This window comes from Boleophthalmus pectinirostris, unplaced genomic scaffold, assembly GCF_026225935.1.
Source record: "Boleophthalmus pectinirostris isolate CB_2022bp ecotype Guang Dong unplaced genomic scaffold, ASM2622593v1 HiC_scaffold_14, whole genome shotgun sequence".
Taxonomy (NCBI): domain Eukaryota; kingdom Metazoa; phylum Chordata; class Actinopteri; order Gobiiformes; family Gobiidae; genus Boleophthalmus; species Boleophthalmus pectinirostris.
This window is the reverse complement of record NW_026571047.1, coordinates 20,276,763-20,420,941: the sequence shown is the minus strand read 5'-3', so window position 1 is coordinate 20,420,941 and position 144,179 is coordinate 20,276,763. Positions and strand designations below refer to the sequence as shown.

General features: G+C 37.1%; 4 protein-coding genes across 5 annotated transcripts in view; 1 reads left to right on the top strand and 3 right to left on the bottom strand.

The window, feature by feature from the left end:
• tanc2b (tetratricopeptide repeat, ankyrin repeat and coiled-coil containing 2b) overlaps positions 1–43,477 on the bottom strand; it is a 271,242-nt gene extending 227,765 nt beyond the window's left edge. The window contains exons 1-2 of the mRNA XM_055150162.1: positions 43,438–43,477; positions 24,227–24,341 (exon numbers count right to left, since the gene is read on the bottom strand). The gene's annotated coding sequence lies outside the window, so the exon portion shown is untranslated. The remainder of the gene's footprint in view (positions 1–24,226; positions 24,342–43,437) is intronic.
• A 10,256-nt stretch (positions 43,478–53,733) lies between these two features.
• Positions 53,734–56,255, bottom strand: cntd1 (cyclin N-terminal domain containing 1). The gene is given in 8 exon segments (XM_055150164.1): positions 53,734–53,901; positions 53,983–54,079; positions 54,538–54,682; positions 55,031–55,193; positions 55,274–55,351; positions 55,353–55,446; positions 55,527–55,602; positions 55,982–56,255. Coding segments are annotated over 8 exon segments (936 nt in total). The 5' UTR covers positions 56,160–56,255; the 3' UTR covers positions 53,734–53,796.
• A 69-nt stretch (positions 56,256–56,324) lies between these two features.
• LOC110154197 (cytochrome c oxidase assembly factor 3 homolog, mitochondrial) lies at positions 56,325–57,876 on the top strand. Its single transcript, XM_020918156.2, has 2 exons — positions 56,325–56,699; positions 57,431–57,876. Exons 1-2 carry the CDS (start codon positions 56,504–56,506, stop codon positions 57,532–57,534), a joined length of 300 nt encoding a protein of 99 aa, XP_020773815.1. The 5' UTR covers positions 56,325–56,503; the 3' UTR covers positions 57,535–57,876.
• Positions 57,877–57,943: 67 nt separating this feature from the next.
• wnk4a (WNK lysine deficient protein kinase 4a) lies at positions 57,944–143,965 on the bottom strand. Of its 2 annotated transcripts, XM_020918155.2 has the most exons (21): positions 143,853–143,965; positions 143,024–143,674; positions 104,974–105,146; positions 104,225–104,445; positions 103,602–103,759; positions 98,623–98,711; positions 97,696–97,915; positions 91,624–91,993; positions 88,472–88,608; positions 87,667–87,740; positions 81,783–81,918; positions 79,356–79,472; positions 75,998–76,174; positions 71,920–71,974; positions 70,995–71,126; positions 66,293–67,086; positions 65,388–65,475; positions 61,899–62,487; positions 60,666–60,871; positions 59,561–59,655; positions 57,944–59,250 (listed from the first exon to the last, which is right to left on the bottom strand). In XM_020918155.2, exons 2-21 carry the CDS (start codon positions 143,639–143,641, stop codon positions 59,248–59,250), a joined length of 4,452 nt encoding a protein of 1,483 aa, XP_020773814.2. In that variant the 5' UTR covers positions 143,642–143,674; positions 143,853–143,965; the 3' UTR covers positions 57,944–59,247. The 2 variants fall into 2 exon arrangements, with proteins under 2 accessions (XP_020773814.2, XP_055006138.1); XM_055150163.1 differs by lacking the exon at positions 70,995–71,126.
• Between the last annotated feature and the right edge of the window lie 214 nt (positions 143,966–144,179).

The following is a 144,179-nucleotide window of genomic DNA, read 5'->3' as shown; positions in this document are numbered from 1 at the left end:
AAAAGTGTGGAAACATGTTCCAGCAAAAGTCAGGAGAGATACAAATAGAGACAAATAGAGAGCGTGCTGAAATAGAAGCCCTCCACACACTTCAGTGTTATTAGTCCTGAACCCAAAAGTTAAAATATAAATAACTCAGAACCAAAACAGAATCTAATTGATGTGTAAAGGCCATACCACTCAAAGCTAAAACAGTAAATTTACATAAAAAAGAAATTCATATTATGGTAACAGGAAAATGGCAACAAAAATATATTATGGTAATTAGTTCATTGTTGGTGATGTGAATAAACTGCGATGAAGCTGTAGATTTGCCATGACCATTTACGGTTAATGGAAAAAAAATTAAGAGGAAGAATTCTTTTTTTGTCAGTAAAAAAAGTTGGTCATCTTCATTTGGTCGTCTGAGTCATTGTTTGACGACAGCTTCATTGTCTGATGTCGTATTCACTGCTGATTTCAAACTGGCGTTGTTGTTGTGAAGCATTGTGAGGTGACTGCGATGATTTTGAGCTACACAAAAATAAACTGGATTGAAATGACTAAGACTTGACCCCACAATAAGAAGAGTTAGAAGCCAGGAGTCAAAACCACTTCCTGTACATCATACCTGTTCAAAAGTATAGACTTTTAACACAAGCGCTCAAAGCCTGTGTTCCTGTAGCCCACATACATAGAGTGATTTAGCTGTATCATCTCCCATTGGGAAAACAGAAGTCCGCCCACACAGGAAACTGGCCTGAAGTTTCATTACCAAATCAGAACGCAGTTTAACTACCTGAGAGCACTCTGACGCTAGCTCTATTCGAAGAGATGACGAGAAAGTCTGTCACCTTTGTTTTAGTCAAATAAATGTAATAACGCGTGATTCAGTACATTTTATTTCTTTATTTGTTTTAAAGGACGCTGAAGACCAAAATAATAGAATGAAATACAGAGAGCCCTGGAGGGGAGGTAGATGTAACTTGATTTGAGAAGAACATACAAAAAATGTTTGTGTGGGAATTGTGTTACGTTCAAGGCTTATCTTTCCAAAGGGACTTATGAGAAAGAATGGAAGGCAAAAAGGCCAATTTACTCAGATAATAAATGAGTTGGTACATTTTAACAACCTTGGAATATGAGAAGAAATCAAAATAGAGATGTTTTGGGATTTATTATTATTACTACATTTGTTACTACTTTGCTTAGAAATGTTCCACAGTATGGCATTAAAAGTATCTATCTTTCACGAGCCAAATTACAGGAGCTGACATTACTGCAACAAAATGATCAGAAGTTGTAATTTTAGCATATACTGTATATCTTGTTACTTAAAGGTGCACTATGTAACTTCAAAGGTGGAGTGTCTGCTACTTGCTTGTCTCCATGGAGATGTTATTTCTTTGCTTGGAATGTTCCACAGTAGAGCAACATACATATTACATTGCATTTGTTCAATTACAGGTGTTTTATAGCTGTAAAATACCTTAAAAACATGAATTCTTACCAATTCTTACCATACTTGCTTCTCCATAGATCTGACCATTAACCTGTGTCCGTTGTGTTTCCATTGGCCATACTGGTTTGTCAAAGCCTGATCCCGTCAGATTTCAGAAGCTCAGCAGGACCGGGCCTGTTAAGTATTTGGATGGGAGACCACTGGGAAAATCAGGTGTCACAGTGGGGCAGCAGTGGCAAAAACTGTTGTTGTGTCCTTAGGCAAGACACTTCACCCACATTGCCTAGTATGAAAGTGGAGTGCATGAGTGTTGGTGGTACCAGTGGGCGGATGGCACCGATTGGCAGCTTCGCTTCAGTCTGTCCGAGGGTAGCTGTGACTACAGTAGTAGTACCACCACTGAGTGTTGAGTGAATGAACAATGAAGTGTAAAGCACTTTGGGTATCTTGAAAGGCGCTATATAAATGCAATGATTAATTAAAAAATATATATATACTGTGAAATAATCAATGCAAAACAGTAATATGGAGACAAGCAGGTGGCGGACCCTCCACCAGAAAAGTGCACCTCTAATTAATAGGAACCAATAAATAGGTACAATCTTTGTGTAGCCTGTATCAAAATTGAGACAAAAACATCTTTTCTAATGTTGAAAGACTAAAAATGCCCGAATATTATTCAGATAAAGTATATTTTAAAGAGCACTTTAAAAGCAATAAACAGCTACAATGTTATGGCTGGTTTTAGTCGATACAAAACCAGGAACAACAGAAGTCTAGACACAGGAGTTGACATTGAACTAAAACAGAGCTAGCAGAATCCACTGACTGTACACATGCACACATCATCCCCTCCTCTTCTTAGATCCTGTTCATAAGAGACCTCACTGCTACCCCTGCTGGCCGCACGCACAACTACACCCTCCCTCCTTGCATTCACAATCAGCCAATATGCCACAATAAAACTAGAAATTTGGCCACTAATCCAAATAACTGCTTCTCATCTGTAAACCGACAAACAGCATTGAAACGTCCATCATCTTTTCGCTGCACTGCACACAAAACCGAGTCTGGATTAATGACTGGGACTGGCCTATTTGGTATGCTGCTCTATTCGTACAAACAGATGAGAAGGAGAGAGAGTGTGGTGTATGACAGGCGGCTTAAAGAGGCGAATACAGTCGTGACATGAAGACTGGAAGGTCATTGCGAGGAAGGCAGGTAATGAACATTGGCAGAGCATTGCATTAGCATGGAGAAAGAGGTGTTATGAAAGCAGGATGTGAGGCTCCATCAGGGCACGAGCTGAAATTAAAATCTCCCTTTGGCTCATTTAATTCATATGACTACCTGGACCTTTGGATGTTTGATAAACGTGGATGTGGGTGTTAATAATTGCTTCAGTACATTATTTGAATGTTTAATAATGTCCGTATATGTCAGTCATATTGGCTCTAAACTGTCCGTAATGGGAGACATCAATCACGTCATAATTACTCACTTTTTACCTTCAGGGGTTTCTATAGGGCAAATTATTCAACTAATAAAATCCAATAATAGGCAAAATAATTAACTATAACAATTAAGCTCTAAACCAGATGACCTACCACCTCATTTATCAAAGCTTGGGAGAGGCACAAATTGGTATATTAGCTGGTGGACCTTGTACTAATAGGCACTTTCAGACAGTTTTCACATGCTATTTGTGAGCTCATTTAAAGGGAATAAGTATGTGTGTTTTAAGTGGCTATTGGAAGACAGGATTAGGAGAAACAAAATTTAATTTTAAGTCTTCTTCCTCATGGTGATTTGCTATAATAGAATGAATTTAATTCATTTATGTGTCTAGTGATTTCTTAGCCAGGCTGGTGCCACCTAGTGCCTCCACTCAATTTCATTTCTCTACAGTGACTAGGTCAGGAATCGGAATAGACGGTTTGCAAGAACACCGGAAGTGCGAGTTCGGGCACCAGCCAATCAGCGAAGAGCCATAGATTCTGTGTTGGTAACGATTCTGTGTTGGTAATGATTCTCAAGATCGAGGACTTAAAGCCGGAACAAAGAGAATGTTTGGCGAATTTTATAAATGGGAAAGACGTTATTGTCCTTCTTCTTACAGGATTTGGTAAAAGCTTAATATACAAGTTAGCCCTGTTAGTGGCGCATTACCTACGTCATGACCAAATAGCAGCGATTGGTTAAATTTTAAAAAGTACCAGCCAACAGTCGAGCAAACGAATTCTAATGCTGCAATGAATCAGGCTAGTGATTTCTACCAGTCTGCCACATACTGTAGCTGGTTTTATGCCAGGTGTCTCAAACAGCACAGACCTCTTAAGGGTAGATGAAAATAGGGCTGGGAAATTGATAAAAGATTAAAATTCTGCCAAGATTCTGTCATTTCTAATATAATAATTGGCTTGAATCTTTTTAATGTCGAGGTCTACGTTTTTGTATTAAAAATTATTATAAATCTGTATTATTCTATTCAATTCTTAATTCTTAATCTGTATTATTTTTTGTCAGACTAATTGAATTAAAGCTCATGATCAACCCATATGAGGATACATTTTTGTCATATCACCCAGCTCTACATGTAATAAATAAAAATAAAAATGTGCCTTAAATTAAATGAACACAATTGTCAGACACGTACAAGTCCAAGTTTTGACTCTATATCACAAAAGAATAAAAGCACATTACAATTCATGATACTTTTTTGCGAGTAAAACTAAACCAGTGCCTAAAGGAGGCTTAATAGAAATCTATGTGCTTCACTGTGAGCTCTGTCCATCTCACATAAGCAGCCCCTCAGACACTGGACAAATGGGCTGATTTAGCCACTTAAGGGATGCACTGAAGGACCACTGACTGAAGCCCCCAGCCCCCTGTGTGTGAGTGCATGTGGGTTTAAGGGATGTATTCAAATGCTGGACCAGACCGTGTATCTGGAGGAAGAGGAGACAGATAGAACAGCAGACTTCTTTGCCTCAGGCCACTCTGCAGACAGCCTGAAATGTTTCCAAGTAAAAGAGGAGGAAAGACCAAGGACAGAACATGCATGCTTTCTGTTAGGAGCAGTTATGACAGTCCTTTGGTCAGTTTTTTAAATTGATTTTAATATTTACTGCAACAAAAAAGTAAGTAGTAAGTAAGTAAGATAAAAAAAAATAATAATAAAATCCTCCCAGTAATTGCATCCCTCTCTGCACACGCTCTAACACAAAATTTTAACAGTCACTTGCATCCAGTGTAGCCAAAATGTCTAAAAAAGATCTAGCATTATTACCATTTTAATTGGTTTATAAAATATTATCAAAGTAGTAATTGTAATCCGCCAAATGAATTGATGATTTTAAAAAAAATTCACAGAGGCCGACTTTCTATGTCGAGAAAATTCATTTAGTCTTCTTTTTGTAATGAACACGCAGCTTTTTACATTATTTTTCTCATTAGAAGAAAACAGAAAATTGGTGAGAGATTGACCTTTAATTAATCATGAATTCCTATTTGGAGTATTCAGTCCAATTGTGAGGTACAGACATGTTTTTGTTGGCAACTCAAAGTAACATCTGATTTATGAAAGACCATCTTGACCATCAGTATACAGTGTGTATGCTTATGCGTTACAATTATATTACCCACAGTGTATGTTTCACAGTTGTGTCATAAATTCAATTCCGGAAAAGTTCAAACAAAAGTGACTAATCTATTGTCCATATGCTGCTTACATGGATTGTCTTTATTTGTGATGATTACTCAATACTCACCCATACATGCTTAATGGTGGCATTTCTAATAATTACAGCTAAAAATAGCAACAGAGGCACATAAATCCCAGCAGAAGTCCCCCGTGGACAGTACTGGTCTGGAGGAGTCATCAGACATTCAGGGGCTGGCTACAGTTTCAAAACCACAGGGGCTGAACGGATCAATGAACGTATGTGCGGACCACCAGAGACCAGGAGGAACACGACAAAGTAGCTGTAGGTGCGTTAAAGGGATATTCATAATTACTTTTACATAATAAAATGGAAAATGTAATGTCCAATGTCCAATAGTAATAAAAGGATAGTGGATCCCAGGAGTGCGCATAAACAAATCATTCACAAATTGTTAGTTATTGCAGATGTACACTGGATTTTTGTACTGTGCAAAAAATGTGCTTTTAGTAGAAATAGACTGATAAATAGGGGTGATATTTGGACTTTTATCAGCCTTAAATCCGCAGCACAGGCAGATTTTGTTGGACCCAACTGCCAAAATATGCACAAATAATACACGCATAAAGCTTTATTGAACACTTAAGTGCAAAGAGTGCACTGCAGAAAAGTCAATACCCTGCTGGCTGAGTTTACACAACATTTGGGTAAAATTATCAAAGAAGGCCCTACACATTAAATATCTAACTTATCGGCCATTGGTTTCTCTGGAGTCTATCAATCGCTATCGCTACACATTGGTTGATCTCAAGCTTTTAGGTACTCAGGTTGCTTTTTGGATGTACTTGTTAAGTCTTTCACTTCATTGGGGTTTGATTTTCAGACAGCCTTTCCACATGGAGTGCATGTTGGGCAGGGTTCCTGGGTGGGCTACCCTCAGGCTCTCCAGTTTCCCCCAGCTCAAGCACACAAAACAGAAATAATCCTCCAGCTCAGGAAGTCCTGCCTGAGCTGCACTGTTCCTGACAGGTGACAGTGACGATGTGTCAAATGCAAATGACTCATTTCTCAACAGAACGTACCTTAACCTTATAATATGGTGCATTCTTCATTTACTCCTGTGCACGGATACTTTGCTTCTTATTTACAGCAGCCCTGGGACAGACTGACTGGGAAGTGGCGGCCAATCGCACATTACCAGTCTCAATGACACATTTACACACAACATATATTTAACACTGCAACCCTATTTGCATTCAGTGTAAAATATTTGTATGTTTAGTTTTGGTGCGTGCTCTTTAGTAACTCACCTGTGTCTGTCTATATCCTATACAATTTTTTAACTGTTCACTGCAACAATTACACACAAGTTTCATTGAAGTGACGAAGACAAATGTAAATACTGCATATTTTAATCCTGCTACACTCCAGTGATGGAAAAGCTTTGTCCACAGTGAATTAACTACGTCTCGCTAATCTTTCATCTTCCTCACTGTGTAGACACCACTGGAAGCTTGCCCGCCTTTAGCATGCAAATGACTTACTACAACGCTATTAAAATACATGTTTTGTTCAGTCTTGGTGTTTTAAAAACTCATATTTAACCATTACAGGAAGACAATATTCCTTTTAATCTTTATTTAGCATCGCTCAGTGTCTTCTACTATCTTTAACAATGAAAAGACCACATTAGAGGAGGTTCAAAGGAACAATGATACCTCCAGGCTTGCTATTTACAGCTATACCCATCGGATTGAAGGAAGAAAAACCAAAGCTTGCATGTGACGTGGGTGGAAAAAGAGACTGAAAAAGGATCTTAAATTACTAGCCTTTTTCTGATCCAGACCACCACCAGATTGCTGTCAACATAGAAGCATTGTTTGATTGAAAGAGGAGACAAGAAGACCCCAGGAAGCACAGAGCCAATTATCGTACTCGCCGCGAATTGGTAATGTTAGTTCAGTCGGTGACCGCAAATCCAGCTACTACCACATCAGAAAACGCCAATTTACGCTTGAAACTTTCAAATTGGAAAGCGAAAAATCCAACACAATCAATTATCAACAAAAACAAATTTTCGTTCCAGCTGAAATTGATTTTCTGTGGTTTAAAACGTGATTTATTTTAATGAGTTTGATTTTTTATGTCATTACAATTGAAATAATCTGTCTTGTGTTGCTGGGACTATAGCAGAAGTCTAATCGTAGCTTCTGTTGAGAAAATTAACGAGGATTACTCTGCATGCGCCTATTTATTCAGTCTGTGTTTACGTCTCTCCAACAAAAACAATGCATTTTTAATAGGATTGCTGCAGATAGCTGTGTGCCAAACCCAACACTATGCTCAACACATAAATACATTAATGTATTGTAGTTTAAAAAGTACTTTAACATTTAAGGGCCATCAGAGTTTCAAAATTAACAATGTTTTTACCACTCCACTTTTATCAGTCCATATGAAATGATGCAGAAACAGTATATTTGCACATAGCTATACTTACCAATCAAATATAATGAAGTAGTAAAAGTGCACAGAAAAAGGTATGAGACACAACAAACAGATACACATGAATAATAACTAGATTTAAAAGTGAGTGTTATGCAAAAAATGATTTAGTTTGAGATATATCTAAACTAGAATAACAAAATGATAAGACAGTGCAACCAGTATACTGCACTACTGTTTACAATTGTGAAAGTCAACTACGCTCTCCAAGTGTTTTCAAATCTACTACCAGTAAATACTAGTACTAGTATTAGCTAGGGTAAGACTACACACTTTGGGAAAAAAAATGGAAATGGAAACAACTCCAGAAGAGCTGTAGTCGACTAACAAAATTCACATGTCCTGCCCACAAATTAATCTACTAAAAGTGGGCACAACAATATACTCTAAACACTGTTACGTATCTCTATGTGTCTGATGAACGATATCCAAATCTCTCGGAACAATATTATCATGATATACATCTCACGGTACGATATTTATTGCAATATTTTGGAGAGGCGGATATAATTGTAGATAGGACACTTTTTTTTGCTTTTAAAATACCTTGACAAGATTTTGGTGTGAAATATTTTTGTCATAATCGCAAAAATTAAAGTAAAAAACATATTTCTTCTTGTCGTTTGTGCTGAAATGAATCATGGGATATGTAGTTCCTGATGTTTATAAGCTGATTCGATATATTGTGACAGCCCACGATATTATTGTGAGACTTTTGATGATACAATATCACGATATTTCAGTTAGTGTTGCATCCCCACTACTCACAAGACTACATCTGCACCTATTTATGCAAAAAATGTACTAAGAAACAATGTTTTTATATTAAATTTTTTACATATAAATACAAAAAAAAAAATTCAGTTCACTGTTGTCTCATATAAATCCCTATAATATACAGAAAATAATACAAGATTTGGTCAACTAAGACACCATCGACTGATTAATCAACTAAAAGACTAAGGGACTACAGCTCTAAATTCCTGGAGCATTAACACGAGAAAAATACGAACTACTACAAACTAATCCAAGAATACTATGAATCTCATAACATGTTTGAAGAGGCAGAGCAAGATTTTTCAATTAATAAATAGGTATTTTGTTCTTTTGACTGTATATATAAATGGACATAGCTAGCCGCTTCCCAATAGGAAGTGTCCGAGCTCCATCGACTGTTTTCAACTGACTCTACATTTAGAAACAGTCACCCCTCACACTCACTTTGTGCACTTTTTTATACAGTCTAGGTTTGAAAAAGACATTCTCTATGTAATGTAACCTTTCAAATTTGATAAATGCAATAACTGAATTTGTGATTTCTATTCAACTGCAGTATCTTGTGCTGCCATAACCCAAACCCTAACTCCAAAAACATTTTACCATTTAACAAAAGGCACTAGCATGAGGCTCAATTCAACTGTCCAAGTGATTTCAAATCTACTAACCACTTACTAAACCCAGAGTCTGGCTTCATGCAACCATTGACCCCTGTGCCCCTTCCCCACGTAGTCCCCTCACATATTTACAGTGATAAATACAGTCCATTTGGCTGTGTCACTGAGCACTGCAGGAGCCAGGGCCAGGTGAGTTCAGGTGGAGGTTTTTCTCCATTTGAAGGTCACGAGGCGATAGATGAGCGCACAGTCCGTCAGGCGGCATTAACAGCCTCCACCACGCCACGCCCGCATCAGCAAAACACAAAGGTGAGACTCTATTGCCCCCTGGAGATGGAATATATCAGCTTAACACACACTGGCTACTGTGAATGTAAACTATGCATAAAAGGAGAGAGGGGCAAGGGGACTAGGCTAGAACACAAGGTGAAAAGAAACATACCCAAAACAACATCATTTATTTCTATTTCTAACATCTGAAAGGACTGAATAAAATTAATTAAAATATATGATTGTACATCTTGGGATCCAAATCCACTTTATTTATATAGCACATTTTATTAACAAAATAGTTTTCAACGTGCTGCACATATAAAGATAACATTAAAAACAACTAAAGGTATACAACAGAGGGTATAAATACTTAATTTAACCACGATGGATAGACTCCCAATGACTGACTAGGGCTGGGTATCATTAAGAATTTGCCGATACGATACATACCTCGATACAAAGGTCACGATACGATACATACCTCGATACATAGGCCACGATATGATAAATATCTCGATACATAGGCCACAATACGATATATACCTCGATACATAGGCCACGATATGATACATACCTCAATACATAGGCCACGATACGATACATACCTCGATACAAAGGCCACGATACAATAAATATCTCAATACATAGGCCATGATACGATACATACCTCGATACATAGGCCACAATACAATACATATCTCGATACATAGGCCACGATATGATAAATATCTTGATACATAGGCCACGATACGATACATACCTCGATACATAGGTCACGATATGATACATATCTCGATACATAGGCCACGATACGATACATACCTCAATACATAGGCCACGATACGATACATACCTCGATACAAAGGCCACAATACTATACATACCTCGATACATAGGCCATGATACGATACATACCTCGATACATAGGCCACAATACAATACATATCTCGATACATAGGCCATGATACCATACATTCCTTGATACAAAGGCCACGATATGATACATACCTCAATACATAGGCCACGATACGATACATACCTCGATACAAAGGCCACGATACAATAAATATCTCGATACAATGCACTTTTCAACTTGATACAATATATATTTCAAATCGATTCGATACAGTTCAATAAAAAATAAAGGCTAAATCATGGCTGTGATACGAAGTCTTTGTTAAATTTCTTCTTGTGTAAAATTTAAGATGAAACACAAACATTTTAATTATCAAAACAGTGAATATGTCAAATGTGTCGCATAAACAAGTTTCCTTCCTCTGAACAAGCAACATAACTGTAGCTCTGTAACAAAATATTTTAGTAAAATATACCAAAAATACTGTGGACATATCGATACAGCAACCCACAATACTGATACTGTATCATCACATTAAAAGATACGATACATCAATATTTAGATATTTTTGCGCACCCATATCACTGACTATATAATAAAAACAGCTGTATGTGGAGTAGGGTTGTCAAAAATATAAAAAATCTGATATGAATCAATACTAAAACTAGAATATCGAAAATAAATACTACCTTTCCCGAATAGCTTTAGAATGAGCCTGAGCTGGGGATTGTACAGATATATAGCCAAATGGTAATATAAAAGATAAGTACTAGGATTTAATGTTAAAAATCACATTATCATTGTAGTATTGTAATTGGATTTCAGTATCATGTCTATTGGTTAGTATTGAAATCATCATAGTACATCAATACACTAGTATGTACTGGTCATGGAATTGAACCACAAACCTTCTAGTTCATGGCAATAACTCTAACCAAACCAAGCCACTGGTACCTGTTATACTTTGGTATACAGTCAGAGCTGAATTAATAGTAGGTGCAGAGCTGGCTCCATCACCATACATCAATGCCATTTACTTTGAAGCTCTGTTGGAGCATAAATTGATTTAAGGTTATGGCCGGACAATTATACACTAAAGGAAGAATGCCTGTTAACAGTATTGCAATACAAGTGCTTACATTGCTATTGATGAAGGAAACAGCCATTACAAAGCACTGGGGAAACAAAAGAAACATTTATCTTATTACTAAGTTTAAAGATGCTTTTATAGTTTTGGCTGCACTATTCCAATGTCTTCAATCAAATCAAATGCAATAAAAGTCACATAAATTATTTGTACATTGACTTTGTATAGGTTTGCACTTTCTAATGCAATGCTGATTTATAGATGAAGGGCCACATTTACTTAAGAATTATAATTATCAAGTCACCCCACATTTGAGACTAAAAGTGCAGATCTCCTACAGCCAATCCAACTCCAACTGCAAATCACACACAGAAAACTGATTCTTACTGATTCTTTTTTCAGTTGAGTTAGTTGGTTTAGTATTTTAATTTTAGGATATAACAATGTTCTACTCATTGCTATCCAATATGAAATATGAGGTCAAACTAACATTGATTTGAAACTATTTTAAAGTCAGATGCCCATCCTCATTCAGTCTTTTTCTTGAATCCAGGCTTAGGGCTGGAACAAAAAGTACACTGGTTTGTGAACCTTTGAACTGGGCCATCATCAAACTATAAACCTTGTTAATGATTCATGGAAGCATGCATGTTAGTAATTTTCAGTTTTGATACCAATTTCAATACTATAGCTTATAAGTATCAACTCCCAATATCAACAGATATCAGGGCAGAGACTGAAAACAGCATTTATTTCCTTTAAACTGAAATAAAATAAGACAAAAGTGATCTGTTTGTGTCATGTATTTGTTATTTATCTCTGAAGTAAGTACAGGACTACAGTGTATAAATATAAATTCAAACCTTATGAGCCTTTCTGGGCCAACTACTAGCAGTAAAAAGTCATATTACATCAGTTTATATGTTCAAGCAGAATATTGGATTAATCGATATTTGGAAGCCAATACCAGATCCCGCAATTCACATTAAAAAGGCAAAATATGTAGCACCACAGAAAGACTTAGCAGCATACTAGCAGGCTTTCTCCCAGGTTATTTTCATTTTAAACGCAGTGACTGGGGGAGGGCCCTGCAGCTGTTCTGGGCCCAGCTGTCGATGGTGGAGAGAAGTGGGGAGGAGCTCCGTTTGAACAAACCTGTGCATACACCATCCCAATGGAAAACACTTGAATGAATCCACTTAAAAAGCCTGGATGAGAACTGGACCACTTTGCAAACACAGCATATGATGTTAGAAATCAGGTTATGGGAGTGTTCATAAAATGTTGTATATTCATTTAGTCATTGGCAGAGATATATCAAGATTGACACAAAGGATACACACTATTACAATCGCTTTTACAACTTTTTTGAATGCTCTTTCTGCAACTACAGCAGGGTCCCTAAATTTAGGTAAAGGTGATTGAACATTATATATTTTTTTATTAGTCATCATCAGAGGTAGAGGCGTGCAGGTCGTGACTTTGACCCGAGTCAGATTTGAGTCACTATTTCTAGGACTTGACTTGATAAAATAGACTAAGACTTGGAACTCGACTTGGATTTGAAGCTGAGTGACTTGGGACTTGACTCGGACTTGAGGCCTTGTGACTTGAGAAGACTTGATGCTTCTCGTAAAAATATATGTGTTTTAAGAAAATACTTTTCTCTTTACAGTTGATAAATGCGGTGCTGAATTTTACAGGAACAAACTGGAACATGTTCCTCCCATCCTCAAATGTACTAATAATATATAGTACAGTACAGTAAAAAAGAGGGAACTACACAGAACATGATCTTTCCATTTCAGTGCAGATTACATGACAAAATAATTGCATTTTTAAATCTATATTCTTGTTAAAAGTTGCTAAGACCAAAGCTATATTTGGTATTTTGGTTTAAAGAATTGAAATGACCTGAAGCTCAAAGCAGACGACTTGGACTTGATTTGGACTTATGGGCCAGTGACTCGAAACTTGACCTGGACTTGCTTGTATTTGACTTGGGACTTGACTCAGACTTGAGGTCAAAGACTTGAGACTTATTTGAGACTCGCAAAACAACGACTTGGTCCCACCGCTGTTCATCATCTAGAAAATCTACAGTGCTTTTGCAGGACTAGCCACACATTAAGCTTCTTATTGGTGCTGTTTATTATATTATTATTATTAATTTTGTGTTTATTTTTTTGTATTACTACTTTTCAGCACCACAATGTAGCTCAGTTTGCTCAGTATTAGAACCCAACCTTATCCAGTGACCCATATCTACAATATAACATCTATTGACGAGAAAAAAACATTTCCTAAAATTACACCAATACTAAATTAAAGCAAATCACTTAACTTAATCCATTTATTATCACACTACACCATTTGTTAAGAAAGTCACAGTTACTTGAAAGCCACAAGAAGATCATATCCAGCCCTGATGATTCACGTGTTTCTAAAATAACAGTTCTAGCACTGATTCCAGGTTAGTGTTCACGCTGTACTCTGCCCATAATACATACACAGCCACTATAAGAAAAACTGCATATCTGCATGAAGAGATCTTATATAACCAAATCACAGCTCTTTATGTCGCGTCCCTGACAAGTGTTTTCATCAGATCCTCGTCAGCTTCTGTACTCCGTGTTTTTCTGTGTTGCTTTCGACACACACACACTTACACACAGATACACGAACGCACTCACACATATTCTTCATGTTGGGTTTCCATGATCCTTGGGGACTTCACATTGACTTGCATTCATTTCTTAGAGACTGATCCTAACATTAGCCTAATCCATAACCTTAAATCTATTTTAACCTATACCTGAAATTTAATGTGGACCAGATTTTGGTCATCATAAGGGAAGCAAGTACCTAAGCCTGTAACGATAATTACAATATTGACTTATTTTTCGATACAATGAACAATATTTTTGGGGAGTCAATAGTTACCATTTCTAAATTGTCTTTGCACAACTGCGATTTTTTTGTTGATGATGAAATTTGAGCAATAGAAATTTGAATTAATTACTTTTATGACTCATTACAGATGCAAACTAAGTACTAAACTGTTTCTTTCTGCTATTCATCTATTGCAGCTAATGTGTTTTAACAACATTATATATTTAGAATAGTTTTTGTGATATAAATCTGCTCTGCTCTTGGCTCATTGCGTCATAAATTTCTTGTTTATTAATTATCGTTTATAGTCTATATTTACTTCAGCAGCATATATAGAACTTCAAAATGTGTTACCATGTCAAGCCCACCCATATCCATGACAGTGTGTGTGTGTACAGATTTTAGTCCGCAGAATGTGATAAATACCCACCCCCACACGCACACACACACATATATGTTCCACTGGGGAGAACCGTCTCCTTCAGATCCTCTCCAGCAGCTTGACAAGCCTGATCACCGCCATCATCACCACTTCTAACATGTGATGGGTCAAAGCTGGAAAATCTCCAGGGGGAAGAAAAGAGAGAGACTATAGAAATACAGTGGATGTGTGAAGTAAGGCTGAAGTGAGATGTGGAGCGATAGGCTGAGGTTTATGTCATATTATGAATGATTAAGAAACAAGATGATGTCAGTTCAAATAGTGCAAGACACAAGTAAGATTTGTAATTGTATTGCTAACTGGCTAATAAAACATTTGACTGAACTACACCTGCATCCCAAATTTTGGATTTCCGGTCATCGCGCAATGTATACTGGGAAGAATCTTCCAAAAAAGTGAGCATCAAACCGCCATGTTTGATTTCCCAGAGGGATGTATCTATTGTCTTTATATTGATCTTTTCAAGTCTTTTGAACCATATCACTTTTGTTTCTAGTTCTGATATTGTCATATTTTAGTTATGGGATTCAGACATCATAATTGTGTGGTTGTTGGATATCCTAACAGCAGAAAACGATACGTTATGGAGTTCGCAAACTTCCAAAGCCCGTCTCTTAAGCCGTTTTCTGCTGAAAGATCGACTTTGACAGTGGATGCATCCCACTGGGAAACCAAACATGGCGGTTTGATGCTCACTTTTTCGGACGATTCTTCCCAGTATGCACTGCGCGATGACCGAAAGTCCAAAATTTGGGATGCATGTATAGTAAATTGTATGTTGTTTTTCAGTGGTAGAAAGTTACTAATAACAAATAGCTTGGTAGTGAGTATGCGGATGCAAATCAGCTTTATAAATAAATAAATAAAGATTGATAAGATTTTGTAACTAGTACTTTGAGGAGCTTTTTTCATGTGTACTCATTAGGGGTGGCATGGTTCACAAAATTCACGGTTCGGTTCGTATTGCGGTTTAAGGTCGTGGTTTTCGGTTCTGTACAGTTCTTGTTGTCATTTTTTTCTTTTTAATCTTTAATCTCCAGAAATATACTCCATCACATGCTATACTATCTTAATTAACCCCCCCCCCCCCTTTTTTTTTTTTTTTTTTCACAATATGTCAATATTGTAGCTGGGTAGTCACATTTTGCTCTTCCTGCTTTTCACTCACACTGTATTTGACTACTTCATACTTTTCATCTAGCTAGCTTTTCATCTAGCTAACTATAACTCTTCAGTTAGTCTGGCCCAGGGCAACTGTGGCTACAGACGCCTTCCGCCACCTAAGTGTTTGCCTGTCATAAGATTAATTTGGAATGAACACTGTGTAATAACATGGAAGCTCTAAGCAATTTAACATGTGCATTTATTCAATTATCATATGAATGTTTTGCAGTTTAAAATCTAGTAATTGTTTCATTGTCTTGTGAATGTGGATTTGATGAAACACTTGGGGTCAGATCTGATCCATTCTAAAGCCTGTGAAAGCTTCTGCCAACAGTGAGCTAACTCCAAACACTTCCAACTTGCCTTCCAACTGTGTTTTCAGGAATTCACTGGAAACAAGTGAATATGTCATAAAAACAGACACGACAGAGTAGAACAGAGCAGCACCAAACTTTAACTTTACAACTTTGAATTTGTTTTTTTAGTTCATGCCTGACATGATCAATATTCCCTGGGGGTGAGATGCAGACTGTAAACTCTGCTCTTTCTGAAGCTCTGTTCCTCAAGTTGCACTTTCATACATGGTTTTCAATTGCAAATTAAATTAGAGATTAAATACATTGACATTACTGTTAAAAATTACAGTTCTTATCTCTGTTTGTATGTCTCTATGTACCCATACCAACTGTAAATTTATTCTGTATGATTATAAACAATCAATATTTATGCCTTCTTCATTACTATTATTAGTTCGTATGGATATAAACAAAAACAAAAAATCCTTCAATTTTTCATTCTCATTACTGTTTATTTTGTAAGATCATAAACGATAAACTTTGTGCCTATGTTGACATTATTATTAGTTAGTACGACCATAAACAAAAATATGTTTCTGCATGTGTGTATATGTGTGTTATGCATATGTGTATAAATATTTATATTGAATACATGTACTGGATATCTATGATGCGTATATGTATGTATGTACGTATTAGTGGTGGCACGGGTCACACAATTCATGGTTCTGTTCGTATTGCTGTTTAAGGTCATGGTTTTCAGTTCTGTATGGTTCTTGTTGTCTTTTTTTTTTTTTTAATCTTTAATCAGAAATATACTTCATCATATGTTATACTAGCTTCATTATCCATAATTTAGGATACAGCATTAAAAAATTTATAAAATTATAGTTAGTAATGTAATCATACACAAACTGAATTTGACTTGACTTTAAGCACATTATTATTGGACATAGGCAGCTGTTGTGCTTCGGTGAAAAAAATTTACCACCTTCCTAACCCTCCTCAGGAGTCGGGATACTTGGTTTAGTGAGATTGTGCTCTTGGTTGCAAGGTTAAGGCCTGGCTCCACTGCATGCGTATTTTGGCCTACGTGAGCGTAAAAACTGCAACTTTTGGACGCGTAACTTATAGAATGCATGGAAAGTGACTGAGGGAGGCTCCACTGCACGTGCTAGACGCGCATACAGTATAGAGCAGAGAATCCTGCGCACATAGATTTCAGACACTCTACGCGAGCATAGGCGCGTATCCCCATCAAAATACACAGAGAGCATCAATCTTTGGTTGTATTTGTGCGTTTACTCCAGGGGCTGTTCTGTGTTGTGTGAAAGAGCTCAGGTCCAGAAATACTGTTAATAAGTGCTTTAAAATTTACTTTTGAAATCCTCACGTTTGCTGTGGTCAGCCTGTACAGAGGGTAAATAGAAGTTTGTTCAGCTGTTAGTTTCACTGTGGACCTGATACAAGCAGCTAAACGCGCCCAGTTAAGTTTGATCGTCTTTCGAATTGACAACCCCAGAGCCACAGCTGCGCGTGCATGTTCTGCTGCAGCTGCAGGTGGAGCCACAAAGCGGCTGTGGTTTCGCGAGGTAATGACACGGGCACATCCTCCATCTCCGGGCGGCCCTCTTCTCTCCTATTTGCCATTTTTACACGTGATGTGCAGCACCCACCCTCCACACCTCTTCTTTTGCGCCAAAGCGAAACAGGTCACATATGGGCACGAGGCAACAATGCGCAAGCCGGGAACTGTGGAGACGGTACACACACATCAAGAACAGTGACAAGCAAACCGAACAGTTCATTGTTTTTTTTGTTTTTTTTCATGAACTGTGCCATCCCTAATACTCAGAGTCAAAATAGGAAGTGAGCACGGGGGTGCTTCCAGCTCCATCATCCCTGACTCCGATTGACTTTCCATTGAAAAATTGTCACCCCTCTCTCTGTAACTGCTGCAATGAACCTCATAATTTTGTAAAAGTTCGTATTAACCAATTCTACATGATGTTTTTATTTAACTTTTTTGTCAAATAATTTTGTTAATAAATTCCCATTCCTAATATGGAACTCGGCTCCAAATATGCTCCTACAACTGCCAGCCTCGGTGAGCTTCAGTTGACTGGGGCAGGCTGGGTACACTCCCTAAGTCCACACTTTTATAGTCTATGTGTGTATTCCATACTTTCTGGTCTTTTTGACAACTGAAATTCAAGTTAGTTTTAATGATGCCCCTGTCTGTCAACTGTAGAGAATTCGTTTTGAAAAGATACACAAAAAAGCTATATTTCTTTCTTGGTCAGTAGCAGACACTTTAAATTGGACTATTTCTTTTGGGTTTCTTGATAAATGACAAATGGGAACAATCGGTATCAATTATATAGTAGCAAAAATAATAATTATATTGAATGGAAAGCTGAAAATATTTTGAAGCCAATCCCCATGTACCATAACCTTTCCAGCCCAAGTCTTGGCCATCTCCAAGTGTATTTACACATGAATGGTGTCTATAAAAACACAAAAGCATCCCAGTGGAAACCATTTTCAAAAGTTAGCCATGCAGTTTCTCACTTCGCTGCTTTTTACAGCCAATGGCACTGAACCAAGAAATAGACAAAATGTAAACTATATTGTACCAGCCAAGAATGTCTATAGTAAACTGAAAACCACTATTTCCAGAGGTTAGCTGCACATCACATTTAATAACATGCACAATGGAGGAGTTTTCTGTGCCTAGAGAAATGTCATGTTTCTACATCTTTGCGCTAGTGGCTAACACACAAGCCACAGTGTGTCAATCACGAGCTGACAGATCCACACCGCAGGGCAAAAAGAGCTGAAACTAGTCTGTAGTTTGGGACACTTCTGCATGAGAGAGTAACCCTGCACACAATAAAAACACAACTGCCTAATCCTCCAGCTAGATAAACCCGACTAAAGATAGTTCAAGATCTGGAGATGGGTCCAAAGGCACTGCATTACGGGTGTGCAAAAATATCAGAATATCAATATATCATGATACTAATTTGGTGATACTGTATCGATATCATGGGCTGCTGTATCGAGTATTTTTTGGTACTTTTTAGCAGTTTTTGGGACAGTATGACAATTTTGTGTCTTATTTAGTGGAAGGAAACTAATTTATCCAATACGCTTGACATATTCACTGATGATTAAAATACATGTATTTCATATTAACTTTCATATAAAGTACTGCAGTCCAGCAGCTGGTAGTACTTACATTTACTCAGTTACTCATTCATTTCAGTAACTTTTAAACAAAATTATACTTTTAATATTTGTATTGATGTAACAGTAATCTTATTTGAGTTAAGGTTTTGGTTTTCTTCTCACTGTGAGTTAAGTCTACAAGTGACAAAAGCTTTATACTGACAATATAAAATATGTGAACATTTGTTTTTCTTGCACCACTCAGTCAGATAAGATTTTATTTTTCTAATATTTGTATCTATGATTTGAAGGACAACACATTAAATAATGCTGCTATCTTCTATTTACAAATTAATTAATTAACTCCAAATAATAAGTCAGATCCAGACAGTTACTCTTACTTGAGTAGTCCCAAATACTTTTTCAGTCCTACTTAAGTAATTTCTTGGACCACATTACTCTTACTTTATTAAAGTTTTTGGCTACTCTACCCATCTCTGCGTTTCACCCATTGTCTAAATTCCAATACAATTACACAATTAACATTTAAAACGCCCTCCCTCCAGACATGTGCCTCAGTTTTACACCACTATTATAATTCCTTTCACCTCCCAGCAGCCAGAAGAGAGTGTGTCTTTTGTGCAGTTGGAGCTTTACGGCCGGTGAATCTCAGAGGAAGAAAAGCCCTGGTGTCTGGCGGTCAGGAGTCATTTGAGTGGGACAAAAATTTGTGTCAGCAGTTTGTTGGCAGCAGAGCAGGGCCACAGCGTACACAGCTCTTAGCCTCTTTTCTCACAGGGTTTAATGGGAGCGCTCTTTCACTCCATTTACCAAACTGAAGCTAACAGACCACAGCTGCAGCCAGGCACTGTCACTGTCCTCCCTACACCAGTTCAAAATTAGTTAATCTCTATGTATTCTTTGCAGTAGTAATACACAATGTCATATCTACAGTAACAGAAATGCCTGACATGATTTAGAGTTTTCCATTAATAGAAAAGACAACAGTGACCCACCATAGGCCCCAAAGTCTGAAACAAGCTGAGTAAGCAGATTGATTAGTAGATGCAGTAGTGTCCAAAAATTATATTCAATAAAATTAGTCAAAAAGGGATAGCCAGAGCCACTGTCTCATAATAAGCTTGTGGAAAACATTGCTGCATGCAAGATCAGGCCATTTTTGAAGAAAGGAAATTTTCGTAAAATATACTAAAAAGGGAAATTAATGTAAAGTGATACAAGCCAGGCCAAAAAGTTCTCAGGCACATTATTTAGAGCCCTCAATGCCAAGAACATGGTGCCCTGATGTTGGCACAAACGCAACAGCTTTTAGTACTGAGGTAAATCCTATTTCTAAATGCCAAAGATCTTGTAATCATAAATAATGCATAATTTATTCTGATTGATTTCTGGTGATTCATGGGTTAAATATGACAAACTATTTAAATCAGCCTGCTACCCTGTTGTGTGGGTGCTACAAATTTAGTAAACTTCTGTACTAGTTCTTTCATAGTCCAATTAGGTTCATTAAGTCTAGAAAATAACCAAAGCATGCACCCAAGCCACTAAGCAACAAGTCCACCATTAACAGCTTAAATCCGCAATTCTGAGAGCACTGCAAGAGGGAAAACCATATCATGGATAGGGACAAAGCTAACGTTATAGTCGCAGAGAGCAACAAGTACCATCATTGGATCAGGGAGGCCATCGAGATCCAGAAACGCACCCACCAGTCTGTAAATCAGGATGAGTGGGCATACCAACTTTCTCACACTTGACAGGAAGTCAGCTGCAGGTGGCACTGTTGTCGTACTGCTCCAAGTACAAATATAGTGCCAAAATCTGTTTAAAACAACTGACTAGACATACTTCTGAGGAAAGCACCAGAGTAAAACTGTCAAAGTATGAATTAAGCAGAGTTCTGTAAGAATCATTCTAAGAACTTATTAAAGGTCCTCTATTACACAAAATTTACTCTTGTACGCTTTAAGTTATGTTATAATGTTACGTGGTCAAAAACGTTACCTGGAGTGGTGTTTTGTTTCATTCACACATGTTTGAGTAACTCTTTATTATCAGTCTGTCTGTATCTCCAAAGCTCAAAACGCTCTGCTCCAATTTGTGATGTCATGTGGTGGTAGTTTTCAAGGTAATAGCTACGTTTTACCTTGAGTTGAGCAATTCCAGGTCTGAAATTATCCAACTGATTCTAATGAAGATGTATGGAGTTTAAGAACATGGAGCACTTCCTGTTTTACCACATCACAAGGTGGAACAAAGTGTTTTTTGTTTGAGAGAAGAACTCAGCCTAAATATACAGGGTTTGTGTGTAAATAAAAGAAAACACAAGTATGTTTTTGATGCGGAAACATTATAACAGAGATCAGAAAATAGTGTAATACAGGCTTTGACACATGCTTGTTGATTGGTTCAGCTGCAAAAATCTTCTTTTGCTAATTCCCCCTCTTCCATCCATAGCAAAAGTATTATGGCCTGTTTCTCCTTTCTCAACACGATAAGGCTCTATATTGTGCTGCTAAAAACATCACTTCTCGATAGCACAGTAATAGAGAATCCGTGGAGTGTTTTATTGGCCTATTTTCTTCTACCGCTCATATTCATTGTGATTATGGCAGCACCAAGAAGGCTTCGCTGTGAAAGAAAGATCTCTCAAAATGGTATTGGATCTATTTCGGAGCCAAACAACAATTTCATGGCTGACCAGTCGCAAAGTAATTACATATGGCCCCAAGACGACACATTGATCAAGACAGAGTTCACTTCTGAAATAAGACTTTTTACGACACAAGACGGCATGAAACTCAGAAATCTTGAAGAAAAAATGCAAGGACTGAGGAGAGACTGGTCTAAATGTAATAATAAAAAGTGCAGCATGTGAGAACAGGTTTTGTGAGAACATTTGTCCGTTACAAGTAGGTTATAATTAAACTAAATCACCTTTTCATCATTATCTGGGAGCTGTTATCTTTTTTTATTTGCATATTTTTAACAATGGCAAATTCAACTTTTCCAGTTCTTATGAAAGGTTATAATTATAGTTTCCACACTGACAGCTTCTACTAATTGGACATCAAACATATCTTGAGAAACAGTCAATTATTATTATTTTGTATTATTATTATTATTAAATACTTAAAGGTGCATTGTGTAACTTTTCTGGTGGAGGGTCCGTCACCTGTTTGTTTCTATGGATATGTCGTTACTCTGCCTGGTTAATATTAAACAGCTTTACCTTACATTTATTCAATTACAGATGGTTTTATAGCTCAGAAATACCCAGAAAAACAGGCATTCTGACTGTTGAGTGGGGTTGAAACTCCACAGATCTGACCTGTAACTTGGTCTGGTTTGGTCTCCATGAAGATAGCAAGGTTTAATACCATACTGTGAAACATTCCAGATGGAGGAGAAAAGCATTTGATGGACTCTCCACCAGAAAAAGTTCCGCAATGCACCTTTAATATACAACAAAATATACAACATAAAATAGCAGCTGTAGATATCAACTCCATCAGAAACATATTAATATTGTTGTATGTTCTTATCTTAAATCTGTTTATTATTAAATCCAGGAAAAACAGGCTATAAAATGCCACAAAATGTAGAAATAATCCATATAGCATCTTGTTATAACTGGCGTGTCTCTCTGGCCTTTTTTTGGTTAACTTCAACACCAGTAATATAAAAAGCAGCCGTGTGGGAGCTGAATGATGTAATTGTTTACATAAGTGATTCGCTCCTTATGTGTGCACCATAATAACAACACAGGGGTCGCTACCAAACACGTAACAAACTATATATACAAAAAAACTGACACCAACAATAAAGAGTAGTCCAGTTAACAGTTTCATTGCCTCTACTTGTGTGATATTAGTAATAGAGTTACTGTATACTGAAAAATACCATCACAGACACAATGACACTGAGAGAGATTATTACAGAAACTAATATCGTTATTGTTACTAGGAATGGGCATGATTAGTCAATTAATCTACAATTGATCATTAAGAATTTCATCGATTACGTTAATTTTAATCGACAAACCGAATGTAGGTTGCTGTGCGTAGTGTAGGATGACCAAACGGGGGTCCGTACATGTAGCTCTCTGCACTCAGAAGGAGCGAGACACAAACAGCTGGTCAGTCTGCAACATGCTGAAGCGCAAATGCATATTTAACGATGACTTGTACATGAAATTCCACGCTTTCCGTCCCGGTCGAGACAAGTGCGAAGCCATGTGCACAGTGTACAAAGCAGCACATACGTTTTGGTGTTCAGTGGGAAAAAGTTCACCAGGACACCGAAAACATGAAAAAACTTTGCCAGGTGAGAGTAGCGCAATGTCGATGACGAGTCCCCACCTCCCACCCCCCATACGGTGTCCTGGTTTTGACAAGCGCAAATATGGTCACACTAACCTGTATTCCACTGAGTCGTGTCGCATCAGCGCACAAGAGCTGTTTTTTTTTCTTCGCTTAGATTATGCAAATTAGCCATGCGGTTTTAAGTTTAGTTTCTGTGAGACTTGTGCAAAGCTGCATTAAACACATTATAATGTCAAACGGGCTGATGCGGCTCTAGAGTGGTTACGGTTTATATGTCGTAAAATTGAATTTATTTGTGCAGATTAGTAGTGCAGATAGTAATAATAATGATGATAATTTTAATATAAAAACGTTAATGATTAATCGATAATCGATCGTTAATTCTCTCGACGATCGATAAAGAAAATGTATTCGAATGCCCATCCCTAATTGTTACATTTGCAAATTACTTCCTATCAAATGTGTAAAATATAGAAAATTTATTTAGGGTTAGGGTTTCTGGTATTAAATCAGCCAACAGAAATCAGGTTTTATTATTGTCGAGGCTGTGGCAACGGTAAATTAGTAGTCAACCAATTACCAAACATGAAAATAATGTATAATGTATAAGTTAGATAAGTTATGACATAAGGACTGCAAAATCAAACTCTATGTCAAAGTAGTTAAAAAATGATTAAACTAAAAAGATAAATCTTACCATGAGTAGAAAGCAGAAAGTCTCCAAATCTGGTTTTGAGGGCAGAGGAGGGGCTACATGTTGTTGTATTGATCCAAAGTCCTTACCAAGTCCAATAGCAGCTCACAGCGGAAATCTACAACCACAAAAAAATACTATTTTAGGACAAGCATTTGGCTAGAAAACCATGCACAATATTATAAAGTCAAATACTATGTTGTAAATAAACAACGATCCAAAACACACTTGATAATGCACACAATCTAGAGAGAAAGAGTGCATTTAACTGGACAGTGGAACATTTGTTTCATTTAAAAAGAGCGAGACTTCACACAGAGCTCTGCATTCATTGTAGGTTATGACACAAGACCATTTACTCCCACTTAAAAATGCAATTGTGAATTTAATTAGCAAGAGCACATTCCAGGGCTTTGTTAGTGCCACATGAAAATATGCTTTTGAAATGTGGTGGTTGGGCCATAAATTCAAGAGATACTTTTCAATTTTAGAATTTATTTTAAGAAAATAACGCTGACCAAACACTTTAAAGGGCCCATGATTACATTATTTTTGGATCTGTAATAATGTTTCCTCGTCAAAAACAGGCCTGGAGTTGTGTTTTGTTTCATTCACACATGTTTAACACACAAATCCTGCACATTTAGGCTGAATTTTTCTCTTTCAAACACAAAACGCGCTATTCCACCTTGTGATGTCATGTGGTAATACAGAAAATGCTCCATTGTTTTTTTTTTTCCTCAATACGCCTTCATTAGAATAATCTGGATAAATTTATATCTACTTAACAAAAGGTAAAAGGAAGCTGATAACTTTAAAACTACCACTTCATGACATCACAAGGTGGAACAGAGATGTAGACAGACTAATAATAAAGGATTACTCAAACGTTTGAATGAAATAAAACACAACTCCATGTTTTTGAGGAGATAACAGCATTATAACACAGCTTAAAGCTCACAAGAATCCATTTTGTGTAATGAAGGACCTTTAAAAATATCTTTGTTGTACGTTTTTCTTACTTGAAATGATAGAAACTCAAAGCAAGTCACCAAACCGTTGATTTAGTTTTATGCCCTGAATCAACCAGTTGCTTGTATTTTCATGCAATAAACACACCTGTAATTGAATAAATGCAAGATAAATACGTTAATGCCCGCGGAACAATCCAGGCAAAGCTATAACATCCACAGAAAGGTTACAGAGTGCACCTTTAATGTGTAATCAAGCTTTTAAGTTAATTCTGCCAAGTTCTGTACATTATAATATATTGCATCAATTTGCACAGGTCACTTCTGGGCACCTTTTTTTTTTTTATGGATCTGACCACCGCACCATCTGAGACACACGCTAATGGATTGGGGTTAAGTAAAAATGGCAGAGGGCACAAAGACATTTAAGAAGGGCCAGTCCAGATGTCTGCTGAAGTTACGGGGGTCACCATGACACGCCATATGTTCCCCACAGCTTATGACTATTACAGAAGACAACAGAAGAAGTCAACCTCTGCTGCTAGACCATTAATTTCAGTGTGTTTTAGCATATTTCGGATGCACTGTTAAAATATGTCTGAATATTGTCACTGAGATAAAAAAGAATATACTATACATATAAAAGAGAATTGCGAGAAACTTGTGAGACTATGACAAACAAATATAAAGGTGCATTGTGTAACTTTTCTGGTGGAGGGTCCATCAAATGCTTTTCTACATGGAGATGTTATTGCTTTGTCTGGAATATTATTTCGCTATAAATCTTTTTATCTTCATGAAACCCAAACCAGATCAAGTTACAGGTCAGATCTGTGGAGAGGCGACCCTGCTCAAAGTCAGAATGCCTGTTTTTCCACGTATTTTTGAGCGATAAAATCACATGTGATTTAATAAATGTAAGTGGGGTGTGCAAAACTAAAATCTAAATATCGAGATATCGTGTTGTTTAATGTGGTGATACAATACAGCAGTCCCTGATATCGATATATTGCCAAGAGTATTTTTTGGTATATTTTACTAAATTATTCTGTTACAGCTCCAGTTTTGTTTGTTTGGTGAATGGAAACCCGTTTATGCAACAAATTTGACATTTTCACAGTTTTGAAGAGTAAAATGTTTGTGTTTCATATTTATTTTGCACAAGAAGTGGTTTAACAAAGACTTTAAGTATCACATCCACCATTTAGTTCTTATTATTTATTGAACGGTATCAAATCGATTTGAAATAAATCGTATCGTATCGAATCGAAAGTGCACTGTATCGAGGTATGTATCGTATTAGCGACTTCTTCATGATACCCAGCCTTAAATGTAAGGTAGAGCTGATTAATGTCATACCATGGAACATTCCAGGCAGAGCAATGTCATATCTGTAGAAACAAGCAGGTGACGAACCCACCATCAGAAATGTTACATAATGAACCTTTAAGATTAGAAAAGTATGGTGATGAGGGATGCAATATATAAAAGAACACTGTATTTCTTTATTTTTTTCTTTGTGTTTTTTCAGTCCATCTATCCATGTAGGCCTGCACCTCTTTCAAAGTCATACAAACATCTTCCACTGTACTGAGCCAAAAATAATCAAACATTTCATCTTTAAACAAGGCCAAAAATAACATCAAAGCTAATAATTATGTGACCAGCAACTGTAACAACTGTAAGCTCTTTGCACTGATAACGTTGGTATTTCAGATTCCACTTCTACTCAGAGGACATAAGGGGGATAAGCTTTAAAGTAACACAAAAAAGTCTCTGTTCACTTCAGCACCTGGAAATTAGGAATGGTATATTAAAAATTTGGGTCACGATTATCATGGTTAACATAATTGCAATTAAGAATTATATCATGATAATTATAGTTACTGACAGTTTACAAATGTTATGCATGTCATTAATGATACTTTTAATATTATGAGTAAGTTCCATATTTTAACAACTTTTATAGAATTGTATGAGTGAAAACTACAATGATCTAGAAGAAAACATCAAGAATAAGTCACTTTTTTCAGCATATTCTGGTAATAAAATTCCAATTATCTTTATTGACGATTATCAAAATTATATAAAATGTCTCATGCATGATTATTGCCAAACTTTTTTTTTATCTCATTAAAGATATAATTGTTATTATTGTCCTTACTGGAAATAAAAGAAAGTCATAAATCAAAAGAACACAAGTGCTCCTGCCACCAATAACCAATAATCCATATCATTAAAGGGAGAGTCCGGAATTTTTCACATATGACCTCATTTTCTAGTGAGCCAGAGTGTTGGAGACATGTGGAGACACTTTTTAAAATATTCCATCCAGTCCTTGTATTTGCAGAGGTCACTGGTGCTAGGCTAGAGCATGTCAATGGCCATAGTTATCCTGCCACTAAAAACAGTCTTACCCACTCCACAAAACACGCGAAACAAATCAATTATTACACCAGACTGTCGATGTGAATGTCTGTGTTGATAGAATAATGTTTGAAATAAAACTAACCCTGCATTGTATGAATCATCACATGTTGAGGGACTATTTTCTCATATATCAGTCCGCCACTGCCAAACTTTCTATCAGGAAGTACAACTCACTGTTGCTGCTCAGACATAAATCCTTCAAATGCAAGGTTGGTTTTACTTCTAAAATTATTCTATTGACACAGACATTTACATTGAGAGAGTGGCATTATAGGTAATAGTTTTACCTCGGGTGCTTTGTGGCATGAGTAAGATTATTTTTAGTGGCAGGATAACTATGGCCATTGACATGCACTAGCCTTGCACCAACGACCTCTGCAAATACAAGGACTGGAACATTAAAAAAGTGTCTCCACACGTCTTCAACACTCTGGCTCACTAGGAAATGAGACCCTATGTACAAAATTCTGAGTCCCTGTAACATGTTTCTATTCATAACCTTATAATGTTGTTGTGCGTATGCGTATGTCACGATAACACATTTTGAAGTATGATATATTGCTGAAGAAAATATAGATGATAAAAGATAATATTCAAACTAATTTACGCCACTGACACCATAAAGCTAAAGCAGGATTATCTCAAAAAACATTCTAAATGCATACTATAGCTAAAAAAAAAAAGAGCTGCAATAAAGAAGAATGAAACGCTAATTAGTTTGTATTCACAATCAGTGGCAGAAATAACGTGTATGGTAATTGTATGTATGATATTACACTAAAAAATCCCCACTAGCACAAAGAAAATGTACCCATTGTTCCAGCTTTCATATACTGAAGGATCTATACAGTAATTATCGTGACATTTAGTTGTGCCATTTTAGTTCAGTGAAGTAAAAGAATGTCACGTTTTATTTGTTTAGTAGTACAGTTTGTGTAGACGTTGTTTCTGCTGTGTATAGACTGTGTGTCTATTTTAGGTATATGCAGTATGTAATAAGCAGAAATTAACCAGAAGGAATGACCCAAGGCAATAAAAATGTGCGCGAAAGATCTCTTAAATTTCTGTACTGACAGCTTATCACTAAAATGTCTTTTTCAAATTTGATTTATTTGATTTGCTTATTTGACAAATGAATTCCCGTTTGCCTATTCACGTCTTGTCTTGAACATTTCAAGCAAATAACAAGATATCAAGTTATCATGGCTACAAACTATTCATGGCATTAACAAACCAGGCCCATAGAAAAAAAAATCATGTTGCACTTTTTTCCCATAAAAGGACTGTATCTTCTCGGAAAATCAGAAACTATTATTACAACATGGAAATTACACAGCAATTAGGACAAACTCGGACAGACTGTGCTTGTTTCTTTTTAATATGTGACCAATCTGTGCCCTAAAAACACAAATAACAACACAGTAAACCAAGATTAAAGTTCCTATTTTACACCAAACTGATTCTTGAGAGCTTTAAGTCGTGTTATATCGTTACCTCCTTAAAAACATATCCAGAGTTGTGTTTTGTTTCATCCATGCATGTTTGTAACAGTTTATTATTAGTCTGTCTACACCTCCAAAGCTCAAAATGCTCTCTTCCACCTTGTGATGTCATGATGAAGTGGTAGTTTTCAAGTGAACAGTGTATTCTGTGAGAGAAGAGAAGAACTTAGGTTAAGTGTGCAGGGTTTGAGCGTTAAATGTGTGAATGAAACAAAACTCCAGGTGTGTTTTTTGATGAGGAAACAATATTATAACATAGATCAGAAAATAGTCTAATGCAGGCCCTTTAACAAGACGAAAACATCAAAATACCAGTGTTGTATCCTAGCAGTACCCTCCCTCCACCTTTTAAGTTACTAGCTTATAAAGCCAGCGTTAGCCTATTTGTCTATGTCAGGGGAAAGTGGATTAATAAAGATCGACTTTAAACAATGCTTCCTCCAGGATCACTCACCATCTGCCAGTCTACACTGCACAGCGTGACTAAAAAGGACCCAAATCCCTTTTACGGCTATGCTATTTCTGGAGCAAGCTTGATGTTATTCACTGTTGATCAAGTTGAATGAAATACAGACAGGCATGGAGCAGAGCTGGAAGGGGCACGGACTTAACAAACACTGAAAAGAAGCCTGAAGAATATAGAAAGAGGTACAAAGCTTTGCCTCGGATTACCCCATATCCCAAATTCTTCCTCATTATAACAGTTACATCATATGGAAGAGTGGGAACTGATAAAAAGCATTACAGGGGTCTTATTAAACAGAGCTTCAGGCAAAATACAAAGGATAAATCAGCTGGGGTTTGAGTTGCAAGGAGAACACCAAGGCCAAATTTTATTATAGAAACAAACCAGAGCATTAAAGGCAATTTAGCAATGCAGTGTAGTGAATGGTGTCAAGAAGCTGTTAAGGCTTTTCAAGTTTCTAGATCAGGGGTCTCCAACATGTAGCTTGAGAGTTAGCAGTAGTTCTCCATCCCCTTCGAAGCAGTAGTATTCAGGGATTTCATAATTACACGTATTGCGCTGAATAAGTAATATTTGATTAATTACCATTGTAAATCTATCACTTTAATGCCTAATTCGGTGCATTAATAAATGAATAATGGTTTATGTTTTATAGGCAATTAACTGTATCCATTTAAGGCTTACTGTGGCTCTTGTATATATAATCAATTTCTTGCGGACGCTAAAACTTACAGCTTTGAGGCATTTTTGTTTTGTGAATTCAGGAAAAAGGTTGGAAACCCCTGTTTTAGAGCAGTGGTCCCCAACCTTTTTTGTGCTATGGATTGGTTTTATATCTGACAATATTGCGCGGACCAGAGGGGGTTGGGGCACGGCCTTTTTTTAGACCCGTTTTAGTGCTGTTTTAGACTGTGTTTTAGTGCTGTTTTAGACCATGTATTAGACCTAGTTTAGACCTGGTTTAGACCTAGTTTAGACCTGGTTTAGACCTAGTTTAGACCTAGTTTAGACCTAGTTTAGACCTGGTTTAGACCTGGTTTAGACCTGGTTTAGACCCTGTTTTAGACCCTGTTTTAGACCCTGTTTTAGTCCTGTTTTAGACCGTGTTTTAGTCCTGGTTTAGACCGTGTATAAGTTCTGGTTAAGACCTGGTTTAGTCCTGGTTTAGTCCTGGTTTAGTCCTGGTTTAGTCCTGGTTTAGTCCTGATTTAGTCCTGATTTAGACCTGGTTTAGACCTGGTTTAGACCTGGTTTAGACCTGGTTTAGACCTGGTTTAGACCTGGTTTAGTTGGGGGACCCCTGTTCTAGAGTATGCTTTCTTTCATAATTTGAGTATTTGTATATTTTGGTTGCGCCAGAGTATGTAAATGAACGTAATGATTATGAGTTGATTTCCACATTTTAAAACAAACACTAGTGTACAGAGATGGAGGAAAGCCAGGGAATGTGTCTTGCCCAGCGTCACAATAATCAAACCGCCAACTTTTGAATTGGTGGCGAACGATGTGCCATTTGAGCCAATGGATACCCAAGCTGCAAAACAGATCTGCAAAAAGAACATTGAATCATTTGGGATGGCAATTTAACGGTAATATCCGCAGACGAAATACAACTTATGAATACCAAAACTTTAGATGAGTTCAAAATCTGCTTTACTGCACATATAGGAGAGAAGATTTAACGATAACTGAATTTAAACTGTGAAGCATAAATAGAAACGTACTATCATTATTATTTTCAGCAAAGACAAGATTCTGCTAAATTGACCTGCTAACAGTGAAAGTCTAGTCCACCTGTCTAACTGTCTGTACACCTCAGCCAGCACATCTCATTTAAGTGCTTACACAAGACGAGCAGTGTCATACCAATTAGCTCACTGTATGTCATTAGCTCCGTAGTTAAAAATGTATGCCCGGGGCCCTCCTGTGTACTGCTGACTGCATCAAGTGCAGATAGGGTAGCTTCCATACACTTGCATTGGCCCTTTCTGCTGGATGTCAATTAGAGACTCATTACGCTTTAGGTGGTCAGAGTCCCACCAGCTTCCTGTCTCCCACTGTGAGCTCGGTTGACCCTAGACTTAAGGAAATGCTAGCCACTGTTTTATTGGTGTTACAGTGACTATCATGAAACTATCAATGTGCACTGTGTAACTCCATGGCAATGTTGCTGGGAATATTCCACAGTGGCATTACGCTCATTTATCTCTACAGAATCAGAAGGTGATGCCATAGGGCCAAGTTACATGCCAGATCTGTGGAGAGGCGAGCCTACTCACAGTAACAGGGTTCTTTGAAAATATTTGAAAATGTCAGTTTCCAGGCCTGAAAAGGTCATGGAATTTTGTAAATACAATGAAAGTTTTGGAAAAGTCATGGAATTTTAGTATCTCTTTCACACAGCTACAGCGTTCTGTTACGTTATCATTAGACTATTATGATTATTTGCACCTTTTGTTTAACAGACACGACAATAAACGCACTGACAGGATTTTGAAAAAACTATAACACCAAACCATAATGTGAGTGGAAAGGGTTAACATTTCATATTTAGCCCTAAAAGTCATGTAGGTGCCATAAAATCATGGAAAATTTATTTTAGGTCATGAAAAAGTCATTGAAAAGTTTAGAAATTTTGTCAGTGAAAAAGAGTGGGAACCCTGCAGTTAAGAATGCAAGGTTTTAAGTCAATACAAATCCATGTTATTGAGAAAATGCAAGATGGATTTACGTTTAATGCCATCCCAGGACATTCCAGACAAAGCAACAACATCTCCATGGAGGCAAGCAGATGGCTGACACTCCACCAGAAAAGTTACACAGTGCGCCATTGAAGAAGAAGTCGATTTTATATCTTTGTATATTATGTTTGTTGGAGGATAATGGTTGGTATTAGGGATTGAAGATTAACCGCAACTGAATCAACAATATAGTCTTTTTCTGCATAAAAAAACTGATGACCCTGTAGTTCAGATCTGCGTTAACATGTTCTGAAATGTGATTCTTGTATTAGTTTGTCAGGTCATATTTCAGTCTTTTTGTTGATTCGTCTGGACGTGTTTAAAATATGAACTTGAACTGAATCTAACTTAAATCGCAAATCTAAACACATATTTCTCTCCTTAGCTGGTATCTTAAAGAGTAGAAGTGGACTTTTATCAAAACTCTAAATAGTAAAAAGAGAGGAGCAAGTCTACTACAACCACTCACTAAAACTACTACACTATTTCAACAAAACTACATACTGCTACTCAATAGATAGTGGAAGTACTGCTATCAATATTAGGCCTATTTTTATTACTTGTTTACATCTGCACTTGTGTAATAGTTTTCAAAATAAAATGCAGAAACATTTGGTCAAATAAAACTTTACATTTAATGGTGTACTATAAAATTGGGTGGGTTTCATCTTCATGGAGATCACAGTAAATCATTAGCACCATCCAACACCACTGAGACAAAGAGATGACACCACCGGCCCAAGTTGCATGTCAGATCTGTGGGGAGGCGATCCCACTCATAGTATGAATATATATTTTTAGCACTAAACAACCAGTAATTGAATAAATGCAAGATACGTTTAAGACCACACAGAGCAACAACATTTTCAAGGGGAATACCAGATCCCCCACCAGAAAAGCAACACTATTCAACTGAAAAAAATGTGTTTATGTGATTAAAGATATCATTCCTAAGCTAATCTAAAATACCTGATTAATTAGCTTTTCGTGTTCAGGCAGCCATATTGACTTACTGACGCACAGTGTGGTCTTGTAGCATGTTTACATATCTTTCCTTTTTATCCCTGCTCCTTGGTGTGTACTTTAGGGCAGAGGTGAGTATTTTTAGACATCCTCCCTGAAAGACGTTCTGTGTGCAGACTGCTAACACAATGGACCCTCATGTCTGAACAAGGACGGGCTTTGGAGAGTGAAGGCTGTGCAGTTTACTTCTCTGAGTTCAATACAAGTCACTGTTTAAGAAAACCTCAAAGAAAGCAACAAGCAATTTTGTAGGTTACAATCTTACTTGGACACTTTAAACTGCCAACTAAAATGGTAACAAATGACAGGAGTAAGTGCAGTCCTGGAAAATTATAAGTCGCAGAAGGGAGGGCATCTGATGTAAATGATGTGTTATTGTGTGAGAATTATACCATTGCAGTATTATTATATGTGTCTAAGTCTTCATAAACTGGAAGGGTTGGGAGTTGAGGCAATATGAGATCTAGCTGTTGGGTATTTAAAAATATTATTTACTAATGAACTTTTTGGCAGAATCATTTCAGTTATATTAAAACTAAAGTATGCATGTCTTTATTAACAATATTAAATCCATAGACTGTATAAAGAAGTGGACTATGGGAGTGTGACGTCACCTATATAATCTGGGATAGGAATTTATTTACAGACACAATAGTCAAATAAAAACACCAGGATCATGTAGAGCAGGTTAATACAAACATTTTAAGAGACACACTGCAAGGCGAATACATAACTTAATAAGGAAGAAAAATCTGCCTTTCATCATAAAAATATTTAGTTTGTTGGAGTATCCATTATTGCGATTCTTATTACGATATGTGTGCAGCCCTACTGAGAGGTCATCTAAACATTAAAACAGTGCTGTGCTGACACCAGAAAGAAATCACAGTTTATAATTTACAAACTTGCAGACAAAGGCTTGGCTTCATTTATGGTATGCAATAGTAACAGTTTTGCCTGGTCCAAGGTTACATGTAAATATGTGAGTGGCCGCATGTCTGTCTACAGTAAGTCTTAAAATAGCATATACCATATGTAACTGAGTTCCAATGTGACAGGCAGCAGAGCAGAGAGCATTTCAATTCAATTTTCTTCATTAAATTTGTACTGTATCTTGAGAGATAGAATATAACAGACGTATGCAGTATTCATTTAGTTTTGGTTTGTATGACAAGTTGAATACTAGAATTACTATGTTGGAGTGACACATATACCATAATAAACGGCTGTGAGTTGTAGTTTTATTGCACAAAGAACGTCATTGATAAGAGTTCAGCTCAGATTAAACAGAATTACTTCTCTTTTCTCCACACTCCTACTCTCTTAGTCACACCCTACTATCGCACAAAGCCTCTGTAGGCTTCACAACATGTCCACTGTGTCCGCTGTGTCCACTGTGTCCACTATTCAGAATGTCCCACAAAGATAATGACGTTAGGCCATTACAGCTCATACACGACGGCCCATCTCCCACTGCTGTCTGAACGCTGCTCATTCGGACACTGGATCTTTTCAGATATGACAGAGCCCCTGTGTTTCTCCATGTTCACGCCTGCACTCAGATCACATTACAAAGCCTGCAGCAGTGTCACTGTGGAAGCATTAGGCCTGACACTGTGCTAACCCTATTTGTCTGGAGCTGAATCTATTACAGCACAGTTAAAATGCACTGCTCATGATTGATGGCAAAGTCTTTGCTAATCTGCTAATAGTGACAACAGATGCTGCGGCAGCAGAGAAGGCTCCACACATCTGAGTGCTCGGTTACAGCGCCACTGATGTACTGTATCACTGCAGAGGCACAAGTCAGTCTGAAGTTTGTTGTTGTGACCAATTTATCTAAAGTCAGGAGCTTCAAGGCTGACTCCACCATTCATCTGCAGCAGCAGCTGCCTAATGGGCTCACGGAGATCTGCAGTTTCCCAGGACGACACTTTACCTCTGAGTGAAGGAAACACAAGCACAGCCAATGTGTGTCACAGCCTGAGAGCAGCCTACAGGTGAAGTCCTGTAACACAAGACCTGAGCCACAGAAAAGAAACTAAACCCTGTTTGCAGTGTACTCTTTGTAATGTGCAAAAATCAGGTGAGTCTCAAGTGCTCAAATGTGGCCCTGAAAGATGGTTTTCTGTTGCTTACATGTTGCAGCCTCCTCAGACAGCCTTATAATGAGAAAACACTCTCTTCGGCTGCAGGCTCTGCTCCATTTCCACCAAGAGCTTTCTCTACGTTTTAAAGCTTTCAGACTAAGCACCGTGAACAGACTGCCAGTAAATCAATCACAATTAGATTAATGATAATCATTAGGGTGCCACAGCCAATACAGGATCAATGTTGTATTCTTGTGTTATCTTCTGTGAGTGGCAGACATTGTGTCGACATAATGCTCTTGTGTATTGATGTAGTGCCTATATTTAGTTAAAGTACAAAGCGGGCACAGCCTACAACTAATAACACCCCCCTGTCTACAGTCCAAACAGAGCTTTGATCCATCTCTGTGTTTCTATGTGATTTGTATCCTACTGTTAAATTCAGACAGGCAACAACATGTACAATTACAAACCCACTGCAGTGGCATCTTTTGTCTGTTTTGATTAGGTTTCCAAAATATCATAGATTTTCTCTGCAAACAGCAAATGTCTAAAAAGAGTGTTATTGTTATTGTTGAAGGCTGTGACAAAGAGGCAGATGGTAACACGCTGAGCCTTCACTAAACCCAGAAACACTCCACACAAAGTCGATCCGAACCAACAGACGGAGGTACCATGTCGTATACAGTCAAAATAATCCTGATTTAGAGAAAGTCCCCACTCCTGGAGCAGCCTGACAAGACAAAAGCCTAACCACAGCTCAACACTATTCCTCCTGACAGCAGCACAGAAAGGCCCACATGAAACGCCTGGCTTACCTCAGAGTCGCTTCACTAACAAGGAAGAATGGACCGCTAAAAAGCTGCCTATTCGCCATCATTATTACATAATCAAAGGGTCACACAAGATTCAGGGACATGCCTTGGGAGAGCTCATTATAGAGTTCTGGGTTGACTTCCTTTTCTTCTAAATCTGCTAAAGTTAATATAAGCCACTGCACTGAACACCCATAACATTATGACCAGTAGAGGCACATAACACAGGCTCTTTGAAAGATAACTAGGTAGATGATATAAGGTAGTAACTCGTTCTAAAATAGGGAAGTGAGAAGATTTTAGTTTAGTTGTTACGTTACAGATTCTACTATCTAGACAACAAGAGGAAGAAGAATAAGAATTTGGGTTTTCAAGACACTCAAAACGTTTTACATATAACGCTGCATTATTCATTCACTCCATACTTGATTATGGTTAACTACTACTGTAGCCACAGCTGCCCTGAGGTAGACTTATGGAAACTAGACTGCCAATCTGAGCAATCGGCCATTCCGACCACCACCAATCACTCACTCTCACCAGGTCCATCCAATGCGGGTGAAGTGCCATCTGTATGGACACAACTGCCACCCACTCTGGGTATTCCCAAACGGTATTCCCAGCAGTCTCCCATCCAAGTACTAACCAGGCCCAAACCTTCCGAGCTTCAGAGATCTGACGAAATCAGGAATTGGCGAAGTGAACAAGAAAGTGTTTCTAGTTTGAAAACTGTATGGGAGACTGTAGGGGTGTGCAAAAATATCAGAATATTGATATATCATATCGTTTAATGTGATGATTCAGTATCGATATTGTGGGCTGCTGTATCGATATACAGTCCCTGACAAAAGTCTTGTCGCTTATCCATTTTGTAGAAACAAAAGCTTATAACCTGACTTTAAATTAATCGATTGGTTTTAGAAATGTCTCATATGAAAGCTAAAACCCTCCCAAATTATGCTCAATATACTAAAATAAATTTGCTTCACTGAAGAAAGATTGATCATTTAATGAACACAGAAAGGTCAGATTTTGGCAAGTCTTGTCGCCTTGTCATATGATGCACCCAATCCTAGATTACAGCCTCTGTGGTCAGTTACTGATCAATCAAGTGGGTGTGTATAAAAAGAACCCCAGCACACCAGACCTTCACATCAACTGCAACTTGACCTCTGACAACATGCCTAAGATCCACCCTGAGACCAAAGCGTTAATTATCAAGAGGCTGAAGACCAGATACACTGCTGAGGTGGCTGACACCTTCAATGTGTCTCAGCGTCAAGTACAAAGAATAAGAAAAAGATATGAAATGACTGGAGATGTTTTTGACAAGCCCAGGTCCGGCAGACCCTGCAAGACAACTGCTCAGGAGGACCGTTTGTTGATTCGAAAATCCAAGGCCCCTTTTCCACTGCAGCAGAGCTCCACCAGGCCTGGTCACCTCAAGTCCCTGTGTCAACCACAGCAGTTTGTAGAATTCTGTCTCGAAATGGCCTCCATGGTCGAATCAGTGCACAGAAACCAGCACTAAACAAAAGGCAATTAAAAAAAACCGTGTGGCATTTGCCAAGGCCCACAGCCTGCTAAAAGGATGGACACTGGAAAAGTGGCAGAAGGTGGATTTCTCAGATGAATCCTCGGTTGAATTACATCACAGCCACCGCAAATATTGCAGGAGACCTACTGGAGCCCGCATGGATCCAAGATTCACCCAGAAAACAGTTAAGTTTGGTGGCGGAAAAATCATGGTCTGGGGTTCCATCCAGTATGGGGATGTGCGAGACATTTGCAGGGTGGAAGGCAATATCAATAGCCTAAAATATCAAGAAGTATGAGCTACCTCTTACATTCCCAGTCATAAAAGGGGTCAAATTTTGCAGCAGGATGGTGCTCCATCGCATACTTCTATCTCTACATCAAAGTTTCTCAAGGCGAAGAAGATCAAGGTGCTCCAGGACTGGCCAGCCCAGTCACCAGACATGAACATCATTGAGCATGTCTGGGGTAGAATGAAAGAGGAAGCATGGAAGGCAAAACCAAAGAATCTTGATGAACTCTGGGAGGCATGTAAGACGCTTTCTTTGCTATTCCTGATGACTTCATCAACAAATTGTATGAATCATTGTTGAACCACATGGATGCGTCCTTCAAGCTCATGGAAGTCATACAAGATATTAAATATGGATCTCACAGCACCACTACTTAATTCACTGACGTTATGCAACATATTTTTCTATTTGAAGTAAATTATTTGTTACATTTTCTGTAGGCGACAAAACTTTTGTCTTGCCAAAATCTGACCTTTCTTTGTTCATTAAATGATCAATCTTTCTTCAGTGAAGCAAATTAATTTTAGTATATTGAGCATAATTTGGGAGGGTTTTAGCTTTCATATGAGACATTTCTAAAACCAATCGATTAATTTAAAGTCAGGTTATAAGCTTTTGTTTCTACAAAATGGATAAGCGACAAGACTTTTGTCAGGGACTGTATCACCAAGAGTATTTTTAGGTGTGTTTTACTAAATTATTTTGTTACAGTGCTACAGTTTTGTTGCTTGGAGAGTGAAAGGAAACTCATTTATGCGACACATTTGACATTTTTACTGTTTTGATGATTAAAATGTTTGTGTTTCATATGAACTTTGGACAAGAAGTGGTTTAACAAAGACTTTTAGTATCACAGCCACGATTTAGCCTTTATTTTTTATTGAATCGTATTGAATCGATTTGAAATATCGAATCGAAAATGTACTGTATCGAGGCATGTATCGTATCATGGCCTGTGTATCGAGATATGTATCGTATCAGCAACTTCTAAATGATACCCAGCCCTAATAATCTGTATCTTTGAATAGCAGTGAACAAGGTAGATCCAGTACCACTAAATGCTTGCTATATGTTTCTCTCAAACCTGGACAATAAACTAATCCTCCAGATCGGTGCTCCTGACCAAAGCCAGCTCAACATCTGGAGATCTCCAAGCGAAACATTGCAGTCACACTCTGCTTCTGACAGGCTCTGCAGCAGCAATGAACCATATTTCTTACATGAGCAAAAAATATACACATTTTCTACAATCAATTAGTTCCAGAAAGGTTCAAGAGATTCCAAACATGAGTATGCAGTCGGTCATGAGATGGTTCCTAATATGTTTATTCGCTAACGTACAGAAAATCCCTGGCTTGCAATATGTGCCGAAGCTGCAGTTATTCCTCTAAAGTGGATTAATTTCTATTGACATTAAACACACTAATAATGCCCGGATTCTACATACGTTGCATTTCTCACATTGCAGACTTTCTACTGGCCAACACTGAACATAAAAGTAGATAGAATATCAAATGTAATTCCTTTAAGGCAAGATTTTTATTAAACTAATGATCAGGGATTTCAAACTGCAGTATATAAACATTACTGCATGAGACCAGTCAAATGGGCTTTCTGTGGTTCCCCTGTGTGCCCGATTTAAATTAAACTGTATTGAGTGCCCTTACTTCACTGTGCGAAAGAATAATTTACGGCTTCCCCAAGGATGACACCTTTATTTTACCTACTAGAAACAATCACACATTTCAGGAGCTGTGAGGATACAGACAGTGTTGGAGCTGTTTAGTTTGAAAGTGTATATAAATAGCATGGAAGTATAATGCACCTTTTGTTAGCTCCGCCAAGAACGTGTTCAAAGCATAGGTTTGTTAGTAATATTTTTTAGCATGCTAGAGCTGTAGTTGGATTTTGATGAAATATTAATGAAAGGTCAGACAAGGGGCAAAACTGAAAAAAACTGTGTATTTGCTGTGGAATCAACAAAGACTTCATTGTGCGACCATACCACCATAGGGAATGCCCGATCTCGTCACATCTCTGAATCTAAACAGGGTTAGGACTGGTTTGGGAGACCACTGGGGATGCCACACCACAGGCTAATGCGTTCTGCTGTTGTGCCCTTAAGCAAGACACTTCACCTAGCTTGCATAATATGAATGTGGTGTGTGTTTCAGTTACTGGTGGTGGTTGGAGGGGCTGGTGGCAAAGTTTTGCTTCTGTCAGTCTGCTCCCAGGCAGCTGTGGTGACAAGAGTTTTTCACCACCGAGTGTGGAGTGAATGAATAATGCACAAACCTGTACCTTTGACAATCAGGAAGCCATAAAGAAGTCTAATGCATTAATATCAGTATTTCATTTAGAACTACTTTATCATTACTGTGTTACAGTGATTATTTGATCCATTTAGCAGTTTTCTGATGGTCTATTCTGTTAATTTACTTCAACCTGGATTACAAAATGTTACAATAAATACAATACTAAGCAAATGATGACTTATGCTGTATTCATCAGGCTGTTTCACTTTGTGGAAAACGTCTGACCTCGCATTATTAGGATTTGTTCGCTCGACAGTAGGCGGGTATTTTTTTAATTTAACCAATCGCTGCTATTTGGTCATGACGTATGTAATGCACCACTAACAGGACTAACTGGTATATTAAGTTTTTCCCAAATCACGTAGGAAGAAGGGCAATAACGTCTTTGCCCTTGATAAAATTCACCAAAGATTCTCTTTATTCCGGCTTTAAATCCTCGATCTCGGGAATCGTTGCCAACACAGAATGTCTGGCTCTTCACTGATTGGCTTGTGCCCGAACTCGCACTTCCAGGGTTTTTGCGAACTGTCTAGTGTATTCTGATTCCTGACCTAGTCGCTGGAGAGAAATGAAATTGAGCGGAGGCACTAGGTGCACTATAATATTAAAATACTTTTTTACTAAAAATACAGTGAGTTTCTTTAAACAAAAATTTAGAGCAGTACTTCATTCTAAGCACCTGCTTTATGAAACCAGGACATGTATTAGCCACAGAATATATCTTGTGCTTAAAATGTCTTAGTCTGAATATCTTAAGCACATTTCAGCTGAATTTCATTTACCCTTTGACCCTCTGTGAGTGGGACAGGAGGGACTGCGCTGGCTCAGGCTGTGGAAAACCTTGTCACTACTTCCAGATAACAGTGCATGACCAAATGTACAGAGATGGCCACAGGAAAATATAGGTCGTAATGGAAAAAGTAGGACAGTCATATGTCTCAAATAAGGAAGGAGCTAAACCACATGTGTCAATGATATGAATAGAAAGGCTTTGAGGAAGACTTGGCTTTTATCTGTATCGAGTTTAGCTGACAACCAAGAACTTAAATTTGAAAGACAGGAGTCATCTGGATTCAAAAAACAAAAAGTTCTAAATCTAAAACATCTACAGGGTGAATCGTGAAATGCTGTCAGGAAACTTGACTGCAATTTCAAAACATCAAGTATGTTTCATATCTAATACAAGTAATGATCATTTATGAAGAATCTTAATATAAATTTGCACTGACATTTGCAGTGTAAAACAGCAACATGACAGTCAAATAGATTCAAAGTTGTAAAATATGATTAATAGCAGCCATAGGTAAAAAAAAAAAAATCTCCCAAAATCAAGGAAAGGGACCATTATCCTAGTTACAGCATAGTATAGTACAAACAAGTGTCAATTATCTCTATCTCTGAATGCAGTTACATGCATTTTTATTGCTCAAATAAACATGTCTCATGGCATCTCTGTGCATATATGTTTAATGTTATACTGTGGAACATGCAAGGCAAAAAATAAATACAAGCAGGAGACAGGAGAAAAGTAGCAAGCACGATTAAACCAATGGTGCAGTAATTTTCAGTGTATGTTTCTGGCTGTCCTCATTTAAAGTTGCACAATGTAACTTTTTAGTTGGGGTCACGTGCTTGTTTCAGTGGATATGTCATTGCTCTGCCTGAAAAGTTCCACAATACATCACTAAACAGCTCTACCTTCTCAAAAATACCTAGAAAAACAGGCAATGTGACTGTGAGCAGGGTTGCCTCTTCACAGATCTGACCTGTAATTTACTGGTTAGGTCTTCATGAATATAGAAAAGTTTAGGAAAAGCATTTGACGGAGCCTCCACTAGAAAAGTTACACTGTGCACCTTTAAGACCAGAAAATCTATTTGTTTCTGTCTAAACCTTGAAAGACAATTTTAACATTTTCTTGAAGTCATTTCTAACTTCTTTCAGTTTAATGTGTTGAAGTGTGATCATAGGGAAATAAGTGTTTTCTCCTTCCCAACAGCAGCCATTACTCAGATTAACAGCCCTTGTTGAAACATACTATTAGCAGAGAAGTCACTGTAGAAAAAGACCAGATGTCAGATAATAGCTGTGCACAGTGAGGTAGGTACTGGCCCCGAGCCATTAAACAAGTGTGAACAGATACTTTGAATAAACCTTTTCACTTTATGGACATGACGTTGGCTAAGGGCTGCCAGCTCCTGTGCGATGAATGTAGACAAAGTGGCTTATAATTAAAAGATGACTTGGCAAAATATTTATAAGAAGACAGTTGATATTGGGTCATTTATCACTACAGTGCAACGGTAAAGACTTGCAGTAAAACACGCAATTACTAGCTGATATTTTGATATTTGATTCTTTTGATGAATTCACTGTATTTATCGCTTTTTCTGCCAATAATCCCACTGTTTTTTTAGTGAACAGTTTAAAAGCCTTTTTAGGAACTGGTGTGAATTAGCCTTGGCTATAAACACCGTGATACCTGCATTAGATTACTGAATTGTTCATCTTTGTCTGTTATATCTGTCCCTATTCAAAGAAGCAATACATAAATACATAAATAGTCTACTATGTGAAATATTGTGATAAGAATAAGCCCTTCCTTGTAGCACTAAGTCAGTTGGACAGAACAATAGCGCATGAAAACATTAAATTATTACAAAATACAATGCATGGGTATCTTGAAGTGAAAATTAATTTGCTATAATACTACTTTCTGCTTATTATAGTCTATATACACAGCTACTGCAACACACATTTAGACACAATTTTAATTATTTTGTCAGGTACAAAAGCCTTATTCATTGGTAAATCTCAAGTATCTAATATAACAGTGCTGGAGGGTTTTAGTGGCTTGGCTCCTTCCTTCCCATTGCTTATATTACATAGCTACTGGCTACTGGCACTAGAATGTGACTGCGGGGTATGACAACTTTACGCACGTTTTGGTACGGTAATAACCTGACAAACTTTGATCTGCATAATCAGCCCCGTAAAAGCAGAAGAAGAAAAGCGTTGTGCATAAATATTACCTTCTACACTTGAACCTTGGCTTGTCGGATGAGCTCGTGCATCACACCCGCGTCTCTCTCTTCTGCTGCTGCTGCTGCTGCTGCTGTTGCTTTCGCTCCTCTCTGCGGCAGCGCTCGTGCGACAACTCCAAACCCGAAGCAACTGGACAGCACGTTTCCAAAAGGTTCCCAAATGCCTTTACTGAAAATAACTGCAGCGATCACAGCCGCACGGGTCCCTGGAGGCGGAACACACAAGCGGCAGTGAGACAGCCGCGGTGGGGTTTACGAGGTTTAAGATATTGGCGCCGTGTTGACCGCGTCTTCTCGCCCGGTCCGGTGTGCTCAAACTACAATGTGCTGCTCAGAAAGTCATGTGCGTGGATCAGGCTCGTGCCCACCACTGCCACGCAGCGCTGCAACATGGGGCAAATCTGCGACGTGAAGACAGCGAAAAAATACAAGATCGCGTTTCCGGTAGATTTCAAAATAAAAGCGTGCGTTTGAGTGACAACCGGTGGCGACAGATTAAATTTTACTAAAAATTTCTGACTACACGACGTGATGCTAAATTTATGTGTTTGACAGTTTTCGTGTTGTGTATGTGATTTATGGCAGTGTGGGACAGGAATTTACAGTTGAAAGTTTTTAAAATCGCAAATCAATAAAACAAACAGATTTAGGCCAGTGTTTCCTTATTTATTTATTTATTTTAATAAAAAAATAGGCAACTAGGATATTTTAAAGGGCCTATATGACGCTATTCTCTGATCTATATTATAATGTTGCTTCCTTTCACAAATATACCTGGAGTTTTGCTTTGTTTCATACACACATGTTTAACACGCAAACCCTGCATATTTAGTTCTTCTCTCAAATGGAAAACATATCATTTCACCTTGTGATATCATGCTGCAATACAGGAAGTGCTCTACTATGTTTTTAAGTGCCACACACCTTCACTGGAATAATTTTAATGATTTCAAAACTGGAATTGCCAATCTCTACTGAACAAAAGGTAAAAGGCAGCTGTTAACTTGAAAAACTACAAAGATGGAACAGAGTATTTTGAGTTTTGGAGATGTAGACTGACCAGTACTAAAGGATTAATCAAAAATATGTGAATAAAACACAACTTCATGTATGGTTTTGAGGACAACAATATTATAACATGATATAAAGCTCACAAGAATCAATTTTGTGTAATATAGGACCTTTAAGCAAAAGTAAAACTGGCTTACAACTTGAGTAAGCTGAAAAATATATTAAGTAGGCTACAATTATTACTACTATTATCAATGCTAGCACAGTCCTCGCTTAGTTGTAGGTCTGCTAATATTTTTGCAATTCAAAACCAATAAAGCTCTATAATGTAAACATTTGTTTTTTAGGTAAACAACTGATTCTTCCTCTTACAGTCGGTGGTGATACAATTAATAATGTAAGCTCGAAGGAGGCACTAATAGGCCACCTAAATAATTCAAACTTATTCAAAGGAAACAAGGTTGATGTCAATCAAACTCCATCTCTATGGTCCTCGACACAGAAGGGTAGACGCGTCCCAAACATTATCCTGACCCCGGACAGCAATAATTCAATAAAGTCAGAAGCCCCAGACAGAAATACGATCAGGCATCGCATGGGAGCGCCTCACCGGCCCCGAAAATTAAACTGCCTTTTAAAATGTGCATTAATTACACTACATAATTGATTCCGATGCTGTGTCAAGACTGTAATTGTTGCTGCATGTTACAATAAGCAGCCATAATATTGCAAATTACAAACTATAGGCATGCATTGTGTTTCACAGCTTAAAATCTTTACCTAAACATCCTGTGTTATCTGTGTGTTCTAGATTTAAAGGGCCTATAATGTTGTTTCCTCATCAAAAACATACCCGGAGTTGTGTTTTGTTTCATTCACTCATGTTTAACACACACACCCTCCATATTTCGGCTGAGTTCTTCTCTCAAAATGTGTCCTGTGGCAATACAGGGAGTGCTCTACTATGTTTTTAAATTCACTGGAATAATTTGAATGATTTTAGTACTGGAATTGTCAGTTTCTACTGAACAAAATGTAAAATGTAGCTGTTAAGTTGAAAACTACCTTTATATGACATCACAAGATCATTCTGAGCTTTGGAGGTGTAGACAGACTAATAATAAAAGATTACTCAAATGTGTGAATGAAACAAAATGCAACTCCAGTAACACATTATAACATGGCTAAAAGCTCACAAGAATAAATTTTTCTTTATTCTTTGGGAAACATGTGTTAGTCATAAGAGCACTACTTTCACATTTCTACTTCTTTTTTCAAAGGTTATCTATAGTAATGACAAATACTTTTGGTAGTCCTTGGAGACAGGCTGCTGGCTGCTTTGTCTCGGAGTCAACATGGTCACTAGTGCCCTCCCTCTTAAAGGTCAAACCAACATATTTTGTCCCTTCAGGATTGTACTTACTTCAGTGCAGTTACAAACGAGATTTTAAACACATTAGCCATGCAGTGAATCATTTGTGACAATCCCAGGCCTGGATAAATATAAAGGACTTGCATTAGAAAAAGACCAACTACTAAAGTTAAGTAAAATTGACATCACAAAACTTTTGCTATTATCAAATACACAAAACAACTGGTACATTTCATTTTGGGCACGGTTAAGGTTTAACATTGTAATGCTGTCTGCTGCATGTCAATTTGAAGATAAAAAGTTAACATATAGTTCCATGAGGTGATTGCAATTTTGCCACAACCAAGTACAAGAACAGCAGGAGTGTAGAATAATAAAAAGTATAAAAAATCTATCAATACAAGATAAATAAGGACTCAAACTATATAATCAAGATTTGCTCCTAAAGACTAAGAAGTATGTAGTAGTATGACACAAAATAATTAAAATGTAATATGTTAAAAATTTTATATCCTGGGGAATAGTGCAGATGTGGGGAGGGATTTTATTTGAGTTTCTGTATTTTTACATTTAAATAGTTGCTTTTCCCTTTTTATTTGTACTTTATACATGCATGTACACATTCATACTGCTTCTCAATAAATATATTTGAAACTAAATATAATGAATAACTCATGCAGATCATTTTGGCCAAGTCTGTTAAAGGTGCACTATGTAACTTTTTGGTTGGGGGTCCGTCACCTGCCTGTTTCTATGGCTATGTCACTGTTCGGTCTGGAATGTTCCACAGTATAACATTAACAGCCTTACATTTATTCAGGTACAGGTGGTTTTATAGCTCAAAAATACCTACAAAATCCAACGTTTTGACTGTGAGCACGGCTGCCTCTCCTTTCTATCTCCCTCCACCCGAAAAGTTACACAATGCGCCTTTAATGTAAGTTTCAAAAAGTTAAGATCAACTCAACTTTCTGTGTCTCTTTAATGGCGTGTTTGTGTTGACAGGTGAGCCACTTCTCTGCATGTGTAAGGTGATGACGGGAGATTAAACAGGGACAGGAGGCTAACACCAGATTGTGAGCAGCTCTGTAGAAAGCTGTTTGGGTGGAACTCAGTGAAGCCTGCCGTCTTCAGAATATCAACTTGGGTTTGGAGTTTGTTTGTGCCATATCTTAAAACTTTGAGATGCAAATATGAGATAAAGAGGCTGATCAATTATGCATGCAGCCGTATAGAATTGTTTATTTTTTAAATCGAGGGTTAGAGTCCAATAACTATTTTAATGAGAAAAGTTTGGTGGATATTTTTAGTATATTTACGATACTAACAAGACTGCACCCTAAGGCTAATGAGACCAAAGAATTGCATTGCCAAACGTATCATTTTTCACAAAAACAAATATGAGCATGTAGTATTTTTAATTCTCTTGTAGTTTACTTTAGTTTTTTTTTTTTTTTTTTTTTTTTAGATATATCTACATTAAGACAGTATAAAAATAGTAAATTCAGATAACCAATACCCAATGATTTACAGGCCTGTGCAAAAATATCTAAATATCAATATCGGATCGTTTAATGTGATCATACAGTGTTGATATCGTGGCCTATAGTATCAACATATCGCCAAGAGTATTTTTTGGTATATTTGACTAAATTATTTTGTTACAGTGCTACAGTTTTGTTGTTTGTTTAGAGGAAAGAAACTTGTTTATGCGACACATTTGACATTTTCACTGTTTTGATGATTAAAATGTTTGTGTTTCATATTCACTTTGCACAAGAAGTGGTTTAACAAAAACTTTTAGGTTATGTTTAGACTGCAGGGCTTACTGTCCAGTTCTTCGTAAAATGGACAGGTTACACGTCCATGGCTCTTCGTTTGTTTGAGTCTTTAGCCTCCTTGTGTTTGGCTCTTTATTTTTTTGTTGATATTGGAGCCAGGACTGTCTGCAGCCGCACTCAGACATTTCTTTGGCAATCCAAGTGGCAGGCCTGAAACTGAAAAAAAAAACTGATTTTTTGGCCCCTATGTGACCTGTATCTGATCTTTTAATGACAGTCTGAACTACACAGATCTGATTTTTTCAAATGTGACCCAGGCCACTTGGATATGTGCTCCTAAAACTGATACATCCAATCTTTTGACATGTGACTTCAGTCTGAACAGCCAGGTCACATTCATCCCACCTACATGTCAGGCTCAGAGTCTAGTCAATGGAGGGAAAGTGAGGTTAGCGAGTTAATTAATATTTGGGGGGATCACTGTATTCAGGCCAAATTGGAGGGGTCTTAATAGAACCAGGCAATTTTTGAAATGACTGCCAAAGAAATGTCTGAGAGCGGCTACAGACGGTACTGGCTCCAATGTCAAAAAATAGAGAGCCTGCAACCCAAGTACAAGGAGGACAAAGACTCCAACAAACGAAGCAGCCGTTGGACGTGTAACTTGTCCATTTTACAAAGAACTGGACAGTATTTTGGGGAGACAAGCCCAGTGTTTATGAGACTTTGGTACACACTGAGCACGCTCGCTGCATGTGACGTCGTTGTGTCCTCCAGTGCACCTGCGGGACACTTTTGGGGCATTTCCAGTTCACACTGGAGATCACATACAAATCACATTTAATTGGAAATGTGAACAACCTTGCAAAAAAATCAGATTTCACAAAAAAATCTGAAGTGAGCATTAAGCCCTACAGTCTGAACGTAGCCTAAGACACTGCATACTGTTTACAAACACTAAGTTTTAAGAATACCACTCCAACCAGAACTATGTGAAAAATAACAATAGTTTTATCCCCACCACAGAAAAATGTAGCAACTGAGCATAGCAACAGTGAGTAGGATGAGAGGCACATCCCTACAGAGTAGATTTGGAGCCTAACCTGTCAACCACATAAAAGACAATCCCCCGAGGACTTCATTTCCCAGAATATCAATAAGCTGAGAGAAAAATACAAAGATCATATCAGCAGGCAAATCTCATATTCATGACTACAGTGCGCCAATGTTGAGGCAATATGTAAATGTGTTCAATTGTTACTTGTGGTTTAAGCTCATCTCCATAGAAACATGTTGTGGTTAATAATCCATTGGCAGATTTTTGTTTGGTTTACAAGCAACATATAATTTATTTACATCCTGTGGTGAGTCCCCATGCAGCTGTAATGTAAGATAATATAGGGCAAAAACTGTGAACCAGATAAATCAAAAGGGGGTTTGGTAACAAGCACAATATGGTAACTACAGGATTTATTCAATTGTTATTCTACATGCAGTGAAGGAAAGGAATGTATTTAGAATGTATTTAGTCACAGAATACTGAATACCCGCATTAAAATGAATTCACATTGCATATTTTTCAAGTTAGCAGCTACCGTTTATCTTTAATTCAGCATAGTTTGGCAATTTCAGGGCTGATATTATCCAAATGATTCTAGTGAAAATGAATGAAGATTAAAAACACACTGGAGCACTTCCTGTATTAACACATGACATCACAAGGTGGAACATAGTGTTTTTGGTGTGAGAGAAGAGCATAGTTTAAATATGCAGATGTGATTGAAGCAAAACGCATCTTCACATATGTTTTTTGACAAAGAAACATTATAACAGATGTTGTTGTTATAGCCCTTTAAGATGATCACTTACTGAAATGACTGAATTAAAATGAGATGCATTGCACAGCCTTGCGATATGGTATGGATAACTTTATGGATTGATGGCAGCACAGAGATATAAATCTTTCAGAGTTCCTTTGAAGACAAAAATCCATAGTTTCAAAAGAGTATCTGGACACCCTGCTGCGTAAGCTATTCTGGAAAAGACTGCCAGGCATCAATGTAAAAAGCACTTAAACTGAAACTAAATTACAAGTGCAGTGAGCCTCAAAAACTCTTACTTACTCAAAATATTTACCCTGTTTCATTGCACTTCACTATTCATAACATAAACAGTTTAATTTCCGCACCACTTATCCAATATCCATCCTAAACTCAGCATCTCTCTCCGAGTGTTTAAAGCTTCAAGGATGCCACCTGCAGTACAGCCCCTGCCATTTTGAGAAAGCTTTTTTATCTGAACCACACTGCTACAAAGACCCCAGTGCTGTGCCTCTCGGTAATATCTCTAAAGGATCCCAAGGCAGTGCTGGAGAACTGGCACCAACTTCAAAGATACCACACTGTGAACACTCCCGCTGCCCCCAACTGGTATCCTTGTGCAACTTTTAACTAAATAAATGTTGGGGAAATTGTAGACAGCTTTTCAGACTGGTATTTCAAGTATCCCTAGCCTGCTCTTTGCACAGAAAATGGAGTTATTTGATATCTCTTTATGTTATTAGTGGAATTGGATCTGTTTGACTGGGTTCATGTCTTAAGGCTAAAAGTATAGGACTACACCCCAGAGTTGTATCCCAACAACCGCACACTGAAGGGAGGTTATTAGATGTAACTGGAGCCGGAAAAAGCAGAAATCGCCAAGAGATCCTTAATGAAATTACTGCAGTAACATTAGGGGAAATGCAAAGAAATAGACAAAAGAAAATGCTGTTTCGAGCCTTTTTACAATATGTACCACTTTATAATAACTACTCCTTAATTAGCCTTAATAAAGCATGAACAAAGACTTAATTTAAGGCTTAAAAATTATTCCAGCTTAATAAATCTGACTTAATTCCCTAACTCCTATCCCTATCCCCTTATGTTTTCTGACGAGCTTGCCATCTGCTTATCTTCATCTTGATGTCCCACAGTATGGCATTAAACTCACCTATCTCTATAAAAATAAATATGTGAAACACCAGGCCAATTTACAGATCAGATCTGTGGAGAAGCGAGTCCTCTCACTGTACAAACGTATGATTTTCAAAGGCATTTCTGCGCACTAAAAACACTTGTAATTGAGATATGTTAATACTATACTGTGGAACATTCTGGGCAAAGCTATAACATCTCCATGAGACAAATAAGTGGCAAGCCCTCCACCAGAAAAGCTGCACATTGCATTTTTAATAATAATATTATTAATAATAATAATAATAATGCATCAATTTTATAACACGCTTTTTTGGACACTCAAAGACCCTTTACAGAGCATTATACATTCATTCCATACTCGATGCTGGTAAGCTGTTGTTGTAGCCACAGCTGCCCTGGGACAGACTGATGGAAGCAAGGCTGCCAATCAGCACCATCGGCCCCTCCAACCACCTTCAACACTCAAGCACACACAACTTTCATGCTAAGTTGCTACAAAGCCTGAATCATTCTTAAAAAACTACTCTTTCACTATGAATTAAGTGGCTTTGTTCATGTTTTACAAAGGCTACTAAAATTGTGGTTATTATAAAGTGATACCCTACAAATCAGTCACATACTACAGCCATACGCAAGGTGAGTGAAGAGGCTTTGCTTAAGGGCACAACAATTGTATGCATTGGTCATAACTGGAATCAAACACTCAACCTTTAGGAGGGTGATCCAGTGCTCTAACCACGAGCCACTGTCCCTAATTTCAACTTTTTTTTTTTTTTAATAAAATGATGGCTGAAAAAATAAAATTACTTGATAGGGAGGTGTAATGATATTTTTTTACTCAAATATGAAACGATGTGTTAATTAGTGATAACCCTACTACAGCACAGCCTATCATTTTAATAATATTGTTTATAAAATATATATTATTATGTTTTAAATATGCACTTTGTAAATTTTGTGCTGGAGAAAAGTAACTTGGCATGTTGGCGTCTCCATGGAGGAAGACCAGCTTAATGCCATACTCCAGAAAAACAGATAATTATTTCCATGGTGCAGACTCTACTCCAAAAAAGTTACATAGTGGACCTCTAACTTTAGGATTTGACAGTAGCAATACTTCTACTTGTACTTCTAATCATCAATATAGTGGAAGAATACGCCTTGATACTGCACTGCTCTAGAAACAGCAGCCAACCAGACAGTTTATTAGGCATTTCTGTATTGTATAGAATAGATTTTGAATGCACATAGTAACACAAATCTCTGGCGGCTTCATACCTGTGCTGTTTGACTTATTCTGTGCAGTCAGACTATTCCCACAGGCATTAAATGAATTTCAATAGACAATCCTGGAAGAAGCAGTCGGTTCTTTGTGGCAGGGAGGAAAAGGCAGTCAATCAGAAAAATACATCAATACCAGAGTCTCCAGCAGCGGTCTCCTATATAATGATGCATCAGGTGTCTCTACGGGCGACGGCTAAAGCTAATCAAAGGCTTCTGTGCGCCCTAATCACACTGAGAGGAGACAAGAGTGATTTGAGAGCTCCGCACAGCCTGCAGGAGTCTATGCCGGCTGGTGGAGAGGTGGTTTAAGGTAAGGATCATATAAAGAGGACGGGCCAAGACTAAGTGAGTGTCTTTGCAATCTTTTCAATTACATGTATTAGCAAAGCATAGTTTTTAAGTTAACAGCTGCCTTTTATCTTTAGTTCAGTAGAGATTGGCAATTCCAGGGCTGAAATTATCCAGATGATTCTAGTGAAGATGAATGGAGATTAAAAACACACTGGAGCACTTCCTGTATTACCACATGACATCACAAAGTGGAACATAGTGTTTTCTGTGTGAGAGAAGAGCACAGCTTAAATATGCAGGAGTGAATTAAGCAAAACACATCTTCAGGTGTGTTTTTTGATGAGGAAACAACATTATAACAGATCTGAAAACAGTGTAATATGGGCCCTTTAAGATGATCACTGACTGAAAAGACTGAATTAATATTAGATGTATTTTACAGCCTTACTATATGGTATGGATAACTTTATGGATTGATGACAGTACAGAGAAATAAATCTTTCAGAGTTCCTTGGAAGACAAAAATCTATAGTTTCAATTACAGGTTTTATTGCAAAAAAATCATTTGAAAAAGTGTTGATTTGACCTCTAACTTGCTGTCTTCATGGAGTTTAAGTTTATTGTTACACTGTGGGACATTCCAGGCAAAGCAATAACATCTCCATGAAGACAAACTTTTATTTAATACTAATATGTGAAATGATTAAATGTGACTTTTAGCGAATTCCAATACTGATACTTGGGAATATATTGGTAGTACTGAAAACCACTTACAACACTAAAGCTAGAAATGGCACAATAAAAAAATGGACTTAAAAAAAAAATAAAAAAATGATGTGTTGTAGACTGCACATGGACGTAGCTAAATGGCTTGCTGCCGTGTTCCGAATAGGAAATGAGCACGGGCATGCTTCTGCTTCTTTTGACTCCAGTTCCAACTCCGTTTGTATTGAAAAATCTCTCCTTAACTGCTGCTGTCAGGCTCCTCATTTTGGTCTTAAAATGTTTGTATTAACTTGCTCTATGTGATCCTAGTTTTTCACTATTTTGTCAAAACAATTCCTATTCCTAATAACTGTCAGCTTCTGTGAGCTTCATTTGACTGGGGAACGCTCCATGGAGATGTTATGGCTTTGCTTGAAATGTTCCACAGTATGGCTTTAAACGTATATATCTGCATGAAAAGATGAAGGTGGTGGATCAACAGAAAAATAAACATAGTGCACTTTTATATATTTGAACCTCTTTAGCTCACGTGTTAATGCGCAACCAAAAAAAACACAAAAAGGTTCTCCACAGATGCAAACAGGTACAGATGAAAATTATTATTCATGTATTTGTTTAGATATTTATTGAGTGATAGTGAGTATAGAAATTAGTGACAGGCTTAGAGACTAAAGTAAAATGAACTAGACGTAGTATCTCACAGACAAAACACTCTAAAAAAAAAAAATTTTAAAACCTGTGTATTTGTATAACTACAGTATGCTTAATTGAAGTATTACATTGGTGAACTTTGCAAAATCAGTTCTCCTAAACTATGCCATTTTCTAAGGACTGTCCAGTATTGAATTTGATCAGCTATGCATTTCTGTCAGTGGACCAAAAACAATAAAATTAAATGTAGTAGTTATGACAGACCAGAGGAGTCCGTAAGGTGTAACACAATAACAGCAGCAAAATCCCTGACGCTCCTCCTGGAAATCCCTGTGATGTTGCTAAGCTCTCCTACCACCTGAAATACAAATATATAACTTCACTTAATGAACAAAAAATGTGAAATATCTGTTTTAATTTTAATTTAAATAGTTCACACCTCCTCCCATTGGCCGATACGAAATATGTACAAAGCGGCAGCAATGACAGCAGCACCGAGTAGCATGAAGTCCTCAGTCACAGACACAAACTTCTCTCTATTTAAAAGGAGTTTGGTTACATTGGCGAACAATTCTAGTTTGTACAATTACTACAACATAATATTTGCTATCTTGGATTGGGCTTTTGTATCTAATGCTTATAGACTTGCTTTAATAATCAGGGGTTGTTGTATGTCATTTAAACTTGCATATATATTGATATAAGATACGAGAGAGATACTTTATTGACAGACCATGCTGCTCTTGTATTAATACCTACTAAAAAATACAAAAAAAGAAAATTGCAAAGTGATGCCACAGTCAAATGAGAATATAATGTGACCAAATGTTCATCTACTAAAGCTGTGAAAAGAATACAAGTGCATATTAGCTACTTCGCCCTAGGGATATTGATTTAACGACATGACTTTGACAAAGGCTTATTGCAAATATTCTAGTTTTGTTTCTGATCATCAATAACATGGGGGAAGACGTATTGATTACATATTGATTACCTCTGCTCTGCTGTGGGCTGTTGGCTTCTGGTGGTCGCTGTTAACAGAGATTCATAGATGGTCACTCTCTCCAAGACGACAAACTGGAGCACCTGCTTGCACAGATCATACACGAGCTCTATGGGGACGGACGGCTCATTGTGACCTGAAAATAATAAAAAGAATAAATAAAAAATACTATAATAATAACTCGAATCACGGTTATAATATTTCAAATTGTTAATCAGCGAGGAGCTTTGAGATGTGACTTCAGACTTCAGAGAAAATCATTTATTAAAGATGAACTATAGTATGTGTGGTGGGGGGTCTACTACCTCCTTGTGTCCCTCCATATGTTGTTGCTTTGCTGAGAATCTTCCACAGTATGGCATTAACTTACCTGACCTGTAACTTTGCCTATTGACGTCTGATGCTATACTGTGGAACATTACATAGTGCAGTTTAAGCTGATACGTTTTACCATTCCTACTGCTTATGCTTATAGAATTTGTACCAAGGACTTCCAGAAGTATTTCAACATAGATCAGAGGGTTAGCAACATCCAGTTTAAAGTCGAGTCCCTTTAGCACCATCAGCTCTGAGTCCAGGAGTGATTTCTTTGTAACTGTGAGGCCCACTGACCGGAGGAAGCGCTCAGCAGTGTTGTTGTCAATAATCTAAAAACAACACATCAAGAAATTATTGAAATAAAACTGACAAATGTAAAGTGATAAAACCACAAACAAGCCTGATTTACATTCACGTGCAAAGACATTTTGCTTGCAATTTGTACACAGGAGAAAATAATGAGAGGGAACTTGTCTTTGACCATGTCCAAAAACAGCGTCTTCATAACTTATGGGCTGAACGGCAGAAGCTCCTTGAGGTGAGGGCGTGGTGAGCAGATGGGTGATGTGTTTGGTCATGAAACTGGAGAACATAAACAGAGTTAAACTAATTCTAAGTTTTAAATAAAGTTGAGTTACTGGTTTTAATTGCACATACTGTACCTTTGAAGTAATTCATTGGCATGGTATCCAACTTTTGGGTCAAGACTCAGTGCATTGGTCATAAGTAAAATGTTTTCTGGAGTAGAAAGTAAAAAACTATAATAAAAAAAAAAAAATATATATATATATATATATATATATATATATATATATATATATATATATATATATATATATATATAAAAGGTGACCCGCTCACTGGTATTTTTGAGTCATAAAAACATATATAACGTTGATTAAATAAATGCTAGATACTGTGGAATATTTTCAAGTTAAAGCAATAACAGCTCCATCAGAAACGTTACATGATGCAGCTTTAATTACAACACTGTAGTTAGCTTACAGTTTATGGAAGTTAGCTAGCAAACACGTTTTATTTATATGTAAATAACTAACAAATAACATTACTCTTGACCTATGTTTGGCAATTAAAACTATAAAATAGAGAGACTTACCCAAGACATTCTTATCCCTGAAGTTCCCGCAGCATTTTGATAAACTGCTGAGTTTATCTTTATTTTCCTTGTTGAGGTTCACAAGGAAATCTGTCAGGAGATCAAACGAGGCTTGTCGAAACTTACAAACATTGAGATTGTTGGACTGTTGAAAATTGTAGCGGATTCTTTTTGCCATTTATAAACGATCTAAAGTGTTAAAATGTTGTTCAATTAGCTACTTAAATGAAAATGTAATAAAATAAACTGTTTATGCCAAAAGATGTCGCTGTTCTCTCGTTGTTGGTCCACCGTGTCAGGCGGAACCAAAGACACAACTACATGTACCCGCGGGGACGTTTTTGACGTTGCACCAACGTGGAGCTGCGCTCATCTGAAGGTGGTGGATGTTTGAGTATAAAGAATATTTTAACTGAATCGGTTCACTATTAGTGACCTGCAGTGAGTTTAACAGGTCGTTTGTAAAATATACTTTTGGAAGTACCAGAAATACAACAACATTCCGTGTTTGAGAGCGCGGACATGGCTGAGAAGAAGCCGAGTTCATCTGAGGCTCCGTTCGCCAAGAGGATAGACCCCGCTAAAGAGGGCATCTCTAAAGAACAATTACACTTTATCAGACAGGTGGAGCTGGAGCAGTGGAAGAAGAAAACTCAGAAACTGAGGACACGAAATGTTGTAACGGGACTCGCCATTGGAGCTGTGGTTGTGGGCATTTGTATCCTTATCCAAACATGTCAGTGACGCCAAGGTTATGTATGTAACACCAGCATGGCCGGGTACACAACATCATATCTAGATCAAGCGCCGTGCTGTAAATGCTCTTCTCTTCGTTTAGGGAGTAAATTCTCGAGCAGATATGATTAGCTCTTTGAGTTACTACGTTTAATATATTATTTTAATTGTGTTTGGTGAGTTTGGGGATGCATATGAATACATTACAATATGACAGACTCAAATCTATTTTCATTTTCAGTTCAGCAAATAATATAGATTAAACAAATACATTTAGGTCCTTTCTTTATTTGAGGAATCCACATGCTAACGCCAAGTTGTCAGTCCTGTTGTGGGAGTCGACGCCCCGGTTGAATAGCCTGAAATGACCCCTCACCCTCCCACGTCTTAACTTCCTTACAATAAGATGCAAGTAATACCAGCAAGATGTGTATTTATTTAATAATTTAGTTAGCATTTATTCAAGTTTGTCATACTTTTACATGTCTGAGCAATCTGATTATTTATTAAATTCAGACTGATTTGCTGGCTATTTGTCAAATATTAGTTAAATAATAAATAATTGTAGTGATCAGGTTAGGGAATTTATCGTTTCAAATTCTGTATTTCTGTAATTCTTACATTACACCTTGTTATTACTGCTGGTATTACTATTTCATTCTTGTGTGTTTTCATTCCTCCCATTGAATTGACCTTAACCAGATCACCCTGTAGATGGATACACATTTTGGTCAGTCTCTCAGGAGAGGATCATGGACGAAATCGATGAGGAGGCGAAAAGAGCGAGGTCCCAGATGCCAAAGACTGGTGCCAACTGAAACACACCTGTGGCCTGCTGTTGGACTGTGGATGGCCCTAAAATGTTACAGCACTTAAAGGACTTATGTGCTGCTCTGTGTATAAGCACTGGACTTGAGTCTTTTGATTCTAATGCTGACTTAAAATCTAATTTAATTATGGTTGCTTTGGCAAATTTCAGTTTGACAAATAACTTAACAATGCTTCTACAATAATCTAATATGAATCAAGGATATAATACATGCATCAGTCAGCTAAAGTTGTTTATGTGTGAGGCCTTTTAACACCAGTGGATGCCGGTGACACTTTTGTAACAGCATTGAAGTGCTTATTTATTTTCATACCATTGGGTTTGTTAAGTACTTATAAATGATGTGCAGAAAACCTATCTTGTACAGGAGGACAGTAAAAGTAAACCACTGCAAATGCATGTATTTACAGATTCATTTATTTTGCATTTTAAAATTTGACAATATTCTGATCTGAAATCAATCTAGAGTAAAAATATAAAATAAGACATTATGAGGGAAAGGCACAAATTCAGCATGGCAGGACAGCAGCTTCAGAAAGCAGGACATTCATATATTTACATTCATTTAACAGTTGTACAGTAATCACTTTCATTGAATATATTATAGTCTTTGGATATTTTGCAGACCCTCCACTGAAACATTCAGTGTTTTTGTTTTTATAAGGCAATGACAGTTAAACATTCACAAGTGGAACTGTCATTTTGATCCAGCAGAGAATATTATAATAAAATATATTGGGGAGTGTCAGTTGTATCTTTGCGGTAAAAGAATCATATGTCCTCATAAAGGAAAATCCTTTGAACTTTTAATGACGTACAATCCACTAAAGTGCACTATGTGCTTTATCTATTAAAAAGGTTCTGCAAAAATAAGTTTTTGAAAAATCGGGTTTACTCTTACACTGTAAACATGAATGCACTCATTTATATACAACTATACAAGTAACAGGAACCCAGTAGTCTAAAATCTAAGCAGAATATTTACAAAAAGTCCTGGTTCAAACAGCCATATTTCTCAAACATTGCGTAACATTCACTAAAGCGGCTCACTTTCTGCTTATAGGACCTAACCGCCAACAACAAGGCCTGAAAATAAATGTTTAGTTCCATGCACAAAAAAATACCACATTTTACTGTAACCGATCAAAATCTGTCTCCACAGATGCAGAGAGCTCAGTGTGTCAATATGAGAGTTCACATAAAATTGTTCAGATATATTACACTTATATACATCATACAGCACAACTTCATCCCACACGTGAAGATCTCCATATGTTCAGTATAGTTGCTTTGAAAGTCATCAGTTATCCTATGATATTTGTCATAGATTCTAATAGCAGTGTTGCGGCTGAGGGTGCACAATCTATCTAATCTGTGTAAAATTCAGTACCAGTGTATTGAGAAAAACAGCAAGTAGCACTTTGTACCTGAACTTCACTGCGTTTGGGTAAATCTATTAGTATACAGCAATTTGTGCAACCGTATGAAGTTGATTCGAACCATAAAACCTGTTGTAGCTAGTTTACAGTTTAACCATGACACAAAATTATTATTAATTTTGAGCGCTGGTTTTCCGCTGGTTTGAGCTTGAAGTAATTGATGATTGGTGATGACTGGAAACACTGGCTGAAGAAAGAAGGGAACGCTGCAGTGACAGTTCATTTGAGGTAGCTAAAACAACCAGCTTGTGTGGTTGGATTTCTTACTGTAAAACAAAAAAGAAAACAAATCTTACTATTTGGATCATATAAACATAAAACATTGTCTTATGTCAAAAATCTGCATTCTAATACAGTACTCTTTAGTCAAAACATTGAAAGTATTTTTGGTAAGGTAGTAGTTGTTTAAAAGTGGTTGCAGCTGTAAGTAGTAACCTTGATACTTTTACCTTTACTTGAGCATAAATATAACAAAATACTAAATGAAATTAAATGAATATTAATTGCCTATCTTCAAAAACAGTATCTTAACTTGTCCTCTAGGTGTCTCCCAGCCTATGTTATTTTTGTACTCACCATTCTGTTGATCTCTGCGGCGAAAGTGACCCCTTTGCTGGGTTTATCCTGTGAACCACTGCTGCTGCCGCCCAAAGAGTTCCTCCTTATGATACCTGAGCAACAAATCAGAGCACTTGTTATGAAACTAAGACAAATTCAACTGTCATAAAAATTTGGGCTGCATGATTATTCACAATCAAATAGAAACTAGCAAATTGCAAAGAAAGCAATTTTTGAAGTACAATAATTTCCTCTACAAACAACAAAATATCCAGTTTTATTCTGCATAAAAACTGCTAACCCTGTATGTGTGTGAAACGCCTCAGTCGTCCAGGTAGAATCCACGGCAAAGGAGAAATTCAATTTGTCGACTGGTCAAAAGTTTATTTTGAAAATGTCTTGCAGCTCATCCAAGCTGCTTCTTCAGTTCAGGTCAGACGCTGGTGGACACATCGTTATATCTGCCTGCAGGGAGGAGCTAATTACCTCAAGCTACTCTGAAACTAACACACCTACTTGTTTACAGTTTCTGTTTGTTAGTTAGACCTATTGAACTGCACTGAGTGTGAACCCCACAGTCCACTCTCAGTGCAGTTAGCCCCTCCCTCCAGGCAGATATAAGGCAGTGTCAACCAGCGTCTGACCAGAACTGAAGAAGCAACTTCGATGAGCTGCGAAAGTTAAACGTCCCTTTGTCATGCTAACCCTGTAGTTTACATTTGTACAAACATGTTCTGAAATGTGATTCTTGTATAAGTTTGTCAGTTTATATTCCAGTCTTTTCATCTAAATTCATCTAAATGCATTAAAAAGGAAACTTTAAACAGAAACTTATTACTAAAACCAGGCCTGTCGACAGATATTTGGGGGCCCAGGGCAAGAAGACTCACATGCTCCCCCCAATACTAATTAATAGGCAGAGGTTCCAATTCTGGGCCCCTAAAACCCTGCTGCCCAGGACAACAGACCCCCTTGTCCCCCTCATCAACTTCCCTGATTAAAACATAGGCTGCAAATCTAATCACCATGGAAATGCTTGTCAGATAAATTGCAATTCAATTCGTTCCCCAAATCATTCAGCCCTAATAAAAAAAAAAAAAAAGTTGTATTTCCCCTTACTTACCTTGAAGGGGCAGCACCTCCAGTCTCTGCAGGCTGTTTCTTCTGGAGGAGGGGTAACCGTTGCCTTTGGACAGTCTGCGCTGACGGTTGGAGAACATGGCCGCTGGGGACACGATGCCCGGAGGAGGGACTTTACCCATTTTCTCATACAACTCCTCGATCTCTCTCTTCTGAGCGGCTTGGAGGGCCTGCACCTCAATTAGATGCCTGGTTGATAACAATGCAGAAAAATATAAAAGTTATATTGCAAAATAATTCATGAAACACCAGGTGAGTTAAGAGGTACACAAGCAATAAAAATACTATGTAGTGGTACTATGATGACATCATTTAAGATGAAATGAATGAAAATAGTTTTAAAAAGTCTAATATTGTTACTACACAAACACATTCAGTGTTCAAATCTCTTTTCAACTGAACTGAAAGTCTATAAAAGTTCCTATAACTAGCTGTATAAAAAATAATAATAACAACGTGGGTACTGGGTGTAGTTGGAGTATTTTGTGGTAATCATATTAGAAATACTGGAAGTACCAGCATGTATATTAACACAATTAAAGAGACAGTCCAGAATTTTGGACATAGGATGTCATTTCCTCGTGAGCCAGAGTGTTGGAGACGTGTGGAGACACTTTTTAAATGTTCCATCCAGTCCTTGTATTTGCAGAGGTCGCTGGTGCTAGGCTAGTGCATGTCAATGGCCATAGTTATCCTGACACTAAAAACAGTCTTACCCACTCCACAAAACACCCGAAACAAATCTATTATTACACCAGACTGTCCATGTAAATGTCTGTGTTGATAGAATAATGTCTGAAATAAAACTAACCTTGCATTTGAAGGATTTATGTCTGAGCAGCAGCAGTGAGTTGTACTTCCTGACAGAAAGCTTGGCAGCGACTGATATATGAGAAAATACTCCTTCAACATTTGACGATTCATGTGATATTTTAAAAAAGTGTCTCCACACGTCTCCAACACTCTGGGTCACTAGGAAATGAGGTTCAATGTCCAAAATTCCAGACTGTCCCTTTAATATGAATACCTTTACTTTATCTACAATCTCTGCTTTTTTATACTGAAAGAAAATGTTTGTGAACCTATAAAGATAAAGCTGATTTTATTTTTTGCAATAACATTTCCATGAGCAGGTGGTGAATTTTCCACTAGAACTATTACGCAGTCCATCTTTAAAAATCCTCAAAATGGCCTCCAACATTACATTTACACTCACTTCTCTCTGAGCTCCTGCAGCTCCTCCAGCATCTCCTCGTCTTCACTGTCTGAATCGTCACTGCTCATGTAGGCTGTGTTGCGATTATACGTCATCATCCACAAATGGTGCAGAGCGTTACTGTACTGAGGGCTCCCCGACGCCCCATCCCACATCCGCCCCTCCATTTCAGCCACAGTCACCGAGAGCCCGCTGTCCGCCGACGTCCCCATGAGACTCAAACTATTCGCTCTCCTCCTGTTTCGTTTCCTAACCCTTTGCCTATCCTCTACTTCACACTCTTCATCTTCTTCCTCATCCTCTGCTTGTTGGTCCTGGCTTATGGACCACGCATTCTGGACTTCTTGCGTCGTCCCAGATCTTTGTTGTAGGGTTTGAGGGGGGGACAGTGTAAGGGACGTGGCAAGACTTGTCTCGGATTCGGCCTGGTCCGTGCTGGTCTCTGATGTGGTGTTATGGGCGCCCTCTGGAGGTGGGGTAGCAGTAGAAGCGGCAGGACTGTTGGGGAGGATGGGGGGTGACTGGGGTTCAGGGAGGTCGATGCTGGGGCTCACTTGGAAGCGGCCGATGGTCTGGGGAGAGTTTGGGACTAGAAGAGAAAATGCAAAAAAATTGTTGGTTTTAGGTCAAAAACATCTAGAAAAACAGATATTCTGACTGTGACCGGGGTTGCCTCTCCACAGATCTGACCTGTAACTTGATCTGTAACTCTAGTTTGGTCTCCATGAAGGTAGAAAGGTTTAATATCATATAGTGAAGTATTCCAGACAAAGCAATAACAATGCCATGGAGGAAAGCATTTTGTAACTTTTCTCCACCAGTGCACTGTTAATAACATTTTCAAACGCAATGTATGCATAGGGTGAACGTGGTGGGTAAAAGGAGGATGAGTTGAACAGTTTTATTACGTAAGGCCCAAAAACAGAACCACCTGGTACAACAGATCTTTCCTTTTTGGTCCATGTTTATTGTACACTGTCCCTGTATAACCTGACCTTGTGCCTTGTCTTACTTATGTCCCAGATATTCAATAATGCCACATGAACATTATACATTTTCATTTTCATTCATATTAGAAAGTGAGATTTACATTTAAAAAAACATGATCACTTTTGTGCATTGCAATTGATAAAACAAAAAATGATATGGTGTTATATGTTATTATCTGTTAGCCTAATTTTCCAAAGTCCATCCCTCCAAGTCCAAGCACATTCAACAACATTTTCTAAATTTTGAGGTGGTCTGCTTATGATTGGATTTATGCACTTGCAACCAAATAAACTACAATGTTTCAGTAGTTATTTTATAAACATCCCGCATCTGGGCATTTGTGTTTATTTGGAAATATCTGTAGTTATGAAACAGCTACAGTTATGAATTTAAGTCATTTGAGGTGGGCAGAGTAACATTGCACATTGCACAGTAGTAGCTTTTTTATTTTTTATTTCACTTACTTTTTAATGCACAATTTAAAGTATTAAACACTATTAAAAGTTCTCTCAATGGCCTAACAAAAAGAGAAGAGCCAAAGTACTGAAATTATGAACACATTTACACTCGTCTGTGTGCGCCTGAAGCTCTTAACTAAATTGAAAATGCAGTTGCCTGTGTGTCCACTAGGTGTCCCTCACTCCTCTCCCTGTATCATAAATGTTGGAGTCTGCTGCTTTGGCCCCTGGAACAGAAGGCCTCTGTCTAATGCAGTTTTTAAAAGGGGAGAAATAAATACTGTCAGGTGTGGGTCCAGGAGGAGAGGCTGGTAATTAGCCTGGCTGCGCTCGGATTGGCCGGATCGGGTGGGAAGTGCCTCAATCACACCTTCATTTGTTTTCATTTTGAATGGAACATTACATTTGTGAAGTCACAGTTACGCAATGCCACACAAAGGTTTCATCAAACACGGCTGCAAATGTCCTCAAACTAAATCGACTGCAACAAAGATGGTCTGTTTTGACCTAATACATAAAGCATGGCAATAACAAACATACAAGCCAAATAAATACTGGAGGGTTCGGGATACTAATGTATTCAGATTCAATCACGAAACAGATAAACTTATGTTAATGTCCAGTGTCCAGGGAAGCATACTTTGCAAATATATTTATTTATAGAATACTGAATACCTGCAATAAAATGTATTTTCTAACATTTTCCAAAACATGGTCCAATCAGAGTACTGTATTCTAAATATTTTTTCATCAAGCTGCACTTCAATTTTAGAGTAAAAACGCAACATAGGATCAAAAACAGCTTTGACCTTGTTTCACAGTTTTTTCTGCATTTGCTAAAACTAATTAGTAGGGATGTAACGATATCCAAATCTCTCGGTACAATATTATCACAACATGCATCTCGCGGTGCGATATTTACTGCAATATTTTGAAGAGGCTGATATAATTGTAGACAGGACACGTTTCTGTTTTTAAAATACACTGACAAGATTTTGGTATGAATTATTTCCATCATAATCACAAGAATTCAAGTAAAAAACATATTTCTTCATGTTGTTTGCACTGAAATGAATCATGGGATATGTAGTTCCTGATGTTTATAAGCTGTTACTACTATAAAACCATGCATTTAAGCAAAGGAACTTGTAATTCGATATATTGTGGCAGTCCACGATATTATTGCGAGACTTTTGATGATACGATATCACAGTATTTCAGTTATTGTTACATCTCTACTAATTAGAGAAGGAAAAATCATACATGCACATGCTATAAGAGGTAGGTTTTATATTTTTGTCACAATGGGCCTGCTCACAGTAATAATGCATGTTTTTGTGGTAGTTTTGAGGAATAAATAAAAGATATACGTTTCAATACCATGCTGTGGAAAACTTGAGCTAAAGCAATAACATCACCATGGAGACAAGCAAATGGCGGACCCTCCACACATTACGTTAATCAAAGGCACCATTATCAGAAAGAAATCACATCACGTAATTAGATTTTGGTGTGTATATGTTGTATTTAAACTAAGAATCTGTTCATAATCAGATTGAGAGTGCATATGTAACTGCAGCCATGGTGACAAAGTAATTTCCCTTGGGATCAATAAAGTTTCTCTCACTTAAGTCAGTTTAATTTATGCTTTTCCTCCATAATCTTGACTTTTTCCCATAATGTAAGTCCCATTTCCTTTACATTTAACACTGTCTAGACACATATTTTCTTACATAACTTTACAGCTTTAAGTCTGAAGTGTATATTTTATTACAATTTATACAGCAAAACATTACTGCTGTCGTAACGTACCTTATTAAATCCCTTAATCATATAAACCAAGGTGAGACGATGTTGTAATATTTACTATTGGCAGCAGTTGCATATACACAGACAGGTATGCGAGGGCTGTTTGATGCATAACAGAAGCACTTTTTTCTAGCACCTCGAGCTCGGAGCCAGCTACATATATGGGAGAAAGTGTTCATGATGTAAAGATGGAGGAGAACCAGAGCTATAAATGAACTATAGAAAGACTTACCCGAGCTGGACGGAGAGGGAGTTGGTTTTGGACTACTGCAGACCATTTCACTCACAGTGGGGGTTATTGGAGAGCTCAGGGATGATAACTAGAAAGCAAAAAGAAAATATTTAAAGGGTTACAAAGTTATAAGGAAATGCTCTGGGTAAAAGTAGTAGGAGTAGTAGTAGAGTCACCATTTTCTCAGTAAATGTATTTGTAAATTTGCTATAGATAAGAGATTTTCACTAGTTTTTGTTGTAATAAACTAATGCAAAGAAGTCAGTTTAAATTTTTTGTAATAAATTTTTTTGTATTTGTGTAATAATGTAATAATAATCTAATGGCGGTTATTCTAAATAAAGTTCTACTCTATTGTATATGAAAAAATCACATATCTTGTCATTTTTTGTTTTGTGTTTGTGTGTTTGGAGTGTACAGAGAGGGGTGGAGTGTGGAGAGGCGGGGTTTGTTTTTTGTCTTTTTTTTGTTTGTTTCTTTTGATCTGTAAAAAACAAAATAGAAAAAAATAAAATAAAAGAATGCAGTCTTTTAGTTCAGGTCTCTTATTTGGAATTTTGTAAAAACAGTACATTCCGTCATAAAAAATAAAGCAGTTTTCACACCACGTTAAACATTTACTCAGTGGTGTATTTTAATTTGTGTTATGAGTAACAACCTAAAATAGATTTCTGTGAATGAATCGCACTTGCTTACATATTTAAACATCATTACGGTGTCAATTTAAAAGTCCATCAGTCCAAACAGCAATCAGTGACTGTGTTTGCAATGAGGATAAAAATAAAATAACTTGACTAATTAGTACTGATTATTGTTGATTCAAATATGTTCCTACCAGATTCACTAATGACTTTTCGTGCTAATGAGCCTGGCAAACATATTTGTACTGAGAGAAAATGACTTACGGTGTTTTGGGGGCTTTCGCTTGGTGAAGAGGAAAGATCGGATGAAGAGGTTGAACTCATGATATCAGTTTTAGCAGCAGTGAAATTGTGATTATTGTCAACTTGGGTGCCATTTGAAGAAACTTGTACGTCAGTTTGTTGTGGTTGCTCGTGTCTGGGCATTGGGGGCGTAGAAGGGAAGGACGGAGGCGAGAAAGGCTGTTGCCATGGTATTTGTTGGGTGTTCTCTGTGTTATGGTAGGTTGGTGGGATGTTTGCGTTAGTATAGGGTACTTCCATCCCGCTGGGGGGGTACTGGGGTTGGTACTGGGGCGGGTATCCGGTTTGGGGTTGCATATGAGGGGGAAGGTGCGGATGGTAACCTGGATACGAATGCAAGCCTTGCGCAGTTATGCTCGCAGGCGGTATAAAAGACTGCGCCATGCTCATCGCCATCGAAATCACATTAGCCAGAGAAAATAACGGCTGAGTATGCGGGGGCCATATTGTTTGTGGACTTGGGTGGTTCAAGTTGAGATTCTCGGCGCTACCAGAGGTCGGACTGGTCTCCATTTGCATGATGGGAGATCCCGGAGAAGGTGAAGGGACTGATGGGAAGTTGGGGTTGCTGGCGACGCGTGTGAGGGGGGCGTGGGGGGGTCCCGCAGAGGGTTTGGGGGAGGAGGAGCCGGGGGAGCCGGGGTAAGGGAAGGGGAAGTGAGTGTGGCCCATGTAGGGGAGGTGGTAGTGCTGTTGGTGATGGGGGTATAAAGACGAGGGGTGATGAGGGTGGGCGTAATGGTGCAGAGGAGATCCTGGAAGACAGAAAACAAAATGTATAATGTAAATTGATTCTAAGGAAAAGGCCACATTTTCAACACAGCATAACAGTAGATTCTTTTTTTTTAAAATATTAACATGTGTTTTTATCATATCGCTTTCAGATAAACTAGTTTAGTTTAGAAAATTACCTACATAACTGGCAAAAGCAGCGCTATTGAAACCCATAAAAATAAGTAGTTGTACCAGTTATGTTTGTAGTAGTAGTACTTTATTTTAAATTGTTAACCAATACAGCAATGGTCCTACTTTCTCATCATTTTGAATCCAATCAATACTACTGCAGATATTGGTCCGGAACATTCTAAAACTATTCATGACAGGTCAAAATTTTACCTATTTCTATCGTTTATTTCAGTATTGTTCGGTATATTATGTTAAATGTTCAGATTTGAGTATGAATTAGTATTTGGGTATACATTTTTGACAACTGCCAGTGAAACTCATTCCACAGTTTGAAAAGAAAATGTGTACAATGGAGTTTACTAGAGGCCTATATATCATATTTATATACTGCATAATAAGTCAAACAACATTAGTGATCTTTAAAATCAATATAAAATCAATGGTATCTATGTCCTCACATCCAAATCTAACCCAAATCAAAATTCAAATTCAGAGTGGCAGGTTGTAGATTTTTTATGCTAAACACAATAGCACAGATTTTATTATTTATTACGCAATCATATAAAGGACGTCATAATCACAATTGTGGGTAAGTCTAATGTAAAGTTAATTCCATCCAAAGTGGAATACTGGACGGATCTGACCCAAAAAGACTGTTTTATTTGTTCATTCAGTTCAGTGGGTTTAGTGACTCCAGTCCTTCCTGTACCCCCTGCCAAGACTCCTGTTTCATCAAGCAAATAAGTCTTTCCTCTCCCTCTTCCCGGAGTAAATAATGGTTTCCATGGTGAACAAAGACATTCTGTTTGAGGCAGTTTCCAGCGTTAATCAACTTCATAAGCCAAAGTGGTCCATCCTGGGGCTCCAGTGGCTCCGAGGGAATCAGTGTGAATAGGGAGAGTGTGGCTTTTGCATATTGAAGGGGTTTTAATGGGACACATGTGCACATCTCCCTGTAAGTAATGTTTCCAGACGTAGACAGACAGTGGAAATGCATCGGGAACCACTAACCACTAAGGGGGCTCCTCAAATTGGAAAGGGTGAAACACACAATAAATGATCGTATTGAAACTAAAGGTGTTTTAAAGGTACACCAAGTAACTTTCCTGATGGAGGTTGCATCACCAGCTTGTATCCATGGAGATGTTATGGGTTTGTTTGAAATATTCCAAAAAGCAGGTTATATTACCATGCCAAGTTAGTGTTGTATGACCTAATTCAACCAAATTCGACTGTTTAAAATATTGTTTAATATTTATTCTTGAAATCATCTCACAACCCCCAAGTCACTGCCTCCAGCCCCAGCTTTGAGAACCACTGATCTAAAGGATACCGATTTTCTTTACTGATAAACAAGGCTCCCCCACAGCACTAGACACATCTCCCACTGTTTAAGATTCTAGATTAAAGTAATTAGATTAATTAAAGTGGTTAGGAAATAGGCATTACTCCTCTGGGATTAAATGTAGACGTCCTAGCAACTAATCTGACATTAACTTCAACAATGACGGCACAGTTTAAAACCACACCCCCTCCTGTTCCTGATGATGCAGATGTGCCCATGCTGTTTCCACTATGAGGGGAGAGTCATTTGAACCAGACTCGGTACAGAGGCAGGTGGCCAGGATGTATTACGAAAACCACAGGCGCGAGCCATGCATGAGTCAGGATCTGAAGTAGCATTAAAGTGGATATAATCACTTTTATGAGCAATATTAAAGAGCTCATATTATGAAATTTTTTGATTTATGTTACACGTTGTTTCCTTGTCAAAAACAGGTTAGAGTTGTGTTTTGTTTCATTCACACATGTTCAACACACAAACCCATATTTAGGCTGAGTTCTTCTCTCAAACTGAAAACACTCTGTTCCACATTGTGATGTCGTGTGGTAATACAGAAAGTGCTCCACTGTGTTTTTAAGCTCAATACACCTTCACTAGAATCATTTGGATAATTTCAGTCCTGGAATTTGCCCATCTCTACTGAACAAAAAGTAAAAAATATCCATTAACTTGAAAACTACTGCTTCACATGATAAGGTGGAACAGAGCATTTTGAGCTTTGGAGATGTAGACACACTAATAATGCAGCTTTACTCAAACATGTGTGAATGAAACAAAACATAACTCCAGGCATATTTTTGAGGAGGAAACATTACAACATGGCTTAAAGCTCACCAGAGTCGATTTTGTGTAATACAGGACCTTTAATTTATTCAGTATAATTCTTGGATTAGGGACTGTCATAGATGTCCAATGGAATACACTTTTCTTAATTAATACATATTTTTTTTACAATATTAATTTAGTTGGGTATATGCATTTGGTTCAAAATGCTGTAAAAACTAAACTATTCAAATCATTCATGTTGCGTTTCCATTCCTTGCCTTACTTGATTAGCACACCCTGTTAATGTTTAGAAATAAGAATTAGCACAGTACAGTACAATATATCATTTTGTCCACCTGCTTACGTCAAAAACATCTGTCAAACACTGTCTATTTTTCTTATTTCTTTTGCAACTCTCTATTGTAAATATTCCAACAAGAATGAGCAGAGAAGACAAAAATGTATCTATATTACGGTCACTTGTGTACAGTTTGGCCTGCTCTATCCATCTCGGGTTATGTGGTCTGTAATCGGTGTCAGATGCCTCCCCTGCAGTGAGAGAGATTTCTTGGAAACTCTACAGAAGTTTGTCCTGGCGCACAGATGTTGTGAAGGCGAGTTTTGAGTTTTACAGCGACAGCATTCACGGGAGCTCCTCTAAAACTAGAAAGCAGCGTTCAGGTGAGGTAATTACCCAGGAGGCCCGGCTCTGAGACTGCACAGATGAAGGCATTGATGAGAGGAGATGTCAAATGGCGCCGTATAAACTGAACAATACGCAGAGAGGAGAGGAGGGGGTGTGTGAGGGAGCCAAGGGGGTCTTACTGTGCCAAATATATGAAACAGTAAACAATGGCAGTATTTTGTTGTGGTTTTTGCCAGAGCATTGTGAAAACTGAATAGACATAAGTTAAAATCACTTAAATCTTAAAAGTACACTGTGTAACTTTTTGGTGGGGGTGAGTCACCTGTTTGTTTCTATGGATATGATGCTGCTTTGCCTGGAATGTTCCACAGTATGACATTAAACTGTGATTTTATAGCTCAAAATACCTAGAAAAACTGGCATTCTGATTGTGAGCCAGGTTGCCTCTCCACAGATCTGACTTGTAATTCGGTCTGGTTTGGTTTCTATGAAGATAGAAAAGTTTAATGCCATACTGTGAAACATTACAGACAAAATAATTCACAATTAACCAGAAAAGTTACACAATGCGTCTTTAACGTTAATTAGTTTTGATTAGTTCACATTTACTTGCTTACTTATTTGTCTTGATTTTTTTTTATAAGTTTCAAGTTATTTCTGACTGTTTCAAGATGTTTTTCTTCTTTTAATTTTTCATGGATGCGAGCAATTATTTTTGTAATTTCCGATTTTTTTTTTACTCTGTTGACACATACTTTTAACAAAATTACAGAGGCGAGACACAATGAAAGTTAAAAAAAAAGTAGAGCAACAAAATAAACACATCCAAACTAGCAAACATTAGTATTTTAGGGATTCAAATCAAACATTAGTATTCTAGGGATTCAAACCAAACATTAGTATTTAAAGTATTCACACATTAGTATTCGTAATTCAAGCCATTTAAAGTCATATATATATTGTTTTGTTTTGTTTGCTTGTTTTTTCCCATGGCATGTTACCTGGAGTGTAGTGGAAAGACTGGGAGCGCATGAGAGGCCGTGCAGGTAAAACATTTCCTTTAGTTGAAGCGTCTCCTTTGGGGCACAGGCTCGGGCTGTGTGCCCCTGTACCTGAGTTAGCCACACTAAAATCTAAGACAAGACACATGCATGAGAGGCTACATTCAACTAAACTACAAAACATGCATTCACAAAAACTAAACACGTGTTAGTCAAGCTGTTGATTGGTATGGGGAAAGATTTCAAAAAGTACATGCTGTGTACAAAAAATATTTCCTGTAAATAAAATAATATAATAATCCTCAAACTATTTTTCTCAGTTGCTCGTATAGGAATTCTTTAAAGGTATGTAACTTTTATACTGTTCTGTTGGTCCACCTCCTGCTTGCCTCAATGTAGATGTTATTACTTTACGTTAAAAGTTTCTGAGTATAGCATTAAGCTTTCTCCATGGATGCCAAGTTAAATGCCAGTGGAGAGGTGAACCCATCCCGTTTTTTCAAGGTTTTTTAACTATAAAACAACTGAAATTTTATCAAATCAAAATAGGTATGTTTTAATGGCAAACTTCGGAACACTGAAGGCGAAGCAAGAGTACAGAGGCAAACAAGTGGTGGACCCTCCCCAGAAGAAAAGTTACACAATGCACCTTTAATTTATTGACTGTCAAACAGACTTGGGTAAATGAGTAACTGATTTGTTGCCTTTTTGAGCAAGATTGTACAAGAAGACTAATAAATACTTTTGACAGATACTGACCTGTGATTCTGATATTTTCTTTTAAAAGTGACTTAGTTTAGACTTTAGAGTTTTACAATTTCACATGACAAACCTTGGAGATACAGGTATTAAAAACTACACTACATTGGAGTCTAAATGAGAAAGATGTCTACTGCCTTTCTGATCATGCAGAACTCACACTTACCAGGCAGCGAGGAGGAGGAATGGGTTCGAGATATGCCGTGACTGTGGAGATTTGGCTGTAAGAAAAAAAACACACGCAAAAATCTTAATTGCCATGTGCTTTTCAAGAACTGTTTGTACACTACCAGTATTTACTAAGAAATTCCTGGCACGTTTATCGTTATTTAACTACATTTAAAAAGCTGATTCACTTTATGTTTACTGCCTTTGTGCCCTCAAGCAACAGCACAAACATTTTCAGAAGCCACGCCATGGAGAAACATTTATTTAATTTCATGGGAAAGTATTTAAAGTATTATTGATCTAATAAATTTAACAAATTTCAAAGAAAGAAATGACACATAATCACAAGTCAGCACCAGTTTTTGTTCTAGTAATCCTGGAGCTATTTGGAAAGACGGAATGGGAGGTCATCTGAATTAAAATCTAATCAAAATCAATATGAGTTTACTCATTACAGGAGAAGGAAAGAAGATTCAGTGTATTTTTAAAACATGAATGTCTAGGAATCTTAAATTATTCTTAGCAAACTAAACTAAAAACTAATTTTGTTTCCTATTTAAACGCAGTATATTTACCAACCCATGTGCCACAGTCTGGAGTCCTTAACTAAACAACCTGCTTTATGGTCTGGACAGTGCAAACAGCAAACAGCCTGGGAGAGGAGCCAGAGAGGATCTTGGGAAATGCGGTCCGTGACTTGTTTTAATCATGAGCTGTGCTTAGGAGTAATTCTGTAGAGCCTAGGGGGTCGGAAATATCTTTTTGTACTGATAACGGTGGCCCATATGGGAAAAGGCATTTTACATCAGCAGCTTCTGAATCTTGTTCTTACTAAAACTACAAATTATTCTGACATTTATAATCTCCCCCTCTCCTTCATAAGTCTTGTAAGACAGAAGTCCAGCTCTTTTTGGTCTTTTAAAGTGGAACAAGATAGACAAAACCTCAGGGATTAGCTCAAATTGATGCCAACAAGAATGAATAAACATATCAATCATTGTACTGCTAATACTATCTAAAACACATATTATGATTTCTTTATGGTATTTAGTGGTAATTACAAGTAGATATTTTTGTACATTTTATTTATTGTAAACAACAATATCGATTTAAATCATCATAGTTAAGTTTAAGAGAATGGCAAAGGAAAAATATTTGAAAGAATAACAACAGTACAGTAAATAGACTGTTGTTATAATTAGAATAATTGTTCATTTTTTTATGATGATGTAGTAAAATGTTGTATTAATGTCATATTAATTTTAAGATGAATGTCCATTAACGTGCTGTAGTTGGAGATAAGGGGAGGCACAATCAGCTTTAGCTTCTGCCTACACCAGGTCAGTGACTTAGTATTTGATTCTACATATTGAATATGTTTTACTATGACATCAGATTGAATATAATGTATGTAGACTGTAATGAGTTAAACACTGACCCAATAAAAACACATGAATATGCAAAAAAAAAAAAATCATCATAGTTGCATTTCAATAGCCAGGCTGGTGCCACCTAGTGCCTCCACTCAATTTCATTTCTCTCCAGCGACTAGGTCAAGAATGAGAATACACTAGACGGTTTGCAAGAACCCCAGAAGTGTGAGTTCGGGCATCAGCAAATCAGCGAAGAGTCATACATTCTGTGTTGGCAATGATTCCCGAGATCGAGGATTTAAAGCCAGACAAAGAGAATGTTTGGTGAATTTTATCAAGGGAAAAGACGTTATTGCCCTTCTTCCTATGGGATTTGGGAAAAGCATATGTCACGACCAAATAGCAGCGATTGGTTAAATTTTAAAAAGTACATGCCTACGCAAGCGAACGAATCCTAATGCTGCGAGGTCAGACGGTTTCTACAAAGTGAAACCGGCTGATGAATCAGGCTAATATTTCACTGCAGCAAGTAGTGGATTTTCATGTACGTGTTTCTATTGTTGAAAACGAGCTATGTAACTTTTTTTTAAACTCGACTTACTCTGAATGCAAGTAAGTGCAGAGAAGTGGGTGGAGATAGGGGGTAGATTGAAAATAGGTATTTTCTCAGCACTCAAGCCTCAAACACAGGACAATACAGGATTACTCAACATGCATGAATAAATCAAAATCCTACTTTAATGTAGACATAGACATAATTCTGACATGTGTGAATGGAACAAAACACGAGTCCAAGTATGTTTTTGATGAGGTAACAACATTCTAACAAGGCTTAAAGTTTTGTGTAATATAGAACATTTAAATCCCAAATACTTCATCGTGTATTAAGAACGTCTCCAAATGCCAAGTTCGGATAAATAAATGGGATTTCACCAAGACCAATGAAAGAAGACAGGTCTGAGTATGAATTAATACAAATGTACGATCCAGTTGTGCATTAGATCATTGTTGACAAGCTAACTCATATTCCTGGAAATGTTTTTTTTCCAACTTGGCTTTCATAGAAGTGTAGTCATAACAGATTAGTACACTGACTCAACAATATATTATTATTATTATTTCAGCACTGATGTAAGCAGGACACTGGAAAGTTCATTATGAAAATACTAGAAGAGTTTTAGGCATTAACATTCCTGTGGTGACAAATAAAGTGGGGACATTTCCGAATTCACAAGGTTTTAAAACATTTGTGGTTTAGGTAATATCCGTTTTAACCATACGCTGCTACTTTAATGGGAAAACGCTCTGCATCATTAGAGCCAGGTCCCTCTAGACAAATGGACAGTGAACACAACACTCTGTAGCTACTTTTTATTTCCTGTGCAAAAGGACATTACAAAGTGTCCCTCCACCTGCATCAGACTTATTGTTCTCTGTTAGATAAGTCTGGTCTGAGTCACTACGGTTGATCGTGACAACCAGCGCTATCATAAAATACAGGGAGGTCAATGTTACTTCCTCTGTTCCGAACTAGTGTTGTGAAGTAAAACAGGTGGTGACGTAAGAAGTAGATGAAGTGCACCATCTATTTACTGCAAAATAATAAAAAACTAGGATTATATGATGGCTTTTATCTTTTGGGGTCAGTAAATTATTTGACTTATTATATGCTAGTCACTTGTATGGTTATTAAATTGCAGTGTGTGAGCTGCTGTGTCCAAGTCATTTCTTTTGTGGATCAATGAAGTTTGTCTATGTCTAAAAGTACATATACATAACTTAAAGTGTTTGAGCCTGTTATAAAGTTATAATCTATGACATCTATGGATCGTTATGTAATAATTAATTAATACCAATGTAATTAAAGAATTAAGTTTGCTGTCCTCTGCATTAGAAATATGAGGAGCCCAATGGGAGCTGATGTCACCATAAACTTCATCACAAAAAAGAGTCAGCACCTCTGATGGACAGCTGCAGGTCACGCGGACATTTTAAAAAATCTTTTTACCAAAATTACTATGCAATGCTGCCAACTCCAATGCATTTCACTGATTAAGAAAATAAAACTGGAGAACAAAATAAGTAGAGAGCAGTGGGTGCATGCACAAACAGGGTTCCCACTCTTTTTCACTGACAAAATTTCAAACCTTTCCATGACTTTTTCATGACCTAAAGTGAATTTTTCATGACCTAAAGTGAATTTTCCATGACGTGTGTAGAATTTATCAGACTTTTAGGGCTAAATATGAAGTGTTAACCCTTTCTTCTTTCTTCTTCTTTCACTCTCTTTATGGTTTGGTATTATGGTTTTTTAACATTCAAAATAAAGTCAGTGCATTTATTGTTTTCTCTTTTAAACAAAAGGCGCAGACGTTTAGAAATAATCATAATATCCTAATGATAACGTAACAGAACACTGTAGTTGCGTGAAAGATACACTAAAATTCCATGACTTTTCCAAAACTTTTCATTGAATTTACAAAATTCCATGACATTTCCATTTTACAGGCCTGGAAAAACCTTTTCAATTTCTGTGACTTTTCCAGGATTTCCGTGGGAACCCTGCACAAATCACTCCAAATTCAGCAATGTGAGGGAACGGGGACTCAGAAGGGAAAACATCTATAAGAGTAAAAGCTCTGAAAAGTTGATTTTGCATTATAGATCTGCTTTAAGTTAGTGAAGTTTCCCCCCATGTTTTACCTGAGAGGCAGACAGAGAGTTGACTCCGCTGTGGAAGCTTGTCTGTGGAGGTCTGTGTGCGCTGGAATGACCGGGGGGCTGCTCTTTTGCCATCAGCGCCTCAGCACGCTTGATGATGTCACCCATTCGATAGATGAAGCCCTCCTTCTCCGACGGCAAGATGAACTCATTGTGCACCTGCCAAACATGCAACTATGAGTAAGTAGACAATCATTTAAATTTGATATTATTCAAAGTGAGCATCTTATGTTCACTATTTCACTTGCATGTTTTTGAATTATGAATAAAATAGATAGATACATTTTTTAAAGGTGCACCATGCTATTTTTCTGGTAAGGAAGTCCACCACCTGCTTGTCTACATGGAGAATTGACTGAAGATGATATTGCTTTGTTACCTACAGTTTTAATTCATACTGTGAGCAAGTCTGTTTCTCTACTTGGCCTGCTAGCGTCTCCATGGAATTAGACAAGCTTAATACCATTGTCTGGAACATTACAGGTAAAGCAATAACATCTCCATGGAGATAAGCTGGTGGCGCATTCTTCACCAGAAAAAAGTTACCAAGTGCATCTTTAAATTTGATTAAAAACTACACAAGAAAACTTCCTCCTAGGGTACAGATTTTTCTCTTATTTATCCAGATTTGCGACTGGCACAGAAATATGAAGCTTGACAATACAGCCACCTTCTCTGTGTGCATGGCTGTTTACATAATGACTTTGTATACTCATTGACAGTGATTTGTGTTCTGGGCGTGGTAAGAGTCTGCTGTCAGCCTGGCATAAGTCACCTCCTTAAGTGCTTCATATTGAACCACAGGCACTGGCTTGGATGCCAACGACCCCCTCTGTGCCAAGGCTAGTAAACAAAAGAGCAGTGTGTTTGTACGAGGGAAAAACAGTACACAGAGGGAACAAAAAGTGCTTTACCACCGCGTCCTCGTACAGAGCTGGGTACAGAGACCTGGGTACAGAGCCCGCCACTGTCAGTAATGAGTCTTAAAAGCCATAAGAGACACAAGCTTCGCCTGCGTCATGCCACTCACGACTCAGGAAATGTAATATACTGTACCAAAGCTTTCAGACAGGTTTATGAGAGACACTTATGAGTTAATGCATCATTGTCAAATGTGGTCAGTACATTGGAATATCGAGGATGTTGTTTTTTTTTTAAATTACATTTGGTTATTAAAGGTGCACTGTGAAACTTTTCTGGTAGAGGGTCTGTCACCAGCTTCTCTTCATGGAGATGTTACCTGGAATATCATTTATCTTATTTGACTTATATTTCACTTATTTCCCTACAGAGACTAGGGCTGGGTATCATTAAGAAGTTGCCAATACAATACATACCTTGATACACAGGCCATGATACCATACATATCTCGATACAGTGCACTTTCAGTTCGATACGATACATTTCAAATCGATTCAGTACCGTTTAATAAAAAAATTATGACTAAATGATGGATGTGATACTAAAAGTGTTTGTTAAACCACTTCTTGTGCAAAATGAATATGAAACACAAACATTTTACTCATCAAATTTGTTGCATAAACAAGTTTCCTTTCAGTAACCAAACAACAAAACTGTAGCACTACAACAAAATAATTTTGTAAAATATAGCAAAAAATACTCTTTGCAATATATCGATACAGCAATCCATGATATCGATACTGTATCATCACATTAAACGATATAATATTTCGATATTTTTACACATCCCTAACAGAGACAGCAGGTGATGCCAATGACATTTCAGACAAAGCAATAACATCTCCACGGAGACAAGCAGATGGCACCCTCCACTGGAAAAGTTACACAGTGTACCTTTAAGTATATTATTTTCTATTAAAAATGGCAAAAACAGCCCTAAAAGTTGATCCAAACATAACAGAAATGCATGTGTCATTTGTCAGATATGGGTGGTCTATATATTTTTTTTAGTTTATGTTAGTATAGTTTATTTACATAAACCTCGACCAGGACGTTTTGCAGGTGTGTCGTAAAACACTATAAGCTCTTGACAAAGCACTGGCCCTATCTCGCAATAGTGCCCAGATTAGAATGGCTAATGGTAAATGCTGCAATAGAATGTGTTCTGACAATGGTGACAAATGTATTTATAAGAACCATTTCATGTAGAGACTGAATTTATTACCTATGTCAGTAAGTAATATAGGTAATATAAAGCACTCTATTGTATTTGAGGAATTCTTATATGATACAAATAAAGTCAAGGTCAGTGAAAATGAGTCATGTGTGTATTCAGCAGACACAGAGCTCAACTGTCAATATTATTTATATTATTTATGCTTTATACCATATGAGAAAATACTGGTATGCCAAAACCAAAGACTATCACTGCAAAGTAAGAACAAGAGCAAATCTACAAGAGTTTATAAATGAAGAATCCACAGCTAATAAACAGTGGATTCTACAAAACAGTCTGAAAAATTACTTTAGACATGTGTGGAGCCATTTTCATTAAAGGTCCACCTGCTTTCCTCCATGATGATGGTATTACATTGCCTGTAATATTCCACAGTATAGCATTAAAGCTATCTATCTTTCAAGGTATTTTTGAGTAATAAAAATACAACAAAAACAGATGCCAGATAACTACTTTTAATGGCATACTGTGAAACATTAGCCAGGCTGGCACCACCTAGTGCCTCCGCTCAATTTAATTTCTCTCCAGCGACTAGGTCAGGAATTGGAATACACTAGACGGTTTGCAAGAACCCCGGAAGTTATAGACAGTGTGCCGGCCAATCAGAGAAGAGCTGTAAAGCCATGACGTCAAACTCAAGTGTCTGTCTGTGTCCCTTGTGTGGTACAACACAACAGTAAGCAAAGCGGTCGAGATGGATGTAGATGAAGACATACATTCTGTGTTGGCAACGATTCCCAAGATTGAGGATTTAAAGCCAGAACAAAGAGAATGTTTGGTGAATTTTATCAAGGGGAAAGACATTATTGTCCTTCTTCCCACGGGATTTGGTGCATTACATACATCACAACCAAATAGTAGGGACTGGTTAAATAAAAAAAGTACTTGCCTACTGTCGAGCGAATTAATCATAATGCTGTGAGGTCAGGTGGTTTCCACAAAATGAAACCAGCTGATGAATAAGGCTAGTGAAACATGGCATTGTCAAAGTAATAAAATCTCCATGGACACAAGACAAATTACACAGTGCACCTTTATATAGTGAAATATCTCACTTGAATCATCTGTGTTGAATGCAGTGTTTGTTTGTTTTTTAGGTGTGTTGCTTTCTCATTTATAGTTTTTTATGCCATATCCTTATAGTACAATGAATTTGTCACATAAAACAGATTTTGGCCTCACCATCACAGCGGCAATGTCCTCGGGGCTGTCTCCGTCCAGGTCAAATTTGAATGTGACCATCTTGTCATTGTGGGTCTGAAGCTGGCACTCCACCACTCGGTCCACTTTATCAGAGAGCTGCAGAGGGACACATGAATGTAATGACTCTGGTCGGTTTACCATAAGAACACAAGGAAACAGCTAAAGGTTTCAAAACAAAAGCCTACGTCATTGTTAACAGGTGTAATCTACTGTAATAAATGTATTCTCCTGAAACCCAAGCTGTGATACCAGTATTTATTGGTTAAGAGATGGATTAGCCCCATTTTATGGTGATGAGAGCCTTGTTTAGACCCCAGGTCTAAACAAGGTCTCAGGTCTCATCACCATAAAATGGTGATGAGACCATAACATGGCTATTACCCAGTAGTAGGGTGGCAAGATTAATCACAGGACAATCCAAATTTGAATGAATACAATGAGCAAATCGCAAAAACCTGCAAATTTTAAGTACCATAATTTCTAGGGATGCACCGATACCGATACCGATACTGGTATTGAATGTGGAAGCAAATCCAGGGAAAGTTACATTATTGAGTATTGGTCCCATGATATCAGTAATGTCAGATATCAGCAGATACTTAAAGACATGGTATTGATATTGGTATCAGTGCATCCCTAATAATTTTCCCAACAAAAAAGAGAATATTCCTGTCTCTGCATTAAACTGCTAACCCTGTAGTTCAGATGTGTATAAATGTTATTATAGTGTAATGGTAGATTACAGTAACCTATATTTTATCTTTATTTGGACAGTTCTGGTCCAGACTCATCTCAGTGCTGGTTTGACCTGATTTAGTCCTGATACAGACCTGGGCTGTTCTTGGTTTAGACTTGGTTTATTCTGGGTTAGTCCTGAATTAGATTTAGTTTGAGTCTGGATCATACATTTTTCTGACTTATAGCTAGAGTTTTTAGTATCCAAATTTATACCAGACTCAGTCCTGTTCCAAAAGTGTCTCTGTCCTGGTTTGGATCTGTCTGAGTTCTTGGTTAGACCTGATGTAGTTCTGGCTCAGACCTACGTTGTTCTTGGTTTAGATTTGGTTTATCTAGTGAATCTGGGATAGTCCTGTATTAGAGCTAGTTTAAAACTGGATTATACTTCATCCTGGATTATATCTGGTATTATCAAAATGTACATGTAATTCAGTTTTGTTCCAAACATGTCTCAGTCCTGGTTTCGATCTGTCTGAATTCTTGGTTAGACCTGGTTTACGCCTAGCTCAGACTTGCATTGTTCCCGGTTTAGATTTGATACCTGGTCTTAGAAGTTGTCAAGACTTTTCTGGTGAAGTCTCAGTCCTGCTTTAAATTCGGTTAAGTATAAAAGCTTGATTTTGTCCTTCTGATATAGATTTCTTTTGTTCCTGGTTTAGTCCTGATATTGTTTTCCTATGAAACTTTTTTTAATCAAATCAAAGTTTTACGCTCCCTGCACACAGTTGACATGTTTGTTTGTATCCTGGAGTCATTATGTGACCGCACTGTGTCCCATCCACAGAGAAATGTGATGTGGTCGTCACGGGAACAACAGCACAAACGCAGACAGTGTTACATAACTGGGGCGGAGCGACACTCGTAAATAATGATTGTAAATAAACCACTTCTAATTTGATTAATTCATGAATGTTTCACAGAATAAACAGGCTCTGTACAGTTATAATACAGTCTGAATCTGCAGGACGAGGCACAAGATGAAGAAAAGTTTTTAATTACGCATGTTTTTCAAAGTGGCAGCAATGGTTCAGTAGTTCGCCCACAAGCCAACAGGTTACAAGTTTGATCCCAGCTTCGTTCAAGTGCAATCTGTTTTTAAGTCACTGGGCAAAGTACTTCTCCAACATTGCCTAGTACATAAGTTATTACAGACACTAGACACTAATGCACCTTACAAGATAGCCCTGACTTGGAACGCACTTTAGAAAACAGGGGAGGGTGGGGTCTGTTTTTAAAAACTGTATTTGACATACAATATTTTAAACTATTTATTCTTATTATTATCTGTGCTTCTGTTGACCAGGAACCAGTCTTTCTTTTCTGTGTATTTTTTATACTAAAATAACAAATAAATTCTTATTCTGATTCTGATTTTCTTAATTTATTCTTAGCATCCTAATTATTCACGATGATAAGTTTTTAAGGGCTTTTCACAATGCAGTCAAGGTAAAACTAACAACAACTAGTATGTTAACAGCACACTTCCTAATTCTTGGATAATAAAACGTTTTATATTTAGCACACAGCAATCTCATTTTAATCCTGTCTTTACTAATAGTACCTGTACTGGGATCATTTTCACTCAACTACATGGACAAAAATCAGTTACTTAAAGTACTTTTCTGAAATAAATTGATCAAATAAAAAAGCAAAAGGTAGTTTTTGTACCCCGGTGATGCGAAGTCTAGATCGTGCTCGTCTCCTGAACAGTTTGGCAGCGGTTCTTCTGGCTGCTGGTTTCTCATTCTTCTCCGTCAGACCCTCGTATCCGTCACTGAGCCCGGACATCACATCGGAGCCATAGCTGTAGAATTACACAGAACATTTAATGGGCTACTGGTTTGTAAATGTGCCCGCAAAAACCACTCGATCTTTTTCCACATTTAGAAGTCATTTGTTATAATGCTCCACAGCTGTCAAGAATTATTATTTGAATCTGGCAAACAATAATAAACACTGGGTTCTGTCGACAAAGCCAAGGATGTTCCAGGGACGGAAATTACAATCAAAATCTGTTCAACAAATGTATTTCTTTCTTTTTGGCTTTTGGCTTTTGTTTAGTTGAGTTGGCGAACAGCGTATTGAGTTGTTGAAACAGTCTCTTATGTAATGATTTATACTGGCTTGCGACCACAACAGCAAACAGGATTACCAAACAATAACGTACCCACTACTACTATTGTTATTAACAGACAATACCATCAAACTTGAAGGCACTGTACCTGTTTTTGTACTGGTTTCAAAATGTTAAAAACAAAACAAATTTCACTCTCCAGTCTAATTATTTGCCATCAAATCCATTATTAAACATAGAGAGAAAAAAGTAGAAAGATTGGAAAATGGATATGGTAGCATAATCAGCACAACTGATGTTTACTTAATTATATTAAAGGTACAGAACTTTTCAGGTGGAGAGTCTGCAACCTGCCCCATGTAGATGTTATTGCTTTCCCTGGAATGTTCCATGGTTTCAGATTAAGCATATCCATCAAGCACAGGGGCGGGCAAACTTTTTGACTTGTGGGCCACAAAGTGTTCTAAAATGTGACAGAAGGGCCGTACCAGGAGCAGATGGATGGACTTCTTTGGCAATCTACCTCATGAGAGAAAAAAATAACATGAGATATGCAGAAAAGATATCCCAAGTTATTGAAATATCCCATAATTGAAAATCATTACAAAGCATTACAACAAAATATTGTTTTTTCAAGTCCCACGGTATTTATTATTTGTTGAAATTACTTTTAAAACACTGAAAATTATTATTATTATCATTATTATTATTATTCAAATTTGGTGGGCCGGATTAAAATTTAAATTAAAGGGCTGCATATGGCCCCCGGGCAGTAGTTTACCCACCCCTGATCTACCATTTATTTATTATGAGTGTTTCTACTGCTCAAAGCTACCATAAGTTCTTCTGTGAATAAGGGCGACTCTCCACAGACTTGAATTGTAATGTAGCGTAGTGCTGTAACCTGACTGTCTCCCCCTGTGATGGATCTGTTTAATTTATACTGTGGAACATTCTGGGCAAAACAATAACATTTCCATGGAGACAAGCAAGTGGTGGACCTTTCATTAGAAATGTTACACAGTGTACATTCCTTTTAACCTTTAATCGTGAAATTTATTTGTGAGAGGTGCAGTTTTAGAGGGGTGGCTTTAAAGAAAAAACACTTATCTAGATGACTGGGCAACTTTGTCTTGATAAATAGTCTACACTATGTTTTTAATGTCGTCAGTGTAGTATTGTATAAATGAACAAATAAACTTATGAAGATATGTTTTCTCTGGATGATAATTTGAATAAGAAAGCCATTTTATAGTAATTAGCCATAGTTAAATGTCAAAAACAGACCATCAATCATCCACCCAGGCATGTAACAAAAATCTTCAAAACGTTTCCAACAAAACCTGATCCAGATGGTGAAACGTGGTGAGCAACATGTTTCTTAGAATTTGAGAACATTCTCAGTTTTTTTTTTCTCTTGGTTTCTTGAAAAGTGCTGATTGAGTTAATAGCGCCTCCAGGACTTTTTGCACCGCAGTGGCCACAGGCTCACATTTATAGGCCCACTGTTTGGCAGCGCCCAGGCTTCTATATTTAAAACCTGCTCTTTATGGGTAACTCCAGTTCAACACATTTCTCTTGGTTCGAGATCTACTTCGAAATAGACAGGGTAGATAGATAGTCCAGTGAGTCTTTTGTTGGCTGATCCACAAATACAAGGCTTTTCTCAGAACCAGGCTAAGAATATGTTGTGTATTCAGCTGATTCACTCTTAAGATGGTACTTAAAGGTGCTGTATCTTATTTTTGCAGTCTTAAAACTGTGCAAAAAAGAACTAGTTTATTCTACAAGGCCCAAATTAAGCTATTTTCCAATCTATGTTATAATCTTCAGACCTGGAGTTGTGTTTTGCTTCATTCACACATTTGTTTGAATGTTTAACACACAAACCTGCATATTTAAAACAGAAAACATCCTGTTACACCTTGTAATGTAAACAAGAAGTGCTCCACTATGTTTTAAACTCCATACACCTTTCCTAGAATCATTTTGATCATTTCAGCCCTGGAACTGACAATCTCTACTGAACTAAAGGTAAAAGGTAATTGTTAACGCCATAACTACAACTACATGCAGTTTGAGTTTGTGAATGTGGGAATGAAAACTAAATACAACACCAGGTATGTTCCTGAGCATGGCTTAAAGCTCACAAGAGTGAATTTTGCATCATATAAAACCTTTAAACAGCTTAAAGTGGTCCAGAGTTATTCCTCGCTTACCTCATGTATTCTGAGCATCCTAATTTCACTGCAATGTATTTCTAAGCACTTTTGCACAATTGTCAGAAGCCAGATCTGAGTTTTGCCATCACATTAATGCTAACAACAACTAGCATGCAAACTTGCACTTCCTGATTATTGGACATTAAAATAGTTTAGAATATATCCTGGCATATTTTGACCTCAAGAGCTGCTTATACAATATATCTGCAGTGGGTCAAGACATATTTTGATCAAATACATGGGGGAAAAAAACACGTACAGAGCCTTTAAATACACCAGATTTGCAGTATTGGTATCAACACAAAACAATCGAGATCTTGCCAGTTATTTAAAAAGTGTTGCGCCAACTGCTAGTTCAGTGCCAAATGTTTCCACCATTGAAATCTATTTTGATGCATGTCGTAAATCAATTTAAACAGTCAACAGTATTGGCCAGGAAAATAAAGGCCAGGCATTTGTCTATTTGAGCATGACAGTCTTGTGATCTGACTTGAATTTTGTCCCCATGAAGTACCCATACATCAAAATCAGGACACATTTACAATCAGGCTATTCAAAGAGTAAGTCAGACATTTGTAAACAAGTTCTCAACAATACTAGTATATACTTCTGAAATGCACTGGTTGACAATACTCATCAGAAATTATGAAGTTTTCAGGTGTTAAAAACTTCCACATTTCTTAATTGAGTGCCTTCCTTATCAGTCTCTTAGTATTTTAGCTGCTTATTTTGTTATTATATTATATTGTGATGTATGAGCTTCTGTGTACAAATAATTTCTCCTGTGGATCAATAAAGTGTGTCTAAGTAAGAAATTTACAGTTAGTACATCAAAATAACAATAAAAAAAAATTAATTAAGTCTTTTTCATTTACTCAGTGTTTCTCATTGACGGAGGGGACTATGGTGGCCACCCATTGTCTAATTTTTAATCGAAAAAGGAAAATAAATTAAACAAATAGCACGTTATGCTTTGAGAGGAATAAACATAAAGATCTATATTTAATTTGTAATCAGTGCTTTTTAGACCATTTAAGGCAGACATGTTAAACTCAGGACCGGGGGCCAAATTTGGCTTGCGATATAATTATATTTGGCCCACGAGATCATATCAAATATGTATTAGAGCTGACCCACCAACTACAGATAGACTAGAGACATTATTTATTTAAAATGTTGTTATTATTTTGTATAATGCTTGTTCTGGATTCAAGGTTTAAGCAAAACTATTATTCAACATTTATCTGAATAAGAAAAGGTTTAACATTACATTTCTCAAAAGAAGAGAAAACATGCAGATTTTGTTGAAATTTTTAATAAATATTTAGTTTGGCACACGACTTAGTCCCAGTTTTTAATTTTGGCCTCTGTCAATTTCAGTTTGACATACCTGACTTAAGGCAATACGTGACATTATCTTACAAAAGTTAAATTAAATTAAATGATTTAAATATGAATTGTTTGTTTGGACAGGACTTGACTGACAGGTGATGTTTTGTCTACCCACTGGTGTTTGTGTAGTTTTGTGTAAGTGTTAAGTGTGGAAAGAGAGGTGGGGTGTGTAACAACTGAATGTACTCTACTTAAGTACTTTAAAGGTAAAAGTATCTAGTTACATCCCCCATGGACAGACTGAGAAGGTGCAGACACATGCAAAAGACATTTCCGTCATCCTATCAATCAAAAGCTACATTTCAGACAGATTCCAGGTTATAAACTTTTCCAAACACAAAATAAACAGACTATTTCCTGGAGTTTTCACAGCTTTCACACATAGAATAAAGCATATACCCCACCAACAGTGAAAACAGAGCCTCCCCCGCGTCACATAGAATCTACATGGGTCCAAGGCAGTAAAAACATCAGGCTGCCCCACACAGCAACACAGATGTGCAGTTATATACGCAACACCATTTCTAAAGATCTCACTAGCTAACCCATATACCTGTAAGCTTCATGTCTTTTTTTTTTTTTTGTCATAGTTTTTGCCAGTGTGGAATATCTCACACTATGCTTAACTGTACAGATATTTTAATTTACTAATAATGTAGGAACAGTTATTAAATTAATACCATTTCCCAAGGACTAGCTAACCCATATACCTTTAAGCGGTGTTTACTAATATATTTTTTATAATTCTGATGCTAGTAAAACGTTTAAATTATATATATATATATATATATATATATATATATATATATATATATATATATATATATATATATATATATATATATATATATATATACATACACACACACACACACACACACATATATACATATATATATATATATATATAAAAACTATGATTCATTGTCAACTAAGCTCCTTGTGAAAAAATGTCAGTTATTTATTTTTTTTTTTATAGAAGTTCATTATATTTTCAGGAGATTTTATCAACTAAATCATTCTTAATAAATATATTTTGATGAATATACAGTACATATATGAATTGATTATTTCGTCATGCGTTAAGGCTGTAAATAGTGTAATTATTATTATTAAATGTTATGATATATTTTTATTAAAAGTAAATTGTATTTTACAAAAGTAAAGTACTAAATGAAAACATTTTAGAGGTTATGGAAATTTCAAATTGCCAAATGTTCGAACTACCTGTAAAAGTTTCTGTGTGTCTATATGTGGTGTAAAACTCTGGAACAGTCTGGATACATGTCTCGAGCAATGACAAAATATCTATAAATTGAAGTTGTTATATAAACATATGGTCTGGTCACAGTATAAAGAGAGTGGGTCTTAATATTACAACAATACTGCCTCTGTAGAGCTGCTTTATGCTTGTTGTTTCCTTACCAGTGCTGGTATGTGCTGTCTGTTATCATTGTTAGTAATACAATACAGCAATACAATTATGTTACCAATCTATAACACTGTCTCTTTGTCCGCATTTGTAAATAGTTCATATAGTTTAATGTAATGTATAGTGTAATGTAATGTCTGAAAAATTCGAAAGAAAGCTCATTGTGTTAGATTAGAAGAGGGGGGTGGGATTAAATACATTTTCTTCTTCCCACTCATTTTTGGGCCATTTTTTAAAAAAGTTTTGTTGTTGTTATTTCTGCTATGGTTTCATTAATGTTGTATGTTCTACTGTAAAATAATGTAAATATCTTACTTGCCCAAAACAAAATACATAAATCAAATCAAAATTTAAAATATATATATTTTAATCAACACTATTCAAACCTGAAGGAAGTAATTAGGAGATGATTTAATGCTGAATAAGTCGTACCTGTCCACGGGAGAGTTAAGGCCACTTGAGGGACCTGAGTTGCTGTGCTCAGTGTTGCTGGATACGGCGATGCTCTGGAAACACAGAATCAACAAAACAAATCAGAAATGCCATGTTTTGAACAGTAATGTCTATACATTATAAGCCTGATAATGTTTTTTTTTTATATAAAGCATTCGATGTCTAGATAATGTCTGGATTTTTTAAAGTGGGTCAAACTCTTGCGTGTAACAAAAGGCTTGTGGGGGATGTGAAATGGGATTTTCACTTAAGTGGCAAACATTATGAAGACACACGCACAACCCACTTTTCTTTCCCGGGCAAATTGTTCGTTTAATAGTTTTACTTCATACTGTCACACTGTTTATAATGAGACTTAATGTGACTATGTGCTTTTGTGATGCATTTTTACTATTATTTGTAGTTAAAAAAAATACAAAAAAGAGCCTAATTTTGATATTTCAAAGAATAACTATGTCCCACTTGAAATAACAAACATAAATACCACATAGACAGATAATTGAGTTTATTCATAGATTTCAGCTCATGACAAACTAGGACAATTGTTATAGCTAGTAACAGTTCAAAACAAAGTATACTGTCTTTTGAATAGCAAAAAGTCCTCAAAATGGCATCTGTACTGATAGAAACCAATGAATACTACTCAAATTAAGACTTTTCAACTTGTATATTTGGGTTTTTGTATTGCTAGTGCTTGCTAATACAGTACATTTCCTATTAGCCATGGCTACATCTATTGTTTTTTTGCACATAACTCCACAGTTTTGGGGTCCACATCACTTACCGAGGGGAAACGCAGTGCCGGTATGGCCAGTCCATTAGCTGCATGTGGGTTTGCTCGTGCCGTAGGGGGGGTCCGGGGACCTTCGAGGGGGTCCTGCAGTCCGGAGGGGCTCAGATACCCGTCCGTCTCACAGTCAGCTGTTACAACAAAGAGCGTTAGTGGTTAGCATGTGATTAGCGCCGCTCTATAGGACTGCTATCTGTGACCTGACAATGCATCAGACGACCTAAACATGAGCACATTTTTCAAACACATGACTGTAAAGACATTAGCTATTGTTTCTGTACAACAAGAAATAACTTAAAGGTGCATTGTGTAACTTTTTGGGTGAGGGTCCATCACTTGCTTGTTTCCATGGATACGTCTTTGCAAGGGTAACCAGACTTTCAAAATAAACCGGGACACACCTGAGTTGGGATCGTTGGTATCAGAGGTCGGGACTTGAGTCGACTTGAGTCAACATTTTTAGACTTGAGACTTGACTTGATAAAATGGACTAAGACTTGGGACTCGACTCGGACTTGAAGGTCAGTGACTTGAGAAGACTTCATGCTTCTCCTAAAAAAATATATATATGTTTTTAGAAAATACTTTTCTCTTTACAGGTGATAATTGCAGTGCTGAATTTAACAGGAACAAACTGGAACATTTCCCTCCTACTTCTGTTTGTACTTTGGATGGAACTGAAGTACTGTGATGCTCAAATGTACTACAGTAATATATATACATATACTATACATATAATATATATATACAGAATATACAGTAAAACAGACGGAACTACAGAGAGAACATGATCCTTCATGACAAAATAACTGTAATTTAGAGCTTTTAAATCTGAATTATTTCTATTGTGTCTGTAATGATTCACACTAAGATCTTGATAAAACAAGATAAATACTTATATAAATAATTACAATTTAGTTTAAGCCATATAAATTGCAGAATTCTAAGCTTTGGTTTAAAGATGTGAAATGACTTGAGGCTCAAAACAGATGACTTGGACTTGACTTGGATTTATGGGCCAGAGACTCGAGACTCGACTTGGACTTGCCTGTATTTGACTTGGGACTTGACTCAGACTTGAGGTCAAAGACTTGAGACTTACTTGAGACTCGCAAAACAACGACTTGGTCCCACCTCTGGTTGGTATAAATAAAATAGTGAAATAGTGAATAGTGAAAATAGCGTGTAACATTGTGCATTCTCATGTCAGTCATAATTTGAAGGACTTTTTAACAATTTATGCTCCTCTTTACTGTTGGCAGGGATCAGATTAGTCAAGAATTGTGATAGTCCTGTTTTAGTCCTGGTAGACCTGATGTACGGTAGTCCTGGTTTAGTTTTAGTTTAGTCCTGGTTTACATCAAATTAGATCAAGAAATAGGGACACCTGGGACATTTCTTTTATAAAACTGGGACAAATCACTGGTTTTGGATAAATCTGCTTTGACAGGAGACACAGGACTCAAAACTGGGACTGTCCCGGGTAAATAGGTATGTCTGGTCACCCTCGTCTTCTCTGCTTTGAATGTTCCACAGTATTAAACAGCTCTACTTTACAGTTATTCAATTACAGGTGGTTTTAAAGCTCAAAAATACCTAGAAAAACAAGTATTCTGACTGTGAGTGGGGTTGCCTCTCCACAGATCTGACCTGTAACTTGGTCTGGTTGGGTCTCCATGAAGATAGAAAGGTTTATTGCCATACTGTGAAACATTACAGACAAAGCAATAACATTTCCACAGAGAAAAAGCATTTCACGGACCCTCCAACAGAAAAGTTACACAATGCACCTTTAACATAATCTTATTAGGCAACAGCTGTGCAGACAATAATGAATAATTCTGATGGTTGGACCTAAATTATTCAGCTGACAGTATCACATAGCACTGTACAAGTTAACAAAGCAGGTCTGTCTCTGTGGAGCAATATCTGTCAAACTATTGGGCAAACTAGTCTCAGTCAACTGGTTTTTAAGGTGTGGTCTGGGGACAATTATTGGAAAGGAGACTTCATTCAGTAGAGTCTTTAACTTTCATTTAGTTACTATTAGAGAATTACACAGGTTGATCTTGGTTAAATTAAGAAATTAAGGGTGGGACTGAACCAGGACTAGACCATGACTAATCTAAGGATAAACCAAGCATTGAACAGGACCAAATCAAGTCTACATCTTTGGGCTCAAACCAGGACATGGGCGAACGATCTCTACATTTCTGCATAGTCCTGTTTTCAGTAAGGACCTGAAATCAAATAGGATTCAGGACGTAAATTATTTAGTTTTATATTATACTGTATGTGTATATTATTTGTGTTTGAGTTTAGTCCTGATTTAGTCTGGTTTAGTTTTGGTTTAATCCTGGTTTAGTTCTGTTTTAGTCTTGTTTTAGTCCTAGTTTAGTTCTGGGTTAGCCCTAGTTTAGTCCTGGTTTAGCACTTGTTTAGTCCTGGTTTAGACCTGAGTTAGTCCTGGTTTAGTCTTGGTTCATGGATGGTTTTGTCTTGGTCTAGCCCTGGTTTAGTCCTAGTTTAGTCTTGGTCAAGTACTGGTTTAGTCCTGGATTAATCTTGGTTTAGTCTTGGTTAAGCACTGGTTTAGCCCTGGTTTAGCGCTGGTTTAGTCCTAGTTTATTTGTGGTTTAATCTTGGTCTCGACCTGGTTTAGCCCTGGTTTTGTCCTGGTTTAGTCCTGGTTTAGCCCTAGTTTAATACTGGTCTAGTCCTAGTTTAGCTCTGGTTTAGTCCTGGTTTAATCCTGGTTTAATCCTGGTTTAGTCCTGGTTTAATCCTGGTCTAGTCCTGGTTTAGCCCTGGTCTAACCCTGATTTAGTCCTGGTTCAGCCCTGGTTTTGTCCTGATTTACATCCTGTTTTTGTCCACAAATTTATTTCTCTTTTTCATTTTAGACCTGCATTACTGAAAGTTTAGGCTATTCTTTAGTCCGAAACACTAAACACATACATAATTATACTGTAGACCTACACAGACCTCACTTTTGCCTCCCGTTTTACTAGAAAAAACTTTACAACCACTTCACTAGAAACTCCCAGCTCACTTCTAAATATTTTGAACTATCCCTCACCCTTGCATCCTGCCCTGGGACATCGGAAACATGAGTGAACTTTGCTATTTAATAATTAGCTTCTTACAATTAGCCGAGGACAGACTGTTGTGTCGTATGTGGAAATGCTGATCTGCCTCGGGCTCCTCCGGTTCAGGGGGAAAGGAAGACCCCACGCCCGAGTCCGCGGAGCTGGTGATGGGGGACAGTACGGGCGCAGGGGGGCTCTGCATGGGCGGAATGGGGGAGTCTGGAGAAGTGACCCCGTTGACCTGGGGTGAAGCCGGAGGTTGGGGCATCTCTGGTTCTTCCTCGATAGCTTCCTGTTCTTGTTTTCGTTTGCGCTCTTCGGCTACACGTCTTAGCTTCTCTCTCTGGCGTTTGATGGCGGACACGCGGTCCCGAATGGCCTTAGCGACGATTTTGAAGTCGGCCTCGTAAACGAAACCAAGCACCACCTGCGTCAAAACACAAAAATGTTTGATAGATAGATAGATGGCTTTATTGTCTGTCCCAGCAGGTGACAGAAATTTTTCTTTGACAAGGCACAACATTCATCACAAAGACATAGATCTGGTGGAGTTTGGAGAGACAATAAACTATCAGAGAATGCAACAGTTACAAGTGTCTTATACTTATTTGACTGAGGGCCTGTTTACACGAGAATGCTTATGGGTAAAAACAATAAAATATTTTATCAGACGTGCCTTTCGTTTAGACAGTGACGGTGTTTTTGGGGCTTAAAAAAGCAAAAATCTAAAACCACCCTCCAGAGTGGAAAAGTTGAATACGCTCCACTGTAGTGTTTCTGTCTACACTGCCCAAGACTCACACTCACGTTGCGTACACATCTATGTCACATACATATAGTACACAGAAACTTGTCATGCATACCCAATTGAATTCAACACACTTTTGCATCACCATATGCACACAGATTTCCTCCCAAAAACGCTTGTCTAAACGCAGAATAAAAAGTGAAGATGCGACGCCACTTTTGCATCTTCAGTTCAGATGATCATCATATAAACCTAGCCTGATTAGTAAAATTTGGTACTCATTAGTTCTATTTTGAGTAACATTATGTTGAAGTAAAGATATACTTAAACACTATTTTAACTCTTCCCACCTCATACACATTATGTGGTTTAAAAGATTTATTTTTTTTAAAAAGTAACAAGAGTTGCCATTGTGTAACAGTTCATGCTTTATATATCAAATCTATTAATGTACAAATCCAATTATTTATTTTATGTGATATTAAAACTATTATTGTGAGGGCATTTCTCGGACTATTTCATAAGACAATGCTGATTGTAGTAGTAAACGATAGTTGTTTTTGATCATTATTGGCCATGCTATTGTATGTTTCTCTAAAATTTTACTGATAAGTAAATTACAGCATTAATACAATTACTTAATAATTAGTCTTTCATTCATCAAATTACATGCACTTGCATAACTGAAGTAAAAATACTTTTTAATTGGCTATTTTCCTCACTTTCCCCGGTTGCAGTCAGTTTTATGTACAGTATGTGAACTGACTGAAGTGACATAAATCCACTTTGAGCTCAGTATTGTTCACACCGCTTTTGTTCTGTTTTGTCCTTAACATTTATTTGTTTGTGTCTCCTCCGTTCAACTGACACTTCAAAGTAAAAATAACGTCAGACATGTCCTGTTTTTATCCGTAAATACTCAAGGTATTTGTTTCATAAGTAAAGGTTGTCATAGCTTCAGAGCATTGCGGTCCCTTTAACCTGTAATTATTAAACCTGATTTACTTGTACTATAAAGAAAAACAAATGTGTTTTTTAAAAATGTCAACATGGGACAACTTTAGGAATTTCAGAGAGGTCCAATGTACAGCGTGTACCTCCCTGTAGTTTGAGAAGCATCTTTTCCTTTCAGATTTTATCTTTTGTGGGTGTAAAGTAAAATAAATCATCTGCTCTTGATCTTGCAGAGATCTGATATCAGATGCCCTCCCTGACACGAGATCTCTATAAACAGGTTTGAGTTCAGCACAAGCAGTACACACTGAACACGTAATCTAAATGATATTTTGACACTTCTTCCAGTCCCAAACATAAATAGTGGAGAGGACTGTACAGTATTGCGAAGTCATCTGAATAAAATCCAATGGATGAACATGTGATCTTTTATGACTACATTTCAGAAACAGGAAAAGAAAAACATTTGAAAGTATTCTACATTAAGGTTAAGGTTCTACATTACTCAAAATTGTTTCTTGTGAATTTTAAGTCATATTATAATGTTGTTACCTCATCATAAAAAAAATTTTGTGTTTTGTTTCATTCACACATGTTTGAGGAACCATTTATTATTAGTTTACATACATCTCCAAAGCTCAAAATGCTCTCTTCAACCTTGTGACATCATGGAGTGGTAGTTTTCAAGTCAACAGCTTTTGTTCAGCAGAGACTGGCAATTCCAGGACTGAAATTATCCAGATGATTCTAATGAAAGTTTGAGGCAATGTTTATATGATGACGGTCTGAATAGAAGCCCCAAAAGTGGCGTCGCGTCTTCACTTTTTATTCATTGTTTAGACGAGCGTTTTTGGGAGGAAATCTGCGTGCATACGGTGATGTAAAAGTGTGTGGAATTCGCAGGTCTGACCAGAGTTTTGCATCTTGAGCAGTGTAGACGGAAACTCTACAGCAGGGTGTATTCAACTTTTCCACTCTGGAGGGTGGTTTCAGATTTTTGTTTTTAAGCCCCAAAAACGCCATCACCGTCTAAACGAAAGGCACTTCCGATAAAATATTTTGTTGTTTTTACCCGCAAGCGTTCTCATGTAAACAAACCCTGAAACACAGTGGAGCACTTCCTGTATTGCCACATAACATTACAACGTGGAACAGACTGAGAGAAGAACCCAGCCTAAATATTCAGGGTTTGTGTGTTAAACATGTGTGAATTAAATAAACAAGAACTCCAGGTATGTTTCTAATAAGGAAATCAGAAAATAGTGTAATATGGGCCCTTTCATTAGGTTATGTTCGTTTAAGAAAGCCAATTAAAATAGGTGCAGACTACTTAACACATTGTGGAAAGTTGTAAGGCATTAACGGACACACAAGTTGTATGTTCTGCCAAACTATTGTTCCACGGTCTTTAGTGAAGGAGTCAGCCCCAGATCTCTTTCAACACCTGGTCAGATTACAGCACGAGGTCTGAACTGGATGTCCCCCGCGCCGATACTAAATTTGATCTTGATGAAAACCACCACAAAAGCGTAAAAGCGGTAGGGACAGTGTCTTGGGTTTTAATTAAAAGTGACCTTTCCAGAGTGACCCGTGGAGGGCATAAAGGCTTACTTCACAACATGCATGAGGGCCATTATATTATTAAAGGCCTGGGCTACTCCCTGGTGTTCAGTTTCATACCCCTCAGTGATTAAAGATTATGGTGCCCTTGACGTAGTTTGTAAAATGTGGGCTTCGAAATGCATGGTCACGTGCAGACAGTTGTCAGTGTAAAGTTTTAGGTCAAAGAATTAAGTGGATTATAATAATCATTGACTAGAAATGAACATGATTAAATAATGGATCATCAAATATAGGTCTGTTGGTTAATTCAAACATCCATGCCTTATCTTGCATGTGGGATTACTAATAACTATAGCCAGTTAACATTACAAGGCAGTGTACAATTTGGATAATAAAACACATAAAATCGAAGATAATGTGTATGTATGGAAAAAGAAACTAAGCTGCTGTGCGTAATAATGAAGATTTCTGTTTGCAGTTGATTAATAATTGTGCCTGAACTGAAATGTACTGTTATGAAGTGTTTAAAAGTAAAAATGTTAAAATGTTGATGTATTGTGTGGAAAACATCAACACTTTATATAATATGACTCTTTTTTCTGCACCTTTTCTTTCATTTCTTGTATGTTTGATGTTGTGATACTGTTAATGTCTTTGTATACTATGTAAATGAAATAAGTAAACAAATTAAAATTAATTAATTATAATCCTAAGATATGAAAAATTGTGAGGGTGGTGTAAGGGAGTAACCAGGCTGGTGCCACCTAGTGCCTCCGCTCAATTTCATTTCTCTCCAGCGACTAGATCAGGAATCAGAATACACTAGACTCTTCGCAAAAACCACAGAAGTGCAAGTTCGGGCACCAGCCAATCAGCGACGAGCTATATATTCTGTGTTGGCAACAATTCCCGAGATCGCGGATTTAAAGCTGGAACAAAGAGAATGTTTTGTGAATTTTACACTTTACAATAATGTCTTTCCCCTTGGAAAGACATTATTGTCCTTTCTTCCTACGGGATTTGTGAAAAACTTAATATACCAGTTAGCCCCATTAGTGGCACATTACATACGTCACGACCAAATAGCAGTGATTGGTTAAATTTAAAAAAGTACCTGCCTACTATCGAGTGAACGAATCCTAATGCTGCGAGGTCAGACGGTTTCTACAAAGTGAAACCAGCTGATGAATCTGGCTAGTAAGGGAGGGCATCAGGTGTAAAATCCTATCATAATAATTAGCGTGTTTCTTAAATAGACTAATGGATTAGTTGGGGCTTAGTATCTTCTCCTACTTGTCTTATTTATCTTACATAGTTTTGATAATTATGTATTCTATTGTTGTTCTTGTACTTTTCTGTTGCAACACAAAATTTCCCCATTCTACAAATAAATGTTCTCGTATTTGATCACATAGACTTCACATAATCCAGTTTCAATCTTCAATTTATAAACAAAAACTACAGTCTATAAAATATGTGGAAACCTATAATTGGTTTCAAAAGTCTAATTAAGACGTGTGTTAGTCTTATATTGCAAAAGCTATACTCTAATGTGTCTTTAAGGATAAAGGGGCATAAAAAGGGTCACAGCGACTCTTACTTAGTCAATATTATTGTCGTCTCTTGGGAACATGTTAAACCCAATCACCATAAATCAAGTCTGGAACACCATGGATCTTAACTCCGCTCTATCTGTTAATCTGTGGCCCATTACCTTATTTCCTCACTAATGGAGATTGCAAACCAGGTCAGAGAAGATAGTGGTAGGAAGTGACTTTACTTTACTTTGATATATTGAATTAATTAACTATTTATATATAAACTTCTGCTTTTAAGAGAACTCTTTTATAATTATTTCTTTACTAAAAATGTATATGTTAATAAAGTGAAAAAACTCTACACTATTTAACATGTTTTAATACTGAACACTAATTATTACCAGCGTCTGTTTCATTTTACAGTAGAGGGCCCGAGCTGGTTGTATGTGGTTTTCGGGGCTTCCTGGTATAAAAAAAAAAAAAAAAATCTAAAACTACTGGGTAAAATGTAAAAATAAATATGCAGATGTCATTTCAAACCAGGTGGTGGTAGGAAGTGACTTTTCTTTACATTGATATACTGGCTAAATGAACATTTATATATACAATTCTGCTTTTAAGAGTACTTTTTTTCATTATTATTTATATTTATATATAATATCATAGTATGTTAATAAGGTGAAACAGCTGTACACAATTTAGCATGTTTTACCACTTAAAATTATTACCAGCATCTGTTTTATTTTACAGTGGGGGTCATGGGTTGGTTTTGTGTGTGGTTTTGGGGGTTTCTAAAAAGGTTTGGAAATTATTGAGTAAATTGTAAAAAGAAAAAAAAAAAGAAATATGTATATACCACTGCAAACTTTGATAGGTTGACTTAATTGATTTTACTTTTTATATATAAAAGTGCTTTTTGTTATAATTATTTCTTTACTGAGAAAATGACACAAAACAAAACAATATTCACTGTTAATAAGGTGAAACAACACTACATAATTTAACATATTTTACCGGTTAAAATTATTACCAGCATCTGTTTCATTTCATAGTGCGGGCTCTGGGATGGTTGTGTGTGACTTTTAAGAACTTCACGGCTTAAAAAAAGTATTTACTATTGAGTAAAATGAAAAAAATATATGTAGATGTCGTCATAAACAAATAAATGTGTAAATATGTGTGGATATATTTTCGACTTTCAATGCTATTCGTTGACTTCCTGTAAAGCAGATGCTACACTGTAATGTCACTTAATAAAGCTCGTCTATCTATCCACATCCCCAACCTACCCAACCTAAGTAGATTTTAATATAAGCATTATCTCACCATCTCCTGGGCCACCTCCTCAGGGACATCCTTGTACAGCTCAAACAGGAACTCGATGGCGTTGTTGTCCTTGTATTTTCCGTGGAGTTTTTTGGTATCATCCATTCTCAGCCACAGTTTGAGCTCCGGCTTCACCGTGTCGTCCTCTTCAGCCAGTTCAACATGGACGCCATTGTTCTCCTGGAAGAACGGGTGATCCAGCAGGTCCTGAATAGTGTACCTGAAAAATATGAAATAAATGATAGAAATTATATGATGTTTATTGTTATACCATGGAAATATGTGGTTGTTGATATAGATGACTTACTGAAAATCTTAAAATACTAATGTTTCTCTTGAGCTACAATAGTTCAAGAGTGTGAGTAGTAGTAGTAGTAGTCAAATAGTCAGGCCCGTCCACAGAAATTTGGGGGCCCAGGGGCAAGAAACCTGACATGGGGCACCCCTATAATATAAATTAATAAGACGGAGCAATTCTGTAACCAGGTTGGCGCCACCTAGTGCCTCCACTCAATTTCATTAGTAGTAGTAGTAGTAGTAATAGTAGTAGTTGTAGTAGTAATAGAAGTAGTAGTAATAGTAGTAGTAGTAGTAGTAGTAGTAGTAGTAGTAGTAGTAGTAGTAGTAGTAGTAGTAGTAGTAGTAGTAGTAGTAGTAATAGTAGTAGTAGTAGTAGTAGTAGTAGTAGTAGTAGTAGTAGTAGTAGTAGTAGTTGTAGTAGTAACAGCAACAGTAGCAAGCAAAGCAAGTAATACATTGTCAGTTCAGATGTTTGTGTTCACTGTGGGCAGTTTTGTTATTTTTCTAAATCCCCTGTTGTTTTGTACAGCACTTAAAACATTCCAACAGACAATGGAATTAAACCATAAATAAATTAAACAAGAAAGCATAATTTATTTCAAAAAGTGTAATGTTGTAGCAATATACCTTTCATCTTTGTTCATCCGAATACAGCCTTCAATGATTTCTTTGAGTTCTGGGACTTTCACTTTGTAGAAACTGTCAGGCTTAATCCCCTGTAAAGGAAAAGAGAGAGAGAGAAAGAAAGAAAAGCAATTTAAAAAACCACAAATACTATAAATTGGCAGGACACAAGAAGCAATAGACTGCACCTGCCTTAAGAGTTATATTATAATTGTGTGAAAGGATGAGTAAATAGCACACTGTTTTTTGTTTTGTTTGTTTGTGAATAGTAATTGATTTAGTTAATAAATGTATCCCAAAATTATCTTTGTTTATCCAAATCTTCCAAGTTTGAAGAGGTGACCTAAGCAGCCCCTCAGTCCCAATATTAGTCAATCCTGTGCCTGCATAACAACATTACCTGCATGTCAACACAGCTCTGGACAGTGGAAAAAAACTAAAAACTCCATCCATTGCCAGTGGATTACTGACGAAAAACAGTTAAAATACAGAAATGCTCCTTTGGGACACATTTTTGAGTAGAAGAGTTGGATTTTCCTAAATGTTATCAAAAACTCACAGAGATAACAGCAGTGCCCCATCCCTGTAATAACACTGATAAGAGAAAATGGCTTTCAGTGTGGATTCCCAAGCAACCAGCTAATGTTTTAAACCATGTTGAGCTTTGAATGCCAGAATGATTCATATATTAATACTTAAAAACCAAGCAAATATAAAAAACAAACATAATATATAAGAGCTGTGTAACCTGTTTAGCTATTAGAACTATTACTATTAGTGGTAAGTAATTAAGTAAGTAAGTAGTAGGATGGGGAAATGAATATACTAAATAAAAGACTATGGGACTGTAGGAAAAGCACATTTTCTCTAAACTGTAAACATGTAAAATACAGTAAAATCGTATATATTTGTTTTCCATAGGATTATAGACTCTATATTAGATGCCCTCCCAAAGTGTTAAAGAGCCCATATTACACTATTTTCTGATCTATGTTATAATGTTGTTTCCTCATCACAAACAGACCTGGAGTTGTGTTTTGTTTCATTCACACATGTTTAACTCACAAATGCTGCATAATTTAAGCTGAGATCTTCTCTCAAACAGAAAATACTCTGTTCCAACTTGTGACAATACAGGAGGTGCTCCACTGTGTTTTTAAACTCCATATACCTTCGCTAGAATCATTTGGATGATTTGAGTTCTGGAACGCTTAATCTCTTCTGAACAAAAGGTAAAAAGTTTCTGTTAACTTGAAAAAATACAGTTTCGTGACATTACAAGTTAGAACAGAGCATATTGAGCTTTGGAGATATAGACAGACAAATAATGAGGGATTACTCTAACGTGTGTGAAAAAAATAAACAGACAAAAAAAACTTGAGGTCTGTTTTTGATGAGGTAACAGCATTATAACATGGCTTAAAGCTCAAAATTCAATATTGTGTAATATAGGACCATTAACATTTATCCAGGCTTAGATATGCCCGCATCTTACAATGATTGGATTACTGAAAAAATTTCATATAAATTCAAATGAAATTAGATTTTGGTTGAGTTACATACCATTATTGAATTAAAATGTAACTTTTTACTGGAAAAGGTGGTTTTAAATCCTCATCCAGTACCAATTACAATACTCTCTTTTGACTATGGAACAAGTGGGTCACGTCTATAGACCTCTTTCAAAAACAAGTAGCAGAAAAACAAACTTTATGTGGATTTTTAAGAGGGGTGCCATGTTGGAGACTTGTCATTTGGAGGTGCTGGGCAATGCCAAGCAAAGCCGTGATGACGCCACAGTGGGAGGCAGAGTGGGCCAGTGTAGGATTTTGATGTTTTGGAAAATATGTCTCAACTTTAAATCCACAAAGAGTCCTGTTACTCGAACGTGTGGTGAAACCGCGGCACAAACAGGAGCTGACAGAGGCAACTGGAAAAGTGTGACAATGCCAATACAGATGAGGGGGTCTGGACACTGCACAAATAGGTGGAGGTAGAAAGAAATAATACCGTTTGGAAATAACCACATTTGGCATTTATTTTTAAGAATGTCACTTGTAATTTCTAAAACATACTTATATTACATTGAAAAAGAACTGATATTGAGGTGCTATATGTAAGCGTATATCTGCTTGTTTCCATGGAGATGTTATTGCTTTGCCATGCATGTTCCACAGTATGCAATTAAACTTATCTATAAGGAGACAAGCAGGTGAAGTGACACCACCAGGCCAAGTTACAGGACAAATCTGTGGACAGCTAAGTATGATCGCATGTCTTCAAGATTTTTTACATTCAAAGCACCTGAATGCATGTTAGATAGATGGATTTAATATTATACTGTGGAATATTCCCGGCAAACGAATAACTTCTCCATAGAGACAAGCAGGTGGCTGACCCCCACTTCAGAAAACTTACACAGTGCATCTTTAACATCTGGGTAACAATACTTCGAGGACCGAGGTGGGGGTATTTTTGAGAGACAATATTTTCACCGACGGCGTATAGGAGGAGACGTATGTGAGAAGACGCGACGTACGAGAGGAGATGCAGTCCAAGTCCTGGTTAAATCTTGTTTTAGACCTAGTTTAGACCTGTTTTTAGTTTTTGGTTTACTTCTGGTTTAGTCCCGGTTTTAGTTCTGGTTTAAAGGTGGAGGAAACATAACGCAGGAAACACAGCACACGGGAGGGGCACGGTCCAAGTCCTGGTTAAATCCTGTTTCAGTCCTGGTTTTAAACCTGGTTTAGACCTGGTTTTAGTCCTGATTTTAGTTTTGGTTTAGTCTTGGTTTTAGTTCTGGTTTAAAGGTGCAGGAAACACGGTGCACAGGATGACGCACGGTCTGGCGGCGTATGGAAGGGGGGGTTTGTGCTTTTGTGGCCCAGTACCAAACGGGGGTTGGGGACCCCTGAACTAAAGTATAAGTAGTAGAATTATGTGATATTAACAAGAGCAGGAATAGAATATGAAGTACTGTAAAAAGTAACTGTGTGAGTATTACACCAAAGCTTTACACAAAATAAAATAACTTATTGTTGCTTGAGTGTGATTGTAATTATTAAGTATTGATGCGTGTGAACATATCTCGAGTACTTTTTCCACTTCACTAAACAGAATCAAGACCCAATCTCCACTGTAAAGATGCTTACAGATGCAACAACATTTAATGGAAATCATATTGAGGTTTTGGCTTTCATTTTTATGGTGTCAGTTGGGCATCTGTTTACAATGTTTAATAAGATCATAAATGCTAGCCCATAAACTTCACAATATCTGATTTATGTTTGGTTTAAGGATCACAGCTAAACACAACAGATTTTAACAAGCTTTTGGAAACATTTTGGTTGGACATAATTAAATTCATATCTGAGTTACACTTTGTGTAAAAAGCTAACGGACAAAGAGAAGCCAACATGTCCATTTTAAATGACAAAGAAATCACGCTGACATTTTATCTGGGCAAACGTTATCACAGGAAACTAAGAGAAAACTGGGTTTGGGCAGATTTATTGTGAAGGCAGCCCCAGTGACTGTCCTGCTGTAAATTACACAGACACAATAGGGAACTGTTTTATTGTGGAAAGTGGCTGTAACATAAATTAAATTATGTGTTATGGTCTAAGCTTCACTCGTAGTTACACAGGTTTGTTTTCTGTTGTATTAAAGTAATATTTTTGGTATTTGCTTCTATTAAAACATACTGGGTTATAGGTACCATGCCCACTCTCCTAATACATACTGCAGTGTTAAAATATGGTATGTTTTATGTTATATTTTCACATTCCAGCTCAAAGGTTGATGGTTTGAATCCTGCTCTGACCAGTCCAGACATGTTGTCATTGTGCCTAAGGGCAAGACACTTTCCCCACCTTGACTACGTATTTGGTGTTGTGTGTGGGCCTGTCACGATAAATACGATATCAACTTATTTTTCAATATAAGATGGAACAATATATTTTGGGGCTTAGTATTTATTGTGGGTACCATTTCTTTGCAAAGTGACATTTTTATGTAATAATGTAAGGTTTGGGTAGACTAAATAACTTCTATGGCTAATTACTGGTTCATTCGGCAATATATTTAAATATAGGTTTCCTGGGATTATCCTGCTGTGTGTCAGCTGCATTATCACAATATTTCCGTGTTACAATATACATTGTTATTCAAAATTTGTTAGCGTGCTAGATTGGCAGCCTCTCTTTTGTGAGTCTACCCCAGGGCAGCAGTGGCGACAATAAAAGCTTACCACTTCTGAGTTACAGAAACTTTGAATTAGAGATCGACTGATATGCATATTTTAATTCCCGATTGTTTAGAATCCAGCGGAACAGCTGATGACCTCTGCCATATTTGAGACAATTTAGGTATTTTTTCTCAAATTATCAAATTTAAATTTTGTAGAAACTCATCTACAACTTTCTTTTACTACAAATTGTATAGACCCCAGTGTAGTCACTCTTATACAAATAAAGCTTTATGCATTAGAGATTATTATACTCAACGATATCACGCTAAGTAACTCTTTCTTTGTATGTTATGTAATGTTGCATGGTATATCGAAGTCGCTACACTTAAGAAGTCAGGTGAATTTCTATGGAAACCCAAGAAGGGAAAACAGGTTTTTAATCCTGAATTTATTTAATTTGAAGAGCTATGCAAAAGCTTTTAGTTGTTAATGCATACGTCAGTTAAATCTAATCCAGTCAATTTAATCTTTGGAGTTGGTTAAAACTACAATGGAAAACTGACTCTGCGTCATGATTGGCTCACTTTCAACAGGGATATTCACTCTGAGCCTGTAATGGGCACATTTAATCCTTTATTAGACACAACTGAGCCTCTTTCCAAATGGACTCTGGTGTTTTGCAAGTTTGAGGAAATCCTTGAGAGTACATTGTATCCGCCCTCTTCCTATCTCCAGCCATATGTTAACCATTATGCTAAACGCTGCTTAAAATGGGGAGTTATTTTGCACTTACACTGGTGACTTTGCGGTAGATCTGAGCGGCGTTTTGGCACTCGGAGTATGGGTACTCGGAGGTGGCCATTTCCAGGATGCACATTCCCAAAGCGTAAACATCCACAGCTTCATCGTACTTCTCCTCGTACATCTCTGGGGCCATAAATTCAGGAGTTCCTGTAGAAATGATAAATAAAAAATTTAGTAAGGTCAAATCAATTATGAAATTTTATGTATCGTTACATTGATTTATATGCATTTAGGGCACAGAGAAGAGAAGAAATCATTAAGTACAGAATACATTTACTTTTTTGTGTAAAGGAGGATATATGTTTAATCGATGCAACCTTGACACATATTACCTTGAGGAGAATTACTGATAATGATTTTGGTGATATTATAAAGTTATTAATCATGGTCAGACATCTAAATTATTGTATGATCTTAACATAAAAATACTGTATTGATTGAGGAATGCTTTACTGAAAATATACACAATTTCCACCATGTTAAATTTTAAATCATGAGGAAATCACTAGAAAATTCAGTGGATCTGCTAAAGAACTATTTTTATTACTTACTAAAAATGATTTTAATACTTAGTTCCAGAAATGTCCAGGTAATACTAAACTGCGCTCTCACCAATGACACTTTTAGCGAATGAGGCACTTTTGAGCGTGGCGAGCCCCAAGTCCCCGATCTTGACGGAGCCGGTTGGTCCAGTGATGAAGATGTTGTCACACTTGAGGTCGCGGTGGATGATGGGAGGGCTCCGCGTGTGCAGGAAGTGAAGCCCTTTGAGGATCTGTCTGCTCCAGCGCTGAAGCAGCTTCAGCTTCATCTCTTTGAACCTCTTCAGGTACCTGAAACAAGAGAAAAAATAAACAGCTTTAATATAAACACAAGAAGAAAAGCACAATGTTTCATTTTGACATCAAGAGAACATTTATGCAATTTCAAATGCAAGGAATCTATCAACAAGGGACAACGTCAACTGATGTTTAACCTAACATAAATATCTATAGATTCTCTATCAGTAAAATATTTGTATATTAACTCAAGAGACTAAACAATAATTTAAACAATTGAAAAATTTTGAATATTTTTGTGTTATAAAAATGTACATTGTCAAAGTAAGTGTCAGCTAGATGTGAATGAATTAATACTGAATGAATTAAATTGATAAATTACACTTTAGTGCCACATTTTGTTATAAATTATATAAATTCATATTTAAAAATAATAATTAATAATTCATATTTTTAAAAGTATTGAATGTAAAGTGAGACCCACTTTAGCCCTGATTTTTAAAGAAAATCATATGAAAAGTTGACTTGTATACTACCAGTTGACTTGTACTCTAACATTTGTGTGTTAATAGTTTGACTGACGTTTTGAGGGTTCCTGATGTCATGAGTTCGGTCACCAGGATGATGCACTTGTGGCCCTTCACAGTGGACTTCCACGAGTCGTGAAAGCGCACGATGTTGGGATGCTGCAGCCCTTTAAGCATCTCCACCTCCTCACTGAACCTCTGACGCTCAGCTTTGGTCAGTTTACGGGTCTGAAATACAGAAGAAAATGGAGGATGATGTAACAGTATGAGCAATGACAGGCGAATAACATTCATTATCTCTTCATCACGGACCCTGTTAAAGGTTGGGAAAAGAACAGAGAGAACAATTTGTCCAATATGTGGAAGTTAAAAGTTAAAAAAGACATGTTGAAACAGGCTAAGAAGTAATACCAACTTTCACTGAAAACAGGGTCAGAGCATCTCCAAGTAACATGGTGTGCTACATTATATACAACTTATTTATAATTTTCCTTTTTAGTAAACTTTAATGTTGTACCTTTTATGAATTATAAAAGTTAAAGAGTTTGTTCCATGCAAAATTATTATCATGCAAGATCTTCAGTACTTCTGCACATATGTAACCCATGTGTAACCTATATTAAGCAGATTGCAAATACAGACAAAAAAAAAAAAAAACACATTCTCTTCAGGAACGAGAAATGCAAATCAGGATTGGTGTAAAACATAAGGAAATGTTTTTAGAGGGACTGACAATTTTGACACTGCATAAATGGTCCTATAGATAGCTGTGATTACATAAGATGATAGGCATATTTGATAAATGACTGTTTCTTTACTTAATAACACAGACGAGGCAGATGGAAACCACATGCTGGGGGACCCTCTGCTTAGCCTTACATAACCACAATTTTCCAACATAGGGATCTTGACTATACCTCTCAAAAGACATTTCCGATATTCACATAAAATTGGATCCAACAAGTCATTTTTGTGTTTCCTCTCGTATGAATGGCCCAATTTACTTTAAGTCTGCTTTCGGGGGTGGTTAGCGGAAAACTCCTTTGAGACCTCCGTGACCATGAATCAAGCATTGAGGTGGAATTCTGGGAAAAATGGTTTGTATATGTTTACATGCACAATCAACCTTACCACTACACTTTCCTCCGATGAACCTCTTTCCAAATAACAGAGAAGCTACTACTACTACAACGTATATAAGTATATAGTCCTTAATAAGAAAACTGTTAAGAATTGGTCAAAAATATAAGTAAAGATTGCTGAGTTTTCTGGAGTATATAGCCATACACTATGCTAAACACTAGGGGTGTAACGATATCCAAGTTTCACGATATTTATTCAATATCGTGGGAAAAGCTCACGATATTGTGGGGAGCCTCACGATTAGGAATATAACAATATCCAAATCTCTCTGAACAATATTTTCATGATATACATCTCACGATACAATATTTATTGCGATATTTTGTGGAGGCAAACAAAACTGTTCCTCTTAAAATGTCTTGACAAGACTTAATCCAAACACACTGAAATGGTACAATGGACAATTTTTTAATTATTTTTTTTAATGGGACAAGGGGGAAAAAATGGAAGAAAAAAAGAGAGAAAAGGAATTTCAGTTATGAATTGGCTGCAATGTGTCAATGTAAGGTGGCCTAGCGGTATGTTTATGTTGCACTACCTTATTACTTTTGTTTAATTTAGCCAAATTTGTGTTAGTGTGTGTGGTTGGGGGGAAATGGGGGATTTTTGTTGTTGTTGTTGTTTGTATTTGTATTTGTTGTTTTGTATTTGTTGTAGTTGTTGTGGGTGTTGCTTTATGTTTTTGTCTTCTGTTTTATGCTGATTATTGTAATTGTTAACTGTTGAGTGTTGTATTTTTTTAATGTTATATTCTGTTGTCCTTAATTTAAAACACAAACAAACAAACAAACAAAAAACCACACTGAAATGGAGCAAAGGATCATGGTCTATGTAGTTCTCTCTGTCTTTTTTTTTTTTTTTTTTTTTTTTTAGCTATTGCTGCACCATAACTCTACTAATTGATACTCACATTCACCTGAATATCAGAACAAGTATATGACCACAAAGACTAGTATATGCCCATGGACTATTAAGGATAGAGTGTTCCACAGTATACCTATCACAAGGGAGACAAGCAGGCAACAGCACTACGATGCATTACAATACAGATCTGTGGACAGTCGCCCCTTTTCACTGATGGAACTATTATGTTTTTGAGAAATAGAAACATCCATAATAATTAGATGGATGTTTAAAGGTTGTATAGGGGACTTTTTTAAGGGAAGAGAAATACAGTGACAGTCCTTTTTCAAATGATGTGCATGTGTGACACCACCTTCCTCTTCCACAGCTCCCTCAGCAGCAACACCTCCTCCCGCCTCCTGACTCTAGAAATCACGCTTGTTTACAGCCAGTGCGCATTCAGCATTACTGTTGGAGTGACCTGTCTAGAAATAATTTAGCGACTGATGCGCCAGTTTTTAGACCCCTTGTCTGCTTCATTCGTGCAATCGCTGGAAGAGATCTCCAAGAATCACCTCAGTTTGGCTTTGCTCCTTTTCCCCTTCTCTTCTTCTTTCAGCGACCTCAAAAACAGACTTTCTTTTGCAGTGAACTGGTCGTGGATTCTCGTCCGCCATCGCAACAAACTTTGTGCGAATTGCGAGGAAGCTACACTTTGAAAAAGCCTCTAAGAACCGCTGCATAAAGCACATAATCCCCGTACGCTGGTGAGTTACACTAGAAACATAGGGAGTTTGATTGACAACCTAACAGCCAATAGAAAATGAGTGAGCCTCGTTATCTATTGGCTGATGTTTTTCTGGCCTCACTACATCCACAGTTGATAGATTTTCTTTTTTTTTTTTTTGGTCATCATAATTACAAGGCTGCTGCGTCTCTGTAATGGTATTTTAAACTTTCTTTGACAATTTGAAACAAAAAAAAAAATCCTCCATACAACTTTTAATGTCTTACCATGGAACAATCCAGGCAAAGCAATAACAATAACCCTCTGGAGACAAGTGGATAGCGAAACCCTCCACCAGAAGTAGCGCAGTGCACTTTTAAGTAAACATTTTAGATAATACTGTATGTGTTCCCATTATTTTACTGTCTATTTCTATTGGTTTAAAACAATAATATCAGATTATTATTATTATCAAGAGAATCAAGATCAAGACATTTACTCAATCCTGACCAGCCCTAGCCTTAAGTTTTGTCTAAAGTCAAGTGAGGCCCCTTTCACCTATATCCATCATGTGTCACAAGCTGTCAAGTTTCATCATGAGGGCGCATGTTTAAAGACACAGAGGTCAGCGTTGAGGTCAGCTGTGATGGGGTTGTGAAGGCAGAACAAGCAGCCACTTACACATAACACACAACCTCATTGTCAAAGCTAAGGGTCAGCACGCCTTTGACGATCTGTTTACATGTTAACGTCGTCACTAACAATGTTTTGAGTAAATGTTTTTAGCCCGTTAGCATATTAGCGCACAAAATAGAGACACACCATCTTCTGAACACTGATCTTCTGAAGTCAGGATTTAAATTAAGATGATTGACACATTACGGTAGATAATAAATGTAATAGATGTTGGACAAATTTGACAAAGTAGCTTATATCATTAATCAGAAATTTGTAGGTTGGTTTATAATAGGATCAGATAGCTAACATTTGAGTTTCCTCGTCACATGTTTAAAGGTGCACTGTGTAACTTTTCTGGAGGAAGGTCTGCCATCGGCTTGTCTCCGTGGAGATGTAGTTGCTTTGTCGAGAATATCCCAGAGTGGCATTAAACGTATCCATCTTGTATTTGCTCAATAACATGGGGTTATATTGTCTTACAAACTTGCACTCGCATGGGCTCGCCTCTCTACAGATCTGACATTTAACTTGGCTTGATGGCGTCACCTGCTTTCTCTGTAGAGATAAATAAGTGCAATGCCATACTGTGGAACATTTCAGATAACATTTCCACGGAGAAAGCAGATGACGAACCCTCCACCGGAAAAGTTACACAGTGCACCTTTAAGTCTTTTTTTAACAGAACCAAAACACAAGACTCAGATTCTGTACAGTAAATTATAGTACTATTATACTAATAAGTAGGGATGTAACGATATCCAAATCTCATGGTACGATATTTTCATGATAGACATCTCACTGTACTATATTTTCACGATATGCATCTCACAGTACAATATTTATTGCGATATTTTGCAGAGGCTGATATAATTGTAGATAGGACACTTTTTTGCTTTTAAAATGCCTTGACAAGATTTCGGTGTGAATTATGTCCATCATAATCCCAAGAATTCAAGTAAAAAACATATTTCTTCATGTTGTCTGCACTGAAATGAATCATGGGATATGTAGTTTCCAATGCTTATAAGCTGTTGCTACTATAAAACCATGTATTTAAGCAAAGAAACTTATAATCTGATATATTGTGACAGCCCACGATATTATTGTGAACTTTTGACGATATGATATCACGATATTTCGGTTATTGTGACATTCCTACTAATAAGACTGCATTGCTTACATATATATTTTTTCAGTACTGGCTCTTTGCTATGTTGTTAAGTTTAGAATTAGTACAGTGTTTGAGAGTGAAGACAAGTTTCTCTGCTCATCAGTTGACACAACTGAATATTTGTTTTGCTATGGATCCTACCTGGAATTACACAGACATTAGTTGGAACAGTTTTTTTAGGCAAGCCAATAGTTGCTCACTGCTAAAAATATCTACAACCTTTATATTTATCTCTAACCAACTAACAACTGCCCTCGAGTTTGCCATTGGACACTGAAGACCACGGTCAATTAGCTGTGTTATGAAATCCAAAGACACCTTCCTCATGTGAATGCCTAAATACATTGGTCTAATTTGCACCTTTACACGTTAGGATGTTAGCGATGCCACTTTAGCTTTATGGACTTCAAACATGGCGTGACACAGGAATGAGTTTTAGGGCTTTTAAGATCTGTGTGTTCTTGGAAAAAAAGGAAACAGCAGAAGATTTACATTAGGATCTCTTGTGTTGTTGCAGTTCATGTGTAAGGTTAATGGATGGTTCATTCAGGTTGATCTATGGGGCCTATATACTGACAGGTTTATGTAAGACGTTTACTGGTTTCAGCTGGCTGTCGTAGCCTATATGTGAAATTTTAAGGCCTTTTCATCATTGAAAATATACAATATTTTGCTTTAAATTGTTAATCACTATGACAACAGTTCCATCATTCTGAAATCAATGGAAAAAACTATAAAATAAAGCTCCAAAAGGCATTGAAAAACTGCAGAGAGTATTACAGAGACTTTAAATATTACTTTTATCATCTTATAAAACACAATAACTGAACTTTTCATCCACCCATCCATTTTCTTCCGCTTATCCGGGGCCGGGTCGTGGGGGCAGCAGTCTAAGCAGGGACTCCCAGACTTCCTTGACCTCAGACACTTCCTCCAGAAAAAAAATGCATGCAAACTTTGAATATGAATAACTACTCTTACTGATACGTCGCAAATTGCTATGTGAAACAATTTTTTTACTGTTAATTTCCTACCAGAAGAGTGAGACTCAATGTCTACAACACAAAAAATACTTCTAGATTTAAAAATATAAATAAAGTATAAAGTACAAATAAAATGTTCATTTTCGTTTTTGCAGTAATCTATGTATATGAAATAACCTTTGAAAGCATGTTGTTTAGGGATGTAACTATATCCAAATCTCACGGTACGATATTATCACAATGTGCATCTAACGGTACGATATTTATTGCGATATTTTCAAAAGGCTGATATAATTGTAGATGTGACACTTTTTTGCTCTTAAAATACCTTGACATGATTTTGGTGTGAATTATTTCCCTCATAATCCCAAGAATTCAAGTAAAAAACATATTTCTTCACGTTGTCTACGCTGAAATGAATCATGGGATATGTAGTTTCCGAAGTTTATAAGCTGTTTCTACTATAAAACCATGCATTTAAGCAAAGGAACTTATAATTTGATATATTGTGACAGCCCAACGATATTATTGTGTAAATGCTGTACCGCCTGCCCTACAGAAAATTGGCTCTGCACACTACCCCAAGTATTTACAAGCGCGCTCCATGTGCTAATTTAAATTACTGTGAAACATAAAGTTTGAACACTAAGAAGAAGAGTGGAGACCTGCAGGGCAATTTGAGCGAACAACGTGAATAAAATGTGCTGCCTGTCAGACAAATTGGATGTGATTATTTCATACAACAAAATAAAAACATGTTTCTATTCAGTTCGATGTGTGAAATTGTCCGCGATTATGTCAAATGTGGAAAATGAAGTGCAGCTGGTGACAACAAAAGCTAAATGTGTTTTTTTTTTTGTGAACAGTCTATAGCAATGCAGGGTCAAAGATCAACAATGCTATGTTAACATGATGGGAGTTAACAGAAAAGCTAAAAATAAGTTGAATCTTCTGGGAAAATCAGACTAACCTACAATGTCATGTGTTTAAGCATCTCCACACTCTAGTACACTTAGCTCTAGCTGTCATTTATCTTAAGCAGTACACAACACGGTGATTAGCATAGCCTTATTACACGCTGATTGCTGTACATAATTAATTAACGTGCATATTTTGATTGATCTTTGGCCTGCATCTACCTAGACATGAGCAAAGCAAAGGAGCCCAAAACACATTGCATAACCCTGGAAAAGCAATGCATGTGGGAAGCCATAAAAACAAAACTAACCTGCTTTGAAAAAGGTTAGTGCTAATAGATGGAAAACAGCAGCCCTTCCACAAAGACATACTGTGAAAAAACAGCATGAAAACTGTTCAAATCTATGGTAAAATAATTATGCTGGTGGAAAATTACGCACAATTCGTTTTCTAGTGCCGTAAAGAACTGATAAAAATAAATTCCCCCTTACAGCCTGTTGATGAATCACAATTTTAGATTTTTCCATATTAAAAGAATACATTTAATTTCAATATTATTTAATCATTTAATCACTGTCATGGCTATCAAAAGATGATTATTAAACTGTCTTAATCTCAATAAAAATGTGGTAAATTGCACATAACACATATTTAAAGGTCCTACTGTATATCACACAATCTTGGCTCTTTTCCACAGTTGTGTTTTATGATTTCATTTAGTGGTACTTTTAAAATGAACAGCAACACACATAATGTCCACATTGGCATCAGCCCCTGTCACCTTATTTGTATGTAATCTTTGACTTTAATGTTCGTCTCGTATCTTGTTGTTTCGTTCCTATATTCTGTAATGTATGTAGTTTGCAATGCAAATTACTAAAAAATAAACAAATAAATAAAAATAACAGCAACCTTTTACCTTTAGTTCAGTAAAGATTGGCAATTCCAGGGCTGAAATCATTCAAATGATTCTAATGAAGGTGTATGGAGTTTAAAAACACAATAGAGCACTTCATGTATTACTACATGACATCGCAAGGTGAAACAGAGTGTTTGAGAGACGAACTCAGCCTAAATATGCAGGATTTGTGTTAAACATGTGTGAAAGAAACAAAAAACAACATAATAACAGATCAGAAGATAGTGTAATATGGGTCCTTTAAGTAACAATTAAAGTTCCTGTACACTTTTTCTTTATGTTTTTTTCAGATTTTCACCTGTAACTTTTGTATGTTTTTATCACTTCTATCTAGTAACACAGGCTACTACTTTTATGGGCTAAATATGCAAAGTATTCAACACCATAGCTACTTCAGCACAGACATTGAGTGCACTATTTATAGAAAGTCTGCTTTGCTATAACTACAGTGATCATTAATATTCCTTGGACTCTGAGGCTTTCTTGTTGGAGAGACGATTTACTCTTAGCCAAGGGGAGGACGTGTATGTATGGAGTTGGGGGGTCTGCCTTGACTGAGGTTGGAAATAGTTGGGCTCAGTGCCACTCATGGTACAGTTACATAAGCTGTGTTGATGGTGGGAGCATGGCATTAAGAGGTCCCTGTTAGCACTGCTATTATGACAACCAGGAGAGGAGCAGATGGAGTTTGTACTAAAACCAGAAGGCGGGACTCTACTCCATCGTGGTGTTACATTAGGTTGGAAGGAACAGTGGTCAGAGTGGACGACAGACCGTGGCTTCTGAGATAAATACTTAGATAAATACAGAGAGGAACATGGGTCAAGTGATAAATGAATCCAGTCATACTACTTTTAGATTGTTGGTATAATACTGGTCTAGTTTAGTCTAATTTAGAAAGGTATTGCTGGTCAGACTGGCGCCACCTAGTGCCTCCACTCAATTTCATTTCTCTCCAGCGACTAGGTCAGGAATCAGAATACACTAGATGGTTTGCAAGAACCCCGGAAGTTGTAGACCGCGCACCGGCCAATCAGTGAAGAGCCGGGAAGCCATGACATCAAACTCAAGCGTCTGTCTGTGTCCCTTTTGTGATACAACACAACAGTAAACAAAGCAGTCGAGATGGATGTAGACGAAGACATACATTCTGTGTTGGCAGCAACTCCAGAGATCAGGAATTTAAAGCCGGAACAAAGAGAATGTTTGGTGAATTTTATCAAGGGGAAAGACGTTATTGTCCTTCTTCCTACGGGATTTGGTGCATTAGAAATGTCACGACCAAATAGCAGCAATTGGTTAAATTAAAAAAGTACTACCATCGAGCGAACAAATCCTAATGCTGTGAGGTCAGATGGTTTCCACAAAGTGAAACCGGCTGATGAATCAGACTAAGATATTGTTACTCAACTGATTAAACTTACTCTCACTTATAAGTTAGTCTACTATTAACTTAAAGGTCCAATATTACATAAAATTGACATTTGTGAGTTTTAGCCATGTTAGAATGTTGTTACATTTACAATTTTGTTATGCTTCATTCACACATGTTTGAGTAATCCTTTATTATTCATCTGTCTACATCTCCAAAGCTCAAAATGCTCTGTCCATCTTGTGATGTCATGAAGCAGTAATTTTAACAGCTACCTTTTTACCTTTTATCCTGTAGTTTCATAATTCCAGGTCTGAAATTATTCAAGTGATTCTAGTTCAAGTGAACACAGTGGAGCATTATAACATAGATCAGAAAATAGCGTAATATGGGCCTTTTAAATAAAACATTAAAAAATATATTAACATCCTTTTTTCAGAAGTAGGCTACAAAAATGTCTAGTTCAATATTCAAACAAGTCTAAAAATAATAATTATCAAAAAAACCCTTACAAGTCCCAGCCAAGTACACAATTGGCTTCAGTCTCCCTCAATGAACCCATTCTGAGAAATTGCATTAGCATAATTGGATTTCAGTGCCAGCGGTAGTCAACCAACTAGCTATCAAGCAGACTATCTCACTAGATTAGTAAGCAGTATGGGATTTTGACTTTTGCACGATCCCTTTTACACACTTGAAAGGTGAGCTATACATTTCCCCATAGCATAAATTGAGTTATTGAGGGACCATTAACAGGTGCCAAGTGTTACATGCTCCAGACATGGTCGCCTACAGACTGATGACAGCAGCGAACGTGCCCAGCTTATAGTGCCCGTATTATGCTATTTTTTGATTTATGTTATAATTTTTCCTCATCAGAAACAAACTTGGAGTTGTGTTTTGTTTCATTCAAACATGTTTAACAAACAAACCCTTCATATTTAGGCTGAGTTCTTCTCTCAAGCAAAAAACACTCTGTCCCACCTTGTGATGTCATGTAGTAACACAGGGTGTGCTCCACTGTTTTTTGAACTCCATGCATCTTCACTTGAAACTTTTGTATCTTTTCAGCCCTGGAATTGTCCATCTCTACTGAACAAAACTTAAAAAATGAAATGAAAATTACTGCTTCATGACCCGTGGTGTAGTGGGGATTTTTTAAGCGGGGGTACACAATTCGTGACTGAACCAGGAGGACTAAACCAGGTCTACACCAGGTCTAAACCAAGTCTAAATCAGGACTAAACAAGGACTAATCTTGGATTTGAGAGAGAGAGGGGCACGGGCGGGAGCGGGACTGTACAAGGCAGGAGTGGGCGGGTGGGATGATAAACTACAGTCCCACAAACTAAATATGAGTGTAAAGTAAAATATACACATGATTCATGTGTGTCTATCATACATCATTTGTGCTGGATATTTTATTTGGCATTAATAAAAACATTTTAAACACCCTAAATTTGTGGATGTGGTCTAATCTCGCATACATTTTAGACAATTCCTTTCCGCTTCTCTGTGTTTGACAGAGCTTAAGAAAGTGAATGTCTCCATCTTGCATGACTTGCAGGCATGAGCGGGACAAAATATTGCAGATGCGGGACTGAAAATTACAATTCTTCGTAGGTGTGGGTGGGAGCGGGACTGAAAATTCTGTCCCACACAACACACAAAACAAAACACAACTCCAGGTCTGTTTTGATGAAGAAACAGCGTTATAACATGGCTAAAAGCTCACAAGAGTCAATTTTGCACAATATAGAGCCTTTAAGCATTACCACAGCACTGCCCGGAGCCCACATTGGGGTCAAAGACAGTGCCAAAATGAAGTCTGACCTCATCATAGAAAATGACTAGCCTGCCTGACTGACATATTCTGGGTACAAACAGCACGTAGGCGCAGCGAGCTACAGAGCATGCATTTAGATGTTTGCTCGTTTAGCACTGAAGAGCTACTGTGCCCCGTCCAAAGAAAACCAGAGTAAATAAATGGGGCAGGCAACAGCGAGGTTAGACAGTAATCTCATAAGGATTGAGGGCTCAAACAAGGCTGCACGTTCTGGAGCAAGCATGACTTGACTGGTGGCGGCGCCCGGCTAATTAGCGACAGTAGGCTACAGAGACAGGCCTAGATGTAGGATTACGCGAGCTGGCTGTTCATGTCAGAGATGAGTGGCCAGTGAAGCAAGCTTTTGATTGATTTATTTATTTATATTTTTTGTTAAGTTTTATTTATTTATTTATTTATTTTATTTTAGATTTTGAGATTATAACAAAATGAAAAAAGAAGAAAAAAAAAAAAACTCTCACACCCCACTCTTTTCTCCACACTCAACACTTACACAAAACTACACAAAAACCACTGGGTAAACAAAACATGAACTGTCAGTCAAGTCTAATCCTATCATTATTTTTTTGTTCACAACATTTCTGAGAAGTCAAACACAAAAACAAACACACAAGCACACAAACAAAATAAATGCATATGTAAGCCGGAGATAATTTTGGAAAAGAATGATAAATAAAACTTTTTTTCTGTTAAAGGTGCACAGTGTTAGCCAGACTGGTGCCACCTAGTCTCTCCGCTCAATTTAATTTCTCTCCAGCGACTAGGTCAGGAATAAGAATACACTAGATGGTTTGCAAGAACCCCGGAAGTTGTAGACCGAGCACCTGCCAATCAGTGAAGAGCTGTGAAGACGGCAATTATTTGGACACCACTGAGAGTTTCGGTGCATGACATACATCACAACCAAATAACAGCCAAATAATTGGTTAAATTAAAAAAGTACCCGCCTACTGTCGAGAGAACGAATCCTAATGCTGCGAGGTCAGGATAGCTCAATGTAACATTTCAGGTGAAGTGTCTGGCACCTGCTTGTCTCCATGGAGATGTTATTACTTTGCCTAGAATGCTCCACAGTCTGGCATTAAACTAATATTAGAGAAAAGCAGATCTAGTTACAGCCCATAGTTGTGGAGAGGATAGGCCTACTGTGCTCAAAGTAAGAATGCACATTTTTCAGCCATAAAAACACCTTAATGGAACACGTGTGAGACATAAAAGTTTAATGCCACAATGTGGGACAGTGTAAAAAAGAAAAGGCAGATCCACACTGCAGTTCTTTAGAGACCCCAGTTTTATTACTTTTATAGGATAATAACACTTCACATTGCTATTAAAACAATAAAAAAAAAGGGAGCTCCAAAAACTGTGGTGCGGATCTCTTTCTTCATGTTTACAATTTTTTGTCTTTGGACGCAGCATGCAGATTCAACTTTTATCCGATGTGCATGTCTTCGTCTTCTAATACTGAGGAACATTCTTAGTAAATGAGTCTATAGGCAAACATTAACTTTTCTGTGGAAAGACAAAAATGTCAGACCTCCCACCACTAGTTACATACGGCAGCACATTTACAGGAGCACTGCATAACATTTCTAGTGAAGGGTCTGCCACCTGATATCTCCATGGAAATGTTATGCTTTGTCTAGAATATTCCACAGTGCAGATTCAAGGGAGAAAAGCAGGTTAGAGCACTACGCTACATTACAGTTCAGATCTGTGGAGAGTTGCCCCTATTCACAGAAGGAATTATTGTATTTTTGACTGATAGAAACAAACGTAATGACTTAATGCTAGATGTATATGTTTAAAGTCATACAGTGGAACATTCTAGGCAAAGCAATAACATTTCCATGGAGACAAGCAGCAGATCCTCTACCAGAAAAGTTGCGCAAGGAGGAAATTCACATTAGGCTATTCACTGATTTTTATTAAAAAGTTGGCAGTTATACAAATATTGATTGACAGGTTTTGTTTGTGATCCAATGTGAGAAAATAAAACTGCATTCAGTTTGCTCTACTTAAAATAGCTTACCTCACTTTCCACTCCACACCTGATTCTTGAAACAATATCTGAACAAGTTTAGACAGCTTTACGCACACTGGCATTTAGTTTGGCATCTAAATGACAACTTAAACTTCCTTTTATGTTATAAGCTGTGATATCTGCTCAAACTTGTGTTTCTTAACTGCCCAAAGGTACGATCTAAGACTTCTAATAATCCCTGAAAGATGAGCGTTATGTAAGTATGGCTTCTTATTGTGCTTGTGTTGGTTTTGTCCTGCATTATGTCACTTATTGGATTGGAATTGGGCACAGTTAATTCCCCAGTGACCTCTGTGTATCATCGGGCAAGGGGCGAAGTAACTGAAGTCAGCAAACTTGTTGATTTAATGAAGTCGTTCTAGATGAATATTGAGATTTAAAATGTGTAAATTATACCATAATGATCCACAGATGTCATAGATTATGGCCATATAATAGACACAATAGGTGTTTTTATGATAACAGAATTTGCGTATAGTTTGCCTGGTTATTTTTATTATGCCTGGTCTGAAAATGTAGTTAACTGCTGCCATTTGAGAAGCTGCAATATCATGACTTCACACTTTCTTGTTGAGGGTACACGAGGTCAAAGGTGATCAGCCACCTTTAACCCCCGCGAGACCACATACACCGTCTCTGACATTTCACCCATCGGTTTATTCCTCTGAGTACAACTTGTTCTCCCAGCCACAAATTTTTACTACATTTTTCCCATCACATTACAGTTAAAAACACAAAGTTTCCCCGGGCAACATGTGATAATGGGATTCACCTCTGCTCAGTCAATGGTGGAATTGTTTACATATGCGTGTATTAGGTCAATATATTACATAAGGCAATCATGTATGAGGTAAATGTGTATATACGCTAGTGGAAAAACTTAATGCAAAAGGAGGAAAAGATGATGTCATTAAATTCCACTATAACCGTTATTGCTGGTTTCAGACATCAAACCATCCTTCAGGCCAATATGTTTACGAGATAGAGGCAAGAAAAAATATTATTTGTTCATCTGTGAGTGCCAAAAGGTAGCCTGTGTTAAAATTTGTGGAGTTTAATTTTGGTTATTTTCTTTTGGAGATTTAAATTTTGTTAATTTTCATTTCCCTTAACAGATAATGCATTTTTTGAGTCATGTCATTACTACCAAGTATATAGGGCTGGGTATCATTAAGAAGTTGTCGATACGATACATACCTCGATACATAGGTCACAATACGATACATATCTTGATACAGTGCACTTTCGATTCGATGCAATATAGTTCGAATTGATTCGATACAGTGTAATAAAAAATAAAGTCTAAATCATGGTTGTGACACTAAAAGTCTTTGTTAAACCACTTCTTGTGCAAAGTTCATATGAAACACAAACATTTTAATCATCAAAACTGTAAAAATGTCAAATGTGTCACATAAATAAGTTCCCTTCCTTTAAACAAGCAACAAAACTGTAGCTCTGTAACAAAATAATTTAGTAAAAACCAAAAATACTCTGGTGATATATCGATACAGCTGCCCACAATATCGATACTGTATCATCATATTAAACAATACAATATATTGATATTTCTATATTTTTGCAGATCCCTACTACCAAGAGACCAAATTTCCTTTTTATTTGGTTTTCTTATGGTATTTATTCATATTGGGGTATATGAGTATCAGATTTGGATCTATCATATTAAAATAAACTTTGAAAATGCTGAAGAACAAAGTTATAACCATGTTACCATCATATGCAAGTGTTTCTCAATCCCATTTGGGTGTGTCATTAAATTATTAACAAATTTCTGACATTAAATATATGTTCTAAAAATAAAATATAAAATACCAGCTCTAACCCAGACAACAGGAAGGCATTGTGAAGCATTGGAAGAGCATCTTACATTCACAATACCACACAAATTTTACATACTAAACTATTGCACCTATATTAAATTCACTTATACATCAGCTATGCAATGACTTTTAATTCTAATCCTAATAATCCTAATTTCAAATGCATAAACTTTAATCAAAAAACATATTCCCCTTGACCCAATTCCGGTCAAAGCGTTTCATTGTGATTAAATAATACAGCTATGGTAGAAAATGTTCTGGGAGTGTTCTGATAGCGCGTTATGTTTGGATGGACTCTGTGTCATGACTTATATGAAGGAAAAAGAGGAGAGTGAATGGAAGAAAAAAATATGTACTCTACAGCTCCAACCAGCCAACCACGAACAGATCACAAGACGCCCAGAGGAGAAAGTTTTGCCTCGAAAAAGAAACTGGTGAAGTCATGTCGAAGCACTGAGAGATATTAGAAAAGGTTTTTAGTAATGGTTCTCACAGTGTAGCAGGGTTACGCAATTGCTTAACCAAAGATATTTATGCGGTAAAATCAGCTGTAAGGTATTTAATCAAAACAAGGAATACATTATATAACAGAACAATAAACTCATGAAGAGGAGGGAGTAGTGCAGCAATATGAAAAAAAAAAGGCTTTATATTAACTTCCAGAACAGACTTTTCAAAATAAATTAACATGGAAAAAAGTCCAATTTCATCCCTTGATCACTGATGTGTTGTTAAATTTTTTTAATTTTTAATTTTATTTTTCCTGTGTTTGCTAATCTGTGCATACATGCATCCCGAAATTTTGGACTTCCGGTCGTCACACAATGCATACTGGGAAGGATCCTCCGAAAAAGTGAGCATCAAACCGCCATATTTGTTTTCCCAGTGGGATGCATCTATTGTCAAAGCGGATCTTTTCAAGTCTTTTGAACCATATCACTTTTGTTTCTGGTTCTGATATTACCATATTTTAGTTCTGGGATTCGGACATCGTAATTGTGTGGTTGTTGGATGTTCTAACAGGGGAAAATGGGCTTTGGAAGTTTGCAAAATGCATAAATGCAAAAGGGAATCACATCTGTGTGACAGCAAACCTCCGTTCAAACTGTTTCCCTTCCCAACAGAATTGAAAAATACTGAAAGATGGTGATGGGCAGGATTGATACACAGGAAGGACCAAAAAGGTAAACTTTGGAAATCATCCTGAGTTTGCAGCAAACGTTTTGTATGTGGCGCACTAACAAAGCAAAAACAAGAGGTACAGAAGACAAGCAGTCTGATTTTTCTTGTTCTTGTGGCTTTACAGCAACATCACGTCTTGGTCTCTTTGCAGCGGAAAGTGTTTCTTGGTGAACAGCTGGTGCCTTTCACTTTGGCGTTGACTTTTTAAATTCCTAACCAAGGTTGAGCGAGGGATCGGAATTTTGCTTTGAGTCTGAAATTCGGCATGCATGTACTGTGCCACTACGGAAACTGATGAACATTCCACCATAGACATACATATAGAACCCCCCCAGTGTGATGTCATGGCAAAGTATCAATAGTATCGTGTGAATAAGAGCTTTCCAACATTCATTCTCATATATTAACTTTTATAGTTTACCAGCTTGTGTTGCCATATGTAAAAAGTAATAAACTGCACTACAGTTAAATGAATAGGTCACATGAGATCTTTAAACCTCCATAAATAAACAATGTATATTTAGAGGTGCCACCCAAGGGACCATTATGAAAATTACAAGTTTGTTACACATTGGCACAGCACACTTAACAGCCTGTGTGTGTTTTGTCATGCATATTGGCGTCAGAAAGGGCCACAGGGACGTCTCAAAGCTTTTAAACCGGATTAAATGTAAAGAACAGCCAAGTGGTGGAAGATGAGGTAGTAGTAGTCTATATTTTATGCTGCTCGGTAATGGGGAAAAAGACAATTATTTGAAATCACAGTTACTTGAAACTGACAAAAAACAGTCGCTTATAGACAGACTCATTAAAATTTATAAATACTGTTTTCAAATCATGTTTTTAAAGGCATTCAATTTACACCAGATTCATTTTAAGTGATTTGCAGCAGTTCAAACTTACTCTTCAAGCTAGTTTTCTCTTGACAGTAATGCTATCAACTACTAGTATGCTAACAGCACACTTCCTGGTTTGCGATAAAACACTTTATAAATAGTTGCACAGATCGGTCTACTCTAAGAGCTGCTCATACAATATGTCTGTACTGAGGGAACTTTAATACAGAGAAAATCTGGTACAGCTTTGCCCAAATTCAATCAGAACTGAACCGAATCAGAACCGAGCCTTCGCCGCCGCCGCCCTCTCCCTCTGGAACTCACTCTCACAATCCATCAGGAACTCGGACTGACTGCAGCACTTCAAATCACTTCTAAAAACTCACATGTTCAGTCTGGCATTCCCCACATGATTCCCCCGTTTTCTACAGTGTCACTTTTATTTGTTTGTAAAGCGTCTCTGAGTGTCCAAAAAAGCACTATATAAGTCCGATGTATTATTATTATTATAGAAATCCAGTAATTTTTGTAATTAATGAAAGCAATATGTGAGCAATACTTCATACTAACAATACTATTAAAAAAAGTTTAATGTAATTTGAACTGAAGGAGTATTCAGAGCTTGTATTACAGTATACACACATAAGAACTGTTGATAGAGACAGAGAGGAGTCCAAACTTGATCCCAGTACCTCTTCCTAAAACTGCTGCATGTCCATAACACAATGTGCTGTCATCTCCTGTAATCTACTCCAAAAATAGCCCCTGTCTGTCTCTGTGGTTCATCGTACAATGCTGGTGTATTTATAGATAATACTAGCCTAGTTATGTAGGGCTTATCGGACAGTGAAACCTGAAATGAAACTTTCATATGTAGCGTTGTTATGCTGCTAAGGTGACTGACACTGAAAAGGTGACATTGAAAATCCGGATCTTAAAATATCAATCAATCAGAAATGAAAATATTTGGTTTTCAGAGTAGCACGAGATCTACTACAGAGCTATAAGAGAACTAAACTAGGTCTAAACTTCAAACATTAACATTATTTGTCAAAACACCTTTATTTTCCAAAATCAAAGTTTAAATCATCACCTTACCTTGTGTTTTGGATGAAATGTTGTGCATTAATGATATAAATCAGACATGTCAAACTCAAATTTGGCCTGCGCTATAATCATATTTGGCCTGTGAGATCATGGAGACATTATTTATTTAAAATGTTGTTCTTATTTTATATTCTGCTTGTTCTAGATTTAATGTTTAATCAAAACTATTATTAAACATTTATTTTAATAAGAAAAGGTTTAACATTACATATATCGAAAAGAAGACAAAACATGCAGATGTTGTTGAAATTTTTCAATAAATGGTAAATGGTCACATTTTTCTATAGCGCTTTTCCACCTTCAAGGCACTCAAAGCGCTTTACAACAAGGAACCACTCACCCATTCACACACACATTCACACACCAGTGTACGCAGACACTGTGGGCAAGGTGTGTTAAGTGTCTTGCCCAAGGACACAACGGCAGCATTCATCTGTGGGAGCTGGAGTCACACCAGCCAACCTGTGGGTCAGTGGTCTGACTGCTCAACCTATGATGTCTTATGTCGAGAGCTGGATTCAAACCGCCAACCTTCAGATCAGTGGGCGAATGCTAGTCTACCAACTGAGCTACTGCCGCCCCATAATATAAATATTAATAAATATAAATAAAATGTATATAACATATACACATATAACATAAATATTTAGTTTGGCCCACGACTTAGTCCCAATTTTTTATTTTGGCCTCTGTCAATTTGAGTTTGACACCCCTGGGATAGATGGAGAGATCCCATTTCAGAACTCAATGCTGCATCTTGTATTTTAAAACTTGTCTTACGTTAAAATATGAACAATATCTACCACAAATACTATAAATCCAAACAGTAGGTAATAATTAGAAAACACAAATTTCTAAGAAGACAATTTATCTTGAATATAAAATGCAGAATAATAAATGTTTGTAAAATTTGATGATGGTCTTTAACCTGCAAATAGCCTTATTAATGTTAATGGATGCTAATAATTAACATTTATTGCCACAGTTAAACATAACAAGCTCCAACAAGATCAAGACAAAGAAATATCCTTTTTATAGGTCCCATTGAGGTGGATACTGGCGCCAATCCTCCAACAGTTAAACTATCTCGAGCCAGGCTTGTATCGAACAGTATTTGCGCATACTTGCTTTTATGGTTTACTTTAGCTCACCTTCGTGTCACCAGGCTGGTTTTGTCATTCACAACCTGCAACGGAAAGAACGACTACAAAAAAAGCCAGGAACACTTTGTCCTATAACTAATAGTGTGTAGGTGTATGTTTTCAACCTAGCAACACACAACAGTACAAGTAACCAAAGTTGAATTCCTTAAATTTCACAGCAAACACAGGAAGCAATACAGTTGGAATTAAGGTTTGTTTTGGTAAGTATATCCGTCGACTCTAACGGATAGGTCATATCGAGGTTGCTTAGGTAGATTTGGAGTTTACAATAACAACACTGTCCAGATAAGGTTAAGACCCGAGACACCTGGATTGGAAATTAATATAAAGTTTGGAGGAGGGCTAGTGGACATGTTACTGCAGATTTATTTGAGATTGTTATGCCCCTGAGGTCTGGCACCGAGATCCAAACAGATATACCGTACTTTCATTTCCTCAAGGAGTTTGGACCAGCTCTGATATAACAGGCTCACCATGGCGAATTATAAAGGAAACATCTTTTATAAAATGACTAAAACATCAATATATTAATAGTATTATAGTGCTCTGTCCCACTTGTGATGTCACTGTAGTGGTAATTTTCAAGTTAAAAGCTGCCTACTTTTACCTTTAGTTCAGTAAATTGTCAATTTGAGGACTGAAATTAATCATGAGATTCTAGTGAAGGTGTTTGGAGTTTAAAAACACAAGAAGAACTCAGCCTAAATATACAAGATTTGTGAGTTAAACATGCGTGAATGAAACAAAACACAACTCCAGGTCTGTTTGTGATGAGGAAACAACATTGTAACATAGATAGATCAGAAAATAGTGTAATATGTGTGCTCTAAGAATACAGAAGTGACATCTTACCTCGACCACAAAGTTAAATGCACATAAGCATAGCTCGTTACATTACATCAGGTCTTTAAAGGACTAGAGGCAGCAGCAGGGGCATAGTGTTACAGTGACAAACCAGGATGCCATATTGAGTACCGTGAGTGTGCATGACCGGACGCAGTTTAATGAAGTGCGCGTTATGCAAGCCCCGCTTATGTCACAGAACGCTAACGACTCCAGATTTATGGTCGGCTCTTCACACGTGAGTCTGTCAATGTAAAACACTCAGTCACAGGCCACTTTATTAGGTACACCTGTCCAGTACATTTAGTCCCGAAACCGGCAGTGGTGATAGTATTATCTTAAAAGTGCACTATGTAACTTTTTGGCTGGGGGTCAGTCAGCTTGTTTCTATGGAGATGTCATTTCTCTAAATGTTCCAGAGTATGACATTAAACAGCTCTACCTAACATTTACTCAATTACAGGTGTTTCTATTGCGTAAAACTATCTAGACAGCAGGCATTCTGACTGTGAGGGAGGTTGCCTCTCCACAGATCTGACCTGTAACTTGGTGCGGTTTGGTCCCCATGAGGATAGAAAAGATTAAATGTCATGCCTGTAAGATTCCAGACAAAGCAATAACATCTCCATGAGGAAAAGCATTTGACAGACACTCTACCTGAAAAGTTACACAATGCACCTTTAAACTGGAGATTTGCTAAGATTTTTCTGAACTTATATTAAATATTATATTAGTATCCTTAAATTATATTATTATCTTGACATGACAATAAATTACACTTTCATAATTTGAAAAATGGTAGTAAAAAGAAAAATATATATTGTTGATTCAATCTAAAGAGTAACACATCCTTAAAGGTGCACTCTGTAACTTTCTGGTGGCCACCTGCTTGTCTCCATGGAGATGATACTGTTTTGATTGGAATGTTACAGAGTATGACATAAAACTTTTCTATCTCCGTTGAAACAAGCAGGAGACACCACAGGCCAAGGGCAAAGACACATGTTCTTTAATCTACCTTTGATTTGCAATGACCGATAAAATGTAATGCCATACCGTGTAATATTCTGTAACAACAGCAAGCAGGAGGCGAAACTCCACTAGAAAAATGACGTAGTGCTCCTTCAACTTCTTATCTAAATGCAAATACTGTCAAATATAATGATATCATAATTTCCAAATCACAAATCAAATCTTGCCATTATAATGCCACTATATAGAAGGTTTTATGAATGAAACACATTATAGTCAGTTAGAAGGTTGGAAGATTAATAGATCTGGACCAAACCGATATTTTCGTTATTTGTTGACTTAGAAAACACATTAGGGTGTTTGTTGATGAATCATGTGGGCCAAATGACCCCAAACAAGTCTTTACTGTACACTAATGGTCAATTCATCCACTCACGTTTTCACGACTGACACCTCCACCTCCACACAAGTGACCAGAGCTTACCCCATACACTATACATTCTCCTTGACCAACATGGCAGCTTTTAAATGCAGAAGTTTGTTTAGAAAAGGCCTCTGGGGAGTCCGCGCGGCAGATGACCACATGTTTTCCAGGTGATACAAACACAGTTGAAAAGTAAAGTCATTTTTTAAGAACTAATAACAAAGCGGATATTGAGTTGAGGTTTAAGGAGTCGACCTGGCAACATGGTTTTCAAAGTGTGACATTTGAAAGAACTTGTTTCATAAAATTTGAGGCTTTAATTAATACTTACGGGAAGATATTGGATGTAGAGTACTGGAATCAAAGGTGTAGTAGTGGGTAAAAGTGCTCAAATAAAAATAATATACCTGCCCTGGGACTTAAGTCATGACTGAATAGAATGGGCATGTGGAAGACGGGAATTAGTAACGTGATAGTTCTGTCGGCCACTTTTATGAATTATCTGTTTGTCTACAAGAAGCTGTGGACTATGGACAACACAAGCTATGATGTTTTTTTATTTTATTTTAATTTAAATAATAACAGGAGCCTAGACAAAAGATACAACAAAATTAAAGGAAAGGAAACTCAAACATCCATCTAGTTAAGTCACTGTTTGTTATCTGTTTGTGTACAGCACTCTGGTCGACTGTGTTGTTTTTAATGCTCTAGAAATAAAGTTGAGCTGAGTTAAGTTATCTGGCATACTTGAACAACGCTCATGCAAGTTTGTGGTAAACATTAAACTTTACTTTACTACTCATATTTTAGAGTTTCTATCTCTTTTTTTCTCAGTCAAGTCTAAAAACTATTTTCAATCACTCAATCAAACTTTATAAAGCGTTTTTCACACATAGCATTGTTGTTGTCTGTATGTTTTATGAAGTATCTGTTTTCTACTATTGGAGCTTTGAACAATATATTCTATTCTGTTAAAAGAAAAGAAAACAAATAGACTATTCTAAAGATACAGCAAAAACTCAAGAAAGGCAACTCAAACAGAAGTAGATAACCTAATCTACTTTTATGTAAGCTTCTACGCGTGTGTGTTGTTTGTATAAAACATGTTCTATTAAAAGTTTACTTGTTATCGTTTAGAACAGTCTACAAATATTTTCGACCACTCAGTCTAAATCTACCTTTATATAACAGTCACGTAATGTACCCTCCAGGGTTTCCATGCTTTACATTGCATTACATTGATTTATTCATTTCCTGGAACATTAATCTAAACCCCAACCTTAACCTAGTTTAACCCCTGTATCTTCACACCACGTCTAATGATAAAGTGATGAAAAGCAGACTTGTGGGGATGACATCTAGAGATCCATCGATATGGTATGGTCATGGCCAATGCTAGTGCCAATTGTTTAGACTGGAGACAAACTGATGATCAATAACCTCTACTAATACTTCTGGGTCGATATGTAGGTCAGACTTTGGTCATTTTTGCATATTTTGTCATTTAAATAACTACAAACTCACTCATAGCCTTTTATTTCATCATAAACCAATAAGAGAGCAGTTTAGTCATGTTTTGTAGTTATCTCTTTGCACTACAGAGTTCCAATGAAGCATAATGTGTATTCATTAGGCAGCAGGTCAGCCAGAACTAAACATCGACCTGTGCTGGAGATATAAAGACCAATAACCCATTCATTAAAAAGAGCAAATATCAGCCAAATGATATATGGTCTATCTCAAGGCAGGTCCCATAAAGTGAGAGTGTGTACAGAGTTTAGTCCCAACACACACACAGACACATAAATGCACTTAGCCTTCTTTTATTATGACAGTGTGGTTGAGCACAAATGCCCCAGTACTTAATGCACGGGGAACGGCCATATGGGGATAAACACAAGAGATATTATATTTTTAAAAAAGGGTTTCAAATGTATGTGTTTGTTTTCGCACTCTAGTTTTGTACAAACCAAGTGCGTCTATAGTTAGCCATTGAAAACTAAGTTGGATGATTGCTGTCTATTTTTAGTGTTTAAGATGTTTTAAATCCCTGGGCACTGGGCACAGAGGTCCACTGTGTAGCTGTGACTTATCCGTGCACCTAAAAAAAGACACAATTATCAGTGGAGGCTAATAAGAAGCTGCTATCTTGACTGAAGAGCTGGGAGCAGACTGTATGAACTAAACAGGCAGTATCTCGCCAAACTATCATTAAATTAGAGCACATTTTGTACCAAACACATTTTATAGGTGACATAGTTTCCAGTGGTCTCTCTTTGAAAATCAGGTACAGCTAATACTGCCAAGCGAACATGTTAACGTCAGTGTGGCGTGAGGAAACGCACGGTATCAATGTGGGCTTGCTCATGTCTCCTCCTTGCCCCTTGGCTGGATCTGATAAAGTGAAATTGGCAGAAGTGCAAGCCCAGTAGAAGAAATTACAGTGTGGTTGTGTTGGCATTTATTGAAAGTGATAGGGCAGAGTGAGCTGGAGCGATCCAACTAAAGGCTTCTCACACGAGGGAAGGTTATGTGCTAAGATGATAGAAAGGCTGGTTTATACTAATTAAAGATGACCTGTTTGTCTCCATGGAGATATTACTGTTTGCCTTGATTATTCTACAGTATGGGAATAAATTTGGTAATCACAACGGAGACAGGTTAAAGGTCAGATCTATGGAGAAGCAAGCCTGCACATGATGCAAGTTTTTAAGGTATTTTTGAGCTATAAAACACCTGTAATTGAACAACAGAGATATGTTTAATGCCCTACTGTTGAATATTCCAGGAAAATAAATAACATTTGGAGACAAGCAGATACCGGACCATCCACCTTTCAAGTTACACAGGTATTCTGGTTGGTGATTTGCCACCTGCTTGTCTCCATGGAGCTGTTATTGCCAAGCACAGAATTGCAGAGTATTTATTTTGTCATTCATTTATTTATTCAATTACTGGTGTTTTTATTGCTTGCATTTTGGCATTCCTTGAAAAACATGCATTCCTACCATGAGCGAGGTTGCCTTTCCATAAATCTGACCTGTAACTTGGCCTGGTGGTGTCACCTGCTTAAGTCCATGGAGTTAGATAAGGTTAATGTCATACTGTGGAACATTCCAGGTAAAGAAATAATATCTCCATGGTGACAAACATGGAAGTTACAGTGGACCTTTAAGTGACATACGTATGTTTTCATGACATAATATGTGTTTTCTAGATGTGGATGGTCACCTTGTGCGTGGCTACTGCAAGTAACTACAGATTACTCCCACTGGATTGGATTGCACTGGCACAGCACCAAGTCTATGCTCGGCCAAATGAGCAGTATCAGATGAGACAAGAGTCCAGGAGACTTTTCAAGCTACCAAACATAAAGAGAGCAGGGGTGTTATGCTTTGTAGCAGCTGTTATTAATACCATTTGAATTAATTGCTGTTAAATAGGGATTAAAATGATTTGGCTCCTAGCTCATTTACCCTAGAGCCCACTTTGATCGTGCTAATGACTCCGACAGAAATGACGTAACTCTGAGCCAGCACAAACCACGTCCTTGTTCATGTGGTCCCTAAGTGACTTTTTACACTTCAAACTGCGTCATAATTCCACCTGTATAACTATATAAGAGGCAAGTGACGCCAAGTTACAGGTCAGATCTCTGTGGAGAGGTGACCTCCACTCTCAGCAAGAAAGAACACAAGCTTTTTAAAGTAATTTTTGAGCAATAAAAACACCTGTAAGAATTGAATGAACGCAAGACAGTTTAAATTTCATGTCTTGCTGTGTAACAAAACATTCTCCATGGAAACAAGCAGTTGGCAAATCCTCCACCAGGAATGTTACATAATGAAGCCAAAAGCCAAAGAAAGTTTTCTGTAAATCATTATTAGTTTGGATTTGTGTATCAGCAGTGCCTTGTGTTAATTCTTCACTTTAGTTCAATGCAGATTAAAAGATATTTTACTCTATATCCATTACAGCCGAGGGTGGTCCAGCAAAAAGTGTAAACGTTTAACATCAGATTGCCCTCATATTGTGAAAATACAAAGCAAATTTGTCTAAGATACAGTAAAGATACACCAGCAGATAACTCACTGCAATAATATGTACTGTTTGGGTTTGACACCACAGTTAAAGTTTATCTACAAATGCTTCACAAAGTGCCCTGAATCCATATCATGTGTTTGGAAAAGAAGGATTAACCTGTTAAATTTCAAGCAAATTGTTAAAGACACACGCCACTGTTTTACATTACAGAGACACTGCAAAAAGTGAAATCTAAGTTAAAATGACTTTAATTAAGAAAGTTTTATCATGATTTGAGTAAATTCACTTCACAAGGAAAAGTATGTATCAATGGAACAAGACTTTTTGTACTTAAATTGTGAAAATACATCTTGCTACACTGAAGATAAGAATAGCAACTCTTTGCACATAAAATAAAAAACTAAATCTAATGTTGCTTGAATTAAGAAAACACACACTTTTGTAGATAATTTTACTTGTCAGGTTCAGTCTACTCATATATAAAGTAAAATATTCTTAATTTAAGTCATTTTACCTGGATATTGCTTTTTGCAGTGTAAAGGTCCCATCATATATTAAGCAACTAGGACACAGGAGGGAGTAACTAAAAGGATATAAGGCTGAGTGCACTTAATACCAGTAGGGAGAGGGAAAAGTACCACCACTACCATTACTACTACTACTACTACTACTACTACTACTACTACTACTACTACTACTACTACTACTACTACTACTACCAACTTATATTCATACTCATATAACCTATTTTAAAACAAGATATTTTTAAACAAAAGTTTTTTCAATGTGTAATTTGATGTAATACTCTGAAACCGTTTGTAAAATACATTTAATTTTATTGTCTGAGTAAAATATCTTTGTCACATAAAGTGCACCGTTGCCCAGTGGCATTTATGGTTGATTAAACTAAAAAGGGATTTTATGAACATTAGATTGAACGTAGTGTACACAAATAATAAAGGGAGTATAAAGTGGAGATTAAGTGGTGTGCAGGGCTTACTCTGGCCTCACTACAAAACTCATTGAGTTCATGAATGAAAGTAAAGGCAGGATAAACAACAGGTCATCCATTATTTAGTGCTTCTATGTGTCTCTGAAAGCGGGTGAGGTCCCTGAATGGCATCTGAGCCAACTTTGTGCCATGTGGGGAGTGGTTGCTAAGCAGCAGTCACCTGCGATGGGACTAGATTTGGTTTAATCTTGGTTTAGTTCTGTTTTAGTCCTGGTTAAATCCTGCTTTATTCTCGCTTTAGTCCTGGATTATAATCTTGATTTAGTCCCAGTTTCTTCAATAATGGTTAAGACCTACTTTAGTTCTGCTTGAATCCTGGTCTGGTCCGGTTTTAGTCCTTTGTTAGTCCTGGTTTAATGTAATTCAGGATAAAATTCTGGTCCAGTCCAGTTTTAGTGGGCTAATCCTGGTTTAGTCCGAGCTGCTACCAGTAAGTACCAATTAGTCCTGGTTTAAGTCAGGTTTAAGTCTTGGTGAGATATGCACTAACATATACAATACTACAATAATATTATGTGGTATGATACATAAAATTAACCTAAAACCTAAAACAGGTCTTCTGGTTTATCTGTAGTCCTGGTTTAGGTCTGGTTTGGTCTTGTTTTAGTCCTAGTTCCATCTCTAGTGACAACTGTTCCTCTTAACCATAGATCGTAGCAGTACACTGCAGTGAGAGTCCAGGTCAGTGCAGAATCACATGCTGCACAAGCTTAGATAACTGTATAAAAATATAGAACAATGTTGGTCACACTTCCCTTGGGAGGACTGCAGCGGTGTCTTTGTCTTTGTTAGTCAGACCACAAGGACAAAAGAGATTCAGTGCTGTTAGATAATTGTATTGTGTTGCTAAAATGTTTTGTTTAAGTTGTAAAATCCATTGTACAATCAATATATTGATCCACAGGGGAATTCACTTGGTCACACTAAATTATACAATCAAAACAATAGAAAAAACAGTCAAAGGCAAATAGAACAACCATGAAAACATATGCAAAATAATACTGAAAATACGAATAAAATACAGAGATAGATTAAGAATGTGCACATGTTCTATAATCAAACTGGGACTAAACTGGGACTAGAACTGGACCAAACCAAGTCTACATCAGGACTTAACTGGGCTAAAACCAGGACAAGTGTGGAACCACAGTAAAGGCAATAAGACAATAAAGAAAATGTAAAATAAAATAAAATAATTTATAAATTAGTATTACAGAACTAAAAGAATAGATTGTACGTTTAAGTTGCAGAACATAAGGACCTAATAATCATGAGTCAGAAGTATGTGTACACTTTTAGTTTCTCTTTCTGTTTAATCTAATGAACTGAATTTGAGATCATATGTGGAGTTCACTGGATCACTCATGTATTATTCACTGAGTCAAAACAAAATGTGGCATCAGCATCATGACCTGCACATCACCATGGCAACACTCTCTAATTTCTTTAAGTTGTATGACTCAACTTATTACATCGATATTACTTATATCAAATCAGGTATTTTTAAGTAAAGATGCATTGTTTATCTTTTCTGATGAAGAGAAATGCTTTTCTTGATAGACATGTTATTGCTTTATCTGGTATGTTTCACAGTGTGGCATTAAACCTTTCTATCTTCATGGAAGTCAAACCAGACCAGGGTACAGATCAGATCTGTGGAGAGGCAACCCCACCCAGAGTTAGAATATAATAGTATAGAGCTGTTTAAAGTCATACCACGGAAAATTTCAGGAAGAGTAATGACATACTGTATCTATAGAAACAAGAAGGTGATGTAGCCAGATCGAAAAAGTTACACAGTGCACCTTTAATATACACTTCATTATCTCCATATAAATTTGTAAACTGCAGTTGACCTACATTTGACCTAAAACCGCTCGGGTAACTTATTATTATGATGATTAGGAAATATAGATGTAATGATATCCAAATCTCTCTGTCCGATATTATCATGAAATGCATCTCATGGTGCGATATTTATTGCGATATTTTGAGGGGGTAATATAATTGTAGATAGGACACTTTTTTGCTTTTTTTAAAAGAATTTGGTGTGAATTATTACTAGGGCCTGACCGATATATCGGTTGGCTGATATTATCGGCTGATATGGGCACTTGGAGACATATCGGCTATCGGCCTAAATCTTGCTGATATGGGCTGATAGTCCACGTGGCCATGTTGTACCTTGTTATGAAGCTTAGACTCTCTATATTATGTCCATTTAATCCAATTTACAGAAAGATAAATGTCCTAATATGTGGTGCCGCATCAGCATTTATCAGAGGAGTAATTTGTCTATGTCTGTGACACCATACTGCCCCTGAGGTTTACACCCGTGCGCAGCCATAGATCCATGGGCACAACACTACGGAACGGCTTTTAAATGCTCTTATGTCTGATCCACGATACTGACTATACATTTCAGCGCAGTTTTGGCCAACAACAAACTTACTGCTTGTTTTTATCAAAGTACGAATGCAGAGAAGAGCAGACTGTCCCATAGACAGAGGACACACGCAGCTGCTGTCAGCTTGTTGGATTATATTTTTTACGCACGATCATTTTGAGTCAGGATTAAAAGAGCACTTATGCCTATTTGTGAAGACTTGTGATCTGAGAGGAGCCTGTGTGAGTGGTGAGTGTTACAAATGTGTTTTGGAGCTACTTTTCGCTCTTTCTCACTGGTTAGCACTGAGCTACCACTCCTGTTTTCTCTTACATTGGCCTAGTGTAAAGTGACTACAGTGGCTGTTTACACTTTACTGTACCTGCATTGATATGTAGATGACCTGTGAATAGAGGCGTGAATGATCGACATTTACACATATAATTAATCACAACAGCGCGCACACATTTACTGCTAAAGGATAATAGCGGTAGTTTACTTACTTTCTTTACTGGCTAGAACGTGATGCAAAAATGCCATTAGGGTGACCTACTGTCTTTAAATATGACTGTAAGAGGCAGAATAACAATAAATGTAACCTAAACAAACCTAATTTAAAATCTAGTAGAGCCAGACCTATGTTTTATAATCAACTGAAGATTTACAGTCAATTGTTACATCACTAAATATATCGGCAATTATATCAGCTACTGGCACCTCTAACTCCCATTTTATCAGTATCATATTGGCCGCAAACAAAATCCATATCGGTCTGGCCCTAATTATTACTGTCAAAATCCCAAGAATTCAAGTAAAAAACATATAACTCCATGTTGTCTGCGCTGAAATGAATCATGGGATATGTAGTTCCAGTTTATAAGATGTTGCTACTGTAAAACCATGTATTTAAGCAAAGGAACTTGTAATTCGATATATTTTGGCAATCCACAGTATTATTGTGAGACTTTTGACGATGTAATATCAAGATATTTTGATTATTGTTACATCCCTATTATGAAATAGAGTTATGCTAATGAGTAAGTAGCAACTTGCGGAAATACTATTAGGAAATTAACATACATAATTTAAAACACTATAAAACACCTGTCATAATTACAATATACTACAATATAATGCTAGAAAATGTAAAGATGGTAAATGATAATACTAATTTATGACACTGACACAATAACTCAAGAGAAGATTGAAACCACAAAAACTTTTCTTGCAATATCATTAAAACATCATGAGCTGCAACAAATACATACAGTGAAAAAACTAAAATCTATTCAAGTTAAGATTACTTGAATTAAAAAGTTTTATCATATGTAAATATCACATCACAAGTTAAATTATCTACCAATGGAACAGGACTTTTTGTAGTTAAAATATAAAAATACATCTTGCTATACTGAAGATAAGAAAACAGCATCTCTTAAATAAGAAACTAAATCCAACACATGTATTCCACTTGTAGACAGTTTTACTTGTCAAGTCAAATGTTCTTAATTTAAATCATTTTAACTGACCTAGATATTGCTTTTTGCAGTGTAGCAGATTAAAACACCTGAGTACTTTGTATGTTTATATGTGTAATGAGTCTTTTACAGCTTAAATCTAATCATATAGCCAAAAAATGACCAAAAATACCCCAGTAGTGCAAAGAAACTGTACTCACGATAAATACTGAACCCAAAAATTAATATCCCATTTATCAAGCATTGAAAATAGCTATAGTAATAATTATCGTGCCAGGTCTACTTCAAAGCATCTATAATTGAAAGGTACTTTAAGGTAAGAGTTGTTGTCAGTCTAATAATTGCCCCAAGTCACAACAAAGCAGGAATAACAAGACGGTATCACTACCTGCTATAGCCTGTATATACGTTGTAAACACAAACTGAAGAAGTTGGCTTTAACTTGTCAAAGTGGAATTGAAGGAGCTTTGTTCTTTTTTGTTGCAGTCACAAAAACTCGTTTAAGCCGCCGCCCATAAGAGCTGTGTTCACGCAAAGAGAATCAATACAGCAATAATAGCTCCATTGTACAGGACAATTAGAACTATTTTTAAATCATTTGGACCGGACTGACTCATCCACAATAATTGCATAAATAAAATCTGACAACTGGTTTTGTTCACGCAATTTAGATCTAGTGCTGTAATTATTTTTGCAACATCAGAATTTGTCATTTATCATTTGTACAATTTAAATTAGACTGAGTTAAGGTGCACAGAGTAGCTTTAGTGCTGCTGGTCTCCATGCTATTGATTTGCCTAGAATGTCCCAGTATATGGCATTAAACTTATCTGTCTTGCATTTATTCAAATTCAACTGTTTGAAATTAATGTAATGAAGAAGAATGCAGAAAGTTTATGCCATACTATGGAACATTACAAATCCATATCATCTCCATGGAGAACCGTTACATAGTGCAACTTTAACACTATTTTTGGTTGGCAGACTTTGACATGGTTTAGTCCTGGTTAAGGTCTAGTACAGACGAGCTTTCGATCTTGTTTAGTCCTGGTTTACTCCTAGTTTACTCCTAGTTTAGTCCTAATTTAGACCTGGTTTAGTCCTATCTTAGTCCTGGCTTAGTCCTGGTTTTGTCCTAGTTTAGACCTGGTTTAGTCTTGATTTAGTCTTGGCTTAGTCTTGATTTTGTCCTAGTTTAGTCCTGGTTTACTCCTGCTTTAATGTTAGTTTAGTCCTGGCTTAGTCCTGGTTTTATCCTAGTTTAGTCCTGGTTTAGGCCTGGTTTAGTCTTGGTTTAGTCCTGGTTTTGTCCTAATTTAGTCCTGATTTTGTCCTAGTTTAGTCCTGGCTTAGTCCTGGTTTTGTCCTAGTTTAGTTCTGGTTTAGTCCTGCTTTAGTCCTGGTTTAGTCCTAGTTAGTCCTGCTTTATTCCTACTTTAATCCTGTTTTACTCCTAGTTTAGTCCTAAATTAGTCCTAGTTTAGTCCTGTTTTAGTCCTAGTTAGTCCTGTTTTAGTCCAGTTTAGTTCTGCTTTAGTCCTAGTTTAGTCCTGCTTTAGTCCTGGTTTAGTCCTCCTTTAGTCCTAAATTAGTCCTAGTTTAGTCCTGTTTTAGTCCTACTTTAGTCCTGCTTCAGTCCTGCTTTAGTCCTAGATGCAGCCTCTGTATAAATCGTTACACAGCTGATTGTAGTTCCTGTGGATGTGAGCCAGGTAAACTCAGGTAATACATGTTTAAAGGACCTGGGACTGTTCTCCTTGACTTGTAATGATGACGCACCTGAAGGCTGCTCTGTCAACACTGCTACAGCTTTTCTGTTTAACCACCAACACTGAGCTTTGTGTTCATTTAGACAATCTATGTGTAATAGAAAAGGTTGACCAGCAGTAGTGGAAAGTAACAAACTACAAAAGTAAAAGTACAATGCTCATGTCAGGTGTATTTGACTTTAATTTATCATTTTTACTTTTACTTCACTACATTTGAGTGCATTTATTTGAACTTTCTACTCCACTACATTTTAGATCTGGACTGAAAAGTAAAAAGTACTTTTCTTTATTGTTTGAGACTTACTGTTGTCATATTTAATTTGAGTTTCTGTCCAAACTTTGAGCAAACCAAATATACACATGCACAAAAACAGCTACAAAAAATAAGAAATCTATCAGAAATCAGCTAAATTCTTACCATAATACCAAAATCACTACATTTCAGCTTTTAATTGTTCTAATAATGTCTGCAGAATACTTTTACTGTTGATTGTTTAAGTACATGTTTAAACAGGTACTTAAGTAGATTTTTTTTTTCATGTGATAGTAGCTTTTTTGCCCCTGTATTTGTACTTTTACTTAAGTAACAAAATTGAGTATTTGATCCACCACCATTGACCAGCAGACAAGGTGAGTTTGAGGTATTAAACGGTACTGAGATACGCTTCTGGGAGGTTAACTTATCACACCGCTAACAGTATCAACAATGGCCGACTTAAGCTTATTAGAGGAGATTAGGGAGATTACCTTGGCTCATGTCTACAGTGAGGAGATGAAAGAGCGTTGCTTTTTAACAAGGCTACGAGGAACCGAAACAAAAGAAACAGCAATAATGTCTACACTCCAGGGTCATTAAGTGTAAAAAATGCATGCTAATGTCTTTTTGATTTATTTATCCGCATAGTAATTTAAAGGTGCACTGAGTAACTTTCCGGGTGGAGGGTACACCACCATGGAAATATTTTTGTTTTGCCTGGAATTTTTCACAGTATAATATTAAACTTATCTATTTCCATTGAGACAAGCACCAAGCCAATTTACAGGTCAGATTTGTTACAGGTTCACTTAATTACATTACAGTCCATATTTTCTAAGCGTGGGACACAACCTGCTGCTGGATTTATACCAGAAAAGTTACACAGTGCACCTTTAAGTAAATGTGTTGCGTGTTCAGCTACTCAAAGTCCCAAAATCAATACGCATAAAACAGTCTTAAAGCAGACCTAAACGAGATCTGAATACGGTCTAAACTAGTACTAAACCAGTTATGCATCAGGGCTAAACCAGGATTAAACCAGGTTTAAAGTAAGTTAAGAGCAGAGCTAATTCATTCACACTACACCAACATTGTTCTGTAGAGGTGTTAATTAGGGATGTAACAATATCCAAATGTCTCAGTACGATATTTTCACGATATGCATCTCACGGTATGATATTTACTGCGATATTTTGAAGAGGCTAATATAATTGTAGAGAGGACTCTTTTTTGCTTTTAAAATGCCTTGACAAGATTTTGGTGTGAATTATTTCCATCATAATCCCAAGAATTCAAGTAAAAAACATATTTCTTCATGTTGTCTGCACTGAAATGAATCATGGGATATGTAGTTTCCAATGTTTATAAGCTGTTTCTACTATAAAACCATGTATTTAAGCAAAATAACTTGTAATTTGATATATTGTGACGGTCCATGATATTATTGTGAGACTTTTGATGATGTGATATCACAGTATTTCGGTTACTGTGACATCCCTCGTGTTAATGACTAAGACTGATGTATTCATATTATGTTTGAGCTGGTAGTGGTTTAACAAAGAAATACTGCCGTTGGCATGCATTTAGTTCTTAAAAATAGTGAAATATCGCAGAAAATGTCAGCTCCATCGCCTTCATGCTTCTATGGAGATGTCATTGCTCTGCCTAAACTGTTCCACAGTATGACATTAAACAGATATACCTTACATTTGTCGAATTACAGATGGTTTAATAGCTGAGAAATACATAGAAAAATGGGAGGTTGCCTTTTGACTGATCTGATCAGTAACTTGGTATTAGGGATGTAACAATAACCAAAATATCGTGATACTGTATCGTCAAAAGTCTCACAATAATATCGTGGACCATCACAATATATCGAATTACAAGTTCCTTTGCTTAAATGCATGGTTTTATAGTAGCAACAGCTTAAACATAGGGAACTACATATCCCATGATTTATTTCAGTGCAGACAACATGAAGAAATATGTTTTTAACTTGAAGTCTTGGGATTATGATGGTAATAATTCACACCAAAACCTTGTCAAGGTATTTTAAAAGCAAAAAAAATTGTCCCATCTACAATTATATTAACCTCTCTAAGATATCACAATAAATATCGTATCATGAGATTTGGATATCGTTACATCCCTACTTGGTCTGGTTTGGTCTTCATGAATATAGAAAGGTGTAATATCATACTGTGAAACACTCCAGAGAAAGCAATAACAACAAAGGTATTTAAAAAGTTACACAATGCACCTTTAACATGAGCCCTAGTAGGTTATACACATCACACTTCTCTGTCTTTATAAAACTGAGATTCTTGCAGGCAAATTTAAAACATCAACCATGTGTCTTCACCAACAAAGAGGAAGCTGTTACATAAAATATTATAGCTTGAGGTGTATATGGTGTCTTTGTATGTTCACCAATCCCCCAAAACAAGAACCCCGTTGTGTAGACTGACAGGTGGATTCTGAGTCCCGGTTTGCTGCTGCGACGTTTCGCTTCAGCCTCAGGGGCACCTCACCTTGTGTAATCCCTGGATGCCTCAAATTGTCCTGGATACACAAAGACTTCCTGTGTGCTAAAATAAGAAGCCAGACTTACAGGTGCATTGTGTAACTTCTTGGTTTGGGGCTCGTCGTCTGCTTGTTTCTATGGATATGTCATTGCTCTGCCTGTAATGTTCCACAGTGTGACTTTAAACAGCTCTACCTTAGATTTATTCAATTACAGGTGGTTTTATGGCTGAAAAATACACACAGAAACAGGACATTCTGACTCTTTCGCTCCTGGAATGTTTCAGGATATGTCCAAAAATAAATATCCTAGTCAAACTATAGGTCAAACCCCAAGCGAGAAAACTCTATTGACAGTAAGAATGCAAGATTTCCAGGTATTTTTCTCAATAATGAAGTCAATGAAGATAAGATAGATACGTTTAATGCTACACAGTGGAACATTCTAGGAAAAGCCAGGACATCCTCATGGAAACAAGCAGGAGGTGAAACTCAGCATCCCAAAAGTTAAATAGCAAATTTAAAGCGCACTTAAAGCCTATAATTACTACTTTTACAACAACATCTACTACTGCTTCTACAACAACAACATCTACTACTACAACTGCTCGTACTAAGCCTACTAGTACTACTGCTACAGCCTGATGCAAGCTGCCTGTGTCACACGAAGGGCCAAAAGTAGGTGACGGGCTTATAGTTAAATCCTTGAGTGTGCTATGGGTCTATAAGCAGGTGAAGGGGCAGCTGCAGCTCAGACTATTTAACGCCAACACAACATAACAATATAGGACACGGATCAACCATCTGCAATATTGGGAAGCAACTGAATACATGTGCAGAGAATACATCTTCTGAATACTCATTTTAAGTAACTGTATTCTAGTAGGTACTTTTAAAATTGGTGGTACTCAGAATAGTTTCTTTCCTAAAATCAAAAGGAAACATTGCGGTACTTGATCTCACAATTTTGGTTTCAACCTGCATATTATTAACCCCTTAACCCCTGAATTTATCTAGCTGTATATAAAAAAAATGGTAAATTAAGTTGAGATTATTAATTTGACTATAGCAAAATAAATAAATTGAAATGCAGGTATGTTGCAAACTTACGACAAGTAGAAATAAGTGCTTGCCAAAGCTTCCTAGGAAGGTGCTGCACATACACTCACCAGCATTATCACTATCTCGTCTTATATCTTGATCCCAACAGTTTTGTCGCATATTTGTGACACTCGGCATTAAGGGGTTAACTAGGGATGTAACAATAACTGAAATATTGTGATAAAGTATCGTCAAAAGTCTCATAATAATATCGTGGGGCATGGCAATATATCGAATTACAAGTCTCTCTGCATAAATTAATAGTTATATTATACTATAGTTACAGTTATAAGCACTTTTAAACCTTAATTATTTGGATTATGACAGACCAAAGTCTGTCGAGGCTTTTTAAAGGAAAAAGTAGCATATTCACAATTTTGTTAGCCCCCACAAAATATCACAATAAATATCGTACTGTGAGATGTACATCGTAAAGATTTGAATATCGTTACATTATTTGTTTTAGTATTAATAAGAAAAACAGAAAAAACTACTCTTGTGGTGAGTGCATGTCTGATTTTTTGTGACAGGAAATGCTTTAAAATCATGACACAAACACAAAGCTGTTTTTAATCCCATGTTGCATTTTTACACTAATTTAATTGTAAAAATATTCAGAATACTGTACTCTAATTGGACCATGTATCAGAATACGTTACAAAATACATTTTAAAGCAGGTATTCAACATTCAATATTCTCTAGCTAAATATATTTTCAAATCTCTTTCCCTGCCCATCAGTCTGGCCTGTCTCTAACATCAACACGGTGACGGGAGGATGTTTGTGTACATGTGACACCTACATATGGCCTTAGGCATGTCTTAGGGTCTGGAAATGTTTCACAAGCTTCAGTGCAGAAGTAAGAGCGAACTGTGAAAAATGCTGTTTACAAAAAGTGCTACCAAAAATATCAAATTTTAAGAAAGGTCAGTCATGGGTTAAAGAAAGACTGGCTAATTTTCGTGTGGGTGTAGATTGCAGTTTAGACTATAGGGATTTGGTATCTGTACCCAACTTCTGTTCTTCTTTTCCAAATAAACATGCTTTTGCCAAGATTTTTCTACCATTTTGTAATACAGCCCAGAGATAAAAAGTCAAGAAAGAGAACACTTACTGAAATAAAAATTGGAAACTAAAATATGAAAAATTCTGTAGCATTTTGAAAAAGATAACAAAGATACAAACTTAGACAAACTAGCAGAGGTGGGGACATGCAAACTGTGACTTGGACTCAAGTCAGACTTGAGTCACTATTTTTAGGACTTGAGACTTGACTTGATAAAATGGACTAAGACTTGGGACTCGACGTGGACTTGAAGGTCAGTGACTTGGGACTTGACTTGGACTTGAGGCCAGTGACTCGAGACTTGACTTGCCTGTATTTGACTTGGGACTTGACTCGGACTTGAGGTCAAAGACTTGAGTATTACTTGAGACTTACTTGAGACTCGCAAAACAAAGACTTGGTCCCACCGCTGTAAACTAGATTAGAAATTAATTGGTTTTTTTTGTCTATCCTTAAAGATGCACTATATAACTTTCCTGTCTCCATGGAGATGTTGGTATTGAAGTGTGGTATTAAATGTGTCTGTCTCAGCGGAGACAAGACCAAGTCACACATGAGTGGAGAAGTAAGTCTGCTCGTAGTAAGAATACAACACCTGTACTGAAAAAAGCAGCATAGATACTGTATGTTTGTCTCCAGTACAATCTAAACACAAGCAAGTGGCAGACCTCCCACCAGAAAAGTTACATACTGCACCTTAAATTTTAATCAATTTCAGTCAGGTTTTCATGATGTTCTGACCACAGCACACTCCATATTCATATAATCTAACCTCTCTAAATGTCCATGTTCAGAGCAAGCCTTGCAGAGCCTTGTCTGGTGCTAACACAAAACAGAGATTAGCCTGGATGGCGGAGCACAGTAGTTTGGGCTGCTGACAGACAGAGTGACCCGGGTTACCACCAACGCACATGAACCCCAGTCAAGGTCGAACAGGGAAATATATACAGCAGATTAGCCGCTTCACAGAACACACTAACCCTTTGGACATCAGGATACCACAGAGAGAAAGAGGGAGAGAGGGAGAGAGCGAGCGAGTGAGGAAGGGATTTGGAAACTGGAGAATGAGACAGTTGAGCTGAAATGAGATTGATGCAAAATATGCCAGTATCTTTGTATGGTATTGTCATTTGTAAAGTAGCCTTTTTTTTACACATAGACTAATAAATGAGTATTCAAACTAAATCCATTTAAATCAGTCAATTATAATTTAGATAATGAAATCCAACAAGCATTAGTGTGTCTGGTTGTCCAATTTGTCTTTCTTGTTGTAGTCCTTTAGGTACTTTGGTAATATTTAGCAGGATAAGCAGCAATATTGAACTTTGTAAGACAAAAGTTACAATAAGTGTTGTGTGTATGAGATAAGAATGTGTTAAAGGTCCATCTATAAAAAGCTGATTAATATACTTGTGTTATTGTTGCTATTTTTGTGCAGTGGTGCTTGTATCTTACCTGCAGCTCACACCACGCCACCTCCACTGTGGTCTCCGTGTCCAGTCCTTTGTACACGTTCTTGAAAGACCCCCGCCCGATCTCTATGTTGAACTTTAGATATCTTCCATCAGGAGACGTCGCCACGGCTTTGGTCTCCAGGTCCTCCTTCTCCTCCTGCTCCCACTGAGTATCAAATGGGATCCGGGAGAGGTTCTTTTGCTGTTTGGTCTGGGCCAGTTCACTGTCAGAGTCCGAGCTGGCCTCCTGCCCCCGGGGCCGGCGCTCCCAGTCCGCCTCGTGGTGTGTGGTGTCCGGCTGCGTGGGGGGCGTGAGGGTGCAAGGGCCCGGGCTGGAGACGGGTGAGGGCGACTGGGGTGACTCTTCCTCGGCCTTCTCTTCCTCTACCCTGGACTCTGTTAGTGTCAGGATGTTTTCGGCGGACCACGACAAAGTTTTGGAAAGAACGCCGCTGTAAAGAGGCGAATCCAGGTCCATGCTGATTTTCTGCAGCCCATAAGAGTTCCTTCTTGCGCCCAGTCCGTGCGTCCTGAGCACGGACGGGACTCGGGGCTCTGACATATCCATATGGAGGCCGGGGAATCCGCGTCCTGGTATCTCAACCTGTGCGTTGGACATTGTTGCAGGTTCAGTATAATTTCAGTTTGGTGCCTAAAGTGGGACATAAGAACAGAGGCATTAGGGTCACTAAGGACAGTAAGTTGCAGAGAGGATGTCATGTCAGATCGTACACGACAGATAACAAAAACTACATTTAAATGAAATAACTTTTAACAATACCCAGAACTAGACGATAAAAAATGTTAAGTTATTAAATATGTGGACTTACTCATGACAGCTGTGGTTCAGACCGTCTCACATCGACAAACCCCGCAGATAAAAGCACATTAAAGCATACTTCCTCTTGGTTTATCGGAGTTGTTCTCTTGTACAAGTCCTCAGTCATAACCTCCAGAGGGAGGGCAGCTCTGCCTATATCAACAACAGAGCAGTGGAAAGCAGCGCGCACCGTGCGTCCCGGCTGCGCGCGGCCAAAACTCCGCCCCCTTCTCCCCAGCATTCGCGCGCGCATCCAACAGGCAGTAATTACAGCACGTGGAAAGATATTATTAATTAATGTCAATAGAAAAAGCAGGGGGATATTTGCTATTGTTTT

Coding starts and splice junctions, on each gene's coding strand:
- LOC110154197 (XM_020918156.2), top strand. CDS start 56,504: ATGGCTGAGAAGAAGCCGAGTTCATCTGAGGCTCCGTTCGCCAAGAGG. Junction 56,700..57,430: donor AGCTGTGGTTGTGGGCATTT/GTATCCTTATCC, acceptor ATCACCCTGTAG/ATGGATACACATTTTGGTCA.
- wnk4a (XM_020918155.2), bottom strand. CDS start 143,641: ATGTCCAACGCACAGGTTGAGATACCAGGACGCGGATTCCCCGGCCTC. Junction 81,919..87,666: donor CTTAACTCTCCCGTGGACAG/GTACGACTTATT, acceptor GTAATTCTACAG/CTATGGCTCCGATGTGATGT. Junction 76,175..79,355: donor AGGACATTGCCGCTGTGATG/GTGAGGCCAAAA, acceptor CATGTTTGGCAG/GTGCACAATGAGTTCATCTT.